Source organism: Sciurus vulgaris, assembly GCF_902686455.1.
Source record: "Sciurus vulgaris genome assembly, chromosome: 4".
In the NCBI taxonomy this organism is placed as follows: Eukaryota; Metazoa; Chordata; class Mammalia; order Rodentia; family Sciuridae; genus Sciurus; species Sciurus vulgaris.
The window spans coordinates 9,068,595-9,186,472 of record NC_136464.1 but is presented as its reverse complement, the minus strand read 5'-3'; the positions used below and the strand labels follow the sequence as shown (position 1 = coordinate 9,186,472).

The 117,878-nt window shown below is 48.8% G+C and overlaps 1 protein-coding gene and 1 pseudogene across 2 annotated transcripts; both read left to right on the top strand.

The window, feature by feature from the left end:
• Nucleotides 1-39,666: 39,666 nt before the first annotated feature.
• LOC306660587 (ras-related protein Rab-2B-like) lies at nucleotides 39,667-40,864 on the top strand (annotated as a pseudogene). The gene has a single exon. The product of its transcript is annotated as a ras-related protein Rab-2B-like (transcript).
• Nucleotides 40,865-65,413: 24,549 nt separating this feature from the next.
• Nucleotides 65,414-101,939, top strand: DMBT1 (deleted in malignant brain tumors 1; the record flags this gene model as incomplete). The annotated part of the gene is made up of 26 exons (XM_079135837.1): nucleotides 65,414-65,474; nucleotides 69,402-69,428; nucleotides 70,176-70,205; nucleotides 71,985-72,296; nucleotides 73,408-73,455; nucleotides 76,264-76,587; nucleotides 77,470-77,499; nucleotides 78,313-78,348; nucleotides 79,361-79,387; nucleotides 79,450-79,479; nucleotides 80,166-80,492; nucleotides 83,496-83,528; nucleotides 84,071-84,100; nucleotides 84,177-84,206; nucleotides 84,816-85,142; nucleotides 86,096-86,137; nucleotides 87,767-87,920; nucleotides 88,161-88,363; nucleotides 88,731-89,051; nucleotides 89,638-89,655; nucleotides 90,531-90,560; nucleotides 90,792-90,942; nucleotides 93,004-93,212; nucleotides 94,047-94,231; nucleotides 98,617-99,005; nucleotides 101,344-101,939. 26 exons carry the CDS (start codon nucleotides 65,414-65,416, stop codon nucleotides 101,663-101,665), a joined length of 3,696 nt encoding a protein of 1,231 aa, XP_078991963.1. The 3' UTR covers nucleotides 101,666-101,939.
• Nucleotides 101,940-117,878: the final 15,939 nt, after the last annotated feature.

Below are 117,878 nucleotides of genomic sequence, written 5' to 3'. Positions count from 1 at the left end.
TTACACCAACAACTGGGGCCAAAGTCCCAAGCCTTGCCCTGGAGGGAGGTCCAGGTCCCAGGCAGAGCTTAGTCCTTCCTCCAAGAGATGCATAAGGCTCAGGGTACCTGGAGAGGGTGTGGAAGGCCAGAGGCCCGAGGCTCAGATGATGCTCCAGTCAGGAAGGAGCCAGCGAGTCCTCTCAGTCGCTTTGTGTTCTCTACTTCTCCCTTAAAGGTGATGGCCAGAATGACCTGTGGCTTCTGGGTTTGTCCTCAGATGTAGCCTGTCCCTCTGGGGGTCCCTGGGCTGTGCTGCTGCCCCTGTGGGGATGGTGCACTGGGTGGCACTGAGGTCAGAGCCAGCCCTGCCCAGAGCCCATCTGTCTCCAGCCTGTCGGGCACCGGGGAGAGCACAGAGGGTTCTGCTAGGGAACCTGCCTGGTGACCCCAGCTGAGTCCTCTGAACACTCATCTGCGTGCATCTCCCTGGGGTCCAGGGAGTTCTATGGTCACATGCAGGGCCACAGAAGGCCAGCTCAGCACATGACGGGCACTTCCGTGTTTGGTTTCATGACTGCACTGACGCGGGACCCTGGGTCCTATGGAGGTTGCTCATCCTGGCACCCACACCTGTGCTTGAAGGCTGTCATGGGACCTCAGGGCAGTCGCTTCTGCTTATTTACCTTGGGCTGTGATCAGGTTTTGGCAACACGAGTTAACCTTAAAACCTGGGAGGCAGAGCCCTGAGCTGGAAGCATGCAGCTTTGGAAGCCAGGTGGACAGGTTTAAACCCAGGGTCTGCATATTACTGGCTGCGTGACTTTGAGCAAGTTGTTAATGTCTCTGAGCTACTTTCCCATCTATAAAATGGGGTGATTAAATAAATTAGTATATGGTGAACATAGTATGCACTCAGTCAGTGTTAGTGACATGTTAATTAATGCCTTTGAGCCTCAGTTTCCCCCGTGTGAAACGAGGAATGAGAGTGATAACAGTAGTAATGAGGAGGAGTAGTAATAGTGATAATTATTATTCTGGCCCTCTCATTTTTATCTTTGTTGGCCTGCCACGGTTCTGGTCTCCAGTGACACATCAGCTGCCATCTATCGGGCGCTTTCTGGTGTCGGGCGCCATCCTGAGCACTGGACATTTCTTGGCTTGTTTTTCTGGGCTCCGAGGCAGATGCCGTATCTATCCCCTTTCATCGGGTGAAGAAATGGACACTCAGAACAGAGGCACACCGTCCAAGCCGCAGCTGGTGACAACCACAACCAGAGCCCACAAGTTCTGAGTGTGGCCTCTGCAAGGTGCCACTGGCCATCGGCCCCTAAAACCACAGCTCCTGGTCCCAAGGAAACCCCGCCGGGGTGCCCTCCGCTTCTGTGGAGGTGATCATGGGGCTGCAGACTCGCAGCCCCTGCTCAGTTTGGGGTCTTTCTGAGCCCTCTGATGTCCCTTTGACAGGCTGCTGGCCGGGTGTCCAGCAGCTGCCCCCTGGGAGGCAGCTGTCTCCTGGGAGGCCCCCTCCTCTTCTCACCAGTACCTGGAACCATCTCAGCCCCTCTGCCTTCAGGCCTCTGCTCCCAAACTTTAGCCACACTGCAGGAAATACCAGCCACCCCAGGGATGGCGGGCTCCAGGAGTACGTGTGCATGGCTTGCCCTTCCCCAGTCAGGCCTGCCGGGTGCTGCCCTAGGTGCCCTGGCCAGAAGAGGGCCCCAGCGTGCGAGCATCGCCCAGTCCTTCAGGCCCAGTGGAGCGGGGTGGAGACGGGGCTCTGCACAGGGCGCCCCTTTACGACTCCATCTCCACACCTCAACACTCGTGTCTGGTGGTGGTTTTATCAGAGCTTGTGCAGTGCACGTCCCCACCTGGCTGCCATGTTACACAGGACTGCGAGAGTGCCATTGTAGTTGGGCAAGCCTCACTGACAGGCAGCAGGGGACCCGTCTGGTGATTGGACCCTCCAGGTTCAAGGCTACAGTGAAAGCTGCCTTCCCTGAGGGTGGTGGTCCGTATAAGGTCAGAGGTCGGGGTGGCCTTTCCTCGGGTACATTTTCCCGCCACTGACCTCTGGTTGGGGCTTCCTGGAGCACTGGGCTGAGGAATGTGAAGGCTCAGTTAGACAGAAGAAGCTTTGAGGAAGAACTGGTGTCAAGTCCACTGTCAGCGGCTCAGACCCTGTCATTATTTCAGGTGTGGCCTGGCTCCCTGGGCGAGTCCAGAAAGCGGTCAAGGCTGAAGATCCTGCTCTCACCTGGCCAGCCACCCTGCCCTCCTCCCTGCCTGTGGGAACTGGCTCACATGAGCCCTTGCTGCCTGCACGCGGGAGAATCCTCTGCTGCTGGGGAGCCGGCGGTGTTGACACCTGTTGGTTACAGTCTTCCCTTGCAGAAGATGGGGTGGTGGTGTGGATGGACATCCTGGGCCCTGGCCGGCAGTCTGAGGCTTCCTGGCTTGGGGAAGAGAGGTGGCAGGAGTGGGCTTCCTGTCCCCAAGCTGCTGCGGGGTGAGTAGCAGTAACAAAAGGAATGAGCGACCCCGCAGGAAGTACTGCCGGGAAGGTGCGCGCCCCACTCGCAGCGGCCATGTGTTGCTGAGAACGTCTGGGCCCAGCGTAGGGCAGCATCTGACGCCCCCTCATCCAGCCCCCCATAACTCTAGGGAGGAAGAGCGGTTATTAGTCCATCCTACAGATAAGAGAACTGAGGCTCAGAGAGTTTAAGCGACTTGCCAAGGTCACCCCCCCACACACTGGTGAAGGTGGGAGGTGTCTCCGGGAAAGACGGAGGTAGCGGGCAGTGTGGGGATTGTAGGGACCCAGGCCTCTCAGGGCCAGGGTCAGGAGCACACTACCGAGCCCTGCCCAGCGTCCAGACCTTCAGGAGCCAGTCTAAACACCTTCCTGGGACCCGCCATCCCCTTCCTGACCTGGTCCCTGCCTTCCGGGCCCACCTCATCTCAGTGGATGCCGATGGAAGCTCTGGTGATGCGAAATTCATTCCCGTCCGTCCCCAGGCTGCCCTCTCTGCACCCAGAGCATACTGCCCCGCCCCTTCGCATCCCTGCCCAGGCCTGGGGATCTCTGTCCAGCGCCCCCTGCAGGAGTCCAGCGTCTCTACCTCTCAAAGGTCAACTGATTGAAGCTTAAAAGCCCCCTTTGTAAGACAGTAAAGGTTCATGATAACCAAGTGCAACAAATGATCTCAGGTTGGATCTTTGATTAGGAAAAGAAGACTGCTGGAAAAACTGAAAGATCTTATGCATATTAAAAAAAAAAAAAAAACCCTCTTTGTAAGGGAGAGGGAAATGGAGATGGGGCTGTAGGAAGTTTTAGAAGGTAGTTAATGATTTTGAAGAGAAAGGAATGGACCCAAAGAACAGACAGTGCTCCGGGACAGAGTTCCTCTTGGTTCTGTAGAGTCCCTGACATGTTGTGGGAAGGTGAGGGGGTGGGGCTGTCCCTATGAACAGAGGGTGTTATGCTGAGCCCCCAGGTGATCCCTTAGCTGCCCCATAAGAGAAGAGAAGTCACTGGGTGTGGTGCAGACTGTGACCCTTAGTCTCTTCTTTCCCCCATGGTTAATCTTTCCTGATCATTTGATTAGATTTCACAGCAATTTCCCCCTTTCCAGGAGGGGCACTCCTCTAATCAGACAAGGGAGCTTAGAGAAATTTGGAGAAAATCTTCACTTACCTTAAGAGAAAGTGTTGGAAGATGGTGGAGAAACAGGGAGCTACAGGTCAGGGAGATCAGAGAGACCTGGTCTGTGTGTTCGATTTAGCACAAGGGGAAACGGAAGTGGCTGGAGCCGGCAAGAGGCAGAGCCACCAAGGGCTGCTGTGGCCCCCGCCATTGTCCAGCTCCATAACATATGTCGGTCATGGACATTTGGGGCTTGAGAACTGCATTTGTGCATGTGCACGGGACGTGGCGAGTTCCAGTACCACGTCGCCTCCTTCCCTCCCTCCTTGGGCCCTCGCAGGCATTGTCTGCTCTGCGGGTAACCCTCCCATCACGGGTGTCCCTGGAGAAGTTGTGCGACTCCCCCTGGGGTCCTCCCTGGGCACCTCGCTCTCAGCATGCAGAGGGGTCCTCGGTGGCAGGTTCCTCTCCCTGTTCCAGGCCTGCCGGAGGGGGTGACGTCGCTCTGACTGCCAGGCGAGCTGCTGGTTCTTGGAATTGAATTGTGTCTGCTGTTGGGAAAAGGCATGGGAGGGGCCCTGGCCTTTCCAGAAGGCCTGGGTCCGGGGAGCCCCGCTGGGCTGCCCACCCGCTCTGCTCCTGTGTCTGCGGTCCAGCTGGGCTGACTCACATGCCTCTGGTACTTCCATCAGAGTGTGGGTGGGGCGCACACAGAGGAGGGGCCTTCCTGCAACTAAGCAGTTGTTTTATTTAGAACTTTTAAAAGTGATTGCTTCAGTGTGGGACCTCTGCCAGGAACCAGCAAAGATCAAATGAAATAGACTAACAAAGGCATTTTTAATTTAAAACAAAACAAAAAGTGGCTCAACCTCTTTGAGGGAACAGGTTTCTGCTCGGGTGTCTCACTGGGTCAGGGAAGCTTGGTAGCATACCAGCCCGCCCCCCTGCCCGCTCACCCTGGCTCCTCTTCCTCACCCGCCCCTCTTGTCATCACCACCTCCCACGGCGACAGCATGCTGTACACGTTTTAATCAACTTTTCATTGCTGTGACCAAAATATCTGCTCAGAACAACTTAGAGGAGACTCAGAGTTTCAGAGTTCTCGGTCCATAGATGGCTGACTCCATTGCTCTGGGCCCAAGGTGAGGCAGCACATCATAGGGGAAGGGCCAGCAGAGGAGAGTCGCTCAGCTCTCAGCAGAGTCATAAAGCAGAGAGAGAGAGGGAGGAGGAGCCACAGGGGAGATGCACCTTCCAGGATATGCCCCCAGTGACCCAGCTCCTCTAGCCAGGCCCTACCTGCCTACAGTGACCACCCAGTTGGTCCATTCAGGCAAGTATGAACTGATTAGGTCACACCTCTCATGATCCAGTCATTTCACCTCTGAATATTGCTGCATCAACAGGATAGTTTGGGTGACACTTCAGATGCGAACCATAACATTCCACCCCCGGCCTCCGAAAACTCAGGTCCATCTCTCCAAGGAAAGTGCATTCAGTTCAACTCCAAGAGACCCAAAGTCTTAAGACTGTTAGCTTTGCCCAAGCCCACCATCTCCTCTGAGACTCAAGGCAAACCCTCAGCTGTGAGTTCCTATAAAAAGAAAAAAGCAAGTTACATCTATCCAGTCTACAGTGGCAGAGAGTAAGCACACCCATTCCAAAGGGAAGGAGCAGGGGTCAGAGAAAGAAAGGTGGGACCAAAACATGACTGAAGCCCAGCTGGGCAAACAGGTCTGCTCGTACAGCATCCAGGATGCTTGGCTGTGAAATGTTATTTTCAAAGGGCTGGAGCAGCCCTGCCCCTTTGGCCTTGCCAGTTCCAGCGCTCGAGGCCTCTCCTTTAGTCTGGCTTCTCTGCAGACACCCGCTTTTCTTGGCAGACAGTCCACATCACTGGCATTTCTTAATTCCTGAGATTTCCATTCCCACTTCAGTTTTACCTTCACGGCGTCATGCATTGCCCAGTTAGGGGCAACCTGCAGGGACTCTGACCCTATTACACTTTGCCTGGCCTCCCAGGCCTTCCTTTGAAATCTCCGTAGAAGCCTCCATGCCCACTTAACTTGACCATCCTGTATTCCTTCAGAATAGCACCATGTGGACAACACCAAGATCTGTTGCCAGCTTGTGCAATACTTGGGCCCCCTGGGATCATGGCTATGGTGAGTGACCTCTGAGTGCCTACATGGCTCAAGATGGTGAAATAGTTGGGTGTGGTAGACATGCCTATAATCCCAGCAACTGCGGAGACTGAGACAGGAGGATCATAAGTTTTAGGCCAGCCTTGGCAACTTAGTGAGAAACCCTCAGCAAATTATCAAGACCCTATCTCAAAATTTAAAAACTGAAAGGGCTACGGAGGTAGCTTCATGGTAAAGTGACCCTGGGTTCAATCTCCAGTACAAACAAAACAACAAAACAAAACAAAAATGGTTAAACAACCGCCTAGGTGTCCCCTGTATGAGCAGGGCATCCCCATGATCTCTTTTCAAAGGAATTTTTCCTTCCACACCCTTGAGCCTGTGATGGCTGTGGTCTTCCAGTTTCCTGAGACTCCCTTGATCCATCTTTCCCACTGTCTCCATACAAAGTACTTAGCATCTTTTTAGGGATTATAATCTCTTCAACAAGCACAACTTTCTTGGCTCCAGTTTTACAAGCACTTTTTTGGTCAAACTACAAGTTTTTAAAATCCTTCAGCTATTTTCTATTCCTGATTCTCACAGTAAACCTGGCTAAAAGCTGCCAGTAATATCCATGACACTAACTGAATGCTGTGCCGCCTTGAAATTTCCTCTGCCTGATTAATTAGTTCATCACTTTTAAATTCGGTCTCACCAAAGTCTCAGTGTATGGGAAAATGTATCCAAGTTATTTGTCAGAATATAACATGAGTGATCTCTAGTCCAGTTTCCAGTAGGGTTCTCCTTTTCCTCTGAAAGCTCATGAGCACGGTATGCATTCCTATTTGCGTTCTGGTCTTCTGCGCTCCCACCAGAATCCCCCATACTCTTCACTTACGTTGTGGGTGCGACTTAACAGACCCATCACCACTGAGAAGTCCAAATTTGAGAGTCTTTATTAGACAGCCAGCTGACTATGTCACACAATGCCCAAATGGCTATTGGGAGAACAACCCCGACTGTAGGGTTGTAGGGGTTTTTATACCATGAGACAGTACATCGATCATAAGTGTCTGTTGCTCTGATTCAAAATTACAAATTAACATCATGGGATCTAAAATCATAAGCAGAAGGGGAAGTGGGTCAAAACGACCTCAGTTGGGTACAAGTTAAAGAAGGGTTACTAGCATGTAGACAATTGTTGCTGACATGGTACGTTGTCCAAGAAAAATAGAAACCAAAAAGAACAATTTTACATTATATAAGAATTGCCATTTTGTGTTGCCAAACATGCTATGCTAAGCAACTGTTGATGGGTACAGAGACGGGGTGTTGCCACCGAAGAAGCATTTCCTACATGACGTGGAGTCTCGGGGTAAAATGGAGTCTGTTTGGTCATTGCCCATGTAGCTGGCCTATAACATTTCCATGGAGTCAGGTATGTCAACCCACCACACTTACAACATTCTAAAGCTTTTCTAGCTTGCATCTCTTAACTTTTTAAAATTTCTCCAAGAAACAAGCTCCACAGGCTTCTGAGGCACATGGTCATGCTAGTCAGAGCAACAACCCCACTTCTCTGTACCAATTTCTGTTTTAATTAACTTTTCATTGCTCTGATCAAAATACCTGACAAAAATAACTTAGAAGAGGAAAAGTTTATTTGGGGTTTACAATTTCAGAGGTCTCAGTCCATAGACAGCTGATTCTATTGCTCTGGGTGAAGGGTATCATGGGGGAAGGGCTCAGTCGAGGATAGTCACTCAACTCACAGCAGACTCAGGAAGCAAAAAGAGGAGCAAAGAGGCCACAGTGAAGATGCATCTTCCAGGTCACACCCCCAGTCACCCACTTCCCCTAGCCATATGCCACACACCTACATTTGCCACCCAGTCAGCCCATTAAACTAGGATGAACTGATGAGGTTGCACTTCTCATACTTCAAATATTTCACTCTGAATATTCCTGAATTTATAGGAGTTTTGGGAGGACACCTCATATCCAAATCATATAATGCACATTATTTCAGAGTGGCCTAATCAGGCACATATTTTTAGAATTCCCACTTGACAGATGAGGACATCGAGGCACAGTGCAGTTAAGTTTTCTATGTGAAGCTGCCCAGCAAGGAGGAAGGGCAGTTGATGCACTGGAGCCAATACCATCTGGTTCCCGAGCCCTCCCTCTTACCCCGAGGCCATGATACATTTTGTCTTATGCCCAGTGACATCTGTAACTAAAGATCTACATTCCAGGGCTGGGGAGATAGCTCAGTTGGTAAAGTTCTTGCCTTACAAGCACAGGGCCCTGGGTTCGATCCCCAGCACAGCAAAAAAAAAACCAAAAAAACAAAAAAAAACCAAGATCTACATTCCACCATGGTGTAATTTTCTACGAACCCAACAAGTTCACACCATGTTTCACAGGCATTACCTCCTGCAAAAGATCATGAGTGCTGTGGGTAATAAGAGGGAAAGCCAGTGGGGATACTTCCCCTATCCAGGTGTTCAGCCCTGGGGTTCTGTCTGTTTCTGTGACTTTTCCATTTTCAATGAATCACTGATCCTGGAACAGGAAATCTGAAGCAATACCAGGGTGCAGAACAGCCTATCACTGATGCTGAGTGTACAGAGCACACTCAGAGTCCCTTCAAGAGGAGGCTAAGAGATCATTTACGGAGGGCTCAGACTTCCTCTGAAATTCCCACAGTGGAGATTCCTCACTCTCCAGCTATTTTCTGGCTTGTTATTCTTGCCCTTTCCCACGTTATTTAATTGCATTGATGGCTTAATGACTGAAATTGAGAAATATAGGCCCAATATGGGAGAAAATGGTGGCTTTCTTGGACTAACAAAAGTAGAGCAAAGTGAATGGAGGTTTCTGGAAACGTTCTCTCAGGAATGGTAACTGAGTTAGGGACTGCTTAGATCAGTTTCTACTTTTAGTCTAGGTCATGCTCCCAATCCTGTGAGCTTTTATTGAGTGTGGTCTTGTGCCTGGGGTCCCTTTAAGGCTATAGAGTCACCATCCTATTGAATTACAATGGCACCTTAATCAATGTTGTTGCCCCTCTTTTTAGGGTAGGAAGCGAAAGTTCAGAGAGATGGCTTACCTTACTCAAAGATGCACAGCTAATGAAGGCAGAGCAGAGAGTGAAAGACAGCCTGTGTGCCTCTAAGACCCATAAGCTGGTTCCCAGCTTGGGGGCCATCATGCATGCAGCAAATTGCTTATGCAGACGTGTCCTGGTTGGCTTAGCAGTCTGGAGTCACAGAGCCCTGCTCCATCGTGAATTTGGGTGGAAAAAGGGGTTAACAATCACCAATTACAATTTTCTCATCAGTAAAAATTTCTTAAAGTGTGTTAAGATGAAAATCCACAAAGAATAAAAATGTTTACAAGTGTGTCTGGACAGATAACTCATGCCCACACAAAAACCTGCACATGGATGTTTATAGACAAAATTGGAAGCAACTAAGATGTTGTTTAGTAGTTAATGGATAAACTGCAATATGTTCATACTATGGAGTATCATTGGGTGTGTCAAAAAGAAATGAGCTATATGAACCCATAAAAAGACATGGAGGGAACAAACCAAGAGAAAAATCCAATCAGAAAAGGCTACACACTACATGATTCCAACTATATGACATTCTGGAAAAGGCAAAATCATGGAGGGAATGAAAAGATCAGTGAGTGTTAGGGGTTGAGAGGTAGGAGGGATGAATAGGTGGAACATAGGGGTTTTAGGGCAGCATGTCTACTTTTGTATGATATTGTAACGATGGCCACATTGTGGTGGATACATTTATCAAAACCCATAGAATGAGGGAGATTCAAGATGGCGGATTGGAGGAAGGCTGTTTCCAGTTGCTTTGTCACTTGTGATTCAAGCAGTGGAAGGACTGTGTCTCAGGTATTCAGGTATCTCAGGTATTCAGAATTCACTGAAATTCAATATCAGACAGAGACATCTGGAGACCCAGAAGTTTGGGTACATTGAACCAAGGACAGGAAACAGTACTTTGGAGACCAGCCAGTGACAACGGTGACAGAAGTGAAGGCTAACACTCACACAATGGACAGGTGGGACACACAGAACCCCACAGAACAGAGAAGCAGCCTGGATTTAGCTGAACCAGAGGCCGCGCAGTGAATTGGTGTCTAAAACGTGTTCTGTGTTTGTCAACTGGCAAGCACAGAGCCAAGGTGGGAGCCATCTTGAGGAGGCCATGCTGCCATTTGCAGCTGCAGGAGCCAGGAGATCAAGGCAAACATTGCCATACTGGCAAGCGCCTACCACACAGCCTAGGCTGTACCTGGCAGAATGCATGGAACAGGCACAGATTGTACCCAGGGGGATTCAACTCAGACATATCCAGGTGAGCGCCACTGCTTTCCCTTTGATTCTGGTGGCTTACATGACCAGCTGAAGAGGACCTGGAAACTGAATAGGAAGCTCTGACTATACTCAATTTTACTTGGGCAGTGAGCCTGGGAAGGTCATATTCATGGGTGGTGTAGAGTGCCACACCTGTGGAGGGTTGACTCCCCACCCTGTGAATGGAGTCCTTGTGACCCCTGGGTCCAGACAGCCAGCAGAGATCAGCATTTGCCCAGTACCAGGGATGTGTCAATCTAATCTCTCTGGAGCAGATACCACTCAACAAAGTCAGTCCTAAAGGCCTGATTAGAGTTTAAAACCCCAGCCACTGGAACTTGCCATCTCGAATCGTGCAGCAGCTCCACCCTAGGAGCACATCGATCTGGTCTGTTCAGACAACACTCCAATTGCCAGTGCTTCCCATTCAGTCCTATCTTACACTGGTGAGAAGGGAAACAGAAAGACCAGCCTCAGTTCCAGCTGGCAACTCAGTAAGCAACACACGAAGGAAGCTCGTGGTCTCTGGAAGGGGTACATAGCAAGAAGAAACAGAAAGAAGGGTAGTCTGGCATAGGCGGTGAACGTTCATCATTGTCAACAGGTCTGACCACCTCAGCAGAGGTAACTCTTTCATTTTTAATTAAGAACTTTTTTTCCCCAGCCGGACGTGGTAGCAAATGCCTGTAATTATGGTGACTTCAGAGGCTGAGGCAGGAGCATTACAAGTTTGAGGTCAGCTTCAGCAACTTAGACCTTCAGTAACTTAGCAAGACTTTGTCTCAAAAAAAAAAAAAAAAAGCACGGAGACATTGCTCAGTGGTAAAGAGCCCTTGGGTTCAATCCTCAGTGCAATAAATGAATAAATAAATAAGTGAATAGAATTTCCTTTTTGTATTTTTTTGTTCGTTTGTTTTTGGTGTTACTGCTGTGCTGATTGGTTCATGGGTAAACATATACATACACATTTCTTTTTTTTTTCTCATGTTATATTTCTTTCTCTTGAGGGTTAGGGCTTTTCATTTGCTTATTTTGGAATTTTTAAATTGTTGCTTTTGTTTATTTGTTTCTCTTTCTCTCCTTTTTTCTCCCTCTAACAGCCAAATTCTCTCTCTCTGTTTAATTTTTTTTAATTGTAAACAAATGGGATACATGTTGTTTCTCTGTTTGAACGTGGAGTAAAGGCGTACCATTTGTGTAATCATAAATTTACATAGGGCAATGTTGTTTGATTCATTCTTTGATTCATTTTGTTATTTTTTCCCTTCCCCCACCCCTCTCACCCCTCTTTTCCCTGTATGCAGTCCTTCCTTCCTCCATTCTTGCCCCCCTCTCTAACCCTAACCCTAACCCTAACCCTAACACTAACCCCTCCCACCCCCCCATTGTGTCATCATCCGCTTATCAGCGAGATCATTCATCCTTTGGTTTTTTGAGATTGGCTTATCTCACTTAGCATGATATTCTCCAATTTCATCCATTTGCCTGCAAATGCCATAGTTTTATCATTCTTTATGGCTGAGTAATATTCCATTGTCAAATTCTCTCTTTACTTATGTTGTTCATTATATATTTTCCTCCTTTTTCTTTATAATTGCCTCTAACTATATCTCTTCTGCATTCTTTTTTCATATTCTGAACATTCCAAACTTTCTTTTACCTTCCTATCACATTTTCTTTCCTTTTAATGAACTGTATTTTTATCATCTTTTGTAACTATTTGGATTATATAAATCCTGCCCTCACCATTCAGGTTGTGATTGTTAGTATTGTGGATGATGTAGTTAACACCTGCTGTTCACTCTAATGCCAGATCTAGTTCACATCTATTTATCGCTGTGTTTGTGGTAACCAGTGTTTTAGATGTCATAGTAGGCTCCAGGTATTTATTTTAATGCGGTATATTGTTCACTGCTGTTTTTGATGTTTTTTGTTTCCTCATTTTTGGGCTATGCTAAAAATATTCTGGGACACTTTGAGTTCACAGGGTAGAGACTCTGCTATTGAACTGCATTAAAAACCCAGCCAAAAGACAATGCATCTTGCTCCACACACAAAGTTTAAGTTTATCCATGCTTAAACTTCAGTGATCCTTTAATACAAAGAATAGGGAAGACAAAACCCCCAAATCAATGGCCAGGTCACAAGTAGGAATGGGTAGGGGAGACTGAGGTCCCACTCATGGATATACATTCCTACCACAAAAGCAGAGGAATAGCACAAAGACTATGGACATCACACCCATGAGGCTATCTTAATCTAGATCACTCCATACACCATTAGAATATACAGAGTTGTTAAATTTAGTAGAGCATCTAGTGGATGAAATACCAGATAAAGATTTCAAAAGAATGATTAATAAGTGACCAGTGAATTCTAAGAGAACAAGAAAAAAACTGAACAAATTAATGAAGTCTGTACCGGATATGAATGAGAAATGCAGTAAAAAGATAGAGATATCAAAAAAGAATCAAACAGAAATCTTGGAAATGAAAGGCACAGTAAATCAAATAAAATGTTATCAATAAACATATGAAAAAAATGTTCAACATCTCTAGAATTAGAGAACTGCAAATTAAAACTGCTCTAGATTTCATCTCACTCCAGTCAGTATGGCAATTATCAAGAATACAAGCAACAGTAAGTGTTGATGAGGATGTGGGGAAAAAGGTACACTCAAACATTGCTGTGGGACTGCAAATTGGTACAACCATTATGGAAAGCAGTATGGAGATTCCTCAGAAAACTTGGAATGGGACCACCATTTGACCCAGCTATCCCAAAGGATACACCCAAAGGACTTAAAATTAGCATATTATAGTGACCTTGTCACAGCAATGTTTATAGCAGTTCAACTTACAATAGCTGAAATATGGAACCAACCTAGGTGCCCTTCAAAAGAGGAATGGATTAAGAAAATACATACACAATGGAATATTACTCAGTCTTAAAAAAGAATGAAATTATGGCATTTGCAGGTAAATGGATGGAGCTGGAGAATATCATGCTAAGTGAAATAAGCTACTCCCCCCCCCAAACCAAAAACCTAATGTTTTCTCTGATATGCAGATGCTAGTTCACAATAAGGGAGTGGGAGGCTAGGGAAAAATTGAAGTACTTTGGATTAGGCAGAGGGTAGTAAAGAGAGGGGAGGCTTATAGGGGTAGGAAGGATAGTAGAATGAATTGTACATTTTTACCCTATGTGCATATATGATTACACAACCAGTGTGATTCTACATCATGCACTGCCAGAAGAATGAGAAGTTATATTCCATTTATGTATGATGTGTCAAAATGCATTCTCCTGTCACATATAATTAGAATGATTTTTTTTTTTTTTTTTGCGGTACTGGGGATCGAACCCAGGGCCTCGTGCTTGCAAGGCAAGCACTCTACTGACTGAGCTATCTCCCCAGCTAGAACAAATTTTTTAAAGAGGTATAATAGTGTAGATCATGCTAAAGACAGAATCTGAGCTGGAAGACAAAGTGACTGGTTTTGAACATTCAGACAGTATTAAGGAAAAGAAAACAAATGACCAATACCATAATAATCAAGAACTCAGGGACAAGATTAAGAGACCAAATTTAAGAATCACTGGAATTGAAGAGAGTTGTGTGATGTAGGCTAATGGCAAGGATAACCTCTTCAAGAAAATAATAATGAAAAATTTTAAACCTTGAAAATGAGATGGATATCCAGATACAGGATGCATTCAGAACCCCAAAAAGACATGATTAAGAAAGAAACTCTCCACAACACATTATAATTAAAATGCCTAATATACAGAAGAAGGATAGAATTTTGAAAGCCTCAAAAGAAAAACATCAGGTCACATTTAGAAACAAGTCAATCAGAATTACTTCTGATTTCTCAACACAAATCCAGGAAAACATTGTTCCAAGAAAATAACTGCCAACCAAGATTGCTATATCAGCAAAACTATCCTTTAGAATTAAAAAGGAAAAAAAAACCTTCCAAGATAAATAGAAACTGAGAGAATTTGTGAGTATTGAGCTGGCATTACAGAAAATACGTAAAGGAATACTGCACATAAATGAAATTTTAAAACACACTCCGGATCTCACAAATGGACAAATGTAATTTGAATATTAGTTAAACAAATTAGAAACAGGACCAAATTAAACTTCAAAAATAAATAAAAAATGGCAGCAATTATTAAACATCAATCTAGAATAACATTGAATGTCAATAGTCTTAACTCTCCAACTGAAAGATAAACTGTCAGAAAGGATTAAAAAACAAGACCCAACTATATGTTATTTGCAAGAGACTCACCTTACAGACAAAGACAGTTGCAGGCTGAAAGTGAAAGGATGGAAATATATATACCACACAAATGGAGCCCCCAAACAAACAGGAGTAGCTTCTCTCATATCTTACAGAGCAGACTTCAAGTCAAAATTAATCAGAAGAGAGAAAGGTCATTTTATAATTTTAAAGGGAACAATCCAACAAGAAGATATAATGATAGTAAATATTTATGTCCTAAACATCTGTGCATCTAATTCCATAAAACAGACAGAGCTCAACTTGAAAACTCAGATCTCTGTACAATAATACTGAGGGATTTCAACACACCTATCTTACTAATAGATATGTCATCCAGACATAAACTCAATAAAGATTCTTCAGACCTAAAAAATAAATAATGACTCTTTAGACCTAAAAAATAAAAAAATCAAATGGACTTGACAGATATCTATAGAATATTTCATTCAATAATAGCAAAAATTTACATCCTTTTCAGCTGCTCATTTTCTGAAGTAGATCATATTTTAGGTCATGAATCAACTTTTAGAAATAGGAAAAAAAATCTATATACTCTTATCTGATCATAATGGAATGAAATTAGAAATTAACATCAAAACAAAGCAAAACAAACAAAATAAAAAATCCTGCAGAAACTCTATAAACACATAAAGATTGAACAATACACTTTTGATGACAAATTTGTGAAAGAAGAAATCAGGAGAGAAATTTTAAAATTCTTAGACTCAGATGAGAATAGTAATATAACATACAGGAACCTGTGGAACACTATGGAGGTGGTTCTAAGGGAAAGTCTATGGCTATGAGTGCCTACATAAGAAAATTAGAAAGATCTCAAATAAACAACCTAATGATGCATCTAAAGTTCCTAGAAAAACAAGAAGTCAATTTCAAAACCAATAGAAGGAAGGAAACAATTAAGATCAGAGTCAAAATCAATGAAATAGAGAATAAAAAATACAAAGAATCAGTGAAACAATGAGTTGGTACTTTGAAAAGATAAACAAGATGGATAAACCCTTAGCCAAACTAACCAAAAAGAAATTAAGACCCAGATTAATAAAATTAGAGATGAAAAAGCAGAAATTGCAACAGACATCATAGAAATCTAGAGAATCATTAGGGCCTATTTTGAAAACTTACATTCCAATAAATTGAAAAATCTGGAAGAAATTGTTGGGGGCTGTGCCATGTTGGCGGCGCCGGGATGGCGCCTGATCACATCGGCATGAGGAGGTTGATTGACATAAGCACACTCAGGTGAGTTTCTCATCCACGCACACAGTGTATGCCCATGTGTTCTCCAGCACTAAATGCCTGCTCAGAGCGTCTCGCCTAATCTTTGCGTGAGAGGCGTGGCCCTGCTCTCCGCCTCCTGGAGGTGATACAAGCGTAGGCGGATCCAGACAGAGACACAGCAGCCATTAGCAGAAAAACAGTAGAAGAAGACACACGCGGGCAGCAGCCAGAGGGAAAAACACGCTACAGCAGCCATTAGCAGAAAAGCAGCTAGGACACAGAAGCAGAAGAACACGCGCGGCAGCAGCGAGTAGGGGCAGCGGCGGAAGGCAGATCGCAGAACGGAGAACTGAGACGCATCACTAGGGCACCTTAGGTAGACGCACCCTTAGTTCACAGGATGCAGGACTTTAAGGCATAGCAAGTCTCTTCCTCTAAGCTCTAAGCAAAGCCTGTCCTTCTCTCAAGGTCTCTCTTAAGCAAAGTCTCTTTCTCTCTGATAAGCAAAGTCTCTCTCTCTCTCCTCTCAAAGCAAGTAAGCCTCATTTCCTCTATCCTCTATAAACAAGCAAGCAAGAAAGCAGTGCACTAAAGAGAAAGATAGAAGTGCCTCAGTTTCCACTCCACCACCCATAAGACCCGTGCAAGTTGTTGCTGCAGGCGGTGACAAATATCCACGGATTTTGTACCGCAAAGAGCCAGCAGCAAGAAATGAATGCATTTATGATCTGCCAAATTTAATTAACATAGAAAATCTAAACAGACCAATAACCAGCAATGAGATAGAAGCAGCTATAAAAAGCCTTCCAACAAAGAAACTCCAGAACCACATGGATTCTCAGCTGAATTCTGCCAGACTTACTAATGCAAATGCTCTTCAAATTATTTTAGGGAATAGAAAGGAGTAGAATGCTTTCAAATTCATTCCATGAAGTCAGTATCAACCTGTTGCCAAAACTAAATAGGGATGCATCAAGAAAAAAACTTATGGCTCAATATCCTTGATAAACTTAGATGTAAAAATCCTTAATGAAAGATTAGCAAATAATATTCAACAACATATTAAGAGATGGTACATCATTACCAAGTAGGTCTCGTACCAGGTTTGCAAGGATGATTTAACATATGGAAATCAATAAATGTGTTTCACCACATAAACAGAATTAAGGACCAAACCAAAATTACATAGTTATCTCAAAAGTTGCTGAGAAAATCTTCAACGAAATTTAGCACCCATTCATGATGAAACAATGAAGAAATTAGGGATAGAAGGAATCTACCTCAACATCGTAAAGACTATATATGACAAACACAGAGCCAACATCGTAACGAGTGGGGAAAAACTGAAAGTATTTCCTTTAAAATTCGGAACAAGACAAGGACTTGTTCGCCACTTCTTAATATAGTACTAGATATTCTAGACAGAGCAATTGGGCAAAAAGGAGATAGAAGGAATAAAAAAGGAAAGGAAAAAATCAAAATATCACACTTTACAGATTATATAATCCTATACTTAGAAGTTCCCAAAACTCCACCAGAAGATTGCTGGATAAATAAACTATTCAACTAATAAACAATTGAGCAAAGTATCAGGTTACAAAATCAATATCCAGAAATCAATAGCTTTTCTATACACCAGTAATGAATCTGCTGAAAAAGAAATCAGGAAAGGAATACCATTCACTAGAGCTTCAAAACAATAATAAACAAAAAATCAGGAATAAGTTTAACCAAGCAGGTGAAAGACCTCTAGAGTGTAAACTGCAGAACACTGAAGAGAGAAATTGAAGAAGACGCTAGAAGATGGAAGGACCGCCTAGGTTCACAGGTAGGCAGAATATTATTAAAATGGCCATGCTGCCAAGAACAAACACAGACTCAATGCAATCCCCATCAAAATACCCATGACATTCCTCACAAAACTAGAAAAATCAATCGTCAAATTCATTTGGAAAAATAAAAGACCCAGAATGGCCAACAAAATTCTCAGCCAAAAAAGCAATGCTAGAGGCATGCCTGACTTCAAATCATAACGACGGAGCTATAGTAACAAAATTACCAAAGTCAGGCTTAAACCAATGGAACAAAATGAAAGACAGAGACAAACCCACACGGATCCAGTCATCTGATTCTTGACAAAGGCGCTGAAATAATGAACTAGAGAAAAGGTAGCTTTTAAAACAAAGGGTGCTGGGAAAATTGGTCATCCATATGTAGAAGAGTGAGACTAGATCCTCATTCTCCTTGCACAAATATCAATTCAAAATGGATCGAAGACCCAGGAACCAGACAAGAGAATTTCCAACTCCTAGAAGAAAATGAAGGGTCAGCCCTCCAACATATAGGCACAAGCGACGACTTTCTCAGTAGGACCCCTAGAGCCCAGGAAATAATGCCAAGAGTTATTACATGGGACGGCACCAAATTTAAAAAAGCTGTCTGCCCAACAAAGGAAACAATTAAGAATGTGAAGAGAGAACCTACAGAAAGAGAAAATCTTTGCTGGCTACTCATCACAGCGATATAAAGAACTCAAAGAGCCACCACATCCCCACCCCAAATAACCCAAGTCAGAAATGGGCAAATGAACTAAACAGACACTTCGCAAAGGAAGAAATGAGAATGACTCACAAATATACAAAAACGTGTTTAACACCTTTAGCCATCAGGGAAATGCAAATTGAAACTACATTGGGATTTCGCCTTACTCCACTTAGAATGACAGCCATCAAGAACACAAGCAATAATAGATGCTGGGGAAGGTGTGGGGGGAAAGTAACACTTTCACACAGTTGGTGGGATTGTAACTCAAAACGGGTCAAATATAGGCTCAGTTACAACAAGTCAATCCCTCTGGTGGGGCTGCTAATGGCAGGGAGGTTCGTGAAAGTGTTTTCTAGATTCTCCATTTAGCTGTGGACCTAAAACTGCTCTAATTAAAATATTTAAAAATGGAACAACGTGAGGCACACAATCACGTGCCAGAGCCAGAGGAAAGGCCTGTCTGACCCAAAGGACTCTTCTGGCTGCCCCAGTGGCGAGCATTGGGCCAGGTGTCCTGGGCACAGGGGAGCACAGAGTGCTCTTAGGGAGGAACTTCCCAAAGAAGGAGACTCTCCTGGCAGGCTCAAGCCTGTACAGATGCGTGGCTGGTGGTCCCAGTGGCTCCAAGCTGCAGACCCCTCAACCTGCCCTGTCAGAAATGCTGACCCCATTCTTTCCCCTTGGCACAAGCACATGTTCCCATGAAAGAAAATCTGTTCCGGACCACAGGCGCCCTGAAGGACGTGGCCGGAGAGACACGCGCTGTGCCTTGGGCCCACGTGACCCTGCAGCGTTCTGTGCCTCTGCACCCTGGGTGCACAGAGCCCTCTCCTGCAGTGGGTGTGACAAAGACCACAGCTGCCTTCTCCATGCAGCCACCCCGCCTCTCTCCTGGGCTCTTAGGTGGCCTCTTGCCTTTGTCCACCCACCAGGGGCGCCTACCTGGCCACTGGGGGGTCTCCCTCCCTCCCTTCATCCCCCAAGTCCTCGAACGGGGCGTGGGTAGCTGCATCTGGTGCAGCCTGGTCCCTGCTCACGCGGGGAGCGCGGTCCTCTGGCTGGTTCGTTTTAGAAGCCCACTCTTCCTCCGTAACCGTGGGTGTGGGGGCTGCAGCGGATGCCCAGACCCTGGCAGGACACCGTTTCTGAGCGTATGCAGGAGGATGGTTCGGATGAGGCTTGCATTTGAGTCTGTGGGCTGAATACGAAGACTGCCCCCATTGCGAGTCCACGCCAGACAAGCGCCCAAGAGCCCTGCCAGGACAGGGGGCAGAGGAAGGGCACACTTGCTGGCTCTCCGTGAGCAGGGACGTCTGCCTACCTCCCTCAGACGTCCGTGCATCAGTGTTCACGCTTCTAGGGCCTTTGGGTGGGGGCCAGAATGACACCCTCTGCTTTTCTGCACCTCCAGCTTGCTGACAGCAGTCACGGGACATCTCAGCCTCCACCACCAGGGAGCCCCTCCTGATGGAAATCTCTTTCTGTGCCTCCATGTATCCCACTGGTTCCGCTTCTCAGGCGAACCCAGTCTCACCCCGCAAGGTGGGAACGTTGCCCCTGTGGTCCAGAGCATGTCATTTATTAATTATTGGGCTACGAGAAAAGGAAAGGACCCACGAAAATTTGTGACTGTGGCCAGGTGTGATAGTGCCTGTCACAACTCAGGAGGCTGAGATAGGAGGTCACGAGTTTGAGGCCAGCCTTGGCCACTTAGGGAGACCCTGTCTGAAAACTAACAGATGAAGAACTGGGGCACAGCTCAGTGGCCATGCACTCTTGGGTTTAACCCCAGGACTGAAGAAACAAAACAACAAAACAACACAAAAACCCTGTGGCTGTGATGGTGGAGGTGTGTCCACCAGGGGGTGAACTGGCATCATGTAACTGCCGGGAGGCCACCTGGACCTGTGCCTGGAGGTCATGGACAGAGGACAGATGCCTGAGTGCACGGCCCAGCTCCTGTGTGCACAGCACCACCAGGCCTGGCAAGGGCTCAAAACCCAGCTGCCACCTTGTCCCTTCCCTGCTCCAGCCGTGACCCCTTCTGTGTGGACCAGCATGTGGCTTGCTTGTTCACTGCTGGCTTCTCCTGGGAGAGGAAGGACCTGTGCAGGGCTCTCAGCCCCTGGGAGGCGGGCCACCAAGGACCTGCGTGCTGAGGACTGAATGAAACCCAGGTGGCCAGGGAGACCTGCCACGGGCGGTCCTGCAGGCCCGTCCTACCAGATGCCTGGCTGCCTCTGGCTCCGGCGATTTGCATGTGGACTGTGAGGACACCAGGTCCGCAATCGCTGAGGACTAGGAGCACCTCGCTGATCTTCCGCCCGGGGGGTGGGGGGGTGGGGGGCTGGCGTCTCCTCCCTCTGCACTCTTCTTCCCTGCACCTGCTAAGCATTTATTTCATCTGTTTTGGAAAATTGGCAGGACTTCAGCTCCGCCGTGGCACAGGGCTGTGGTCTGGTGGAAACCTGTTGGTTCACGGGGACACAGTGGTCTGGGGTCCCCTCCCCGTGGATTCTGGGTGGGGGACAGAGCCTGGGGACTGACAGGAGACAGAGGCTCTCGGTCTGAACCCTGCCTGAGGGGTTCACCCTGCATCCACCTCAGGCCGGGCCCTCGTCCCCCGAGCAGCACACGCCAGGAGCTGGAGTGGCTTTGGTCTTCTCCAGGGCAGCAAGCACGATGGTTCCCAGCCCCCGGCCTTCCTCAGCTCCCACCCCAGGAGCCCCGAGACTCCTGTCACCAGCTGCTTCCCAGCTTCAATATCACCGTTGACGTGTGGCACTCCTGGCAGGGATGCTGAGCAATCCAGTCGCCTTCCCTGGACATCTGGAGTCTTCCGTTCCTCGAGGTTGAAGCTATGGGGCTCCAAGGGGAAGATGGGTGATCAGGAAAGAGGGATGGCGCTCAGGTGGGATGGCTCAGCTCCAGCGTGGGGCAAAGGTGCCTGCTGAGCAGACCTGGGTCAGAGCCAGGGCTGCCGGGTACCCAGCCCGGGAAGCACACCTTAATGTGCATCCCAGTCAGCATCGAAAACCAGTCTCCTGGGCCTGTCTGTCTGTCAAGGTGGCGAACATTGTGTCCTGCCTAACCAGATTTAACCATCCACACTTTGTCTTATTTGCTTTTTTTGTAAGTACAAAGTCGACATCCTCTGATCACCTCCACCCATCCCATCCTTCCTGCCTCCCCAGCAGGCAGCCAACCACCCGTTCACTTGGCGTGGTTTCTCTCACACACGTACATTACACACACATCCACAGGCAGTGTGTGTTGTTTCACTAAGAACTTCATAAATGACATTGTAGTGTCATGTGTCACTTCTCTCAGCTTTGATTTTTTTTAGCTCAATTATGTTGACATGTATGTATGTGTGTGTACCTAGGTAGGTGTCCACATGTGTGTATGTGCGTGTGTGATATTTATATTTCTCTCCGTTTTAGCTCTGCATCGTATTCTATCACGTGAATGCCACAATTCATTTTTCTCTTCTGAGTGATGGGTTTCACGTGCTGATCACAATGAGCATCCTCGTGGAGCCTTTGTGAGGTGAACAGGTGAAGGTCCCTCTCGTGGAGAGTGGCCACAGGCCCTTCTCGGGACCTACCGCAGGGAGGGCTTCCCCAGCCCCCCGGGTGACGTGGGGCAGGAGGCACTGTGTCCAGTGTCTTCCCCAGGTCCAGTGATGCAGGCTTCCTGCTGGCCCAGGAAAGAAGGGCTGTTACTTCATGGACGATCTGCACTGGGGGCTCTGCTCTGAGACTGGGAGGAAGGGATGATCAGGTGACTCAGTTTCCTCCAAGTTTTCACTGGGTGCTGTCTGTCCCGAGGACGCCTTGGGGCTTCCCTGTGTCCCAAGGCAACGCAGTCTTACGTTGGGCCAACAATCTGTTCCCTAGTAAGTTGCTCTTTAGGTGCAGTGTTACCTGCTGGGGACACAAGGAGCCATCTGCCTGCCTTTGGTGTAACAGTCCCTTCCCCATTTAAGGTGGCCTTGGAGCTTCTCCCTTCTCCTGACTCCATTCTTTTAGGTAAAACAGCCATTTAAGAAAGAAATGCAGCCTTCCTGGAATGGGGCCTCTCCCGTCTCCCTCGTGCTTCTGTTTCCAGTATTAGATGGCAAATTCCTGCGTGGGGTGAGTTCCAGCTGAAACGTTGGGACTGCGGTATCGATTCGGCCATTTATCGGTGCCGAGTTCTGCTTCCTCAGATGTTGAAGATAACGCCAGAGAAGCTCGCCGAGGCAAGCGTATGAAGCAGGTTTTATTCAAAGGTAATGATACAGGCTTCCCCCAGGAGGGAGAAGGGGGCCATGGCGGGGCTTCTGGTATCCCAAGAAGTGAGAGCGCCCTGCATTTTCTAGATTAGAGCCTTAGTTCTCCCGCTCTCTCCCCCCTTATCTCTCTCCTTCCTGCCTACATGACCAGGCCCAGGAGATGCCAGTGGGATGGTGAAAAGGTGAGAAGGGTGGGCATTGGTCTTCTCCAGAAGGGTGGGGGAGGGGCCAGATGGAGCATTCCGGGCAGGTGGGGGCCCAGGGGGCATTCATCAGCAATTCCCAGTCTGCAGCCTGGGTGGATCGTATAGGCAGGTAACCTTGGTGATCAAGGGCTCTGGAGACACTGACATTCCAATCTCCCGGGGGCAGCCTCCGACTTCCCAAACTCGATGGCCTCCATTCGACAGATTCCCTATTCTGCACTCACTGCCTGTCCTCCATTCTGGCTTCAGTATCCTAACATGACTTCTTGGCGCATCCCCTCAAGCACAGGCGGCTCTGTGCTGAGCACCTACTGGATTCTCTGCCCAGTGTGCTTCCTCTCACCCACTTCCCGCAGACAGTGCGAGGGGAGCCCAGGCAGCCATTTCTAGTGTGGTGCCACCAGCTGCCGCCCCAGAGGTGGCTAAAACCTCCACACTCCTGGCCCCAGTCTCCAGTCTCCCCTGGCCTCTAGCCCGACTCTTAGATGGGAACACATGGTCCCTCCACCCGTGTGAATTGCCGTGTAAATGCAGGGTCCAGCTCTGCTTTCCAGTTTGTTGGCCTTCAGACTGGAACTAAAAGATTCTAGGCTCAAGGCTGTGGGTCTCTTAAAAGGGGCAGGTACAAATCTGAGAGCTGCTGGCAGTCTGAGGTTCCCATGGGAAGCAGAGAACACCCAGCAAGAGAGTGGGGGAAGGAAGGCATGTGAGCAGGAGGAGAGTTCCAGAAAGCTGGAGGAAGAAGGTGGGCAGGGGAGAGTCCTGAGGGCCTGGTTTTAGGGACCCACCCTGGTTCCCAACCACCACTGGGACTGGCAGCATCTTGGCCCTCAGGGATCATGAGACACCCTTTTTGCCTGAGCGGTTCCTGTTAAGTTTCTATTTCTTGCAACCACAGGACAGTCTTGATTCATACAAACAAGGAGCCACGCCAACTCTATTGCTAAAAATAGCCATCTGATCTGTGCCAGGTTACATCTGCTCCCTTGAGTCCCCCCAACCCCATGGCCTCTAGTCTGGTGTCCTTAAATGCCCTTTTTGTTATTGTTTATCTGAAGTCACTTCTACTGACTTGGAAGGCAGAGAGACAGTAGAATCAATGAAATGCAGGGGGTGCGGGGGGACTCAATCAGAAGTCCAAAAACAGCCGAGTCGCCCTTGGTTGTTATAACCAGTCTGGACTTGGTTAGGGGCCGCATTCCACCACTCCATCTGTCCCAGAGAGAAGGAAATTGGCTTTCAAGTGGGAGATAACTGTGCTTGTAACTGCTGTTGCAGATTATGCAAGCAGAACTGTCCAGCCCAAGACTTCAGGAAGTGCACGGGCCATTGTTCACATCTAATTGCTAGAAAAATCATGTCACCTGAGCAGAAATCCACTCCACTCCACTCCCTGCCCCACCTCCATCTGCCAAGTGTGTCCCAGGTCAAGGTACTTACTGGCAGATACAGTGTCTGATGAGGGCCCTCTTCCTGGTTCATAGATGACTGTCTTTTCTCTCTGTCCCTATGTGGGCATGAGATCTCTCCCAGTTCCCTTCAAGAAAGCTAAGAATCCCAGAGCCCTCATGACCTGATTTGACCTAATCAACTCCCCAGAGCTCCAACTCCAAATACCATCCTGCTGAGGATTGGCTTCCAACACGTGAACCAGCTGTGCACATTTAGGAGGCAGTCACTGGGCAGGAGAGCCAGGTCAGCGGTCCACCACTGGGCTCTAACCAACAGTCCCTGTCAGGCTTATTTTTCTCACAAACCCAACCCAAAGTTTCAAAAGAAACTCAGCTTGGCACTGGGTTGCCATGGAAACAACTTCCTGATTATAGTGTGCATTTGCCTTGGCTCTGCCACACCCCCCGCTTCCTGTCCTCCTGCACGGAAATAACCAAGTAATCTGGCAGGAGACCTTGGCTACTGAATGTGGGACTCACAACTTCTGGGGAGGAAAATGGCATCCCACAGTGTCTCTGCGCTTGCTCTCAGGACACTATTTTCCACTAGCAGTCTCTTTTGCTGAATCCTCAGCCTGGAGGAGAACAGCCTGCAGTGAGCAGTGAAGCTGATGTCCTCTCATGCTTCCAAAGTCTTCTGTTTCCATCCGACATATCAGTCACACTGCACGCTCACCAAGGGCGGGGGCTTTACGTGTTATCTTACTTAATTCTCATAATAAGCCCATGTAACAGACACATCCATCTACCTACAATCTAAGGAAACTGAGGCCTCAGGGTTGCCTGAAACCAACTTGATCACACCGAACCAGCCCTCCATGGCTTAGCCGAGGTTTGTCTTCCAGAATGCCAACCCTGTCACACCCGACCCAGGGGCTCCTCTTCCCTAGCCTTGTTTTCTGGATGCTTAGCTCTGCACTTATCTGAAGTTGACTGAATAATGTGCTTCCCTCCACACATCTTCATCCTAATTCTTGGGACCTCTGGATATAGTATTATTATTATTATTATTATAATCTTAAATATGGAAGGCTTCACTAATTTGCACATCACCCTTGCACAGGGACATACTGGTCTCTATCGTACCAGTGAGCACAGAACGTATTACGTCTGTGGCCAAAGGGACTCTGCAGTGTGATTGGACTGAGAATATTGAATTGAGGAGATGGTTCTGGATTATTTTCTGGGTCCAGTGTAATCTCACAGGCTCCTTGTAGGAAGGAGGCAGAAGGGTCAGAAGGGGAGAGGAGACATGGCTACAGAAGCAGAGGTGGGAGTGATGGGCTTTGTGGCTGAAGGCAGAGGCCGGGAACCAAGGAGAGCAGGCGGCCTCTAGAAGCCTTACTGGCCAGCAAATGGTTTCCATCTAGAGCCCCCAGAAAGAACGTAAGTGCCTGCACCCTGGCTGTAGGCTGCAAGTCCCGTTTGTACTTCTGCCTCTACAACTGTAAATTAATAGACCTGCGTGGGGGTCAGCGTGTGGTGATTTGTCACAGGAGCCACAGGGAAGGCTGTTTGTTGTGATTCCTCCCCACACCTGGATCCCTCTCCATCTGCTCCTCTGGAAGCAGCTCAGGAACGTGCTGGCCTCTGCGGGAGGCCATGCAGACAGGAGGAAAACTTTCCTCTGCCACCAAGAAAACATGTCTACATTTTGTATTTCTTGAGGTTTCAGCCCAAAATCTTGCACAAGAAAGGTGAGTAGTAATCAGCGAGGGACTAAAAGAAAAAACAGGGTAACATAAAACAAGATGCAAATAGATTTAATAAGCTTTTATAAAGGAAACTAGAAATAGAGGTCCCTTGATGTTTAAATGAACGGCAGCCAAGACAAAGATCTCTTCAAACTTAATTTAACTTCAAATGATGCAGAACAGGGAAAAGGGGAGGCAGCCAGAGGAGGGATGTGACGCAGAGGGAGAGCTGGGCAGAGGCTGGAGGAAGGAATTGGATGAAGGCTGTAGAGGTCAGGAGGCCAGGGTCCTGCGCTGAGAAGGGGTTGGTGAATCACTCCAACCACCCTGGCCTCTGGGAGTTGTGATCTCTTAACCGGCCTTTGAACTGATAAGTAAATACATTAGCCATTTTCCCAAAGGCTAAAAGGACATTATCATTTTACCTTAGCCCTCAACTGGGGAAAGGAAGTGGGAGGCAGGACCAGAAAGATTAGTATTACTGTTCCCGTCATCAGCGTGTGGGTGGCCTGGGCACTGCTGATGGGCAGCTTGCCAGGAGGGACTGCCCTGTCCCTGGACAGGCCAGCTGCCTCCCTTTAACATGCAGTTCTCAGCCCTCACCTGTATTCAGTCATTGGAACACACATTAGGATCTTAAGTCCCCTTCACTCTGATGTCACTCAAGATCTGAGAACAGGATGACTTTTCTCTTAATTGGACAAAAGTTCTTTCAAAATATCAACAATCTTAGCTTTTTTTTTTTTTTTTCCTTTTGGTACTGGGGCTCGAACCCAAGGGTGCTTTACCACTCAGCGCATCCCAGGCCTTTTTTAGTTTTTATTTTGAGAAAGGGTCTTACAAAGTTACTGCTGCTGGCCTTGAACTTGTGATTCTTGTGCCACAGCCTCCCAAGTTACAGGGGTTACAGTGTGTATCACCATGCCTGGCCAATCTTAGCAATTTTATGAGCTTCATTAATTAAGCATGAAATTGGGGGCTTAGAACACCCTGGCTGATTCTTCAGGTTGATTTTCTGTTAAATTTCTATAGAGTACATCTGGATAAGAGAACAGTCTGGAAAAGAGATATCTCATAATTGTCCTCAATTAACAGGAGTAACAGCAGTAGGCATTTTATGGCATCTCCAGCATGTATCGATTTCAGTAAATTAAGGTTTATGACCCCTGCGATTCAACATTTCACAGCAGATTGTACACAGCACCTGGATACTACTTGATAGCACTGTTCTTGGGAGCCTAATGCTGGAAAAACAGGGTTGGTGGACTTTTGCCTAGAAAACTTTTGGGAATCAGAGTTATTCATAATAATAAAACCACTCTGGGCAGAGGCGTTTCCCCACAGCCCCTGCGCTTGATAACCTCAATGCCAGCAATTCAGTTGTTGTATAATGTAATGAAGCAATGGAAACTAATCGTTCTGGCGGGTTATTTTTGTGCCAGACATTACTGGCATTTTCTAAGCTGTGAAGAAATCCTACAAATGATTAACTGCAGTGCAAAGATGGCACTAGATAATGCCCCTGCATGGGATGACAAGAGGCTGGTACAATTTTTCAAGTTCACTGTTAAGGCACAGGAAATAAGCTGAATGGATAGTGCTACAGAACACTGAGGAGGCTGGCGTCCAGGACACCCGGCCTGAGTGCTGCCCAAGGTGAGCAGCAGACGTCTTAAAACCGACATGGAAAATGAAGGTCAGCGCATGCAAGCTTTTGTTCCAATCTCCAATCTAGAATCGAAGTGGACTTTCGGATCAGTATTTTGAATGTGCTTCTTGGAATAAAAGTAGATAAAAGAGGCAAACTAGGGACTGCATTCACCTTACTGCAAACTGTGCTCAGTAGGAGGCCCTGGGAAGTAGGAAGGGCTGTGGAAGCAACAGAGCTGGCCTCAGTTACTTAATTGCTAGCTATGTGCCACTGTGTCATTTTCTCGACTCCATTTCATCTGTAAAATAGCGAAGAAAACCTGCTTCATAGAATTGTCGTGGGGACGCTGCAGATAACACGACATGTCTGATGTCAGTCCTCATTTTTCAATCTGACCCTTTAGAAACACTTGAAGCAATGTTTTGCACCTAATGTTTAGGACTGTATCAGTTACACAAAATGCATCCTTATTTCTTCCCAGAGAGGATGTCTGAGGTGCTTTTTTCATCTTTGTGGCCGAGGGCCCTCCCTGGCCTGGGACCCTTTACCTGCAGTGCAGATTGGTTGAGTTGAGGTGAATTATAAACTATGGCAAAGCAATCTCAAGGTGGGGAACCTGAGTTCTCACCTTTGAACAGACCACAATTAAGTGGCCAGACCTGAAAAGAGTCAACAGAAACTATTATGTCCATCTGTTTACTTATAATTAAGATGCACAATGGTTCTCTGACCAGCCGGCAATGCTCAAAGCACAGAAAGACCTTGGGAACTCTTTGGATTTCCTTTCCTTTTTCTTCTTATTTTTTTTAAATTGGATTTTGCCAGAGACACCCATTTGGTAGCAGGCCTTGGACTTGATTTGAACAGCAAAGTGGGTAGCAGGAGGTTTTTGTAGTACAGTTCTTTGGTTCCCAGGAGAGATGGAAGGTCTGTCAGGACTTAGGAAGAGCATAGAGTATTGATATCAATTATTTCTGGGACTGAATCCATGATCTGAAGTATTATCTGTGATGACAGACTATTTACTTCCCCAAACTTCAGTTTCCTCATCTGCAAAGTGGGTGTGATGGTACTGATTCTCATCTTCTAACTTTGGGGAGGCTGTAGTTGAGGCACCTGCTTCACGCATGTAAAGCCAGTTAGTGTAGAAATAGGGGATCGGGTCAAATCGAGGAAATGGAGGCCATGAAAGCCATCTGCCTCTGGAAGTTGGAGACTGCCCCTGGGAGGATGGAATGTCAAGGATCTCCGGTAATCATTGATTACCAAATTTACCTGCCCTTATCAAGGACTGCAAGCAAGGAGCTGCTAATTAATGCCCCCTGGTCCCTTGCCTGGCTGAATCACTTTGGCGCTCCCCCCTGCCCCATCCGCTTCTCACTTTTTACATCTCACCTGCAAAACCAGGCCTAGTCACATAGGCAGGAAGGAGAGATAAGGGGGGAGGGAACTGGAGAACAAGAGACCTTAACCTATAAAAGATGTAGGGTGCGCTCACTTCTTGGGACCTTAGAACATCAGCCATGGTCCCCTTCTCCCTCCCTGCTTAATGTGCTTGCCTTGGCTGCTTCTCTAGTGTTCAAACTTCAACATTAGAGGGAGCAGAACTCGTCACCCGCGAACGTCGGTATCACATGGAGCCTGTGAAAGCTTTCTATGCTCATTGTCACCTGGTTCCTCCAGGAGGGTTGAATGCCATCCTGTGGATGACCGTTGCCTCAGGACGTGGAGTCACTGCCCTGGGTCCTGCACTTGGACCTCTGCTCATAATGGCCAGTTAGATGGGAACATTAGCCTCTAAAACCCAACCTCCCCTGAGGACAGGGTAACCTGGGAAATGCGCACACACTCCTCCATCTTCAGGGCTCATGCAGTCCTGGAGCCCGTGTGTCTGCTGGATTAGGCTCTGAAACGCCCCGACTTGGGAGATTCATACTAAAGGAGTAATGGAGCACTTGGCTGCGCCAAGCCTGAAGATCTGCAGGATGCAGAGGCCCGCGAGCAGTTGCCACTCCCTGCTCGTCTTTGCTCTCTGGAAGCTGAGTGTCTAGTGGGCTGACCCCAGTCTTCTTCCTTGAGCTTCCAGGGTCCTGATCTAGATCCTCCATGGAGGGGCGCATCTCTCAGCTGTCTCCCCGGCTTTCCAGTGGAAGGTCTGAATGCCCAGGAAAGAACACCCATACTGACGAGAATTGCCTGGTGGCTCTCAACTCAAGTGCAAAGTACTTCTGTGGTCAAGTTCAGGCAAGCGAGCCCAGGGAATCCCTTAAGGGAAAGGATGAGTCAAATCCTGAACAGCTTAGACTGTTCTTTTCTAGTGGTCATTAAACAAATCTAAATTAGTTACTTGAGTGATGAAAACAAGAGAGGATAAAGGGAAGAAATGCTGGTTCAGTCCCTCCTTACCCTGTGCCTGCCTGCTGGACTCTTTCTTTACTAGTTCTAAAGCCCCAGGAGGGCAAGGCCCTGTGTCCTTTGTTCACTTCACAGGGCCTGGCACATAGTAGGCACAATACTTATTTATGGAATAAAGATAATCCCTGATTCTCAAACTACTGTTCCATGGGAGAAACTGTCACCAAGCGGTGAACTGTGTTTCCAAGTGTTGGAAGGACCTAATGTCTATGGAATAACTTTGACCTCTTTAATTGCTGTAGGAAATTTATTGAGAGAAAAAAATCATAGGTTCATAAAGAGGACTGAGCCATTCAACCTCTCTTCCTCCCAGTTATAAATTCTAACAAGGCTCATTTGGCTAATGCTAATAAAAATATTTCCTTCATGATTATTATAGTCAACGTTGCTTTAATAGAATTTGCTGAACCTATGATTTATTTGTTGTTCTTTTCTAGGTTAAGAACACAACAGACACCTACAAAAGTCAGTAGCATTTCTAAACAAGAAAGCAATCCCATTTACAAGAGTTACCAAAAAGTAAAATACTTAGAAATATGTTTAACCAAGGAAGTGAAAGATCCAACATCAAAAACTACAAAACATTGATGAAAGAAATTGAATAAAATATAAATAAATGGAAAAATATCCTAGGTTCATTAATTAGAATAATTAATATTAAAATGTCCATACTACCCAAAGTTATCTACAGATTCAATATAATCCATAACAAAATTCCAATGACATTTTCTGCATAAATAGAAAAAGCAATCCTAAAATTCATATACAATCACAGAAGACCCCAAAGAACCCCAGAAATGTTGAGCAGAAAGAACAAACTGGAGATATCAGAATAGCTTTAAAATAAACTACATGGCTCTAATAACCAGAATAGCATGCATAGGTATACAAACAGACCCACAGACCAATGGTACAGAATAGAGCCCAGAAGGGAATCCCTCCATTCAAGACAAATTGATTTTCCACAAAGGTGCCAATAACACAACGGGGAAAGGAGAGTCTTCGACAAGTGGTGTGGGGACAACTGCATATCCATATGCAAAAGAATGAATTTAGACCCTTCTCTCACACCATATACGAAAATCAACTCAAAATTAATGAAGAACTTAATGATAAGACTTGAAATGATAAAATTATTAGGATAAAAAATAGGGGAAAGAATCTATGACAATGGTTTAGACAATGAGTTTTTCTTTCTTTTTTTTTTTTAATGTAAACACAAAAGCACAGGCAGCAAAAATCAAAATAGATAAATAAAACCAAAAAGCTTCTACGCAGCCAAGAACACTATCAATAGAATGAAGAGACAACAAGCAGAATGGGAGGAAATACTTGCAAACCATATATTTGATAAGGGATTAATATTCACAATATGTAACCAACTCAGACAACTCGATAGCAAGAAAACAACCTGATTAAAAAAATAGCCCAACACTGGGAAAAACTCAACCAACCAATCAACGAACCAAACAAACAAGACCTGAATAGACATTTCTCAAAAGAAGACATACAAATGGTCAATAGCTGTATATGAAAAGATGTTTAACATCAGTAATCATTGGTGAAATGCAACTGAATTAAAACCAAAATGAGATATCACTTCATACTTGTTAGACTGGCTATTCTCAAAACAGGAAAGATAAATATTAGAGAATATACAGAAAATGAAACCTGTTGGTGGGAATATAAATTAGTACATTCATTTTGGAAAGCACTTTTGAGGTTCCTCAAAATTTTAAAAATGGAACTACAGTATGATCCAGCAATCCCACCAGAGGATATATATCAAAATCTGTATGTAAAAGAGATATCTGCACTCCCATGTTCATTGCATCATTATTCATAATAGACAAAATATGGAACCAACCTAAATGTTCATCAACAGATAAAGGATAAAGAAAACATGGTGTTAAAAAGGGAATACTACTCAGTCTTAAGAAAGGAAGAAATCCGTCTCATGCAGCAACAATGAACCCAGAGGACATTGTGTTAAGTGAAATAAGCCAGGCACAGAAAGACAAATACTACACAGTCTCACTTATTTGTAGAGCTTTTAAAAGATTGAATTTGTAGGTGCTCCCTATCCAGCAGCCTTGGCACAGCCCAGCTCATCTGCCAGTAGGACCCCAAGATGGCGTCAGACACAGCAGTGAAGGAAAAGAAACTCATGGATATCAAACAAGGGAGCTACCAAGCTGGATACTGATGTGAACTTTCACCCCTGCAGGCATTGTCCAGCGTTTCAGAGAGGTTGCTTCTGGTGTTACATGTTCATCAGTGTCAAGAGAAGATGAATGACTGGGGTTAACATGGTGTTGACAGCCACGTACTGTTCAGCTGTGGACTTCCAGGAACTCAAATCTGATCAGACGTTGGAGTACCACTGAAGAGGGGCAGTGTGGGGGTGGGGGGCACACTCTGTACTCCTGAGCATGAGTGTCCTGGTCCAGCTCCCTCCGTGAACAACTCAAACATGGCTGAATCCTTTCATATCCTGAGAATTCATACCCCCAAAAGGTGATTGGTTTAAAAAAAAAAAAAGATGAACTCATAGAAGTAGTGAGTAGATTGGTGGTGACAAGGGACTGGAATTGGGAAGCCGCTGGACAAATGGTACAAAATCTCAGATCGGGGGCTTAAGTTCAAGAGCTCTGTATACAACATGGTGACTATAGTTAATGACAACATAATGTATTCTTGAAAATTGCTGAGAGTAGATTTTGAGTGTTTTTCCCACAAAACAATGACGAATCTATGGGGTAATTTATAGGTTAACTCGCTTGATTTAACCATTCCCCAATGCATGTATATTTCAAAACAACACAGGTGATAAATAGGGACAATTTTGTCTGTTAAGTATTTGTACACACACACACACACACACACACACTAAAGAAGCACTACTGAGGCTGCTGTGAGGACAGCAGACCAGGGGGCACTAAGAGTGGAGGCCAGGAGGCCAGTGAGGAGACCATGCTCGGGCTGGGATGGGATGGAAGATGGGAGCCATGGACAGGCTGGGATGTATTTTGGCAGTGGCATCAACAGAACTTGTCCAGTGACTGTGCTTGGGAGGTGAGGGAAAGGGGAGTTCTGGAGTGTTCTCTGCCAAACCAGACTGCCTGGATGGCCCCAGAGGTCACTTGGCCCTGCAGGATGCCAGGTGGTCCCCATGCATGGCTCCATATTCCCTGGAACTAGGAGTCCTTGCTCCACAGTAGCATGCTGGGAACTCTGGACATGGCAGAAGACGCCTTCCCCGAGCATTGGGATCTTGTCTTTCAGGGACAGCCACCCCGTCCAATTCTTCCCTCTGGATTGAAAACAGGGAGAATCAATTCCCTTTCCTTAGAACGTCCTCCCAAGACTCAGACTTCATTTTCCTCCTGCCTGTTTTTGCTCTAAGAAATGGGTCTTTCTATTGAGGGCCGGAGGAAGGACTTCCGCATGCCAGTCTTGGTGGGGTCTGCTGCTGTTTCCTGTCTGGGTCTCCCTCTTTTGTCTCAGACCCCCTCAGACCCCCTTCTCCACCGTTCACTCCACACACGGATGGTGGGTTGGATAATCTGTTTGTACTCCTTTCTATCTCCCTGGCACCTGACCAGCTCTGAAAGTTTAAGGGGAAAACAACCCCCCCCCTACAAAATCCAGCCATGGCCTCATTTTTATGAGCTTCCTGGTTATTGGCATTCGAAAATTTAGTTGCTTTTATTATGAGTGTATTTTTACATACATATGTCTTTACATAGGTTCAAATGATGCCAAAGTTCATATAGCCAAAAAGGAAGGTCCTCTGGCAATTTGCATTGCCACTTGCAGGGGTAAATCGTCTTCATATCTGGCTTCTCAGTGATCCACAACTACAGACGCCAGGATTTGCTGATGTAACTGGTGGGCTGGGAGGTGATCTTGGCCATGGAGGATCCAGTGTGAAGCTGCCTTCATCTCAGAGTGAGGAAGTGGGTCCCCTTCCATTTGCTGTGCTGTTGCTTCAGTCAGGATGTCTCAGCGTGGCATTGGGCTTCAACACTCTGTCAACCAAAGCTCTCCTTGTAAAGCCACAGAACAGACTCTGGTCCGTGTTGAGTGGTACAGTGAGCACATTCCCTGCCTTGGCAGCTTACAGGTCACCTCGAAGGGCAAGTCCTAGTACTAGGACCAAAGCTGGCCAGGAGGAGGAGGAGGCTTGTGGAGAGGCAAGTAGACTGGATAGAGCTGGTAGAGGCCTTGAATGTCACGCTTAGAAGTCTGCCCTGTGAGTCAAGGCATTGGCGTCTTCTGCAAGAGGCCAGAAGACCAAAGTCGAGTCAAACCCGAGGAAGATAAAGCAAAGAAATGACCACTGAGGGCCTCCAGACCCATGAGGAATGGCCGTGGACGCGGAGCTGGCCTCCCCCAGAGCTAAGCATGGCCAGCCTGTCCTTGTTCAGAGGCAGCAGGCTGCAGCTTGCTGTGCGGCCCTGCTCTCCTCACCCGCCCACTCCCACTCAGTGCTACAGCGCCCCCTGTGTGCTCTGGCCTCCACCTAGTCCAAGCCCTCTGTCCCCCTCCCGCTACTCCCGCCCTGCCTTCTTACAGCCCGGCTTCCTTCACAATCAGTTGCATTTAGGACTTGGTATCTCACTCTCTGCCCCTTCCTCCTGCAAGGGGCCTCCCCTGGGTGCCCTCAGCTGCCTTATCACACTGTAAGGTTATTACCTGTGTATAGTTCTCCTCCATTGCATCATCAGCTCTTCAAGGCCAGGAACCTCATTTGCTCATTTTGAGTCCCAGTACCTGGCCCAGGACCTGACCCAGGGTAGCAGTCTACAAATTCTTATTAGACAAATGACGCAGATGGACTCTTCATTTCCTCTTCCAGGACTGGCTTACACTAACACAAATGCTGAAGGATATCAGCATCGTCAAGTGTTGGGCCTGGACGTCAGTGTGCTGTGAACTCTTCTCAGGAGAGTCCCTGCATTGGACACACACCCGACATCCATTTCTACTATAGTAAGAGACATGTTGTTACGGTGGTACTAATCACAGGTTCATTGAACTACCCAGCACCTTTGGAGAGAGGTGGCTTTTTCTGTGATTTTTTCTTCAGAGGAAGAGTTTCAAGACACTGTAGAATGGAGTCTGTCAGAGGTGGATGTGAAGTTCCAACCAACACAGGGCCATAAACTTCCCTGTTCGGAAGTATGGTGGTAAGCAGCAGTCAAGGGATTGTCACCGTAATGTGAGACTTCTATAGAAATACCATCATCATCTTTAGTGCTCTTTTTAGTTTTTCCCCCCTAAATACCTGTGGAAATTGTAGCTGGGAACCGAAGCCCTAGAGGGTGGCAGGTCACCAGTCAGGAGGTCACAAGGCCCCGGGGCAGAGACCGTGGGAGCTGTTGGTGGACTTTTTGATCCATAAACCTGCTGCTGCTTTTCAAATGGAGGATATGATGAGAAGTCAAAGGCTGCTTTCTTTGTGTTCTTACAAAACTGTTGCCCTTTGGCAAGTTTCATCAATGTGTGTCTTGTACTCCAGGTTACTTAATCATTTCCTCATGGCGATCTTTTTTTTTTTTTGTTTGTCATACTTTTCATGGGTAAATGATTTTTAGAGTGATAACAGAAAGGATGTTGACAATAAAATTACAGTGTGAAAGCGTCTGCCTTTTGTAATCGACCTGAAATTGCACCAGTGGCTGAATTTTAATTGGTATTTGGTGCCTAGCTTCCTTTCATACACTATAACTCTTCTGAATTTCTAAAGTTTTGTGTCTGCTTGATCTACAACATCCAAGCTAAAATCCCTGATGATGCTTGTGGTTTTAATATCTGTAATCACATCAGTTTTTGTTAAATATGTTTCAAGATTATTTTGGTAGATGCAGCCAAATCTGGGTAGAATGTTTCTTCTATTACTATGTATCATTCCTTTTTATCCTTGTTAATGGTATTTGCTATAAATTAACACCACCATGTAAGCTTTTGCTTAGTATTTTCATGTTATACCTCTTTCCAGTCTTTCTGTGTTGTTTTGTTTTAGATGTGACTTTTATGGATAGGACATAGCTTATTTTAAAAAATACAAATGCATAGTCTGTTTCTTTTAATAAGTGAGTTTAGTCTATTTACATTTATTGTGATTTCTTATATATTTGAACTTATTTTAAACACCCAATTTTGTATTTTCTGCTTACCATCCTTTCCATCTGTATTCCTTTTCCATTCTTCCTTCACTCAGTTGGTGAAGCTTATTGACATCTACCCCTTTTATCCTTTGCTGATATGGAGGCTGTAAGTTGTACTTTTCTTTCTTAAATATCTAAAATTAATACTTAACTCTAAATTCTCCTATAAAAACATAGAGCTATCCAGTGTTTAGACTCTACCATCTTAATAAAATAGTTATTGGCAATATGCACAATAAAATTTATTTAAAGGAGAAAAAATACATGAGATTTCACAACTTTTACTCACCCTTTCTCATGGGAAACAGAAGTACAACATTTATGAGGATAAAAATTGTTACATAGTGTCCAAAATGAGGAAGGATGACACCTTTGTCACTGCACTACCAAGGAAAGAGCAATTCAGCAATGCTTCCTGTCTTCCCCTGAGACTGCAGGACTGGAGACCAGGTGCAGGGTGTCTGTTACGTGGGAACATGCCTAAGGCAGTGTGGTACCAACACAGACACTGCTACACAGGTTATAGATGCCATAGTGTGGGTGCTTATTGCTTTGAATGTTTTGTCTTTAATTCTTTAAAAAACTTGTTTTTTAGTTTGTTCTAATTAGTTGTCCATGACAGTAGAATGCATTCATACATTTCAATAGATCACACATAAATGGAATGTAATTTCTCATTTTTCTGATTATACATATTGTAGGATCACATCAGGCATGCAGTCATATATGTACATGAGGTAATAATGTCTGTTTCATGAAGATCAGCTTTCCTACTGCTTCAGGAAGCTGCCTTGTCCGTTTTGTTACCAGTTGGCACAAGATTCTGCATGGGGAGGAAGAGTCTGGGTCATAACACTCACTACTCCAGAAATATTTGGTGTTGAATTGGTAGGAAAATAGGTTTTATTCAAAGACAGAAACTTCATTGTTTCAAAATTTCCATCTCGGAAATGCTCTAGGCTGAGGAGAACCTTTTAAAGGGTAAAGGCAACTTTACACAACTTTTTTTTTTTTTAATTTATTTTTATTGTAAACAAATGGGGTACAACTTGAAGTAGAGGCATACCATTTGCGTAATCATACATTTACATAGGGTAATGGTGTTTGATTCATTCTGTTATTTTTTTCTCCCCCCCACCCCTCCCACACCTCTTTTCCCTCTATACAGTCCCTCCTTCCTCCATTCTTGCCCCCCTCCAACCCCCCATTATGTGTCATCATCCACTTATCAGCGAGATCATTCGTCCTTTAGTTTTCTGAGATTGGCTTATCTCTCTTAGCATGGTATTCTCCAATTTCATCCATTTGCCTGCAAATGCCATAATGTTATTATTCTTTATGGCTGAGTAATATTCCATTGTAAATATATATACCACAGTTTCTTTATCCATTCATCAATTGAAGGACATCTAGGTTGGTTCCACAATCTGGCTACGGTGAATTAAGCAGCAATGAACATTGATGTGGCTGCATCTCTGTAGTATGCTGATTTTAAGTCCTTTGGGAATAGGCCAAGGAATGGGATAGCTGGGTCAAATGGTGGGTCCATTCCAAGTTTTCTAAGGAATCTCCACACTGCTTTCCAGAGTGGCTGCACTAATTTGCAGCCCCACCAGCAATGTATGAGTGTACCTTTCTCCCCACATCCTCTCCAACACCTATTGTTGCTTGTATTTTTGATAATTGCCATTCTAATTGGGGTGAGATAGAATCTTAGTGTAGTTTGGATTTGCATTTCTCTTATTACTAGAGATGTTGAACATTTTTTTCATATGTTTGTTGATTGCTTGTAGATCTTCTGTGAAGCGTCTGTTCATATCCTTAGCCCATTGGTTGATTGGATTATTTGTATTCTTGGTGTAGAGTTTTTTGAGTTCTTTATAAATTCTGAAAATTAGTGCTCTATCTGAAGTATGAGTGGCAAAGATTTTCTCCCACTCTGTAGGCTCTCTCTTCACATTACTGATAGTTTCCTTTACACAACTTTTGAACAGATTTCACTGCAAAAACATTGGGGCCCAAAGGAATTTCACAGGTTTCTGCTCCTGGAGCCTTCCTTGCCAAGACAAAGGGAGCTGGGCTTCCCGGGGTTAGCATCCCCATCTGCCCAATTTTGGAGAAGGTGGGACAGTTCAGTCTGCTTCAATTTGAGTGGGAGCTGCCACAATTGGCCTTAGCTGATTGGCTCAGGGGTAAGCACGAGACCTAAACTGATCCAATCAAAATCCTTTCCCGATTAAAAAAAAATGCAAACAGAAAAAAAGAGGGCTTATGACAGACACGGTGACAAATGGCGTGAATGCTGTCAGCAGTCAGCGGCATTCCTCTGTCCACAGCGGAAGAGGAGGAAGAGGCCTCCAAAAGGCCCGGGGTTGAATGCCGCTGGGCTCTTCAGGAGAAGCCACAGGGGAAGATGTGTGATCATCGCTTTCCAAGGACTACTGGCGCCAGGCTGGTCGAGAAGGTGCGCGGAGTCCGTGCCCCCTTGTGAAGAAAGACAAAGAAAGAAACTGCAATGGGATTGGAGAAAAGTTCAAGAAGTCAGGGGCCGTGAGATGGTCAAACGGAGTTATTCTTTGAAGTCCATGAACATGGTCCTTTCAGAACTAGGAAAGGAAACAGGGAGCACGCTCCGTGGGGAGAGATCGTTCATGACACGCGCCAACCCCCAACCCGAGAGAGCGGCTGCTAACATGAAGTTCAAAATGCGGTTGGAAGAAGTTCTGGGTGCAGTTTGAACAGTTCTGGGTGACGAGCTGGATTTAATATGCTGCCCACCAGACCTCTTGGCTCTCCAGGTGCGCCTGTGCAGGCCCTGGTGCACAGCGGCTCCGTCAGCGGGGAGCTGTGGGCACCTGCACAGGCCTCAGTCCTGCAGGCCTGGAGGAGGACAGAGTCAGCTTCGTCCTGTCACTCTTGCCCTGGCTGTGCAGGAAAAAAGGTGTCCCTCCTTCCTCATTTCAGGCACTGAGTAACAACTTCTATCCTTATAAAATTTGTACTTTGTTTCCCATGAAAAAGGGTGAGCAAAATTTGTGGAACCTTGTATATCTTTTTCTTCTTTAAATAAATTTTATTGTGCATATTTGAGATTTATGACGTGAGATTATGGAATGCATACTAGGGTTACTATGGGGAAGCAGGTGAACATCCCTATCATCCTACAGTTACTGTTTCATGACAAGAGCAGCTGAAATTAATTCACGCAGCAGAACTCCCTAATTTAACACGACGCTCTTAGCTTTAGTCCTTAAGTTGTCATTGATCTCTAGACGCTCATCCTGTGTGTCTGCTGTGGTATTTCCTTTGACCTACGCCTCCTCCCTGCTGCTAGTGGTACCCACTGTTTGACACTCATCTCTGAGTAGTTGATCTCCTTTTCTTCTTTTCTATTCCACATATATGTGAAACAATGCAGTATTTTTCTTCCTGTGTCTGGTTATCAAAAAGACAGGAGGTAATAAATATTAGCTCCTAATATTGGGGAAGGGGAGCTCTGTCTCACTCTTGGGGATATAGGTTGGTGCAGCCATATGGTAAACAGAAGGTGGTTCCTAAAGAAATTAAAAATAAAACCATCAGAGAGTCTAGTGGCTGTAAAGTTCTCCGGCTGCGTGCTTGCTGGAATGTACGTCCTCTTCTCTCAGGTGTGGGGAAGTCATGTCTCCTCCTGCAGTTTACAGACAAGCGGTTCCAGCCTGTCCACGACCTCACAATAGGTGTGGAGTTTGGGGCCCGCATGGTCAACATTGATGGAAAACAAATCAAACTGCAAATCTGAGATACGGCTGGGCAAGAATCCTTCCGTTCTATCACCTGTTCCTACTCCAGGGGAGCAGCTGCAGCGCCGCTGGTGTGTGACATCACAAGGCGTGAAGCCTTCAACCGCCTGACCTCATGCTTAGAGGAGGCCCGCCCGCACTCTAGCTCCAACATGGCTATCACGCTGACTGGGAATAAAAGTGGCCTAGAGTCCCGCAGGGATGTGAAGAGAGAGGAGGAGAGGCCTTTGCTCGGGAGCATGGACTTATATTCATGGAAACTTCCGCCAAAAAAACCTGCAATGTTGAAGAGGCCTTCATTAACACAGCCAAAGAAATATATAGGAAGATCCAGCAGGGTTTGTTTGATGTCCACAATGAGGCAAATGGCATCAAGACTGGGCCCCAACAGTCAATTTCAACATCACTGGGACCTAGCGCTTCCCAGCAGAACTGTCGTGACGTAGGGTTGGACTCTGGCTGCTGCTGAACATCTGACCTGAACTCTGGTTTTTTTTTTTCCTTTTCTTCCTGGAACAGCTTCAGATCAATAGGCTTAAAGAAAGAGGTCTTACTTGCTTTGGCTGAGAGCAGCCTCTTTTCAAGGTGTGATATTTTGCTTTTCCACTTAAAGAACAGGGGAGAATTTGGGCCCTTACTGACCTTTCCTTCTTTAGGGACATGAACATTCCCTATAGATTGGGGCTCTTTTCATCCTTGTTGTAATGTGTAAAATGTTAGGATCAAAGTTGATCGTCATTGTAGTTCAAAAATAAAACCATTTTATAAGCACATATAATATGCTTCCCACCAGGAATTAGTAGCAAGGACCAAGTATATTCTGCTTGAATGCTTGAGATGACCAGGATCTAGCTGGCTTTAAGATATTAGATCTGCTGCACAGGAATTTCATTGTTTTTTAACTTCTTTGCTTTGGGGGGTTCACTTGCCACTTTGAACAAGTCCTTGCAGAAGGCAGTTCCTTCTACTTCTCAAAGGAAGCTGAGTGCTTCTCTACTATTCCATTGCTGGTTTGTCTCTTGCCAAACTTGAGAGAAGTGGATTTGGTCCTGGACCCGTGGCCACTTATCCTTACCTAAAGAAAACATTCATTCCCTATTCATTTTGTTTACGGAGCAGATCTAACGTTGCAGGGTCTTTCACTGAATGGATCTCTACTGTTTCATCACACTCACTTCTTAACTAGATGTATTTGGACTCTAATCAAGCTTATTTGCTTACTGAACATGGTATGTTTATTCCTATTTCTGTACCTTTGCACATGCCCTACTTTCTTCTAACACTATACTTTAAACAAGTCCAACATTTTTTCCTTTAGGAAGCCTTCAATGACTCTCCTAGGGACTTCTAAGCAATTGTTGACATAGTACCCCTCGGCCTTCCTATGTTGGATATTCATATGTATATTTATATGTATGTATGTTACCGTGTAAATATATTGTATAGTAGTTTTATGTGTAGAATTTGTAAGCTCTGTAGAGTAGGATCCATGTTTACTTTTATAAACCACTTCCCTTCTTCACATGTGCCTAGTGCTACTCATGATGTGATTGTAGAATTTGACTGACATACTTAAAAACTTAAGACTAATTTTAGACTTTAGAGGAAACAAAAGGACTTAGAGTCATCTCTCTGTAATTCCTACTCTCTTCCATCTACTTACCCTGGGTTATATATTCTTTTCCTTTCCTGACTTTCTCTGGCTCGTAGCCTCCATTCTGTGCAGCATTCAGTGAGACTGCTTGCTACCAAGCAATCGGATAACTGGTTGCTTCTCCAGCCCTTCTCCTTTCCAGATCATATAATACTATCCTAATCATATTTGCCTTTGCTTTTGCTCATCATATTACCTTCTGGTTCAGTTGCTTTTTTCTTTGATATCTCACTTTCTTCCACAGCACTGAGGTCTCATGAATTTTTATAATTTTTTGTTGTTAATGAATGGTTTTATTATTAAATATATGCATGTATCCAAAATAAATAGATAAATAAATAAAACCATCATACAATCCAGTATGGCTCTATACCCAAAGGAGAAGAAATCACCACCTGGCGAAGATATCTGCACTCCTTTGTTCTTGGAAGTCTTATTCACAATAGCCAAGATATTCGAGCCACATTGGTGTCCATTAATGGGAGAATGGATAAAGGAAACATGATAGGGATACACTGGAATATTATCCAACCTCTAAAAAAGAAGGTGATCCTAGCATTTCCACACTATGGGTGGTGAACATTGTGCTAAGTGAAATAAGTCAGATAGGGAATCTCGGGGATTTTTGGTTGTTTTTTTTTTTTTTTTGGGGTGCTGGGGATGGAACCCAGGGCCTTGTGCTTGCAAGGCAAGCACTCTACCAACTGAGCTATCTCCCCAGCCCGGAATCTCAGTTCTTGGTCTCAAAACAAGTAAGTTTTACCATCTGCCAGCTGTTCAAAGAGATACGTTCACTGGAAGACTGAGGGGTGGATTCGCTGGCTTCTCAGCAAGTCGCTTCTTGTCTGAAGATCATCAGATGTTACGTACATGTTCTCTGATGGACAGTTACGGCCTGCAAGCCCCGGCCAAATGCCCTAACAGAAAGCAGCAAAAGGCGCACCCTGAAGCTTTAAGTGTCATTTCACAAGCTCGTGCTGACAGATGACTGCAGTGTTCTGGACACGTCCTGGAGGCGGAGGAAAACAGTGGGAGCGTCACAGGGAGCTGTGAAAGAGCCCGGGAGGGACCCTGGCTCCAGGTGCATGCCAACAGGAAAGTCATCAGGGTGCAGGCAGGTGCCGCTGGCGCGGGCAGGCCTCGGCCAGGCGCCAGGGCCAGGGCAAGGCGCCCACGGCGCCCAGCAGTACCAGGTCTGAATGCTGAGAGAAGGCCGTCGGGCGGGGAGTGAGGTGGAGAGAGGGCGAGGAAGAGGCCCTGGAGGAAAGCCAGGCAAAGGGAAGAGGAGCACTTCTGCTTCTTTGGTCCCAGAAGACCAGAAAGGGGAGATGGGCCAGCAAGAGGAAGACCTCGGCCGCACAGAACAACGAGACTGTGTGCGGCCTGGGGATGACGCGGGCTTGAGCAATCTGCCTTGGCAGCACTAGCAGGAAGCTGCCCGGCTCCTCTGCAGCCCTGGCCGCAATTGTTGCCACCCAGAGAGCTAAGATACCCTGCCCCCGTGCTGGGGTTTCTGAGGTGTGCGGGATACCCATCCATAGGTAGGCTGATGATTTGCTGTCTCCATTCCGGAACACGGGAGCTTGCTGATGGTCTCTTGAACAGCCAGCTCAGAGGCGGAGTGACAGGCCCCTTTCCCAAGATGACCTTCCATCACCTCATGTCCCCCTTCCCATCATGTGTGTCCCTCATGAACTTGATGCAAAGGAGAAAAATCAGGGACCCACAATGGGCTTCCTCCTGGGAATGACCAGCAGCCCAGCCGTGTCCCGAGAGATTCAGAGGTTAGGTAAAGGAGTTTGTGTGTGTGTGGGGGGAGGCTTGCCCTCTCTGAAGCTCTGTAGAAAGGAAGGAAAGGAGGAGAGGGACTGGACTTGCATGGTGCTGAGCTCCTTGCCACTTGTAGGATCCTGTGACCTAAGGGACCCTTATTTCAGATGTGGCTGTTTCCAAGTAGAAAAATGAAGGTGTTTTGGAAACTTTCATGAAGGGGCTGGGCCCTTTCATGAGTTGAAGCTTGGGTGTTCCTACTCTCTGGCTTTAAGGCCAACCAATCCGCCTCTTTAATTTTTGATCCACCTCTTTAATTTTAGCCAAAATGAACTTTTCTGTGAGCAAGTTGATGCTTCAGCGGCCAGAGTGACACCCCACAAAGGAAAAGGTGTTTCAGTGTGCAAGATGGGGGATCCTGATGGATTCCTTCAGCGACCTAACTTCCCCCGTCCCCATGACTCCCACAGAGTTGAGCACACAAGTTTTCAGGAGCAGTTCTGTTATGCAAAGAAAATTGTGATGAAGAACATTTCTAGGGGTGGCTCATGACTCAGAAGTCCTTTGGGAACGAGTAGGTGCCTGTATATGAGGGGAAGCCACTCATACTATTATTCTAAACTTATTTAAAAGTTACATGTGTGCATTAGAAATTTGCTAGCATACTTGATACACGTAATAAATAGAATCCATGGTAAAAACTCATATTTATTTTCTTAAAACTTTTGTCAGTAGCCTGATCCAGGAAAAAATGTTGGCAGGTTGTTTTCAGACTGTTCTGGTCACTTTCAATCACAGAGTTTGGGTGATGGCCACTGGGGGCAGCCAAGGTTGGGCACCAAGTTCAGGGACTTGGACACTAAAGTCACTCACCACGGCAGGAGCCAGCTGACCCAGGAAGGAGGGGGTCAGAAGCAGGAAGACTTGCTTTGACACAGCCACAGTGATAAGGGCCTGGGAGAATCAGGATGGGACCTGCCTCCAGTGCCCCACAGGGAGACTCAGTTGGGGGGGGTCCACGTGGAGAGCCCAGGACCCTGGCATGAGGGAAGAGGACCCTGAGGAGTGATAGATGCTGGTCTTCTCCTTGAAATTGGGGAATGCAACTCTTGTGGCAGGATTTGATTTGCTTTAGAAAAATTAGCATGAAATTTCTCTCTGAATATTGTGGTGCAGTTTATCTCCTTTACATGTGATCAAGATATCAATGTATTATCTTTAAGAACATTTATTTGGAAGGGGTCTTAACAACAAATGTAAAGTGAAACTTTATCTTGACATCCTTTTAAGTAAAATGAAACATTCTACCCTTTTTCTAAAAAAAAACTATACTTTTTCTTCTATTATAATTAAAAATGGTCTGGAAACAAATTTTTGATCACTTGTGGCAACAATGTGTTGGTGAGACCATTTTAAATCTAAGCACAAAGGATGACTCATAAATCATGCCTCAGGGTTCACTCTGGCCGCTTTTCTTTTTTAAGAATTTTTTTATTTGTCCTAATTAGTTGTACATGACAGTAGAATGCATCTATACATTTTGATAGATCACACATCAATGGAGTTTAATCTCTCAGTTTTCTGATTGTACGTATTGCAGGATCACATGGGTCACGCAGTCATACATGTACATGAAGTCCTTATGTCTGTCTCACTCTACTATCCTTCCTACCCCTTCCCCTCCCTGCACTCCCCGCTACCTAATCTAGAGGAACTCTATTTTTCCCTATTCACGCCCCCCCCCCCCCCCCCCCCCCGCCCCACGCATACACTGGAATTTCTCAAGTGGTTTGTGATCACTTACAAGGTCTGGGGACAGATCTCCCCGAAATATCAAAGATCACCTCACAGCCTCCCCGGAGGCCCCTGAGCCCCCCGAGGCCCTGGACTGCTCTGTGAAGCCTTGTTTAAGCCCAGCCCACGCGACACTGGCTTCTGCAGAGCCACCGACAGACGGCCCCCACCAGACACACCATACACAACCTGCTAGTGATTTATATTTACCTTTTAGATAAAAATGTACACAACTAATAATACAAAAACAATCAATGATTTTCCATTTCTCAAAAAGTGGTACATAATGTGGATAAAGATTGGCACTACACGTGTCCAGGCACTGCCAGACGAAATCTCATAAATCTTTGACTATTATTGATCTAACTCTTGACTGTTCCCCAGAGTCATGCTTCTAGAGGTCTTTGATGTCACCTGTGTCTTTTAATTAAGCTAGATGTCTCCTGAAGTCCAGAGTACATGTCTCTAGCGTCGGTTCTGACTCAGAGGTCTTAAAGTGGCTGGGTGCTTTTCTCCAGTTGTATTCTGATGTGTCACGTGGATTGCAACTTCCTTCAGGCAGGAATTGTCTTCCTCCTAGTAGCTCTCTAGACCCCTGGTGCATCCCGCTGAATGTCACTGTGTTCAATAAACACGGGCATCTCCAGACCTCCCAATGCAGACACACCACCATTTCTTGTTCTACCTTCTGTCTTTATCAAACTCATCTCTCATGACTTCCCTCCTCAAAAGCCTGCCAGAGTGCCCCATCTCTATGAATTAAATACAGACTCCTCCATGGGCTACTTAAGATCCCTGGTTGCAGCCCACGGTACAGAACCCCTTATCCATGGAGATCTGCTTCAAGATCCCCAGAGGATGCCTGAAATGACAGTACCAAACCCAATAGATACTAGGATATTCCCTATTCATAAATACTATAAAGTTTAATTTACAAATTAGGCATAGTAAGAACTTAACAATAATAAAATTGAGAATTATAATGGAATATTATAATAAAAGTTAGGTGACTATGACCTCTCTCTGAATACCTTACTGTACTCTGTACTTAGCCTTCTTGTGGTGATGTGAGATGATACAATGGCTCCTGACGAGATGGAGGGTGGTGACCTTAGGCCACTCCACATGGGTACTTGGACATAAGCTTCAAGGCACTGAGATGATCTGACAGCTGAGATGATGACGGTGTGACTGGTGGGCAGGCAGCATGGTGTGGATGTACTGGACAATCAGATGATTGTGTCACAAGCAGGACAGAGCAGATAGTGTACAATTTAAAACTTGTGTTGCTTAAAACTTAAGAATTCTTTGGTTCTAGAATTTGCCACTTAATATTTTTTGGACTCCAGTTGACCATGAGTAACTGAAACTCTGGAAAGCAAATTCATGGGTAGGACGGGACCACAGTATTCCTAAGTGAATCTGAGGCTGCACTGATCTGAGTTCCTTCTAGGTCTGCAGGTGGGCACGCTCAGAGTCTGTACGCCTCAGTGCCTCGCTGTGCATTGAAATCGTCTGGAAACTGTGCACATTTTACCACAATCAGAGCTGAGAGTAGCTCGGTGATGGCATACTTACGTAGCACAGAGGCCCTGTGTTTGGTCCCCAGCACTGAAAAAAAAAAAAAAAAATCATGTAATTTTAAACACAGTCTCCAGGCCCTATGTTAAGCTCAAGGAAGCAGAATCTGTGGGGAATGAGGCCTAGACATTTACATTTTAAACCAGAACCCCTGATGATTCCTTTAACCACCCAGCACAGCTCAGTTGCCTCTGAGTTTGGAATTTTTCCTAAGCAACCTGAGAAGAAACGAAGGTTCTCTGGATCAACTAGATAGCTTCCAGAAGGACTTGGGAAGACAGCGTCTTTTCTCCCCTATTCTGGTAATAGTCCTCCTAACCTTTGGGCCACAAGACAAGAGGAGAGAAGGTAGTTCTGGGTCTAACCAGGAAGCCAGTGTAGAAAAATCTGGCTTGGCCACTGTCTTATCTCTTCTTATCTACTAGCTTTCTTTACAGCTGCTACTAGAAGGGCAGAGCCTAATCAAGGAGTCGCAAAGTGACAAAGGATTAGGAACCTGGCAGGAGGAAGCGGTTGGAATGGGAGACCTTTAGCCAGGGTGCTGGGGATGCACCAGCCTCCAGGGCTCAGTTTCCTCCTCATGGGGTAGACGCTAACTTCCTGGACTGGGAAGAAATACCAACAGCCGGCCTTTTCTGATGCGTCTTTTGTTGATTTTAATGGATAGAGTTTTTTCCATTTCCTAGATCTTTGAAATTTGAAGTTGTCTTACAACTGAGACTCTCTTTCAGCGGGTGTCTGCTCCATTCTGTCTCCGTGGTTACGATCCGTCAGGCCTCACGTACATTCCAGGTGCACCACAGTCGGGAAGGTGTGGAGACAAGCCTTCCCGCCCTGCTGAGTGTGGACGCGTTGTCTGCCTCTTGCTCTCTGAGGAGAGAGGAGACAAAGCTCTACAGGATGATTCTTGAGAGAAAAATTATGTCCGGAGAAAAGCCATCCGTGTGGAGACTTGGGGCTCAAGCATGGAGGAAGGCGGGGTGGTGGGGAGGAGAGAGCAGAGATGGTTCCCAGGTACCTTTAATACCACCGGGGAGGAGAGGTGGCATTCTGGGGCTTACTGCTCTAGAAGATTCGGAGTCAAATCGGTAGGAAAATAGGTTTTATTCAATGTCAGTTTTGAAGGAAGAGAGAAGAAACTAATGGTTTTGAAGGTTCTATCTCCAACATTCCTGAAGTTGAGCAGAACTTTTAAAGGCGAGGAGGCAGGAGAGAAGCAGCAGGGGGAGTGAGAGGGAGGGCAGGGCACGGACACCAGCAGATCCAGCGGCCTGCCTTGACGGCCCTGAGAGGGCAGCCTCTGCTCCTGTCTTCTCCGGGCCTCTGAGAAGAAGAGATGGGCTCAATCTTGTCAACACATCTCGTTTCCTTCTTTGCTTTTGCTGCTAGGAAGCTTAAAGCCACAATTCCAGTCGAACTTTGGTAGCTAAGTCCCTCTGCTACCAACCAGGCCAGCCCTTGGTGTTGCCAGCTCAGCCTTGGGTTCTTTTGCTCAATTCAAGATGGAAATCACGAAGACATAAGTGATTCCACAGGGCTTTATTGGGTCTTATGCTGGGGGGCAAAGGCGAGAGCACATGGGTAGGGCTGCAGACTGGCTCCTGGAGGAAGCTGGGAGGAAAGCCCTACAGCTGACAGGTGGCCGCGCAGGTGTCCTGGCAGCTGTGGAGCAGGGCTCAGGGCTTCTGCACACACGTCTTTTGCTCTGGGCCTCAGGTCTGTGTTTGGTAGGTGATCCGCTCATGTGTGCTGAGCACTTGCACTCTGTTTGCGAAGGGTAGTAGAGGTGCTCACCGTGGCCAGCCTAGGGAGGTCATCTGGCATCAGAGCCCAGCGTTCCGCCCATGAGGAGGCTGCAGGAAAGTCCTTTGCAGGCACAGAAGGAAGCGGGTCATGGAAATAGACCCTACTTATCATTAGAGATACAAAACACAGTTGGGAAATTGGACTTTTATTCTGTCTCACTCTAGCGAGGGCCTTACAATGTCTTCTTTTCTGTTTTTGTTTTGCCCTGGCTTCACCTGTCCTGTCTACCACCATTTTCCTATTCACATCATCTTCCTAACCGTTTCTTTGTTGCTGCTTTGCATATGGTTTTGAAAATTGCCTCAAACTGCTTTGGAGCAAGGCAGAGGGCAAACAAGGAGCCAAGGAGCAGACTACCACATTCCCTCGGGAGGCTCAGCGGGAAGAGCATCCTGGGGGGCAGCACAGGCTCCGAATCAGACGGCCACAGCAGGTGTCCTGAGCCTTCCCGCAGGCCCTGCTTATTAACCACCCTCTTGGGAACTCACTTCCCCTCTTGGATCCACATCTCTTCATCTGCAAAATGGCAATAGCCGTGTTCACACATGTCCCCATAGATACCTACACCCGAGCCCACACCTAGGTGTGTACCACACACACACACACACACGCACAGAGGCCACACACACATGCGTCACACACACAGCCCCAGGCTCGCCAGGCAGGTGCTCCAGTGCGGAAGAAGGAAGTACAGGTGAGTGACGGTCCCCACTCAGGAGCGAGCTGGAGTGTCCGCAGGCACGGGGGAGGCTGTCCTCCCGTTTACCCCCTTCACTGGCTGCGCACAAGAGCCCCATTATGGCCATGCTGCCTTATCTTGGTGACACTAGTGACACTTGTTTTCTTCGGTTTGGCCCAGCAATGTGCTCTTGTCATTGCCCTGTACACATTTGAAACTCCTCCTTTGTTCCAGTTTCCTTGGAGTGACAGTATTTGTTGTGGCTCTTGACTCTGCCTGCCAAGCCACGACAGGGCTCACCTTCCTTGCTCATTTGTCGATGGGCAAGGCAGCGGGTCTGAGTCGCGCCTCAGGCTCCGGGTGAACCAGCTCTTGGAGCAGGGAGACCAGAGTGGCTTCTGGGTCCCAGGCCATGCCCACCTGGGTCTCCCTGTGGTACATGCTGGGCTCGGCCACAACACGGGCAGCAGCTCGTTGCCCTCTCTTTTAAAAGGCTTTCCCTTGGGTGCTGGGTCCTCTGGACCGCTCCTCACGGCCCACTCTGCTAGGAGCCCAAAGCAGCGCTCTGTCCTCAGAGTCAGCCTGGGAGGCCGGCAGGACCGTCTCTCCAAGGCTGGAGAGTCTGCGGCCTGGCTGACACCTTGCCTGAGACTTGCAAGGCCCACGGGGTCCTGCTCGGGACTGGGCTCCTTCACGTCTTCCCTCCAACCCCGGGCACAGTGAAGTGGGGCGGCAGTCCCAGCCACGGCCCCAGCGCCCCTCCGGCTCGCTCTCACTCCCCCAAGCTGTGTCCCAGGCTGGAAGGCCACGTCCCTTCTTGAAGGTGAGCAGAGGAGGGGGGCAGAGCATCCCAACATTCCAGACCCCAGAAGGCAGCCCAGCTGGCAGTCAGAGGGCCACAGGGAACAGAGCCAGACGTGAGCAGAGGATGGCCTTGCAGGGGGTGCCATGGTCCCTGCCCAGTCTTTGACCTGTGTAAGGGAAGAGGCTCTGGCATTCACGACCCTGGGAAGAGAAGCAGGAACCCTGGCTGCCCTGGGACACCTGGACGTGCGGCCTCTGGCTGGAGACTGTGCGGCAGAGCTCAGTCTTCACGCAGGCACACGGGGGTGGCCTGCACCTGGGGAGCCTGCCCAGGACTGGGCTGTGGAGAGACGTAACCCTTACTGGGCACCCCGTGTGCCCTTGGAGCTGGGCTGCTCCCAAAGTCTCCAGCACTCGCCCCCAGGCACGTTCACAGGGGGAAGAGGGGCTGGTTTGTGGCAAAGCCAGGAAAGGAGACCCCTTCTCCGCAAGGCCTGCCTGTCTTTGACTCTGAGCTTATGCCCGAACTGCCTCTTTTTGTTTAGATGTCCTTCAGTTTATAAAACGGTGGTGAAGAAATCTCTTCACTTAAAAAACAAAAACAAAAAAGGGCGCTTAGTTTTGATCTCAAAAATGAAATTGATTGAATTTTTCAGGTTGGTGAGATCTAGTTCGGAAACAGCAAGTCCACCTTGTGACTGAAGCAGGGCCCTCCTGTGCCCACTGCCCTTCCCTCTGTCTGCTTTGGCCCTCAGCCCCCCAGCTGGGCCCTAGCCTCGATGACTTCAGGACCGTGGCCTGCTGTGCCAGGGCCACCTGGAGCCAGGCCCTCTGCCCTCGGCTGCTCTGAGCCCACGGCGTGGCTGGTGAAGGACGCGCCTCCCTTCATCTCTCTCCTTGTTTACCAGCCACCTGATGCCAGTCTCACCGCTGTCTCTGCTACCCCTGCCCTTTGGTGTCCTCTCCCAGGCCCACAGTCCCGAGCCACCTGGCTGCCTTCTCCACCCTCATCTGGGATGCCTGAGTGTGGCTGCAGGAGACGCCACGGCAAGGGGCACGGCCTCTCTTCTCTATGGCCAGTCCCAGCTGTCACCCTGATACTGGCCAGAGCCTCAGTGTACCTTTGCTCTGGGCCCTGTCCATCCCCTCCAAGGCTAAATTCCCTGAATGTGCAGGTTAAGTGTTTTTGGGTGGAGATGGCTGGCAGACTGTAAGGGGACTGAGGAGAGATTTGGGGTCCGCAGTGCATCAAATATGCTGAAGCTGCAGGAGTAGATGGAGTCCATCAGGAGGAGCAGGAGGAGAGGGATGGGACAGAGCCAGGGGCACTGTCCCCAGTGCCCACCTTCCTCCTGGGTTCCTTATCACATGTGGCATCCTCAGAGGTGGCAATGGCTCTGTCCAGAGCTGGGGACCATTCATGGCTCCTTCGCCCTCCTGACGTCTACCTGGCAGCTGGCTCGTGTTTCTGATGATGGTTTCTGCCATCTTTGCAATCCCCTCCTTTTCTTTGACCACTAGCTCAGCTTCATTCCTGGAGTGCTGGGGGCAAGTCACACTGGCCGGTGTGTCCTCAGACACTGAGCAAGCTGGCACACAGACAGCGTTCTTTGCAAGTTTGCTCAGCAGAGATGCTCTCCATTGTTGAGCATGGGAGGCTTGCTGGGACACAGATGGCCCTCAGGGTCTGCAGTTCTGACAAGTCCTCAGGTGCTGCTGGCGGTCCTGGGCCCACACGTTAGAAACTAGGGCTTCGGTGCACGGAATGAGTGGCTGGATGCACCCAGGCTGGTACTGATCCATTCAGAGGTAAGTGGTTTTCCCTTGTTCAGGGGCCCCCTGCAGCAATGAGAGCACCCTAAGATCATCTGTCTATTCCACTGGTCTTCTGCTCAATTCCAATCAGTTCTAACCCTGTAGTGGTTCTTACCTTTGCCTCTGTGAACCACACTCCACCATCCCTACCACCTGAGACTCATGCAGCCAGGGTGTGTGTGTGTGTGTGTGTGTGGTGCTGGGGATTGGACCCAGGGCCTTGTACACATCAGGGAAGCACTGCACCACTGAGTTATATCCCCAGCCCTTAAAAAATTTTAAATTTTGAAACAGGCTGTCACTAACTAGCCTAGACTGGCTTTGAGCTTGGGATATTTCCACTTCAGCTTCCCAAGCAGCTGGGATCACAGGCCGGTGCCACCATGCCTGGCTGTGCTGCCATTTTTAGATGCAAGGACTGATCTGACTTGGGGTACACTTGATTACATTCTCACTTGGCTAGTTGCTTCTGTCTTTCCAGATTGCCATGCATACTGGTTGCATCTTTGGCTTCCTGTTTGTCCATCCCTCAAAATCCCTTCCCAGTCAGGAGTGAAGATGTTGAGGGGTTAAGTCCTGCAGCTGGGCGTACCCACTGGGTGGACACTGAGCCATCGTCCACCCCCTCTGGAATCTTAAGACTTCAGTGACAGGAACTGAGCCCATCCTCTTAATTTAGCAAAAAGAGCAACAAATGCCACCTCTCTGACCCAGCTTGCACTGGACGCAAATACTTACTAAATGAACTGAATTGACTGTGCTCAGGCTCTTGGGTGCTCTGGTTTGTAAGTGGCTTAATTAGGTGTCCTGTCAGAGACCACATGTCTGAGATTTAGGGGGTCAGTTGTGACAACAGGCATTTAGAGGTGTCCAGAACAGTTCTTTATACAGAAACTTCCTAAGGAAGGACCATGACAGGCTCCTTTATCTCAACAAGAGTTTCTTTTGGATTCCATTCAGTTTCCTTGTTCTCATTCTTTGCTCCCAAGGAAACTATTGGTATATAATTTGGTCTGTTAAGCGGACTAGTTCTGGAGCCAAAGTATACTCCTGTTGTGAGTGAGTGAATTGGCTTCCTGGTTTACCAATTACTCCCTGGTGTGTATAATCAGTGTGACTGGATTTCCTAGAATCTGATCACCCCAGTGAGTTGAATCTGGAAGGCGGATGCTTGGCCATGCTTTCCATTCCATGCGAGGTCCTGGCCTGAGGCAGCTGCCCCGGTGTCCCTAGCCTCTACCTTCACGCTCAGGCTTACCTGCCCAGTCATAAAAGCCCCCGGAAGGCAGCACACTGGCTTAGCCAATGGCAAAGACTATAAAATAGCCTCAGGAAGATGGCGCTTCCTGTTGGTGAGGGAGCGTGGTTCTTGGGGCGTGAGGGTGGGAGAGGGTGCCGGTAGCAGAGGGGCTGGAGGGCCACAGCTGTGACCTTTCATTTCTCCGTTTGGCTGCGAGCTCACCCTGGACCATAAGCCGCCTAAGTAATCCTAGTTGTGTTACTCTAGATCTAGTGTTGCCATTGAAAACAGTCCCTTCACTCTTCTGGGGACAGGCGCTCGGCATCTTTTGTAGGGCCTGTGTCAAGCAAATCTGCCCCCCTTCTGCTGGCCCAGAGTGTTTTCCTTCTCAGCCCATCTGCTGGACATTTCTGAATAGAGAAACATCCTTTGGTGGCAGGGACTCAAATCCAAGGTCCACCATGTCAATGGAAACAGTCTTCTGAGGAGAAGGAAGAGGATTAAGTGTCTGGAGTGTATAATACCAGGTTTTGGAGTCAGACTTCCTTTTAAACTCTGTTTCTACTTTCTAGCTGTGTGATACAAGTTAGTAACTTAACCTCTCTGAGCCTCAGCTCCTTAGGCAGCTATGGAGTTAATGCAGTTCTGACTACTGTACCCAAAGTAGCCCTTCCACCACAGATCCTCTCTGCTCTATTGCCTTATTTCCTTCATGATCCTTATCACAACCTGAAGTGCATCTCCTAGCTTAGTTACACCTTGTCGGTTGTCTGTGTTGCCCTCGTCTATGAATTCCAAGAGGCCAGAGATCATTTCCATCTTCACCTGGAGCTCCGTGCTATTTGCTGTATGGATGGAGGAATGATCAGTGCGATCCCGAGCCCGTGGCTGGCACTGCGGGGCTTCTCTGCACGGGAAGCCTGGGCTCCTTCCGCATCTGCTCATGCTCAGCCAGTCTCGTGCGCAGGTGTTTCTTGAGCACTCGCTAGGTGCCAGGCCCAGTTAGTTACAATGCACCAATGAACCAAGCAGACAAGTTTCCTGCCTGGTAGAAGCTTGCACTTTAGTGGATGTGAACAGACAAAAGAATCGAGAAGCAAAATATAAGGAGCTGGGTGGTGAGCGGGGTGAAGAGAGGGGCCAGGAGGAGCTGTGGGGCATCAGGAAAGTGTAAGGTGAGAGCTTTCTATCACAGTGACGTAACGCACAGCATGTTCACTGTGACTTAAATTTCACCAAGTACAATGGAACCACTTTAAGTTAGGAGACCATGAGGTCAGAATGTAGCCGTTTTTAAGTTTCCCAACAGGTATCCAGTCACCACTATAGCTCTCTTCCTGTGCCCCCCACAACTGTGAATTAGCTCATTGCACAGGCTGTGACCCTAACTCCTCCTAGCAGGGACAGCACTGCATTAGGGATAAAAGAAGGCAGTTGCCCACCCCGGTGGGCTTGCTCGTGGGATTCGCTTTGGGGGCTCCCCCTTCTGCAGGATAGTTTTGCCTTGCAGACTCACTTCTGAGCATGTGTTTGATTTTTGGGGGGCACTTCAGCATTTCTAACAACTTTGGTGCCCAACGTGGGGCTCCATACATTGTCTAGGGGATTCTGGGGCCTCCCTTCTTAGAGGAGATGCATCCTGGTGCCATGGTGCAGAGGCCTTGGAGTTGGGGAAGACACCGTGATCCCAAAATAGAAAGTGGACCAGCAACGTGGAGATCTAGCATCATGGTGCCCAGGTCCATGCACGGACCAGTGGAAGAAAATCTATTCTTGAGCTCACGAGAGAAGTGCTTCCTTGGTGGTCAGGACATCCCAGAGGTTGTGTGAGTGTCTTGGACATAAAGTGAGTATGAACTCACTCTGCAACAGAGCCCTGAGTGGGGGCACAGTGCACAGAGCCTTCAATAAAAAGGGGAGACTTAAGACTCAGGAATACAAGATCAGATCCAGGGAAATGGTATGGAAAGTAAAATCCCTACTCCAGAGTAAGAGGATGCGGACAGGGGAAAAGATTCCGCGATTCCCCCAGATAACCCTCTGCACTACCAGCTAAGATATTGGAAAGATAATCCCAGCATAGAAGGGAAAGAGATGAAAGATGATAAAATACTCTTGTTTAATTTGGACTTTGGAAACTATCCTAAAACTTTCAGTATTTTGGTCAAAGTTAGCAGATAGCTCCCGTTCCCCCTGACCACCTGTTAACCGACTTAACTGAAATCCCTCTGTCTGTCCTAACAGCCCTGCAAGCCTTCACACAGACAGCTCATGCAAGCAACCCTATAAGATACCCCAGAGTCAGATTTTCCCTTGTCAGACTCTGACTGGCAGATAAAGCTCCTTACCTGTGGTCTCTCTGCCTGGTGCTCCTTCTACGTGTTTCACTTTCCTTTCACTCTTTGTTGGAGAAAGGGGACCTAAAGTTCTCTTCCTCTTAAAACTACTAAAAATAAGAATAAAAAGGGTAAAACTCAGAAGGAAGAATCAAATGAACAGGATCTCTTACCTTGTCTTCCCCCACCATCGTTCCCGGGGTTCAAATCCTGATCCAACAGAGGAACAGAATTCATCTCCTTCCCCCGGGAAGGTTTCCCCAGAGGGTGAAGGGGAATCAGGGCTGGCTGCAATGGCTTCTGCCCCTCCCCCAGCTTTGGGCCCTTCCCTACCTGGACTAAGAAAGATTCGGAGCAGTGCAAACAGGGAGAAAACAATGGGGTTCCCTTTCCTCCCCCTCCCCGCTTTATGCAAGGTTCCTCTGGGAGGGGGTGAGATTGGGTTTGTAAATGCCCCTTTTTCCAGCTCAGAGGTAAGGAACTTAAACTGGGGGTCAAGGCTTTGACCAATAAGATCAATTTCTCAGTCCTCAACTTTACACGTGGGCTGAACTTAAGTCTATCTTAAGTATCTCATTCTCTGGGGAAGAAAGAGGACTCAACAGAAATCAGCAATGGCAACTTGGGAACTTGAGCAGCGGCTGGTCCTGAGGGTCTGCTGGCTGATGTAAAACTTCCAAATCAAGAACCCGTCTGGGATAATAATAATGAGATACACAGGGCCACTGAGACCTCAGAGATTTGATTATAAGGGAATAACGGAGGCCTGCCTGGAGAGGCAGTCCCTAGGTTCCAAAACAGACAAGGCTTTTAATATACAACGAGGAAGAGATGAAGGGCCAGCAGAATTTTTTAGATAGATTGAAGGAACAAATGAGAAAATATTCTGGATATGATGTTGGTGATCCCTTAGGGCAAGCAATGTTAAAGCTACATTTTGTGACTAATGGCTGGCCTGACATTGCTAAAAAATTACAGAAACTAGAAAATTGGAAGGTGGAAATCTAGAGGAATTACTGAGAGAAGCTTAGAAGGTCTATGTAAAGAGGAATGAAGAGAAGCAGAAACTAAAGGTTAAAGTTATAGAAGAAGTCATCCAATAAAAACCAGTCCCAAAATCAGGGACAAAGGGTATCCATCAAGATAACCAAGGAGACAACAGGCCAAAGCACCACAGAAGGAAAAAGGAGAAAATAAGTGCTATACAGGTGGAAAGGGAGACACCCCTCAGGCCCTTTGCTGAAGATTAGGGAGGTTGGGGACTCTTCCCTTGATAAATTTGGAGAAATAATGTTCCTGATTGACTCTGGGACAGCTCGTTCCTCTTTGGTATATCATCCCTCCCATCTATAGATGTCCCACAGATAGCTGCTGGTGTCGGGAGTAAAGGGGAAGGTTTTCTTTTCCCATTTCTGAAAAGACTCAGGGCAGATACAAAGATAGACAGACCCAAGGGAGTTCCTTTTATGCCTGAGGCAGAGACCGATCTCTTAGGTCGAGATTTAATGGCTAAACTTGGAATAGGATTAATAAGTGGTGGGGAAATTCAAATTTCCTTTAAACTTCTAACTGCTAACGAAGAAAAGATTCTTCCTGAGGTCTGGACAAAAGAGGGGGATGGAGGAGGATCTAAGGTCACCCCAATACACATTGAACTAAAAATTAAAAGAGAAGCAGGAGAAAATGCCTCATCCCTCTTGAAGGGAGACTGGGATTACAATTCGTGGTATAGGGGGTACTCAAAGAGGGCCTCCTTGAACCCTGTAGGTCCCCCATAACACTTCGATATTACCAGTAAGAAAGCCAGGTGGATCTTATAGATTAGTCCAAGACTCCAGGGCAGTAAATCAGATTATTCAAGACAGACATCTGTAGTCCCGCTCCTACTAGCAGATACCTCACAATCGCCAGTGGCTGAGTGTTGTCAATTTAAAAGATGCTTTCTGGGCACGTCCTTTGTCTGAGGACTGCAGAGAGTTGTTTGCCTTTGAATGGGAAAATCCTCAGACTGGGAGAAAACAGCAGTATCAATGGACAGTCCTTCCCCAGGGTTTACAAGGCCCCCCCAACTTATTTGGACAAATTCTTGAAGAAATACTAAAAATATTTGAGGGCCCACCACAAATTAAAATCCTCCAGTATGTAGACTGTTTGTTAATCTCCGGAGATGAGAAGAAAAATGTAACTGAAGCAAATGTTGACTTATTTAACTTCTTGGGACAACAAGAATAAAGAGTTTCAAGAACTATGTTACAATTTGTAGGACAAGAGTCAAACATCTGGGATGTTTAATTAGCAAAGGGAAAAGGAGATTAAACCCAGAACGGATCTCAGGGATAACTGACATGCCGACACTAGGATATGGTAGATTAGGGATGGGCTCCTATGCTCTTCAAACTAAGGGGTTGTATCTTAAACTTCTAGATAAAGACCCTTGTTTCTGGTTCCCAGGGGATGGCCTGAGTGCATCCAATCAGTGGCACTACTGCCCTTTTGGTGGAGGAAAGTCTAAGATGGACTTTTGGGGGAGCCTAGCAGGGGGCACACCCCATCGGGTCAGGACTACTTCCATCAAAATGTGAAATTTCAGAATTCTAAAATATGAGGCCATTCTCTGGAAAGGAGTGACTTAGCACTCACAACTGACAGCTGTCTGAACCCTCAGACTCTGCTGAACACCGCTGCGTAGAGCTGATAGAACACCAGACCCAGGTCAGGCCCGGCCTTCGAGAAATTCCCTTCTCAACGGGCCTTAGAATCTTGGAAGATGGTCTTGTTGAGTTATTCAAGGAAAGAGACATGATGGATATTCTGTAGTAGATGGAATAGAATAAAAAATAATAGAGACAGGAAGGCAACCCATCGGGTGGCCAGACCTGTGAACAATTTGCTCTGAATTGGGCTCTAAAATTTCTAAAAAGAAAGGAGGAGACTGTCTACACAGATTCTAAATATGCCTATGGAGTTGTCCACACTTCTGGAAACATTTGGACTGGATGTAACTTAATTAATAGTGAGGAAAAGGATTTAGTACATAAAGAATTAATTATTCAAATCTTGGGAAGTCTTTTATTACCAGAAGAGATAGTTGTGGTGCATGTGCCAGGAAATCAAAGGGGCCACAGCACGGTCTCCCAGGGAAAGAGCCTGGCAGATGAAGCAGCTAAGAGGCTGCCCTCCAATCAGGGGTCCCTGTTTTCCATTTAACCCCTATTTTATCCCCTCCCTCAATTATCCCCATATTCAGTCCAATAAGTTGGGAGCCCCCAAAACTCCAGAGGGAAAATGGCTTCTACCTGACAACAGATAGATGCTCACAAAATCTATTATGAGGGTAATGATGACCCACCTTTATAAGGGGCCACAGCGGCCTACAAGCCACGTGCCGGGTGCAGTGGAACACGCCTGTAATCCCAGTGACTCTGGAGGCTGAGGAAGGAGGATTGTGAATTCAAAGTCAGCCTCAGCAAAATCAAGGTGCTAAGCAACTCAGTGAGACCTTATTCTAAGTAAAATACAAAAATAGGGCTGGGGTGTGGCTCAGTGGCTGAGTGCCCCTGAATTCAATCCCCCCACCAAAAAGAAAAGAACATATGGACACATGAGGGGAATGTGTAGCATGGCCAAACAAGCCAGCTGAGCTGTGTCACCTGTAGAAGGGCCAATAAACAGGCTTTGAGAAAATAGCCCCAGGAGGGAGGAGCCCTGGATTAAGACCCTTCCAAACATCCAGAGTGACTCTACTGAAATGCCCAAAATAGGACCTTTAAAATACTTGTTGGTAACAGTGGATCATTTCACTAATTGGGTAGAAGCCACCCCCCCGCCCAGAGCCACTGCCAACAACCTGACCAAGGTCTTATTAAAATCTATAATTACTCAAGTTGGTCTGATAGAAAATACAGACTCACACGATAGGTGCCACTTCACGGGAACCATTATTAAAAACTCATGAGATTCCTAAACATAAAATGGGAATAGCATCCCCCTGGCACCCAGCTTCCCCAGGGAAGAGGGAGGGACTGAACCAAACTCTAAAAGACGAACCACTAGGCTAATATCAGAAACAATACTTCGCTGGACTAAGGGCCTCTCGTTGCTCTCCTCCGAGCAGCTCCCCAGGAAGATGGAGGGCTATCCCCACGTGGACTGTTATATGGGTCACCATATTTAGGAAAAACAGCAGGTTCCCCCACTTTTGAAACAAAGGATCCATTTCTTAAGAATCATACATTAGAACTCTCTTCTACTTCACCATCCCCCAGGTTCAGGCCCTCCTGGCCCAGACACCACCTCTGTAATGCCCTGCAAACTCACATAGGCCAGGTGACCGTGTCCTGATACAGGAAGGAAAACCAGCTTGACCCTGCTTGGCAAGGGCTCTTCCATGTCCTGCCCACACTGTGATAGCTGGTTGGTGGCAGAAGAAGGTTGGACTCACTACCCATGTGTAAAGGGGACATTAGCTTCTGACAGGGAGGAGCAATGGACCTCAGTCCCATCCAGATTCCACCCATTAACTTTAAGAAGACTCTAATAATGTTCATAGCAATGTGGAAAATCACATCCTGTAAGGTGATCATTAATGTAGTGTTAAATGTGATGCCTGTCAGGTACTCCCCTGCGGAGATTTATATAATCAGGGGCAATTATCTGAGGCAAACAAATACCTCTGTCTAGCACATTCTAGGGAAATTAATCCTTGGGAATCTAAATGATGTTACCAAGGTGACCATAGAAGTAAAAGATTTACTACAAACTCTTAAAATAGAAATTGGGTACAGTAAGATAAAAGCCTGAATGGAAGGGATTGCACATTGAATAAAAGCAACTGTTTCCCTTGCCCAATGGGGAGGCCGGAAGCTCAAATGGTCCCATTCTCGCTTGGATGGACCTCAGACCTTATGTGCATGGGAAGCATGATATCCCTCCTTCAGGAAAACCCAGCTTGGGGAGATAAGTCTTGCAAGACCTTATCATTGTCGTTCCCAGCAATTAGGGGTCCAGAGCAAAAGCCCCAAAGACCATCTGACCTCCTTCCCTTGGAACCAAGTACACCTCATGCTTTTCTAGGTGTGGGGAACAATTGGCTTCCTCGGGAAATATATCTGGATGCAGTGAAGCTGGTCCTTTGTGGAGATATCTAATCAAACAGCACTAACTATTGCCCGGGCTGGTATTGTGGAGGGCCATTACCTGAGACCTTCCTGGCCAATTGGAGTGGAACCCGCACTCTGATTCCATTGGCGATCCCTTACACACTGGCATTTCTCAGATCAAATCAAACTCAGTCCCCTAAGAGGAAAAGGAATCTCTCTTTCCCAGGTGGGTCATTTGATCCCCATATTTATACAGATTCAAATGGAGTCCCTCAAGGGGTCCCTAATGAGTTCAAAGCCAGAAATTTGATAGTTGCAGATTTTGAATCCATTCTCTTTAAGTAGTCTACTTTTAAATAAAAAAGAGATTAGATTAATTACATTTATTATAATCAACAAAGGATTATTAATGATACCAGAGATACTCCCAAGGGAATTGCAAAACAAATAGATGCTCCTAGTGTAATGACGTGGAGAATAGAATGGTTCTTTGTATGGTATCAACAGAAAATTCAGGAATTGCACCTTCACTAGCCCAATGGAACAGTGGTTGGGTAAGTGGAGAGAACTAATAACACTATCATTACCCCATTAATTACTGTACTAGGGGTCGTGACTGGAGATAGATGTTGCATGATTCCAAGCATGAGAGGTCTTATTCAACCATTGGCACAGACTGCTCTCATTAAACTACCATCTCATATCAAAATAATCTTCCTCTATTAGATCTAGTTGAACATGGGTGTCAAAAGATGTCCAAATTTGAAGAAAAGAATTTATATTGATAATAGAAGAGGGGGAAATTGTAAGATTAATGTTTTCTTTTCTATTAAAGTTAGAGCTGTAATTTAATACACAAACATGTTTACTATAACTTAAATTTCGGATGTCTCTTGCAGACATTTTAAATTAGGAAACCATGAGGTCAGGACGGAGCTGTTTTTAAATTCACTAACAGGTATCCAGTCACCACTGTAGCCCTCTTCCTGTGCCCTCACCAATCTTAAATTAGCTCATTGAACAGACTGTGACCCTAACTTCTCCTAGCAGAGCAAAAGGCAGTACTGTGTTCAGGATAAAAGCAGGCAACTGCCCACCCAGGTGGGCTTACTCGCGGGGTTCTCCTTGGGGGCACCCCCTTCTGCAGGACAGTTTTTCCTTGCAGACCCACTTGTCTGATTTCTTGTGGCACCTTGGTATTTCCAACAGAAGATTGCATGGGGACATGATGCATTGCAAAAAATCTGCAGGTGTACAAGCCTGGAGCTGTATGGAGAGTTTCCTAGGCGGAGGGAACTGAAAGTGCAAAGGTCCTGAGACCCACAATTGTGGATTGAGTGGGGAGGGAGGGAGCCATGGTATCTGGATGCACAGGGGCCTTATGAACGCTGGCGAGGGTTTTCAGCCTTACTCTGGAAAAGACGGCAGGGATGCCATCTGACTTCTCTCTTTCAAGAGTGGTTGGAGGGCTGTGTGTGCTGCTGGAAGAGTCTGGCTGGGTGGCATCCTGGTGAGCAGTGAACTCCTCCATCCTGATGGGAGGTGGTTTTGACAGTGAGTGCTGTCCTGGACACTGAGCCAGCTCTTCCAGTCACTTTCCCTCTCAGGACCTCAGGTCTCCAGCTGAAGGTCGATGTTGGTGACCTGAAAGCTGGGGCTGGCTGCTCTCAGTAGCCCTTTACTGTCTGTAGAGCCCCTGTTCTGCCTGGGGCTGTGCCGTCGGAGGGGCAGCAAGGGGCAGTGAGACCCAGTGGCTCCTGCGAGCACGGCAGGGTGGTGTGGGGAGGCGGGGCCGGGCTTCGTAGTCGGGTGGGGAAGGCTGGCTGGCTGCAGACTGACTCTGTAGATGCTGCGACCATAACCCAGGGCGGCTCCTGCAGCGGCGATGGCTAACAGCTATGGTGTGCAGCTTGACCAGGACAACGGGAGACATGGGGTCTACCCGACACCGAAAGGGGAGCCACCTCACTGGGCCTTCTGGGTTCTGGAGGATGGAAGCCAAAGGTGCACTTCCTGACCCCAGAGAGGCTCCTGGTCCTTCTCACTCCCTCATCTGCCTCTGTCTGGTGTCCTGGCTCCTGGGCTCAGAAATCAGGAACCCCCGGGCAGTGGGAGGGCCCTGTTGCCTCTCGCCACTCGTCTCCCTCCAGCTTCCCGGTACATGTATGGGTAGAGACCAGCTTTAGGAGAGGACAACCCCAACCGGGAGCCCAGCTCAGCCACAGGACAGAGGCCACCCCCAGAGGGTCTCTCAGCACCCTGCCTGACTCTGCCCACAGGCTGCCCTGTGGGAGGAGAGAGGGCCGTGGGCAGGGGGAGGTGGGGACAGAGAGGGGAAGAGCTGCCTGAGCGGGTGGGAGGGAGGGCCCAGCAGAACCTCCCTGCTTCAGGGAAGAGTCCTGTAGCTTGGGGGGTAGCCGTGAATGGCCCCTTCCCCTTGCAGGCCTCCCCTGGGATCCCGGGGCGTGGCCCTGCCTCGGTGTCTGCTGTGCAGGTCCCTGGGCCCTGTTACTGGGGAAGGTGCTTCAGAATGGGTGTGGGCACTGGGCCTCAGGGCTTCAGTGGCTTCTCTTTCTGCCTGTTGTCCTTTTTTGTTTATTTATCTTCTTGGTACCGAGCATCGAACCCAAGGGTGCTTAACAACTGAGCCACATCTCCAGCTCTTCTTCTTTTTAAATTTTTAATTTTGAGACGGGGTCTTGGTAAGTTGTTCATGCCTCGCTGAGCTGCTGAGGCTGGCCTACAACTTGCCGTCCTGCTGCCTCAGCCTCCGAGGAGCGGGGATCACAGGTGTGTGCCACCACGCCTGGCGTCCTTTTGTTCTTAATGGCAGTTTTGTGTCAGTGCAGAGGATTTCGGGTTGCAGGCCTCCATCTGAACTGCCCTTGAAACACACTTCTAAGCAGTAGGAGGGGTGGGTGGGGGCCGCTGCCCAAGGGCTGTGCTCCCCAGAACCCTCCTCTCCACACACGAGGAGGCCTCTCTGAACAGAGTCTTATGAGGTCCAAAGGGTCATGGGACAAGGAAAGGTGCTTGGTGATGAGCCCAAGGCAGCCTGTGGTGGTGGCAGGTGGCATGGTCTCTTGTGTTGTCCCACATGCCCAGGTCCACCCATCCTTTCTGACCCACTTGGCACCCATTCCCCACTTAGAACACCTACCTGGGCCGGCTTTGAAAGGGCAGCAGGCTCTCTCCACTTCCTTCTTCCTGGGGTTCCCTGAGCAGGAAGATCCCAATCCCTGTCGTCTTGGGTTTTTACTGCAAACCACCATGGAGAAAGGAGGAGGTCACCAAAATACAAAAATGGGCTTTCCTGAGCCACACTGTTGGGAAAATCATCCGAGAAGGACGTTCAGGTGAGCCTAGATATTGATGAGTCTCCGCGGCCTCCTGACCGACTGACTGGGAAGTCTCACTCCGACTGAGCCCGGGAAAGTCCCTCCTGTCCTCCGTGAGTCTTCTCAGTCTCAGTTGCTGGGCTGACCCTGCTGGCTTAGGCACCGCCCTCTCTGAGACTGCCTCTGCCATCTGACTAGATGCTTTTCTGGGTGTCCCCATAGCAACGTGTGCAAGTGTACCATCTGTTACAGGTCTCCAAGAGGAGGCCCAGGCCTCTGCTCTGTGTGGGAAGGACCCTCCTTCCCTCCCAGACAGGTAGGAGTCCTCCACCACGTCCTGCTGTCAGGCAGACATTGCTAATCTACCACCACACTCTTCTTGATGATCCAGACTGACTTCAGAATCCAGGATTGCTCTTAGGCTCCCTAGCAGATGTGCCCCTATTCTCTTGTCATTGGATACTTTTCAACAGTTATACTGACAACAGGAGAAGAAAACATCGTGGGCCTGTCTCACAGAAATGTGTTTTATCTGGATGAAGCCAGAGGCAAATGTCCTGTCCTGAATCCAGATTGGTGGTTGACATAAAATCTAGGTTCAAGATATCCTTCTAGAATGCAGCACAGAGACTAGGGATTGATAGTGCATGGCAAGAAAGCCAAGGTCCATCTGCCAGCCTCTGGGCCTCAGCTGCCAGGGAGGGCATTGCTTATCCTGGTGGGGTAATGGGTGACTAGTTGCTTCTCTCTGGGATTCCTCACCCATAGAGCATGTTTCGACACAAATGCATGAGAGGTAACCTTCTTGGCAGATGGCTGGGGAGTATCAGAATCTGGGGGTGTAGACTAGGGAATCCTGCAGAGTGAGGTGGTACTGACATCACCAACCCAAGGAGAGGGATTGTGTGCGAGGCAGCTTAGCTTGGGGGCAGGTTTTGTGAGTTTTCCAAGCTCTCAGCATCATACAGTGTGAATGCCAAGAGCAAGAAATCAAAGCCGTGTGAAATGTTTGCAGGTGGTTCAGTCTGAGGTCATGTGCTTCTCAGCCCCTGTGTTAAGGAACTAGCATGAGACCCAGAAGATGGCAGCCGAAGCCAGTATGGGCATGGTCTCTGTGGAACGAACCCTCGTGCCTCCCACTCCCTTGTCACGTCATCAGTAATGTCGCTCTGGTTCCTCTGAGCCTAGCTCATGTGCACCCAACCAGAGAAGGTCCTGCCAGGACCAGTTATCCCAAAGAGATGCTTTTCCCCTTGGCACCTTGTCCCTTATTTGCCCAACAACCCACATCCTGCTTCCCACAGGTTAATTCAGACTCTCCAAGATGAAAATCCAGCTCATTTTCAGGGAGCACTTGGGAGTCTTCGAGGTTCACCTAGAAGGAAGTTGGAAATGGTATCTCTAATATCAGAGTCTTTGCCGTTTGTTGGGCCGTGGCCAGATTGTTCATACGGCAATCAATCAAACACACCTCAATTGTTCCCACAGATTAGCCATTGACTTAACAAAGTCCTGTCCTTCCTTCACATTGATTTATGGTAGCAATAGAAATATACCACCTGGGAGACACGCCTCTTTCAGTCGGGAACCTATAAATGTCAAGGAATTTCCATTCAAGTTGAGAGGAGCCCAGCAAAATGGGGATCTCCACTGTCATCCTCCACCTATGTCTTTTGTGGGGTCCAGTTCTGTCGGCAGGTATTCTGTTTAATTGCTATATTCTTTGATTGTTTTCCTGCAAACCCAAATCCTGCCAAATCTGATCTACTCTTTCGGTAGATCAAGGGACTTCATTCCTTGGGGAGTTTGTATCGGGGAGAAGGTGGCTCTTTGTGGATCATGGTCAATGTTCCCCAGTGTTTGGGAGGAATATCTTCTTTTTGTTTTGTTTGTGGTTAGGAAATACAAATGGTTGTTGTAGTTAGGAAATGCCTATCATTACGTTAATGTTTTCACTGAGTTTTTCAATGGGGAAATGACTGGTTGAGCTTAGGAAAGTCCCTGAAGTTCAGAAGGGTGTGTGTGTGTTATTAAGAGGCCCTAAAGCTTTACCACAGTGGGGTTAACGGTGTGTGTGTGATGAAAATGGGCAGAAAGACTCTCCTGGAGATGTTCCTGAGCGTCTTCTCTCTGCGGGTGCAACGGGTGGGGTGACCTGTGTTTGCTGAGCAAGATCCAGTTAGGGAACGCCACAGCCGAGATTCCAGGCTGTGTTGGTCACTTGCTGCTCAGACAGCTGAGCTGAAGCCCAGTCACTCAAGCACGGCTTTGTGCTCTCAGAGTGTCAAATGATGGACAGAGCCACTGGCAGGTCATTGTGATGGCTGCATCTCAGTGTCATTTCACAGGGACGCTGTGTGAGCAAGAAGGTTCACCTGTCTGCCCGCCGACCCCTGCTTCTCTCTCCTTCTCTCTCCCTGTCTGTCTCCTTTTCTGTCTCACCTGTCTCTCTTGCTCTTTCCCTCTCTCTGCCTCCCTCTCTGTCCCTGTCTGTCTTCCTTTCTGTCTTTTCCCCTGTCTCTGTCTCTTCCTCTCTGTCTCCCTCCCCTATCTGGCGTCTAGTCTCTCCTTACCTCTCTCCCTTGGTCCCTCCGTTTCCTTCATTTCTTCTTTCATCTCCCCTTTTATCTTCCTCCCCTTTTCTTTCCTTTGATGTCACTTTTGGCTGGGTTCATGGATTTCAGGAGACAATGTAAGTCACCCTGTCTCCAGATAGCTGCCAGAACTCTGGCAGGCACAGGCGTGGTGGGGGAAGCTCTGACCTTGAAGGTTCATTTGGGAGACGGCATTTGTGAAAGCAGCAATCCAAAGTCAAGACTGCAGGGCCGGACGGTGGGGTGAGTGTGCTCATGCAGTGGGCAGCTGACTGGGGACAGCTACTGTCCCCTCTCGTCAGGAGGCCCTCAGCTCCCACCTTGGGGTTCGACATTCTAGGGCCTGGACAGACTGTCTCCTTTGATAGCCTCAGTTCCTGCCTTCAAGAGGGCAGACATGCACTGGCTCTGAACAGTGGCAGGGGAGTCGGGACAGCCCTGGAGGACAGGGAGCCAAGTGCTCCGTCCTTATTTAAAAAGGGGCCAAAGGCAGCAGTGCTCAGGAACTGGGGAATTTGCCATCTTACCACAGTGTGCCTATGCCAGACGGAACGGGTGTCTATGCCTCTACCACGGGCGACTCGCCTCTCCAGTTTATACCTGCTGACCACCACGAGGTGGATACCATTATCTCCACACTTCAATGGGGAAACTGAGGCGCAGAAAACGTGTGTGGCTTGTCCAAGAGGGGAAGCTGGCAGGTGACAGGGCCAGGGAGCAGAGAGGAGCTGGGGCCTCTGCTCAGCCCTGGGGCCCAGCCACAGCCGGTCCTGTCCTCAGCTCTGTCTCTGCACAAACTCTTGAGGAACAGGCGGGGTGCCCAGGTTTGGGCTGGGCGGGAGTGGCTGTGGCCCCCAGTGCTGGTCCCAGTGATGTCCTTGCTCTGTCACTGACCCATGTGGGGCCGCTGCAAGCCTCAGCGTCCCCGTTTGCAGGTGGGGTTATGCTCCCTGTTCTGCACGGGGTGTGAGGAATGGGGCCTGGCGGGGCCAGGCTTCCTCAGGACGGTCGGGCATCTCCTGATGTGCCATCCGAATGTAATTTCCTGTGTGCAGTGTGGGTCTTGGAGAAGGAGAAGTGGGAGCGACTCGAGTAAGGCCTGTGTCGTCTGTGGGCACGTGCGGCTTCGGGAGCTGTGGACTTGAGAGTTGTCAGTGACCGGGTTTGGTCCACACGGGACTCTCCGTGGTGGCTCTGCTGCTTTTCTTTAGGTCTTGAACTAGTCCAGACATTTTTTACCTTCACTTCTTTTAGTCCCCTCTCTTCAAGTCCAACGCTTTGTAAAACGAGAAAGTGGTGATCGCTCCTAAGCTCTCTCCCGGCAGGTCGTCAGTCTTCACGCTTGGCCTTTCTGCAGGGTAACTGGATTGGGGTCCTCACTAACGCCTTAAAAAGAAGGGGAGAACCTAGTGGAGAGACTTCCAGGCGCTGCGAGGATATTTTTAACATGGCGATGTTTGAAGGGAGGACTTTTGAGTCACTTAAATAACTGGCCGTGTAGACGTCTAGTTACTCTTTGGCACAGTTCTTTAATCTTCTCAAGTGTGCACACACGCCAGCAGGTGTTATGAAGCTCGGCTGCTGTAGCTGCCAAAGGCCACCGAACCAGGAGCAAGCCCGAGGCTTCACCTGGGGATCCAGTCCAAGCGCAGCAGCCTGGCGCCCAGGACCCCGGACCCCACGCTGTCTTCTGTGGCCCTGTGTGTCTCCACACCCCACCTGCCAACACCGTGTGTCGCTCCCCAACAGGTCCCTGCTGCTTTCCGCTCCTGGTTTTATTTACTCTTCTCGAGTTTCAGGGCAGTGTGCTGCTGGCTGTCTCACACCACTGAACAGCCCCACCTCCAGCCCACCGCCTCCAGCCACGGTCCCGAGGGCTGCCTCGGTCTCCTCCTCCTTTCCCCACACTCCACCCCACTAAATCTAACATCTTTTTCATACCACAGACTTTCCCTGAAATAAGCTGCGCACTTAGAGACACGCAGACAAAATCATCTGTGTACACACCCTCACGTACAAACAGATACATACATGGACACACAGACACAACTTCACATACACAGATAGGTAGACACACAGATACACGCAGGCACAACCGCAGACACATTCACATGCTCACATGTATCTCACTCACAAGCATCTCACACACAGAGACATACTCATGCCTACACACACAGACACACAGACACAGAGTGACACACTGATGCAGGCAGCAACAGACCCACAGGAACACAGAAATGGGTACACGGACAGCCTGGGTGCCACTCATAGCCTCCCACAGCGTCTTGGCTGGCATTGCCTCTTGCGCTAGCCAGGATGGTTCTACGGATCCTGATCTGCTGAAAGTCCCTGGAGGAGAAGGACCACGCCTCAACCACTTAGTACCTAGCCCGGCACCTTGCACTACCGAGAACCTAACAGAGCGCCTGACTGAGTGTGCCGGTGCTGGCAGGGCAGGGCGTGGCCAAAGCCCCCACGCTCAGCTTTATGCCTCCTGCCCTGACATACCCACATCCCCAGCTGCTCCATGCCCTTACACAAGATGTGCACTATTGCCCCTAAGCTCCCTGTCCCCCCGCACACTGCAAACCACCTCTCGGTGACTTACGAACGGAACCGATGTAAGTGCTTATAAATGGTTGTCACACTGTACTGTTCAGGGAACAATGACAAGAGAAAGAGGCTGCGCATGCTCAGTACAGATGCACTTCTCCCCCACACATGTTGGATCCAGTCTGTTGCATTTGTGGATGTGGAACCCACAGGCACATGTCACTCTTTTAGAATGCGTGGCCGTTAGGACGAATTTAAATGGAGTCTTCTTGTTTTAACTTAGCTTTGGGGGAGGGAGCAAGCAGAGGCATCTAGCGCACCTGCTCAGGTCATCGGGCTGGACACCCATGTCAGCTTTCGATGTGCCAGTTGCTTGTCTCTGCTTCACAGTTGACTGTAAGGCTCCACGGGTGGCTTCTCTCAGGGTCCCTGTGGGTGAAACACAAACACATCTCAGTTTTCTTTTCTTCCTTTACAGGTACAGAATCAGATGCTCTGACACCTGGTAAGTACTTTGAAAAGAATGTTCTGTGTTAAGTTATAGTATTTTCCACCCTATACAGCTATTTTTGTCTTTAGAATAAACATTACCTCACGGAACCTCAATGGATGGTCTGAGGACTACAAAAAGGTGTGATTTGGCCCTATAGAAATTCAGAGGCAATAGGACTTCCCTCAGCCCTAGCATAAATGGACCTTGTGGCAATATAGTTATGTTCTTCAGTTTTAATTTGCCTCTGCCTCAAATTTCAGGGCATGTCAGAATCAAGTAGAATAATTACATAAACACAGGTTTTTGCATTCAACTCCCTCCCTTGAGAGAGCTTGATTCAGAGGCCGGAGGTGGGGCTCAGGAACTCTGCAGACCCACACCTAATGCTAGTCTTCCCACCACACTTTGGGAAACTCTCCTGCTTGGCCCAAATGAGACTTCAGTATAGTCAAGGTGATTACAGAAGCGTTACATTGCTAAGAATTTCCAAGGGAAGCGGCGGTGGATATGTGTACACATTTTACATGCCACCTATTTTAGTTTATTATATCAGAAAATATTGAGGCCTCATCACCAACCCACTAGCTTTCACGTGCTATTACAAACACGTTTAACAAAGCCAGGGGTGCACCCAGCAAGATTGAACCACAGCGCCCCCTGGCAGGATTGTGAGGCAAAGCGGAAGCCAAGTTCTGTGACCTCTAGATCATTTCTAAACGGTGGGACCCCTTTTCTAAGATGCCTTTGTTTTTTTTCTAGATCAATGGACCCTGGGGCCTGCAGAGAGTGGTAAGACCTTTTCTCTCTTTACTCGTCTTCCCAGAGTTTTGGTTATTGCTTGGCATGGTCAGTTCTGCTGCTGCTGCTGCTGTTGTTGCTGCTATTGGCTGGTCAGGGCCATAAAACGAATGCCTGGGGGTGGCGTGGGGACAAGGGTTGTGGGTGCCAAGCCCCTGGCCATGTCCCAGGTGCACAGTTAATCCCATATGTCACTTTCCTTCCTTCTCTCTTAGCCATTTGTTGGATAGACTTAGCTTCAGCCTAGTGTCAGAAGAGACTTGAAAATAGCCAGTGCTGCTCCTTCTGTACAATAGGGGCAGTTATCTCAAAGAGAGTGGACCTCTGTGAGGCATTTCTTATGTCCCTAGCACAGAATTATTTCCATACATTAAATGAGTTGCTACATAACAAGCTATATTACTACCTGTCACATAGTAAGTGCTCAATAATGCACATGGCAAATGAAATCTTCCCAACACTTGAAGTTATCATTACGCCTATTTTGCAAATGGTAAAACTAGGGTATTTTGGGGTAATTTGCCAATACTTATAAGTCTCAGGTCACATGGCTGGTAAGTGGCAAAGGAGGGATTTGAACCTAGAACTGCAAGCCTGTCTATGGCTCTTGTTAAGTGAGCCCTCCGCATGCACCCCTATCTGCATTGAGTGTGCACAGACCTTTGTGACCAAGTTTGATGGGTTAGGGTCATCTTGGACAAATGATCCCTGGCACTTTTGAGCTTCCCCCTTTTCTAAGACATGCCTTGAAATCTGCAGAAGTGGCCTGGGTGGGATTTGAGAGTCTGTTATTTGACCGACCCCAAGCAAGGGTGGGGCTGAGACAGGGAGACAGTGAGTCCTTCTGGAGGGATCATCTTAGGAATTCTAGAAGGGGGTCACAGAAAGAGTGAACAGGTTCAGAAGACACCTCGGGAACACCCTGGAAATGACCCGGCCGGCCTTTCTTCCCTCTTTCCCTGAACACCACCTGCCAAACAAAAGCAACCACCTTTCCCTTACCCTGCACCTCATTTCACCCTGTCACGGATTTCTCATAATCTCAAACTGACCACAGATGAGCCACAGCCAGGATCTCGCTACTGAGGTCAGGACGTTGGCCAAGATCCCTCAGGACTCGCTGTCTATCTCCTTGACTACGCAGTGTAGCTTTCCACTGTGGGGGATTTACAGGCATCGTGCCAAGCAGGAGGGGGTGCCTGTTGACTCCCCAGCCATGGTCATCTGTACTGTGGGAGGGGAGGCTGGGAGGGGAGGGGAGGCCATCTTGTGCGTGACCCTGACGGTGCTGGAGCGTGTCCTGAGGCAGTGTGAGCAGGAAGGGAAGGGAAAGGGTGGCCCGGGGCTCGGCGGGACGTGGAGTGAAGAGGAGCAGGATCGGAGCTCCAGCCCAGCTGGTGTGCAGCGTGACAGCATCGTCCATCCGAGGGGAGGAAGGAGACGGAGCTGAGTTTGGGGTGGCGGGATGGGACATCCTAGAGGCCGCTGAATTTTGGTCTGGAGCTCAGGGCTGGGACTTTCCAGGCTGAGTACCTGAGTGGTGGCTCTGGAGGGGCCTCTGTCCGGGGAGTGGAGTACTGAGGGTCTCCGGGGGACGAGCAAGTGAGAGGGTGGCAAAGACAGTGGCATTTGAGGTCCCCAGGGGGAGAATCAGTGATGGGGACAGCACTGGGCGCTCAGAGGAATAAGAAAAGGGAGCGCCAGGCGGCGCAAGCCAAGGGGCCCCTGGTCAGAGCGCCAAGGCCTGGGCTTCCCGCTGTGTTGATGCAGGTTTACCTGTGAGGCTGGTGAATGGCGGTGACCGGTGCCAGGGCCGGGTGGAGGTCCTGTACCAAGGCTACTGGGGCACCGTGTGTGACGACAGCTGGGACACCCAGGATGCAGATGTCGTCTGTCGGCAGCTCGGCTGTGGCCACTCCGTGTCCGCCCTGGGCGGGGCTCACTTTGGTCAGGGCTCGGGGAACATTCTCTTGGGTGCCGTGTACTGCTCAGGAAGGGAGCCCTACCTGTCAAGCTGCCGCCATGATGGGTGGTACAACCACGAGTGTGGCCACAGGGAAGACGCTGGAGTCGTGTGCTCAGGTAGAGCAGCTACCACCTCAAGGCCTGCGCTCCCGGGCTGTAGCACCTGCGTGTGTGCGTGCGCGCGCGTGTGTGTGTGTACACGTGTGAGTGTGTGCGTGCGTGTGTGTGTGTGTACCCTGCAGCTTACCCACTCTGCTTCAGTCGTGCCTTCTTTGGTGATAAAGGCCCGTATGACTGTCCCTTTACACAAAGACACTGAGGCTCAGAGCTGTGGGCCCACTGTCCACAGCTGGGAAACGGAGAGGCCAGCTTCGGCCTCAGCTTGCTGGCGTGGCTTCGATGAGGAGCAACCCGACTATCACTGGCCTCAGTGGCAGTTTCCCTTCCTTAAAAGGTGGGAAGGATGGGGCAGCGGCGGGTCCTTCCGACTTCAATGTGAACTAAAATCAATCGAGGTGTGGCCAATATGTCCTATTTACTGGGAATTAAATGCCAAGACAAAGATGCTTTGGGTGGAAAAGAGAGATCCCGACCCAACCCAGCACATCCCAGGCTGCATTTCTGTGGCTCACATAGTGCTGGCACCTGTTTAGTCACCAAGGGGTCTTCCTGCACAAAGAAAGCTCCTAGGTTGCTGGCTTATTTTGTGTCCCCTGGAAGAGGAGTTTCTGTTGAGCTTTCCACTGGCATTTACCACGTGGCCTGGACTGTGTGGTTCAGCTTCTACAGGGTGTGACTGTGACCCCACCTAAGAACAGCTGCCCAAGGATAGGACTTTGGAAAATGCCTTTCTTCCTGGTTAGGGTCACCTTTTCAGGAATATCTCACTAATGGCAAATATTTATCATTTGAGGGTGTCATTTCAATCTTGAAGTTGAATCTTGTGACTAGCATGGGGCCATTACTGAACTGGGTGGGGTTTTTTTTGGATGGAGACTGGAAGCAGAGGAGGGAGAAGATGGTGTCAAAAACTGCTTGTGGGGGCATCCCAGGTGACCAAGTGACAGATTGGTGTTGGGTTTCACAAGGTAAAAAACGTAACCTTTTAGCAAAGGAGGGGGCCTCAGCATGTGTGTTCCCAGGCCCTACCTCCAAGATTGAAAAGCAGAAGGCCACCTTCCTCAGGTGAGGGCTGTCACCAATGACCTCTTCCTTTCTCCCTCTTCAGCCACTTGGCTTCCCTCCGAGGCACCCCTGACGACAGTGTTGGCAGAAGGTAATGTTTGTCATGTGGGATCCCTGTGGACTCAAGCCCCCGTGATCCTAGGGGTTCATCTCTGAGGGTGCCCGGGGTGGGGTGCTCAGCCCCCCTTCTGAAGAAGGCCTCCGGCCTAAGCAGACCTCCCTCTCCTGGTTCATGTCTCTGAGGCTGGGAAGAAATCAACCTCCAGAGGCATCTCCAAGGATCTCTAAGGTGGAGCCCCATGTCCTGTTCTTAGGGGTCTCATTGCTGTTCTCAGTGCCCTGTGGTTCTCACCCATTCATGCTGACCCCTGGTCAGCTTCAGGTGCCGGGTCATGGGTTACAGAGCCTGGAGGGACAGGTACACACCTCCTTAGGCAGCATCCTTGCCCAGGCCCTGTCTCCGAACCCTTACTGAGTCACCCTGGAAATCATGATCCTTCAGTCTGTGGGCATCAGCGGCAGAAGCACAGTCAACAGAGCCTGAGATTCTGGCAGCTTGACCTTAGGGAAGGGAAGGCACTTCCTACCTCCCATGGGCAACTTTGACCCTAAGATAAGATCAAGGACAATCTCCATACTAAGGCCTCTGGTTTGCCCAGGGGTTGGCACAGCTCAGCCAGGAATCCCAGTGGTATGTGTGTCAGGCATTTCTGTTCTTCCTCAGGCCAATGGTGTATCCCTGATATTACCTTCTCTTTCTATTCCCTGTGGTTAGGGACACAAATGTCACCAGAGCTGAGGGCGAGACTGGCTTCATTCAAACTTAGCCATATCCGTTTCCAAGAGTCCACAATTTCTTATTTGCAGCGGCTCTAAGAGGAGAGCCTGTTCCCTTGTCTATATTCATCAGGACCTTGTCCCGATGGGGAAATAGCGGCTGGGCCTGACAAGCCCTAGGGTGCAACTGGCCCAACTAGGGATGAGAGTGAGGGAAGGGGGGATTGGGTTGATCTGCCTGTGACACAGGACTGCAGATAGGACTTACTTACAACTGCCCCTCCAGTGTGGAGGAGGGTCAACTTCTTCTAGATCCAGACCTAGAAGCCCAGTAGGCCACTCAGACAGAAGCTGAGAGCTCTGGTTGCAGCAGGTCGGGAGTAGCTCTCCAGTTGTCTTCTCTCCAAGCCCTAGCATGAGTCAGCCCTTATCTTTGGAGCAATCTGAACACATAGATTTAATATCGATGACTTACTTTAAAGGAAACATTAGGAGCATTTTCAGGAAAGCAAGAAACAAGGCAAGCATATCCTATGACGCCCCCTACTATTCAATATTGTTTTGGAGATACTAGCCAATGCAATTAGATAAGAGATATCAGAGGTACAAGAATGGCATAAATTATTTTGGGATCCATCCCCTAAAGTTCTGTACAGGTCATATGTAGGCAGGTCAGATTCATAGTCAATAGGTTGATTCAGAGATATTTTCTTCCCAAATAGACAGTTTCTTGACTTGCCATGCAGCAAGTCAAAATCCAGATCAGGAATGACATCTCAACAGATTTCCGTTTACTTCCAGGTATTGATTCTTCTCAGAGACTTAACTTCATCTTTTCTGTTTTTTTTTTTTTTTTGTCTTATTTGCTTTTCATCTTTTACAATTACAATATACAGAGCCAAAAATAGCAAACCCTGAGACCTCCATTACAATAGGTAATGAATAATTGTATATGAGTTCCTCTCTGTAGGTCACAATGCCAAGTATATCTATGGGTTTGACTCTTCCTCAGGAAAACTTTCAGGGATGGAGTTATGGGTGTGTTGTGAATGCTTAGTACAAGGACTGATGCCTTCTCATCCAGAAAGCTTGGCAGTCTCCTTCATTGACCATTTCCTTGTGAGTGAGGAAGAGTCGGTCAGAATATGGGGGTCTTCAGAAGCCTGTATGCTTTGGGACAGAGATCAATGGAATAATTTCTCCAGTCTAGATTCCCAGCTCCTCCATATTCATGGCTCTGTGTTGTCCCCAAACATTCTGACCCCAAGGACCCTGCCTATAAGATCAAGAGGAGCTTGTGTATAATGTGCTCCAAGTCATCCTTACAGCCTCAGAGAGATGTCTCAGAGCTCCTCACAGGACATCCTAATGTCAGCAGGCTTCTCTTTGTCAGGGGCCTCACACATCCCCTGTAGAGGGTATAAGGCTTCTGCCCAGGTCCATTCTAAAGAAGGGTCATGTTGGACAATCTCTAGATCCCTCCAGCGTGCAGTGTGGGAAGAATACTTCCTACCATCTGAAGGCCAAACATGATTCTTTCACACGTTCACTTCTTTCCTGCCTCCTGCAGATACAGTGGCAACAGCTCTTTTTCTCCACGCTCTCTCTTCAGGTCACAAAACTGTTGGCTCTCAGATTAGTTTTGAGTCAAAAGAAATCTTCTGGTTAGAAAGATCAGAATAAGATGACCTTCCAGAAAAGTCTCCATGCATACATGGGTGGGACCCATGTCCTGTTTCAGGGGGTTCTAGCCATCTCTAGCCCTTATTTTCCCTTGGAATCTGGCTGACTGGGTCATCTGTACTGCAAGGCCTTGGTTGAAAGTTTGGCTATCATTCAGGGTAGATTCAACACAGGTCATGGCAGTTGACATGGTCATTCTCATGTCAAAGGAGTATGGAACTGGTATATGCATCCCAATGAAGTCAGGAGAATGAGGTGTCAGGGATGAGGACCTTCACAGAACAAGGTGTCCAAGGCCCAGGATGGGAAGAAACTCACATTCCATATTCCCAATTTCACAGTGGAGCTTAGCTGCTGGAAAGTGGGATTGTCTGCACACTACACGACCTTGACCATTATAGGAAACAGCATGGAATGAGAAATCATGTGTCCTCTCTAGGAACTGTTTCTGGATTGGCCTTGAGGCTAGTGAATGGTGGAAACCGATGTCAGGGCCGTGTGGAAGTCCAGTACCAGGGTTCCTGGGGCACCGTGTGCGATGACAGCTGGGACACCAATGACGCCAACGTGGTCTGCAGACAGCTGGGCTGTGGCTGGGCCGTGTCTGCCCCAGGGAATGCCCGATTTGGTCAGGGCTCAGGGCTGATAGTTCTGGATGACGTGGCCTGCTCAGGGCATGAGTCCTACCTGTGGAACTGCCCCCACCGAGGTTGGCTCTCCCATAACTGTGGACACCAGGAGGACGCAGGAGTCATCTGCTCAGGTAGGCCCCGAAGACTGCTGGGCCTCCCTTTCCAGTAATGAGTTTTGATCAGGGCATCAAGCCCTGCTCCCCAAGTTTCATTCTGTGGTCAGTCACCACTGGGCCCCATTGTGAGTCGGTAAATATTCAGAGAAAACGCAATTCTCACTCAGGTCCCCGATCCATGCACTCACAGTATCCAGTGGCTCTGGAGTTTAGCCAAGCAGGTGACCCCTAGTGGGTGAAACAGCAGGGTTAGTACTTTCTGCTTTCTGAAAGCAGCATCCCAATGTTGGTTTGGAGGTGATGGGGCACCAGTGGGCAGCTTCAGAATCTGGCATAGAGGGCAGAAACAACAAGCCATTAATGTAGCTGAGGGCATTCCATCAACTCCTGACCCCAGTGGTCCCTAGCATTCTCTTCATGGATAGCCTTTTGGGGATGTGGTTGTAAAGCCTCCCCTCTCCTTGAGGCTGTAGTCATTTGGGGACTACCAACAGCTACTCAGAGGAAAGGTTTCAAATGTCAGTGACTCACCTGTGATCACAGGAGAGGTTGGGACACGGGTCAGGGAGTGGGGTGGCAGGGAGGTAATCAGTGGAGTGTAATGACCCAGTGAGGGCCGGGGCTGCTGACACCTCACAGCAGGGAGGATCTCTAGAATCCACACAGGACCTCAGAGTTGTCCCAACTTGAAGGCAGTTCCTTGACTTAGGACAGCCGTTGACTGCTCCCCTGCGTACCAAGGCTAATGTGGCCTGGCCCAGGTGAGGCCTAATCCTACCACTTCGGGAGAATGAGGGATTCAGGTTGGCTTCTGCCAGCGTCCACGAGGGGGCGCACGCACAGCCTCAGTTCAACCTGTAAATATGCTGAGTCTCTGTCTTACCTTCCTTCTCGCAGATGCCCTGTTCCAGTCCACACTCAGCCCAGGTGAGTCCCAGCATCCCTTACTCTTGTGCTCACTCTCTGGACTTCACATCTCTTGGCACACGTTACTGTCCTCTTTGGGACACTCCCAGCAGGACAGTTCTTGCCTGGCATTAGGAGTCAGAAGTCGCCTTCCTCTCCTCTATCCACCTGAGTTATTTTTTTTTTTTCCAGATTGTAGAATTCAATACCAGATTGTAGAATATCAATGTTCTCATTGATAACACTTTCAGCTTCAGAAAATAGTGACATGTTCAGTGAACTCGGGTCCTTTCATATTCAAGACTGACATGAGCCGGCTAGGAAGTGATGATGGTATCTTGTGACCTCCCGTAGAAGGCCATGTCATGAAAGCCAGATACCTCTGCCCTCACGTCTAGAAACCCCGTCAGATTCTGCAGGACAGGTCTGTACCCAAAAGATGAAGAGGCTGTGCCACGTAGATGGAGCAGCCATGAATGTTTGGCGCTTCTAATTTCCAGTAAAATGGATTCTCCTCTGGGGCGCAACCTGCTCTCTTTGACCTTTTGACTCCAGGGATCCGGGTGTGAATGATGGTGGTGGCATACCAGGCACTACCTGGGTCGCCAAACAGATGGAGATTCTCTACCTGAGAAAAGAGCAACCCAGGTTAAAAGAGATAGAGGGGCCAGTCCGATTGGCAGCAGGAACTTGTCCCATGAATGAGGTTGTAAGCAGGAGCCTTGTGTAGACACTCGGGGAAACCTGACAGGAGTGGGCTGCCTCGTGAGGCCTGCTTGGGACAGAGAACTTTTCAAGCCTAATTTTAGCTTTTCTCCTTGTTGCCATTTGCAGACACATGGCCTGCCCCGACCTCACAGGCACCAACAGGTAAAGAAACCTTCCAACAATCCTGGCTGCTCATTGCCTGTCTGAGGATAAATCTGGCTTTGAAAATGATGGGTTGAGGGTTCAGGTGGTCCCTGCCTAGCACACCCCCGTGGGTTGGAGAAAGCAGACACTATAAAAACCAAGTCGTGGACCTGATTGGTGGGTGAGTGGGAGGTGACCTGTCTCCAGGGGTTTTCTGATCCAGGTGCTCAGGGAAGATCTCTCTCCAAGGGATCAGATTCTGCTTCATTGGAAATGGTCACTAATCCTACCAGAACCTTGTTTTTGGTTATGAACCAGGCTTTGTAGACTCAGGTGACTGTCAAAGCTTTTGTACTGACTTCTATGTGGACAAGGGCCTGCCATCCACTGTCACCTTCACAGAACCTAGACAAGACCATGCAGGTGCCAACAAGGATCTGAATATGAAAAGGTCTGGGCTGGTCCACCATGGCTGTGGAGTTGTTTGCTGCTTATGTCCAGAGTGGGGAGGAGTGTGTGAATACCTGTCACCGCCCATGGGGTCATGGAGATTTGCATGGCTTGGGAATCCTTAGACCAGCAGAAGAGGATCATTGATCCTCTCATTGTAATGATGAGCTCTGGGCATGTTCATTGGTGACACTTGGCTCAGGGAAGTGAGGAACATGGCTTAGAGCCTCCAAGTCAAGAGAGGATGGATAAAAGGTTTTGTCCCCTAGTGGAGATGGATTCTGGATTATCCCTCTGGCTAGTGAATGTAAACAACCAGTGTGAAGGTCAGTGAAAGTCCAAAAACAGGGCCTCTGGGGCACCATGTGCGATGACAGCTGGGACACCAGCAATGACAATGTATTTTCCCTTTGAGGATTGGTACACCTCACTGCCATTGTGGTGGACATCACGGGCCTGGTCTTGCTCACCGAGGCTCTCTAGAAAGGCTTCATTCTCCCGAGTCACAGAGCTTCTCTGACTTCCCCAACCTCAACTCCACAACCCCTGCCTTCTAATTTGGCTTTATTTTCCTTTCCAGATTGGTGGCATACAACTCCTGGCTATGGTAAGTATTTGGGATTAAGTTCAACCTTGACTCTGCATGCCCTGGCTTCTTTTCCTTTCCAGATTGGTGGCGTCCATCAACTCCTGTCTCTGGTAAGCATTTTTGGATTAGGTTAAACATTGATTCCATACACCCTTGCTTCTAATCTGGCTTTGTTTTCCATTTCTGGATTTTTCGTATACAACAACTACTGCCCCTATTAAAGCATTTTTGATTCAGTTAAGGATTTGACATTTGGAACTCTATTTGACAGCTCTGGTCTGGGTGGGGTGGATCCGGAACTTGCAAGGAGTCTTGCCTTTTCATTGCCAGATGTGATTCCACTGTACAAATGTGCCCACATCGCATGCACACGCCACCTTGCGCTTACCCCAACACCCCAGGATGGACACACAGGCTGTCTCTGTCCTGAGCACACACAACTCTCTGCTGGCATGCCTGTTCCCATTCTTCTGGGCAAGGGCCTGGGAGCGGGTTGTCTGGGTCACATGCTAAGTCAGTGGGTGACTTGTGGAGAAGCTGACCTGTTTTCTGCTGGATGCTGGTGTTCCCGCTGGCAGGGCCTGAGGGTGCTGGTCTTCCCGTATTTCCCCAGCACTGGTCAAGGTGTGTCTTGATCAGTGTCCTAGGGGTAGTAGGGCCGTATCTCAGTTGGATGTTTTTTCAGTACTTGGGCCTTGTGCATGCCAGCAGGAGCTGTACTGCTGAGCCACATCCCCAGCCCCCTCACTGGGATTGCAACAGCACTTCCCAAATGACAGAAAATGCCCATCTCTAGGACCAACTGATTATGGTTTGGAGCTGAGACTGGTGAATGGAGGTGACCGGTGTCAAGGCCGAGTGGAGGTCCTGTACGGAGGCTCCTGGGGCACCGTGTGTGATGACCTGTGGGACACGAATGACGCCAGTGTGGTCTGCAGGCAGCTGGGCTGTGGCTCGGCTGTGTCTGCCCCTGGAAATGCCTGGTTTGGACAGGGCTCAGGGCCGATCGTGCTGGATGACGTGAGGTGCTCCGGAAGCGAGCGCTACCTGTGGAACTGCCCCCACGGAGGCTGGCTGTCCCACAACTGTGGACACAATGAGGACGCAGGAGTCATCTGCACACGTGAGCCCCTGGCACCCCCAGACTCTCACCTTGGGAATGGGCTCTGACCAGTGCCCTGGGCTGCTCTTCAACTGTGTGCCCGTTCCTGGGTGGGGCCCGTGGTTCTCCCCTCCGACAGACAGGAGGCACCTGCGGGAGGTGTGCTGGCAGGAACGGCTCCAGGCTGAGCCTGAGAAGGACTCTCTGGGCTGGAACTGCACCCAGGGACTGGGCGAGGCCTCCTCGCATGAGACCCTGGGAGGGCACTGCTGGCCTGCACGTCCCTCCCTGAGGAGCCCTTCCCTCCTGTGTTGAGGTTGCTGCTCTCCAGTCCACCCCGTCTCACTGACTCTCCCTTTGCTCTCCTCCTTGGTCCCCGGTCACCTGGCCCAAGGCGAAGTTTGAAGTGGCCCATCACTCTGGGCAAATGCCCCCTTTCCTGTGGGTTTGCAGACACACAGTCATCAGCTTTTCATAGTGGCCACATCCCAGGGAACTCCTGGAGTGTGCCATGGCACCAGCTGAGGTGCCACCTGTGTGGCCATCTGCCTGTGTGAGACAGCATAAGGGGAGGGCCCTGACCTGGGCTCTGCTGTCCGCAGATAGGACTCACCAGACCACCAGAGCTGGTGGAGATGTGGGCCGTGTCTGATGCGGTCACTATCATCGGGGTGGCCAACTGGGGACATCCTGGCGAGGGAGAAGAGGAGTCTTCGTCCACTTCAGAATGGGGGTGGGGGTGGACAGGGGCTGCCCTTCTCAGGAGAGTCCCCGTGGGAGGCCATGGTTGGTCAGTGTGAAACTCACCCCCAGAAACTGCTGTGCTCACTTTGGTACTTTCTGGGTCGTGTCTCTGCTTCTCCCAGCACCCAGTGTGCTGGCAGGACTACGGAGGACTTTCCTGAGAACAGTGTTGCCTCCCTGGTCTTCAGCCTTAATAAAGGCAGGGAATATAGGAACCCCAGCAGGCACCGTGTCCAGGCCCAGGCCTGATGTCACCCAGTGCCTGCTGTGTCCCACAGGGCTGGGTGTTCTGCAGGGAGGCGACACCGGCTGCTGTGGGGAGCTGAGCGCTGTGTAGCTGAGGCCCCTCTGCTGCCGCGTCTGTACCTGAACCTTTAGCTTCCAACATGTGACCCTGGACCCCCAGGCCACGCTCTGTCCCTCCCAGTTCACTCTGGGAAGCAGGGTTAAGAAACCCCTTTTGCACACGTGGTATCTTGCTAGCAATTTTTCCATGTGCACAGAGATGTTTTTCTGGTCACACGCATTTTCCAGACTGTAAGTCTGTGGGCATCGTGCCTTGGTGCATAAAACTTACATGGAAATTCTCTGACTTTTATGTCTTTTTTTGGAAGTGAAGATTGAACCCAGGGGTGCTTAACTATTGAGCCACATTCCCAGATCTTTTCATATTTTTTTGTTTAGAGAGAGTTGCTTAGGGCCTGGCTAAGTCGCTGAGGCTGGCTCTGAACTCGTGATCCTCCAGCCTCAGCCTCCTGAGCCACTGGGATGATAGTCGTGCACCATTGTGCCTGGCTGTTTTGTCCTTAACCATACTGCCTTGCACATTTGGGTGGCCCGTTTTGTCTCCAAGTTGGACATTGCTTTCCTTTCTCTCCCCTCGATTTCTTGCATAAAGTCTTCGCAGAGGATGGGAGTGTCCTTGCTCTCTGGGCTTTCTGTAAAGCAGCTGCCTGGGGTGATGGACAAGGGAGGCAGAACGGTGGATATTTGAGCCCTGCTTTCCCAAGAGCAGACCGTGTCCCAGTTCCCTGCTGAAGGGTGCTGCTTCTTAGAAGATTCCTCTAGCAATGGCTGACCCCTAGGCTGTGCTGACGGTGTCTTGTCAGTTGGCACTTGTAAGGAGAATCATGTGCTTTGAACCAAACGTGATTCCAGTGGCCTCTGCATCCCCTCTTCTGTGATTCCATGCCTAAAGAGTGAGCAGCTCAGGCCAGGACAAAGCTATGCTGCAGTGTATCTGCTTTAAACCCTTGAGTGCTGGGACCAGCAGTGACAAAGCTCAGACTTCTAAAGCGTGACATCCATGCAGATAGCCACTGAGCACAGGCCCACACAACCCACAAAGATCGGGAGAGACAGGAGTTCTTACTCACAGTTAATCAGTGTCATGCTTGAACATAAGAGTTCTCCTGTGAATTTCCAGCGCCTTCCACATGGGCAGCTGATGTGGGTCTATGTCAGGACTCAGGGGACTTCTGTTTCTGGGGTCCCATCACTTGGCCCCTAGGGGACTGTCTCCCATCCAGTCATCCTGCTCCACCCTCAGCGAGGCCTCCCTCTTTGTCTTGGGCTTTGCTCTGAGAGGAAGTAGACATGTTAGTCTCCTCACCTGATGGCTTTGGGGCTTTTCCCATTTTCTGGAAGTCGTCTTAAGTTCTTTGCTGAGAATCAGGTTTATCCCTGCAGTATAACTCCTCATCCAGGGTGTCAATAAGCCGTGAGACCAGCACGTGGTCACTTTGAAGAAGTGCAAATTAGAGTCAAGGAGAGAAGCCCAGACCCCCTCCCCCAGGGCTCCTTTGCCCCACTGAAGGAGCCGGGGAGAGGGATGATGTGGCACAGAGGGTGAGGGAGGGACCAGCCCACGGAGCCATGCTGAATCCAGATGCTCCATTGGGAAGTGTGGTCTTCAGCTGAGGCCACCCATATGGGATGTCTACCTGGAGTCCCCTGGGCTAGGACTGCCGTTGTGCACAGGTGCACCATTGACTTGTGTTCCGGGGGCCCCTTTCAGCTGACTCAGTGCACAGCTCACCACAAGGCAGAGGAAGAGTACGTTCCACTTGACCACCACATCTAGCCAGTGTCTCCCTTGAGGATGGGATGGAGGACAGGATCTGCCTGGACTCCTCGCAGGAGCCTCCATTTGGCAGTCAACTCCCCTTTGCGGGAAGGGACCGGCATGAAGAATGCCTGACCTGCTCGTTGTCCTCCTCCTGATTCCCAGCTTTGCCACTTCCGTGTAACACATCTGACTCACCCTTCTGTCTCCCACAGGTGCCTCGTTTCCCTCAGGGACTCCCCTCCCAGGTGAGTCCATCTGCCTCCTTGCTCCTGTTCACAGCCCCAGCTGGTAGCTCTGAGAAGTTCTGTGGAACGTTCTGGCTGCTGAGCCCACAGAATGTTCATCCTCCTTCCTGGCTTGGTGGGCTAGGAAGATGCTACCCTGACCTGAGTTGCTGAACAGCAGTCCCCAGTACTGTGGTGGCAAGGAGCCTCTCCCCTGAGCCGTTTCTACTGAAACACATCATCTCCCAGGGCCAGGACTCCCATGGGAGGGGACAGCAGGCATTTTTCATGTCATATAGCCCAGGCACATGCTGAGTGATTGTTTTTAACCAAAAAACCATCCTTCAGAAAATAATCGTATTTCCCTTTGGGGACTGGGGTGCCTGGTTGCCATTGTGGTGCACCTGTAAGGGCCTGGTCTTGCTCACTGAGACGCTGTAGAAAGGCTTCATTCTCCCTGAGGCACAGAGCTTCTCTGACTCCGCTATCCTTGATCCCAGTCCCTAGACCCTACTTCAACTTCACACCCCTACCTTCTAAACTGGCTTTCTTGTCCTTTCCAGATTGGTGGCGTACAACAACTCCTATCTATGGTAAGAATTTTTGGATTAAGTTCAACCTTGACTCCACGCCCCCTCCCTTCTAATCTGGCTTTCTTGTCCTTTCCAGATTGGTGGCGTCCATCAACTCCTGTCTATGGTGAGCATTTTTGGATTAATTTCAACCTTGACTCCACGCCCCCTCCCTTCTAATCAGGTTTTGCTTTCTTGGCTGACTTATATCCTTTAGCATGTGTTCCCTTAGTTTTGCATGTAGGAGCGCGTCTTTTCTTTTCGTTGTCAACGCCATTCCACTGTACGAATGTGCCCACATCGCATGCGCACGCCACCTTGCGCTTACCCCAACACCCCAGGATGGATACACAGGCTGTCTCTGTCCTGAGCACACACAACTCTCTGCTGGCATGCCTGTTCCCATTCTTCTGGGCAAGGGCCTGGGAGCGGGTTGTCTGGGTCACATGCTAAGTCAGTGGGTGACTTGTGGAGAAGCTGACCTGTTTTCTGCTGGATGCTGGTGTTCCCGCTGGCAGGGCCTGAGGGTGCTGGTCTTCCCGTGTTTCCCCAGCACTGGTCAAGGTGTGTCTTGATCAGTGTCCTAGGGGTAGTAGGGCCGTATCTCAGTTGGATGTTTTTTCAGTACTTGGGCCTTGTGCATGCCAGCAGGAGCTGTACTGCTGAGCCACATCCCCAGCCCCCTCACTGGGATTGCAACAGCACTTCCCTAATGACAGAAAATGCCCATCTCTAGGACCAACTGATTATGGTTTGGAGCTGAGACTGGTGAATGGAGGTGACCGGTGTCAAGGCCGAGTGGAGGTCCTGTACGGAGGCTCCTGGGGCACCGTGTGTGATGACCTGTGGGACACGAATGACGCCAGTGTGGTCTGCAGGCAGCTGGGCTGTGGCTCGGCTGTGTCTGCCCCTGGAAATGCCTGGTTTGGACAGGGCTCAGGGCCGATCGTGCTGGATGACGTGAGGTGCTCCGGAAGCGAGCGCTACCTGTGGAACTGCCCCCACGGAGGCTGGCTGTCCCACAACTGTGGACACCATGAGGACGCAGGAGTCGTCTGCTCAGGTGAGAATTCTCTGTCGTCTTGTGTAGGTTTGCTCAAGTCGGGCTCCTTTATACTGGCCTCTCTTACCCTGAGTCTGGGAGATTGGCATTTTTCCTGATACCTGCAGAAGGCAATGACATCGCAGATGTCACTGGTGTGTCTGACTGTGGTGGCTGTACTGTGGCTTCTTCCTGTGTCAGACAGGAGTCGAGTGTCCTGGGGCTTTAAGAATGAACTCCCCCACTGCTGCTGTGTGGAGACAAGCCCGTGAGGTTTGTGCTGCTCCCAGGGAGCATTTCTGAGAGATGAGGAGGAAATTGCTTCCAGCATTTTTCTTCTCTTCATCCTGTGGCTCCTTGCAACACACCTGGCAGTGAGACTGACTCATGTTTTCTCCCCTTTCCTGCAGATGCACATACAAACCCTACCACGCCAGGTGAGTGTGCTCTGCCCAGCCCAGAGCATTCCCCTCTCATTTCTGGAAGGAGAAGTGGGACAGGGCGCAGGCCCTTAGGAGTGAGTGCTCTCTGAGGGCTCTGAGGTCTGTGAAGGTGACATGCTGAGTCCCCAGCACCCTCACCTCCATCTGGCTCAGCTTTGGAGAGACCCACCAGCTCCTGCTATTGCTGTTGACAGTGTTCGTTCTGATGCTGTTGTGGAAGAGGCTCTGGGCCTTGGGTCACTTTAGATGTAAATTTCTGAATTAGAGCTGGGTAACTGTGGACATGACCCAGTAAAACGACTGTACATGTTTGTCTAATAAAGAATCCCTTCCCAGAGCATTCTTGTGCTGCATCGATAATATTCTGTGCAAATATGTTGGGAAGCATTGCAGTCTGCAGCCCTTACTGAGTCTACCTACATACTCCAGCCTCTAATCAGGAAAATGACTGAACTGGGCTCCTCAAGCTAATGACCATGGAATTTAAAATGTAGCTGGTAAAATTCTAAAAGAGTTTCATTTTCTTTCTAGATTGGTGGCACCCAACAACCACCACCAGTCCCACCACTCCTAGTAAGTATCCTGCCTACATACGGGACCGGATGTCCTATTCCTTAGCTTATCCCCGGAACCTAGCTCAGTCTGCACACCTGCCCACCCGCTGGCAGGCCCCACTGCGCGCGCGCACACACACACACACGCACACACGCACACCTTTCACACCTCCCCTGCCAGGAGGATGACTTCGACTAGGGACTTCCGCTTCTTCATGTCAATGAGAGAAATATTCTTAAATAAATAGACCATAATTTTATTTCTCGTAGTATCTTCAAAACTTGGGAAGGAAGAAGGGCGACAGAGTATAAATGGATCATTTCATAGTGATGATGATTTCTCATTAGCACACTATGGTTCCAAAACCTTTCTCTTGCTCTTAAAATGTGATCTGGCTACTTTTTGTATCATTAAATCTTTCCTCACCATTATTTTATATGCCCATATTATTTTTATTGTCCAGCTATGCATGAATTGTTTAACAGATCCTCAGTCTCTGTGCCTTTAAGTGGTTTATATTTCATTATTATAAATGATTCTGTGACAGAGACTATTTTCATAGAGAAATCTTTGCACATAATATCATTTTTTTTCCCTTTAGGATAGACATAGACCTAGGGGGCTAATGGTAGCACAGTGCCTGGTATACAGTGTGCCTGATGAATATTAGCTCTTCCCATGTGGAGCGTTTTCTCTGTGTTTGACCAAATTGCCCCTGAGAAAGGTTATAAAGTATGGAATGGTGAAAAAGATAAACACATCACCGGCCTCAGGTAGTTCACTTACAGGATTAAATATTCATCTAAAATGAGCTATGAAGTTCCAGTTTGGACAAGTGCTTTCAAGGATAGGCTCAGTGTGCCAGAGACCTTCCTTCCTTGGGGAGCTGAGCAGTTCTTTCCAGAAGTGACACTTAAGCTGAAACTTACAAGGGACACAGGTCCGAATGCCGAAGGCTCTTCCAGCCTGGAGTGCTGTGGAGGTCCAGGGAGGGACGGAGCTGGCTCCGTGGGGGTACTGTGAGAGAGGTGGGTGAGGCCTCGAGGGGGGTTCAAGCTCCTGACGGCATGGAGCCCTCCCAAAGTTCATGCTGGGAATTTGCTGCATTGGAAGTTTATTTGCAAAAATCATACTTATCTTTTCTTATTACCTAGTATTTTGTCTACCATTCCAGAAGTATTATAAATAAATGAGTGAATACAAGCATAATTACTATTGGCATTTTGGCAAATGTCTCTCTCTCTCTCTCTATCTCTCTCTCTCTCTCACTCTCTCACACACTCACACACACACACACACACACACACACACACAGTAGAGTATGATTTATGTCCCCTATTTTTAGCATTCACTTTCACTTAAGGGGATATGAGAAATATTTCTGCCTTAAAATTAATGCTTTTTATGGCATTGAAATTATTCCTATACAATAAGGCTTAATAATTGCATAGTTTTCCATTGTGTGCCTAGATCATAATTTAGTTTTAAGCAATTACTACTTGTAGCACAAAAGACTTGCGTCTAAGTTACAATTAAGTCATGTCATAACGTGTGGAGGATGAACGTGAAGACCCTTACCCTGAGGAGGACTGCTTGTCAGGAAACACCTGAAGACAATGAGAATGTCCCTCTCGCTCTCCTCTCTAGGACTCCCTTCAAATTGTGGAGGCTTTTTAAACAGCGCCAGTGGGAGCTTCTCCAGCCCGTTCTACCCTGGGTACTACCCCAACAATGCCATGTGTGTGTGGGAGATAGAAGTGCGTTCTGGGTATCGCATAAACCTGGGCTTCAGTGACCTGCGGTAAGTCTCACTAGGTGCCCTGGTCAAGGGTCCCTGGGCTGGGACGCTTTTCACTCTGGGTGTCATGGATGCGCTTTCGTGATGCTTTGATCCCTACTGGGAAGTCCTTTGATCTGTTGGAGAAAGAGCTAGAAGACAAGCTCGTGACCAACAGCATCACTTGTAATGTCCAAACCACCCAGGAAGCAGGCAGGCGGCAGGAATTCCAGTGTTGACTTGGGTGCGTCCTTTCCCACGCAGCTTGGAGCTCCACAGCTCTTGCAGTTTTGATTACGTCGCGGTCATCGACGGACCACCGAGTAGTGCTAATTATCTGGGGAGGATCTGTAATGACAGCAGCCGGATATTCACATCTTCTACCAACCGGATGACTGTTCAGTTCAGAAGCGATGCCAGTGTCCAAAACTATGGCTTCTCGGCTTGGTATAACTCGTTTCCCAGAGGTAAGCGCAGACCTGACCTGACCCGTGAGGCCCGGTGGATTTATCCAACCCCCTCTTATGAGTGCATCGTGGTTCCCGGGGAAATCAAAGAAAGGCTTTGGCAGTGTTTGTCCATTCTCATCTCACGGCTGACCCGTGTGAGCCTCAGGAGGGGTCGGTCCTTGGCCATGGCAACCAGATGTGCAGAATAGGGGACATGCCTGGCCTTGGGTCTGCTCTCAAGTCCCGGTGACTCCCCTTGCCGAGCCAGCACCTCTCCATCCCGAGGCGGGGGACCTTTGAAAATGGGGGAGGGGAAAGGTTGGAGGACTCTTTGGTTGAGATTCGTTGTGGGATGTGGTCATCTTTCGCGGCACGTGTCTTTCAGATGCCAGCTTGAGACTGGTCAATGGAAACTCCTCCTATGGTAACTGTGCCGGGCGTGTGGAAGTTTACCACGCTGGCAGGTGGGGCACAGTTTGCGATGACTCCTGGAGTATTCAGGATGCACAGGTGGTCTGCAGACAGCTGGGGTGTGGACCAGCACAATCAGCCCCAGGAAATGCCTACTTTGGACCTGGCTCTGGCCCCATCACCCTGGATGACGTGGACTGCTTGGGGACCGAATCCACACTCTGGCAGTGCCGGAGCCGCGACTGGTTCTCCCACAACTGTGGTCACCAGGAAGATGCTGGTGTCGTCTGCGGAGGTACAGCACAATGTCGTGGAAGGCCCGTTTCACCGGTGACCCACTCTCAAGTGAGAGCTCGAGGCCCGTGGCTGCCAGTGCTGACTTAGATCTAGAGGAGGGAACAGCAGAAGTTTGTCAGCTCATCCCCTGGGTCTGTCCCCTTCAGAAGACCATGCAGGGGCCCGTTTTCCCTTTGGATGGTTTCTGGATCCCAGGGCCACACGCTGGAGACACATGTGGCTCCATGACCTCGGCGATGACTTAACTTCTCTAAGCTTCAGTTTTCTCTTCTCTTCAGTGGGGGGATCATGGCAGCCCCTGCCTCCAATGGCAACTGCGATGATTTTAGAATGTTTCTGGCAGCTAGAAAGTGATGGTAGTTGGGACCTTGGCTCTGTGGTGTGGATGACCCTCAAATAACGATGGGGCTGGGAGAGCGGCAGGGAAACCCACTAGGCCTCCTCTCATCTGTGATGACTCAGTGGGCCACGGCGCCCTCACTAGAAGGGCCGGTTAGGAGTTAGCTGGGCTGTCCCTGCTTTGTTCTGACCACCCCTCGCAGACACAGTTTTGTGACCGGTGCTTTTCTTCTGTCTCATTTCAGAATACACAACGACACCTAGTAAGTACCGTGATTTCCACTCACTTCCGGCGTCTCCACCTCACTGCTGTTGCCCAGACTGGCATGCCCTGCCTGGCACGCTGTAGGCCCTGCAACTGACGGCCCAACCCGGCAGGGCTGGCCTCTCTCTAGGCCCAGAACAGCTTGGTCCTTCAGTGGCCTGGTCGATCGGGCCTCAGATCTCCAGGGCGTTCCCAGTAGGGGCTTGCCACCTGTAACGACTGCCTGTCCTCAGACACCACACCTGTCTGGGGTGGGCCAAGCGCGGCCTGCTGTGTGGCAGAGCTCACGTGCAGTGGGCAAGGACCCCCTCACCACTCTGCTCCTCCTGGTGCTCTCCTGGCTCCTAAGCTCTTTCCTTGTCGTTGTATATCCCTCCCCTCCCCTCCTTTCACCTCCTGGCTTCCTGCAGCTGCAGTTCTGGACCTGCCCCTCCCATCCATCCTCCACAGAGCAGACCAAGGCGCTTCATGAAATGTGAATGTCAGTCCCGGTTTTGGGGCTTCCATAACTCACTCCCTGCCTCCTTTTAGTGTCCCCCTCGCCGTCTGCACTGTAGTCCTCAAATCTCTCATGGTGGGCCCCTCTGCACATGATGTTCACTCTGCGCGAACCCCCCTCTTTGCCTGCCTGCCTGGTTTGTTCTCCACTCATTCTGGGTCAGGAGCCAAGTCCCTGGTCCCACCCCTCCCCGGGCTTTCCTCCACCTGGGCCTCAGTCCATGCCTTTGGTCCTCTCCTCCACACTGAGGGCAAGCCCGAGTCCAGCCCCCACTGTAAGCCCAGGGTTGGTGCTGTGCCTGGCACAAACAAGCCATCCCTCAACAACCACGTAAAAAGTGCTGGAAAGCTGACCACGATTCTCTCTGTCAGCAGCTCCTGTTTCCACCATCAGCTACCCAAATGGTAAGTTCTGGGCTCCCTGACAAGTCCGTGGCAGAGATGCCCACAATCCTCCTTCCCTCCCCTCCTGTGAAGGGCGATAAGAGGGTGGGGCACAGCCTCCCTGGGGGCTTCTCCCAGCCCTCGGTGGGTGGAGCAGGTCCTGGCTCCTCTTGTCCGGTTTTGAGTAGAAATTCCTCCAGGTGACTGAGCCGCGTGCTGCAGGCTCCTCATGTTTCCACTTTGTTCTGGCAGTGAACTATTCCTGCGGAGGCTTCCTGTCCCAATCATCAGGAAACTTTTCCAGCCCATTCTACCCTGGGAACTATCCAAACAATGCCAGATGTGTGTGGGACATCGAGGTCCCGAACAACTATCGCGTGACCATCATCTTCAGAGACGTCCAGTGAGTGCGTGGGTGCAAGCGGAATGTGTTGGGGACCCGACATTTAGAAAGAGAAGGCATGGGCAATTCAGGGGAGGGGTTTGTCCAGGGACATTTTTTTATTACAGATTCAGTTTTTGACCTAGCACAGGAGCAGCCCAGGTGGGTGGTGGTCTGGGGACAAGATCCCTGGAGTAACAAGGGCTCTGGTTTCAGGTCCCTGATTTGTCATTAATTTGCTATGTGACCATGGGAAGTCACTCCACTTTCCCAAGGCTCAACCCAAGGAGTGGGATAATATGCCAGCTCTCCTTTCCCTTGTTGATTCTGGGACAGAAGTATGTGAAAATGCTTGGGAAATGTCACCTAGTGGGAGGGACTGTTGTTAGAGTAATGATATTCTCAAGGGGAACAATGCAAATAATCCCATTAATAATGGCACCCATTTGGGACCTCTTCCCTGGCCTCTCCCTCTTCCTCCATGAGTTCCCTGGATTAGGCAGAGGTGGGCATCTGCTGGGAGGCCAGGTGGTCTGTTCCTCAGTAGGAATCATTGTTCTAAGCTGAAGGAGGCATCACCAAAAGTGTGTTAATATCCAAGGAGGGAGTGGCCAAGCTGAGCAGGAAGAGGAACCCATAATTTTTAGAATCCTGGCTGCAGGAAACCATGATTTCTCCTCTAACAGTCACTGCAGAGCAAAATGAGTGACCTTGGAAGTCTCTGCTTTAGAAATTCATGTGGGGTTTTGCAAAAGGTATTTTATTTGAGTCTCACTACAATACAAGGGCTGCACCTAAACCTGACTGATTCTTTAGCCAACATCTCAATGGCAATGACGGCCACCGTTAGTGACATCTTAGAAAGCACTTTTCCATGGGCCATTTCACCGAAGCCTCACGGTAGCCCTCGTCAGTGTGCAGCAACAGGGTTATCTCACCCTCGTAAATAGGAAACCTGGCTTCAGAGAGGTTATTTGATTAACCTAATATTTATTTACTCAATTACTTGTTTCCATCACTATGAATTCGTGGATATTTTGTTTTTACTTATTTATTTACATTTTTAAAACTTGTTCTTTTTAGTTATACGTGACAGTAGAATGCATTTTGACATATTATACATACATGGAGTATAACTTTCCATTCGCATGCTTCTACAAGATGTGGAGTTTCACTGGTCACGTATTCATATACGAACATAGGAAAGCTACGTCCAGTTCATTCTGCTGTCTTTCTGATTCCCATTCCCCTCCCTTCCCTTCATTATTCTTTGTTTAATCCAATGAACTTCTATTCTTCTCTCCCCCTAGTGTGTGTTAGCAGCTACATATCAGAGAGAACATTCGACCTTTGGTTTTTTGGTATTGGTTTATTTCACTTAGCATGATAGTCTCCAGTTCCATCCATTTACCTGCAAATGCCATAATTTCATTCTTCTCTATGGCTGAGTAATATTCCACTGAGCATATATATCACGTTTTCTTTATCTATTCATCTGTTGAAGGGCACCTAGGTTGGTTCCATAGTCCAGCTATTGTGAAATTAAGCTGCTATTAACATTGATGTGGCTGTGTTACTATAGTATGCTGATTTTAAGTCCTTTGGGTATAAACCAAGAAGTGGGATAACTGGGTCAAATGGTGCTTCCATTCCAAGTTTCCTGAGGAATCTCCATCCTGCTTTCCATAGAGGTTGCACCAATTTGCAGTCCCGCCAGCAATGCATGAGTGTACCTTTCCCCCCACATCCTCACCAACATTTATCGCTACTTATATTGAATGTTTGTTTTACTCTGGGGAACCAGGAATCCTTTGATGGAAGAAAGATGGTCTAAATTAGGATGTGAACCCTTCCTTTTATGATTTGAAAGATTGTGGCAGAGAGGCTGCAGATTTCACATGTGTGTCCCCAAAAACTGAACACAGATCCAAGCATAGTGGTCGTGGGGAGACAGACCCCCTCAACTCAGGAAAATCAATGTCAGAGTTCTTAGCAGGCAGTTCTTAACACCCCCCGCCAGGCCTGAACCCCTGTGTCAAGTTCCAGACTACAGCGGGCTGAAGTTGTGTGCCCTGCCCCTAGGCTTGAAGCGGGCTGCAGCTTCGACTACATCGAGGTCTTCGACGGCCCCCACCACAGCTCCCCTCTCATCGCCAAGCTCTGCAATGGCGCCACTGGCTCCTTCACATCCACGTCGAACTTCATGTCCGTCCGCTTCATCAGCGACGTCAGCATCACGCAGAGAGGCTTCCAGGCTCAGTTCTACTCCACCCCTTCCAATGACAGCACCAGTGAGTGCCCTGGGGAGTGCTGGGTTAGGAGTGCGGCTGCCACCGCCGGGAGCCTTCTGCGGCTCAGCTCTCCTCGGGCTGTGAAATAAGAAATGAGAGCAGCCCCATCAGGCCCCAGGTTTGCGTTCCTGCTGAGAGAGACCGTGGGCAGGAGGTTCTGGGTTCTGGCTGCCTGAAATGCGCTCTGACTGCTGCTGAGTGGCCTTATTGTAGTCAGCAGAGACGCAGTAGAAGGCGCAAGAGGATGCTCTCAGCCCGTGGTGGGAAGTCAGTGCCCACGGCACAGGTGACCACTCAGCTGGAAGTTTTGTGACCATCTCAGAGTATGGGACACTGGCCATGTCCTGAGACCTAACACATTTGGCTTCTAGCTGAAGATGGATGGAGCTGGTCATCGCCACTTCCAGCAAAGGCCACATGGTCCTGATTTAGGACATTATATGAACTCATGTAAACCTTGGCCAAGGACTGGCAAGGTGATGTCCACGGTTATTTTAAATAGTTAGGATGTAAAGTATTGGCTTTCTTCATATCTAAATGACTTGACTTCGTGACTTCTCCACAATTGGACTCTAGTCACTTTACTTTGTGGGTTTAAAAGCCTGCCTGTAGTACTCTGTTAGAGAAACCCCAGTCTGTGGGTCCTCATGGGGCTTTCCTGAGGATGGGGCTGGCTTGAGCCCAGGGCCCTGGGAGGTGGTCGGGAAGTGTATTCCATGCAGGTACCCTACGTGCTGACCATCTGGGTCACCGTCTTTATCTGGGAGGAGTGCCCAGTAGGACTGTGGGGTTTGGAGGAGCTGACCAAGGGCATTATCTTCCCTTGCCCATCAGGTCTGCTCTGTCTGCCAAATCACATGCAGGCCAGCGTGAACAAGGCCTACCTCCAATCCCTGGGCTATTCTGCCAGGGACCTTGTCATTCCTGGATGGAGTGGGAGCTACAGGTGTCAGCCCCAGATAACTTGGAGCCACGTGGTATTCACAATTCCCTACTCAGGCTGTGGCACCCTCAAGCAGGTAAGCCTGGGGCTGCCCACTCTATTTCCTATTTAGCTGCTTTCTTACAGTGATCGGTATTAAGCTTCTTGAATCCTGGGAATCCAGGAGTTACCATTATGATATGATCATAACGTAATCAGAGTAAAGGAAGATAGAAATCTTCAGTACCATGATAGAGCTGCAACTACTCCCAAATAGGAGCGGGGAGGAGAGAGGGAGGAAGCTCCTGAAGCTCCTCAGGTAGTTTCTCCTGCTCTGTCCTGCAGAGAGGGCACCTGGCAGGCTGCCACTCACATTAGTGATCCCCAGAACAGCTTCAAGGGGCAGCTCTGGATTTTTAAGGCCTGAAGCTTATACAGTTGGGGTTGAGGTCGGTGAGAGCAGCAGGATTGTCACAGAGCAAAGAATACAATATATTTTACAAAAACTTAGGAAATATATTGTAAACACATTGCTGAGTCTTGGCAGAGGCCTGCAGACTCGTTAGCTTCACAATTAAAATTGGTCTCTGCCTGTATGGTTGTTGAGCTGTCACCATCTAGGGTGACCAGCCATCCTGGGTTGCCCAGGTCTTTGCAGACTTTAGCATAGGATGTTCCCTGTTTCAGAAAACTCCTCAATCCTGGGCAAACGGGAATGGTCGTCATCTTACAGGTTATAGATTCCATGATTTGTCTGCGTCTCTCTCCTGAAATTGTCATTAAGTAGTCTCCTATTGCTATTGCCTCTTTTAAAAATGGTGGATTGAGCTGAGGGGGTCAGGCAGGTTGCCCAGGACCACTTGACCATGAAGGGCAACATTTGACTCCAGAACCCAAGCATTTCAGGAACGTTCTGCTGAGCAAAAGGAACCAGAAGCTGAAGAGGACCTGCTTCATGATTCCACTTATATAGCATTTAGAAGTGAAGAAGAAATGTGCATCCATGGAAAGCTGGTTCATGGCTGGCTGCTGCCAGGCTGCAGGGGATGGTCACCGAGGGCAGGGTGCAATGGCACATGCCACATTTTATTGTGGTAGTGGTTGCCTTGTCAAATCTCAATGCACCCATTAGTCATGGGTGCACTTAATTTTATATAAATGTGTTTCAAGTTAGTGATTCTAAGTTCCGACACCTAAATAATTATTTTGAGATTTTGTGATGGGGCAGGAAAAGCATCAATACCTTAATTTGGTTTAGAATTGCAGGGTGTACTTGGCATGAAATGCTCACATATGTACAATGTATGTGACGCTGGTTTGTGTGGATATGGTTAGTTAGGGTCATTGCCATATCAAGCATTTGCTGTGTCCCAGGGCACTGTGCTAGGTGCCAAGGAGAGGCTGCCCATTATCTGCTCCTTTGAACACAAGAAGCCCTGAGAGTGGAAGGGGACACTTGCCATCTAGATGTGCCTGCTGCGTGTCTCCCAGGCCCCTCCATCAGACCCCGCGTATGCCAGGGCTCCTTCTGGGAGGGACGTGTTGGGAAGAATATGTGTTGGTCACACAGTGGTTTATCCAACCTGGCTTTTGTATTTTACCCGGTAAATAAATCATGTTGGGTTCTGGTTTGTCAGGAGCTTCGCCCCTGGAGTCAGTCTGTCAAGGTGTTCTGAATGTGCAGCCTGGAGAATGGGCATCTGAACAACCCCACAGATGGTCCTTCGTCCATTAGCTGCAACCAAACAATGCGCCACTCCTGTTTCTTCTCACTTGCCTGGTGGCAGCGATGCCACATCCTAATTCCCCCATTTATTTAAATGCCCACGTTGCCTATTGAATTGAGTGCCTTGGGGTGAACTGATGTTTATTCATCTTTGCAACCTCAGTGCCCTGACACAGAGCCCAAGACTTTATAGTAGTATTTTTTATTTTTTCCACCAGGGGTTGAACCCAGGGGCACTTAACCATGGAGTCACATCCCTAGTCCTTTTTATATTCTATTTAGAGACAGGGTCTCATTGAGTTGCTTAGGCCCTCCCTAAGTTGCTGAGACTGGCTTTGAACTCGTGATCCTCCTGCCTCAGCCTCCCAAGCTGCTGGGATTACAGGCATGTGCTGCCACACCCGGCTTTATTTATAGTAATATTAATAGCTACTATGTATGCTAGGCACTGAACCAAGAATTCTACAGAACTTTTAAAATTCCCAGGACAAATTTATTCCCATTTAATCATGAGGAGATGGAGGCTTCCAGAAGTTAAGCCATTTGCCCAAGATCACATGATCATGAACTGGAGCCAGGGACAAAGCAGGACTGTATTATCCATAGTTGGAGGTTTCCATAGCTCTGCCAGTCTGTCTCCCTCATAGCAGGTGCGTGACATATGTTGCTTGGTGTCACTGAATCGATGAGATCTCCCCCCGGGAGCATATCCCAAGGCAGGAAGAGTCCAGGTCCTTATAGAACATCAGTTGACTTATGTAAGACTTTATTACTTACCAAGATAGCTTCCTTCTGAACTGGGAAGATGCCAATAATAAATTTTAATCAAGAATTAGAACTCTTTCTTTTGAGAAATAAATCTTCACTCCATGTTTGTGTTTGGAGTGGATTCAGAATTGAGCTCTGCCACAGAAACCATATGTAAATGGAATTATGTGAACATTTTCCTGTTAATGTGCAGAGTTACAGCACTTGAGCTTATCTTTGAAAGCGTAAGAAGGTGACACAATTCATATGATTGATTGTGACAACTGTTGGTACTGAATTGTAAAGCAAAAAAAAAAAAAAAAATTTTTTTTTCCTTTTAGAAAGTGGAAAGAGAAAATGTACCGTGCTTCTTGAGCAGATAGCACAGAGCCCTTTTCCTCTGGTTCTTCCCCAGATCTGGGCCCAGAGTGCAGCCTCTGGCGCCCCCTGCTGGTCTAGATTAACTTGCCCCAAGCTCCTGGTCTGGGGAAAGGAAAAGGAAATGATCAGAGAGGAGGCTGAGAGGTGCTGAAAACCTCATTAAGTATCTTCTTAAGCTCTTCTCTTTTCCCATGTTTCACCAGGAAGAGACATACTCAGAGTTCTGCAATGCAGGCAAGAAGTGGAAGATTCTCCAACACATTCTGTTCTGAAGAACAATTCCATTTGAGTTGTACAAACGCTGGCTTCAGAAGGGACTTTGTTCAGTGTCCCAGCCAGCCAGGAATGGAGGAATGGAGTAATGGAGTTTGAGCCCTTGATAGGCACATGACTAACCCAGAAAACCTCTCTCTCTCTCTCTCTCTCTCTCTCTCTGGAAAAGCAAAATTGCCTGATGTTTTAGGACTTCCGTTTAGGTCATTATTATGTTATTCTCCTGCCCATTCTTGCAAAAGCACTGGTGGCGTGCTGGCAGTCATAGTTAGGAAACTGGGAGAGCTTTACTTCAGACCATAGTATTACCCAGCCGGGGAGGAAGTCCTGTAGGCTGCAGCCTGGCGATCGCACGCTTGTGCTTACCTTGCTGGGGCCAGATGATCACAATCACGGAGCTTCTTGGGGACCTTTTCCACCTGTGTCCTCTTGGCCATTCAGCTGCCCCATGCTCCATTCATAACAGAACTTACTGGGCCTCTGGCTCCTGTTCCTTCCATTCATTCCACAGGTATCTATAGATGCTACCCAAGCTACTGGTGACACACTGGCGAGCCAAAGGGGGAAAATGTATATTTAGGCCTCATCTTTTCCTTGAAATGCTCACAGGCCCCCAGGTGTAAGACTCCCATCCCTGGAAAGGCCACTCTCCGGAGATGGTGGGCACATCAAATGGCAGGGGGCACCAACGTTCTTCCTGCTTAATGAAAGGCATGGTTGCAGATGGTTCTTTGGTACAAGTGGGTGGGACAGGAAGGGCTCCAGGGTTTCCAGGACTCACTCAGTTGTCCATATGAGCCTCGAGGGAGTCCCAGCCTCAGAGGTCAAGAGCTGCTGCAGATGCAACTGCGGATCTCTGTGGTTTCCAGCTCCCACTGAATCAATCACCACACGGCAAAGCAGAAAGCAATTAGCCCTGACCTCGCCAGCCCGCCCCACCCAACAAGTATGTGACTAGCTAGAGACCCTGGCAACAATGAGGACGAAACAGAACATTCTATTCTGAGCCCTAAGCCCTGGAATCCATGCCAACTTGGCTAGTTGCATGGCGGTCAATGTACCATAGCCCACTGTGCTATGAGGAGGAATTTCAAGAGGTGCCGACAACTGGCCCACACTGAGGTCCCTGTCAAGTGTCAGGGGAAGCAGGGATTGTGCAAAGAGGGGTCTTGCTGGTTGAGCTAGTCATCCTGCCCTGGTAAAAGTCACCATGGCAGAGGCATGTGCCATGTCTGATTCTGGAAGGGTTTTAGAACCTCATTGTCACTTCCTTCTCATTCTAACCCAAATCAACAATGAGATTCTCTCAGCAGGTGGCATTTGCCTGACTCTGCTCTTTGACCTGCCTCTCCTAGGTAGACAATGACACCATCAACTATTCCAATGTCCTCAAAGCAACCGTGTCAAATGGCATCATCAAAAGGAAGAAGGACCTCCGCATTCATGTCAGCTGCAAGATGCTCCAGAACACCTGGGTCCACACCATGTACATTGCTAATGACACCATTGAGGTCAAAGAAGTCCAGTACGGCAATTTCGACGTGAACATTTCCTTCTACACATCCCCCTCTTTCTTATATCCTGTGATCAGCAGCCCATACTTAGTGAATCTGGACCAGAATTTGTATCTTCAGGCTGAAATCCTCCATTCTGACGCCTCCCTGGCCTTGTTTGTGGACACCTGTGTGGCTTCCCCACACCCCAACGACTTCTCATCTTTGACTTATGATCTCATCCGGAGTGGGTAAGGACTGTCTTTCTGAGTAAGATTTAAACCTTTGCCTGAGAAGTCAAACAATGAGCAGCCTAAAGGTTTGAGACTCCAGATTTTGATTAACCAGAGTTCCTAGCAGTTCAAGTGTAGACAGATCCCATGCCGTATGTAGTCACATCATGTGGCTTTTCCCTTTGAGGGGCTTTTGTGCCGTGTCCTGGACCACCTCCTGGTTAGAAAGGCAGGTTGATCATGCCCCATCTCCTGATCACATGTCAGAGTGGAAGAACCCACCAGTGGTCAGGTTGGTTGTGAACTGGGATTAGATACCAGGTGACCCAACTCCAGCCTGAGGATTAGAAAGCCCTGCATGCAGTGGGAAAAGCATTGGGTGTAGAGCGACCAAGGTTGAAGTATGTACCTCTGGGCCAATTTCGTCACCTGTCCATTGAGGACGATGATATTCACAAGAGAAGGTTACTGGGAAGACTACATGGCAAAGAGTGGATGGGCCCCTCGCATGGAGTGGGCACAGCAGGTTGTCCACGGCGTAGTCACACCAAAGGCAGCGGAGGTCCCCGTGACCTCCATCAGTCCGGGAAGGTCTCTAGTCCAGCTCAGGAAGATCTGCTCTCCCGGGCTCCAGCTTCCCCGGATGAGGCCTGCAGGTGACGTGGGGTTTGACGCAGGTGACGTGGGGTTTGACGCTTCTGCACTCGGGAAGGGGTCAGAGATGCGGGCGTGCAGGTCCAATCAATCCCCACTCTGTAGTCTGAGGGTGTGTGGCATGGCGCTGCTTGGCTTACACCTCAGCAGCCATTGCTTCCCAGGAAGTCATGCTAACAGGGTGAGGGTGCTGCTGGGAATCTCCCTTCCCTGAGATCCCAAGACAACGTCTCTTTCCAGGTATAGTCTGAGCATGTATCGTTTCAGTAAACAGATATTGAGGCTTGTCTTGTCCATAGTCTACGTATTTGGTTCAATTCATAGCCGCCCTCTCAGCAGCAAAGATGGGGAGAAAGCTTACCTCGAACCCTGTTCCTCAAATAGTAACAAAGTGGCATTTAAAGTGGTGTAAAAGGATCAAAATTAATGCAGCCGAGGGAGTGATTTCCTTCTTCCTGACCTAAGGATTCTTGTCTATGGTGACATTCCACCATATATGTGATTGATGAACTTTGCTGGGAGAATGGGGAGCTGCACTTGGGGATAATGTCCCCAATGGGCCTGGAACACAGGACTCACTGACTCCGCCTGGCCCTCAACCACATCTTTCCCCTGGAGGCCCATGAGAATAAACTGGGTTCAGACGCTTCCTGTCCACACACTTTCTCTTTATTTGTTCAGACTTGGTGTCTTGCATTTTTATTTTATTTTAAATTTTGTTCTTGTAGTTTAAACAATTTTCCCAGGTGATTCTGAAAAGCAGCCTGGGCTATGTAGCTCTGGCCCACGCAGAACCCCAGCTGGCAGGGTTTTATGGGAAATGTAGTCATTGCCCAGGCAGCTCCCAGGTAACCCTGCCCTTTCACAAAATGTCTCACCTCTGAACGTCCCACCTCCCATCTTAGTGGCTAAGAGGGCTGCTGTGGAAAAAGAAATCTGGGTATTTGAGATCAGCTGAGTTGAAAGCAGAGGCAGGAAGAAAGCTCTGGAAGAGGAAGCAGGAGGGTGAGCAGACAGACCCAAGGCCGGGATTTCAGGACAGACAGCCTGCCCTAGAACCAGCCCCTGGGTCAGCTTTCCTTGATCCTTTCTTGTCCCGTCACGTGGTTACCAGGGAGATGCTTCCTTATCCGTTTTAGCAGTTTCTTGAGCAGAGTCTTAGGACACTTTCCTTCTAGCACCAACCAGCAGGGAAGTGCTGGAACCTGGAGGAGGGGTCCTGAAGGGCGCTCGGGCCAGTGTGGAAAGTAGAGCTGCACAGGTCCAGCGGGCTCAGGAGAGGCGGACTGTGGGAGTGGGCGGCCAGGCAGGTCAGGGAGTGCCAGCGGTACCCAGCGTGCAGCCCAGTGCTGCCTTGCTTCTGGGCTCCAAATTTGAGCCATTTCCTGACTTACCCAGCTTCCTTGGGGCCCTGGAGCACATGGTCATTGGGATTGGGCCCCACCATCGTGCACCATGGGGACTGTTTGTCTATCTGGAAACCCCAGGGGATTTGCTACTTAAAGATGCTGGGGATGTACCAGAGCTGCCAGGATCTGTCTGCAGGCCGCTCAGTGAAGCTGTGATCCACACACCCTGCGGAAGGGCGGCGAGGTGGGGCCGGAAGCCTGGGGGTCTAGGAGTTCTGCACCTGGTGTGACTGAGTCATGCCGAATCCCGGGCTCTGGTGAGAGCTAACGAGCTGCGTTTTTTTTTCTTCCAGGTGCATAAAGGATGAAACCTACCAGACCTACTACCAGCCATCACCTCGCATTGTCCGCTTCAAATTCAGTTCCTTCCACTTCCTGAACCGCTTCCCCTCCGTGTACCTGCAGTGTAAGCTGGTGGTGTGCAGAGCCTACGACTACTCCTCACGCTGCTACAGAGGCTGCGTGGTGAGAGCCAAAAGGGACGTGGGCGCCTACCAGGAAAAGGTGGACGTCGTCCTGGGGCCCATCCAGCTGCAGGCGCCCCCTGAAGAGAAGAGGAGCCTGGGTAGGCAGCCACCCTCGAAATCTACTGCCCGCCCGCGCCCCCGCCCATGACTCTCCAGGACCTGGGAAGCTTCTGCTGGTTCCCACTCAGATTGAGCACCTATCATGCACCAGGCACACTGTGCTGTGCCTGGTCACACCGAGTGAGTTAGACCTGGCTGCTGCCTTCCCCCAAAGCTCAAGGTCTTTGGGGCCTGTGTGTAGGTGTGGGCAGAGTTCTGACCTGGAAACAGACCTGGCACCTCTCTCTTCTGGGTCTGAACTGCCAGAACCCACGCTTCTCATCTGTTAGGACTGTTGAGAGGGTTAAATAAAGTAATGTTAATTAAACTGCCTTGGCCCCTGCTTGGTGTGAGTCACTGGGTGCTGGGTAGTTTTTGTGACTATTACCATTGCCACTGAGATGAATAGTATGGATGACAATCTTCTTCCTCCCCATGAGAACAAACCGTAACAGCAGGCATGTTGAAATCAGGTCTGGGCAGCTGTGGGGACCCAGCAGGCCTTCGTTGGGACTGCTGGCATGGAGTGGCCTTTCACAGGCTGGTTCTTGTCCCCCACCTAGAGCAGGGAGTACAGTCTCTGCCATGCTTTTGGTTTGGGTTGTGGATGAGGCAGTGTTTGCCACGTGCTTCTCAGGATATCTTCCCAGATTGGGGACAGGTCAGTAGATGTGCTGGCCATGGTGATGATGGCAGGGGTGGGGCAGTAGTGGTCACAAACCCTCTTCACAATCAGGGTGCCCCCTTGGGTGTGTGTCTGACAGCTCCTTTTCTTTATGCCCTGGGTTAGGCTCATCCCTGTGGCCAGCTGGTTCTAGACTCTTTCCTTACTTATTCATTCAGTGCATTAGTTTATTGAAGGCCTACTGTGTGCCAGGAGGCAAATAAATAAACAGATAAAAATCAAAATGCTGCCCTTGAGGAGCTGACACTCCAGGGGCGCGAGACGGAATCAGAAATACGTCTTGTGGGGTCGGAGCTTCGGAGAAAAGACCTGTGGGGCGGGAGGAGGGCTGGGCTGGGCACTCTCTCTTCTCCCTAGACTCCCTGCAGCCACTGCAGTAGCTCAGGTCCTGTCTGCCTCTTGCCTGGGACTCTGGCAACCTTCTCCCCTCCAGTGCATCTGGAAACAGGCCAGAATTGCTTCCCAAAGCCCAGCTCTGAGGTCCTACTCAAAACCCCTCCCTGCCTCCCCTGGCTAACAAGATGATGTGCGATCAGTCCCTTGAGCCTGAACTCAACTTCCTTTGAAGTTTGGGGCCTGGCCTCAGTTTCCCCATCGCCACTCCCTTGATTTCTTTATCCCTCCCCCCTGAATGGTTCTGGGACATCACTGTCCTTCCTTTTCTGCCCTGCCCTTGTCCTCTGGGCTCGGTCCTGGTCCCAGCTCTGTTGTCTTGGTCTCCTCTCTCCCCAGCCCTGGCAGTGGCAGACGTAGAGAAGCCGGCCAGCTCCCGGGGGAGCTATCAGAGCACTGCCATCTCCGGGTTGCCGGGGGGTCTTTCTAGCTGTGGTCCTGGCTGCGGCCGGCTTCACGCTGGGGAGGATGAAGCACACCCCCAGTGGCCTTCCTCCGAGCACCACGACGTGGAGCCAGAACTCACTCAGACACGGATCCCGTGTGCTCAGGCACCCAGAGAGGATGGAAGAAACACAGGTGCAGAGCCCGGCACCCAGCAGCACTCTGACTCGGGGCTGGGTGAGGTGGCAGTGGAGAAAGGCGGGAGTCAGGTTTCTCCCTAATCCACAGGCTCAGGGCTGGGCAGACGGTTACAGATGAATGGTGCCAAATCTACACCCACGTGCAGCTGTGAGCCAAATCCTAGCAGCCACAGAGCTTTCTCTGGATAGAATTCCTTTTCTCATCTTTTCTCAATCAGCTTCTTGGACTGTAGTGCAGATTGCAAGCTTTCCTTATGATAGGGCAAACTGAAGAGAGAATCCCTTTGAAAAGCAAGTGTCTGCTTGGTCAGTGTTTACAGAGGTTCACCTACATACTGGACCCCTCGACTGGATCCTGTCAGCAGAACCCTCCAGGGAATGGATACTATGTCCTCCCAGTATGGCATGTTTTGGTTCTGTCCTGAGCAAGATAAGAAGGATGAAGACCAGAGAAAGAAAAGAATGCTAACCACACCATAATTCTTTGTGCTTGCGACTTAAAATGAAACACGATGGCCCCATTCCTCCAGGAGACATTTCTGTTTGTGACATTGTGTCCACGGCTGTGGGCTGGAGAGGGTCCAGGGAGGGGGACGCAAACCTCTGAGGGTCCCTAGGACAGAAATCTTGTTTGCACAATATCTCCAGGGAGAAGGGGATTGACAGGTGACCCCAGAAGCTCAGAAGAGACAAAGGAAGGGATGGATTCCAAGGCGGCAATGAATTTGCTGGAAACGGGAAGTCAAGACAGGCTCCAGGCCTCTAGCTCAACTCCGTAGGAAGGGGAATGCTTGTGTACTGGGCTGGCAGTGCTGATGTCCACCCCTGGAGCCAGGCTCTGGACCCCTTCCCCAAGGGGGAGCTGCTAGGACAAGCCTAACTTGTACTCTGACGTGAGTGGGATGAGACCCCAGTAGGGCAGCAGCTGGGGACACTCCAGGACAAAGGGACAGATAATTCCAGTCGAGACTCAGCCATAGCGGCCAGCTCTGACCAGAGCTGACTGAGAGCTGCCCATCAGCTCCCCGTGGGCTATAGGGGAGCTCTGAGCCCTTCCAGGGAGCAGAGGAGCCAGGGGCTGGTGCTGCCAGTTTCTCTTCTCCTGGCCATCACTGCCACGTCCCTCTTGCCCTCCTGGGCTGGGGTGATCCAGAAGAGCCTGGAGGTCAGCCTGCGGGGCCAGCCTGTCCTGGAAATCAGGGGCAATGCAGCCTAGGTAGGACCTGAGTAGATGTGCACCTGCTCCGAGCCCAGTGACCCTGTGTTGGGCTAACCCTCAGAGGAAGGACAGGTGCCCCAGTGGTGAGAACAACAGGGACAGGTCACATAGTACTTGTTTTGAGTTGTGTCCTGTTCTCTTCTGGGGACAGAACCTACCTTCCAGCCCTTTCCATGCAGAACTGTGTCCCTCCCATCACCCCCCAACATCCTGCTTGTGGAAGTCAAAGGTGCCATGGTTTGGCCTCCATGCCGTTTTGTTGGTGGGTGCTTGTTACTTGGCCATAGTTGTTCATTAAAGGAAGCTGCTTCAGTTTTCAGCTTTAATAAAAGACTCTGGAAAACTCTCCTCTGCCCCCTTTCCTCAATCCATAAGGAAACAAAACTGATTTTCTTCTCTCACAACACACTTGTCAATTGCTCTCCTTTCCAGCCAAGTTCTTACCATAGGCTGAAGGTGCTTTCCCAACAACCCCTGCAGACACTAAACACTCTGGCCTGTCCCTGGCCCAAGGACCCCTGAAGTGTCCAGTATGGGACTCACAACCCAACATGTTTGATGGCATCAGAGTGGCTTTCAGGATGTGCTCATCAGAACAAGCTCATGGTCATTAGTTCCAGAGATGGGTTTGACCTCAGAGTCCCCTCCCAGTTGATAGTGTTGATCTGGGAGTGTGGAATAGGCATGGGAGCTTGGAGAAGGGTCTCATCTGCACAGCTGTTACTAAGAATTAAGATGTAGAGACTTACAATTTAGTAAACTATATTAAGAACAAAGGTATATTCACTGCTTCCTCATTATTTGGCTCCATATGACTGCCATCATTGCCTAAGGTTATTTGCATGTATCGTATCTGTCTGGTAGAAATGCTATGTAATGCTAAGTGACAACCCATCTATTCCCAGTAGTACCCTATTGTTAGCATCAAATGGCCTGGGGGGCATGTAACCAGTGGGAATTATGCTTCAAATCAGGATTCTATCATTCCCAGAACTTGTTGGTCAACATTTCCCAACATGCCATGGCCCACAGCTCATCCATACGGGATCCACACGCTAGGAGAGCTTGGAAAAACCCTTTACTGGGCTGCCACTATGTTGAAATTTCCTCCATTTGCATTACCTCTGGTGAAAGGCATCTTATTTGAGTAGGTGTGAAATCTAAGGTTATCTGGGCCAGAAGAGGTCTTGACAAGTTGCATCAGGCTCTGAGGAAAGCAAGACCCACAGAGCCCAGGTGGACCACGGTTGTGGGCCCCTGAAGAGGTATAAGCTGCCCAGAGGCAGGATAGGGACAGGGCATGCACGGGGTACCCAGAGGAGCTGTGTCACGAAGATGTTGAGGCCTCACCTTCTCTTCCCTACCCTGAGCTCAGCACCAAATTCCCTCTCTGGCCCCTCTTAGCCACGCAGGAGCCGGAAGTCCCTCAACCCTAATTCACATCTCTGGCCTGAGGCCACTTGCAGGTGACAGTTCTGTTTGTCCTGGAACTCCTGGCCAGGAGTTCATATTTTTCTCTATGCTCTGGAGTGAGGACCAGCATCCCTGTGAGATCAGACACAAAGATGGCTCTCCCGAAGGCTAAAGCTCCAAGAGTGAGTGATGGAGCCTGTGGGGCACTGATGTCCTCTGTCACCTGGAGGGCTCAGCCCGGGGCAACTGCTCAGAAGGAAGAGGAGGGTCCAAAGCACACAGAGCAAGAGCGCTCTGTGGAGGTACGGCTCCTGCCATTGAGTGAAGATTCTTGAAGAGTTAGTAGTCGACAGAGGGGTGAAATTTTTCAAAATTTGTCCCATCCTTATTTATAGCCTACTTTGTGGTCAAGAGAGCTTTGACTGGGTAGGCTACCACTCAGACTTTCCTGTGATCCAATCCTGTCAGAATCTCCCCTCAACCAATCCGCTTCCACCATTTGCGCCATTATAGGCTTCAGGGGAGGGGAGTGGTGGGGTCAAAGGGGTAGAACGCTTTCCTCTCGATGCTTCTCCTCTGTGGCCATCCACATGTTAGAGGACCAAGGTGGCTGAGGTGCCAATGGGGAGTGCCAACCTCAGGGGTGGTGTGGGTTGTAGACTGAAATGTTGGAGCTCACTGGTATCAGAAGACTCTTAGGACAGAGACCTTCATGTGTCGTTTTCCTTCCATGTGGGTGTCACTGGTGAGATATTAGGAGAGGAGAGGAGAGGAGTGTGTGGGAGGAACCAGGAAGGTGCTGGACATTTGGACCTATAAAATCACAGTGGAAGGCTCTCTTATCAGGTTTGTTAGGGGCCTGGTTGACTCCTGTTGCATGGTGAAAGCCACCTGGTCATAAAATCTGTGTCCCTTCCTTCTACTTTGATCACTGAATTTTTATTTATATTTCCCCCGGGACTCTGGAAGTACGACTAACCTGGTCTGTTTTCCTGAGACTTTCCCAGTTTGAACACTGGAAGTCCTGTAAGTCAGAACCCTCTCAGTCCCAGACAAACTGGGTTGGCTGGTCACCCTAGATTCTGGGGACTGGGGCTGCAGAGGAGAAGAGGTTCACACCCAAAGTATCAGACTAGAAGGAGCCTGAGGTCAGAGACAGGGTCAGACATGCAGCATCTGATGCTGCCTTCGACTGCCTTCATCGTCCGTATTCAGGAGTTTTTGAGATTATGTTTGACTCAGGTCAGTGTCTGGGTTGTTTTAATGATTTCGATTTCTAGGGAGGCAGTTTCAGTTGGAACTAGGGCTCACAAAAGCATGTGGGCCTTTGTGTGTGTGTGTGTGTGCATCTGTGTGTGTGTTTAGTGTTGGGATGTGAATTGGTAAACTAGTTTGCTAGGGCTGCAATTACAAATATCAAAGTTTGGGGAGTTTAAACTGCATGAATTGATTTTTTACAGTTCTGGAGAGAGACCAGAAGTCCAGGTTCTCTGTGTGCCTCTCTGTCCTAATCTTCTCTTCTTGTGACATCATATTAGTATGGGGGCTCCTAATGTCTCCTTTAACCTTAACTACCCCTTTAAAGACTCTGTCTCCAAATACAGTCCCATTCTGAGATACTTCAAGTTAGGATTTCAGCAGATGAATCTTGGCAGAGTGGGGCTCAATCCAGCCCATAACAATTGGAAAATGTCTTCAAATATCATTCGCAGAGCTGTTAGGAATATTTGCAGCTCACTGTGCGCAACGCAGGCAGTGATGATAGTCTTTGACCTCCAGGAGAAATGGAAGAGGAATGTCTCGGAGGACTGGGAGCTCTAGGACTCTGTCCTAAGCGGGGCTCCATCCCAGGGAATGGTTGGTGGATGTGAAGGCGTGTCCTACTCTCACTCCTTTCTGAAGTGTAGTCTACCTAAGAGGAGAGAGAGAGAGAGTTTTGGGGCCAACTTCTCAAGATGGGGGCTGGACACTGCAGCTGAGCTCCCTCACCGAGGCTATGGACAGCAAGCCCAGCCTTAGAAGCTTAGGAAAACCAGGCCTGGGGCTTGTCTTCAAATTTTTCTCACATTGTATATATGTCTATAAACATGTGCCTACTTCTTCCTGTAACATGGAGGGGAAAATCGACATTGTCCCCGGAGATGAAGGCTGCTGAACTAGAGGTGTTCCTGTTCGAGTGAAATATAAAGATGGCGCAAGGGAATTGAAAAAGGCTGAGCTGCATCGGAAAGTAGTTTTCAAACTTTAGCCTCCAGCAGGGAGCTCCTTCTGGCAGCAGCTTGCAGGCCTTGCCACACCTTGAGCTTCTGAGGGGCGACTCTCCAGCCACTTCTAGACACCTCATTTACTGTCTGACGCAGATGCTGCGGTGAGTCCCTGCTGGGACAATCTCCTGGGCACTCAACACTAGCAGTAAGGGAGAGCCTATAAAAAGAGAAACAAAACATCGATTGACAAGTTCAAGTAAAAGAGCAATGTGTCCCAGGTTCAGAAACGACAGGAAACCCAGGGGCAAGCTGGGATGAAGCTCGGCTGCATGTTCCCACGGGGCTGGGAAGGCTCACTGGACAGGTTCTGGAAGTGAGTCCACCCACCCAGCGAGCAAGGGAGGCTGCTGTGATCCCGTTGATCAAAGGGCCAGGGCTGTGGGAGCAAAGGACACAGACAGGGCCCAGGCCCCCATCTTTGGCAGTTCTGCCCTCTCCCCACCCCCACTGCAGTCGATTCCACTGGTTCCAGGCTGTGGGCCCAGGAGGGAGCCGAGTGGGGGCGCCCGTGAAACCCTGAGGCCAGGAGAGGACAGCACTCGTGGGAGGTTGGGGGGAGCTGGGGAAGGGCAGAAGTAGGGAGAGACAAAGGGAAATCGATGAAGAAACACCTCCCACTCCAAATGGGCTGTAAACTAAAACTACGAAACACAAACATGAATAAAATGCTAAGGATGACAGCCAGAAAAGTCAGCAATCCGATCGCAAATGGACTCCAGATTTGTTTTGCAGCTTTGCTATTGAGTTCAAATTCAAACGGTATGAATCGAACCACTTGGAAGCACACCATCCAGTAGCTTCTAGAACCTTCACCATAGGGTGCAGTCCCCTCCTGTTCTAGTTCCAAGTTTTCTTCACCATCTCTAGATGAAGCCCTGCGCCCGGCCAGCAGGCATCCCTACTGTCCTCTCCCGGGCCCTCAGCCGCCAGCCTGCTTTCTGGTCAGTGAGGTGCCGACTCACTCCAGTTCACTCCAGGTTAACCTTGAAGAACGTGCCCATGGAGATTTTAATAAGAATGCTAAAGATGGCCAACGGTATCGTTGAAGGTACAACTTGAGTTTTGAAGTGATTTCCATCATACGGAAATGTTGCAAGAAGAGCACGGAGAGCTCCCAGATCCACGAGAGGCAGATCCCTCTGCGGCCTCTCCCTCCCTTTGCTCCACCACCCTCTCTCCTTCTGTTTATTCCCATTTTCATCAGTCGTTTTTCCCTGAACCATCTGAGCAAGCTGCAGACAAGATGCCTCATCAGCCCTGAATAAGCCAAGCAAGCATTTCCGTCAAACAAAGACGCCCTTCTGCCCTGTTGCCGATTCCAGAAATCAGCTCTGGCGAGGCCTCCAATCCACTGTTACCAACGGTCCCCACCAAGTCTCTTTCATTTTCAGGGTTCAGGATTCCACTGGAGAGCAGACCCTCATTTAGTTACCGCCTCTTCAGTGCTGGCCAATCGGGGGTCCTCAGTCTGCCCCGCCTCCCAGGTCCTTGAAAGCTGTGAAGAGTTCAGGCTCAGAGACTGTGTGATGCCCCTCTGTTCAGGTCCATCCAATACTTCCTTATGATGGATCTGGTCTTGCATTCTTGGCAGGAATATGACAGGACTGATGCTCGTAGCAGGGTCAAATCCCACCTGTGGGGATCTGAAGTGTGACCTCCTGGTCATGTTGGTGCTGGCAGGTTTCTTTGTGGCCAAAAGAGCCATCCTTCCCTTTGTTACTGATTCTCATTTTGAGATTTTTGCCATTATCCCTTTCCCCTTTTTAATGAACATAGTTATCAAGTTTTGGGTGTACTTTGAACACGGAGATCTGTTACACAAAAGTTGTGGTTGGAAAGGATTTCAGGGTAACACTGACTTAGGACCCCAGAACTATGCTATGCACCAGGAAGAGCATTTGCCACAGGGTAAGTGAGGAGCTGATTTGGAATGGAGGGAACATTCAATGGTGCATTTAAAAGACAGTTGTGTCTTAATCTCTCTGGTGACCATGGCCATAGAAGCAAAAGAGAACTCCAGCCAGAACAGCCACATAGGAATTTGGATATTTTCACACACAAAAATGAAGTCTTTAGAACTTTCACTTGAACTTCCTGAGTTTGTGCCAAAGATTAGTAATAAATTCTCAAAATAGTATTGGGTTGTTTGTTCCACAGGAGTATGGGTGGGATTGTAGCAGTATCTGGTTTTGCATTAATTTGATTTTTGGAAACCTAATTGATGGAGTTTAAGTTAGCAAAGTCGTAAAGAATGGTTTTATGTGGATCTTCAGGATGAGTATTCATACTCTCTTTGTTTCGCTCTCACTCTTTTTTATTTGGATGTGTTTTCTAACAGTTGTGACTGGCTGGAGGTTTTGGTGAAGCACTGAACTGAAGTAGCGGATGTGCTCATAAGCCTCAGGACCACTAAGAGACTGAAGTTAATATTCTGTCAGAAGGATCAGGAAGGTTTCTTGGTGACCACCTGCCCAGGCTATTTGGTATCTCCTAAAGTGAAAAAGCCAGGGCGGCACCAACAGGCATCACAATCCCTTGCTCTTCGATGACTGTCTAATTTTCTGTTTGTGGGACCTTGGAGGGGTTAGGATGTTTTCAGTGGCAGGTCTCAGAAACCCCATCTTCAATAGGCTCTGGAAATAAGGACAGGGATTGACTCATGAGCAGGGGCTTGGGGGCTAACGTCAGGACCTCCCTCCTCTCTGCGACCCAGGGGCAGAAGGAGGGTGAGCAGGTGGTGATTGCAAACGGCTTCCAGAGTGAGAAGGAGAAGGTGTTGTGCTCTATGTTAGCAGCACTCTGGGGCTTGACCAGTGAACTAGAATTGGCACTGAATGTGGAGCAAGGAGAAAGCTTTCCAGGCTTGCTTCTCCCTCCGTCCCTCAGCCAGAACAGCTTGAGCGAGCAGGTAGCGCAGCCCAGGAGTCCACCCTGTTCTGCAGGGGTGCTGAGCTCCGAGCCCCTCAGACTGCCAACGCATTAGGGCCGTGTGCAAAGGAAGGCGTGGGTCAGAAAGGACAAGGACGGCTCCTGTGATCCACCAGAAGAAGAGAAGAGCAATGCTGTAGGAAATGGGCCAAAGACAGGAACGGGCAATCACAGAAGAGCAGAGCAACTCTGTACACTCAAAAAGATGCCAACCCCACTGCAGATGAGGGAAGTGCACCTTTTAAAAAAACCGTTGCCAGGTGTATAGGTATAACCTTGTAATCCCAGCAACTCAGGAGGCTGAGGCAGGAGGATCCCAAGTTACAGGCCAGCCTCAGCAACTTGGTGAGTAGTTCAGTGGTAGAGGCCCCTGGGGTTTGATCCCCAGCATCACCCCCACCACTCACAAATAAGATATTATTTCCTGCATATTTGATCAAGCTGTTTTTAAAAATTTAGTGAAATCCAGAGTTGATTTGATTTCAGGAAAATGGATGCTTGTGTTCTCCAGATTATTGTGTTTGTTGGTAATGGTCCTTGGTAGACAGTTGGGCTGTTACAATGCAGCAAAACGTAAAAATGTTACTGACTCACCAATGTCACTTTTTGAAATCCCACCAGTTGGGCCTGTGGAGGATTCAGAGCTGGTTAATTCCCTGTGCTTTGTTGGATGTTTGGTTGAGCAGCATCTCTGGCCTCTACCCATCCAATGCCACTCCCATTCGCCAGTCATGATGGTGGAAGATGTCTGCATACATTATCAAACGTCATCCGGAGTGGGACAGGAAATTTGCCCAGGTTGAGAAGCACTGCCCCGAAGAAACAAAGTCGTGGAAGCCATGATGGACATGGCAGGAAGTGCAGGGTCTAGAGCTGCTAGCACCGACCACAGCCCGAGGTGGAGGAGGAACCCCACCTCGTGGGATCGGGTCCCTGTGTTCCCCCACCTCTTCACAAGAATTTGGGCCGATTGCTAGAGAAATACAGGTAAAGTGATGGAGCTGCCTTTGGGGTGTGTGTGATGGGTTCCTTCCCTGAGTGTTCCCACTCTCTCAACAATTTCCTTGTAGCATTAACGTCCATTAACGCTTTTAGATAGCGGTGTTAGTAGGTGTGGGGAGTCATCCTTACCTAGCAGAGTCAGCTGTGGTTGAGGCATGAGGCACTGAGGCCTGACTCCCAGGCAGCCAGCAGGACTGTTCCAGATCGCCGGGGGTGTATGTGGCCCTGTGTGGGAGTGGCGTACCGTCTGGTTCTATGATAGTTTCCCTGAGCAGATGGGTCCCCTAACTCCACCCCATCTTGTTCATTGCAGAAGAAGTCCCTCCCAGTCCAGGCCTCTTAACCTGTGTGACTATAAAATAAAGGAGGGTTGGACTACTCCGTCATGTTAGAGGCCAGATCTGGGACGGCCTGATCCGTCACACCCCCTCTCATTTAAAAAAGAGTATTGGCTCTTGTGTGTGTATTGATTAGATAAGTTTATGGGTAATTAATTGATTTATAGTCAACATTGTCCTCTGGCAGTTAACCCTTTTTCCATCCAAGCGGGATGTGGCAGAAACCCTTACAAAGATGTAATTCACATATGCACAATTCACCCTCTTAAAGCTTACAATTCAATGATTTTTAGAATATTCACGGAGTTGCGGCCGCCCCCACAGTCTATCATAGAACATTTTCATCACCTCCAAGAAAAATATCATATCCATCAAACTCATTTGCTCCCAAACTCCACCCCACACCTAGGCATTCGCCAGCCTGTTTTCTGTCTCTGTGGATTGGCCTCTTATGATCATTTCATGTGAATGGAACCATGTAGTTGTGGTCTTTTGTGGCTCGCTTCCTTCACAAAGCATGATGCTTCCCAGGTTCATCCATGTTTTGTAAGTCCTTCACACGATCGCTTGATATTCTCTTGCCTGGACACACCACATTTTATTTACCCATTCATTACATGGCCATTTGCTTTGTTGACACTTTGACTATCATGAATAAGTCTGCTATGAATGCTCATGAACAAGTTTGTGTGTGGACATGTGTTTTCAGTTCTCGTGGACGTATACCTAGTGTTGGTGGCAGGCCATACATAGCATCATATGTAACCTTTTGAGCATTTGCCAGACCGGTTTCCAGAGGGGCTTCTGATGTTTTTTTCTGTAATGGTGACACTGTCCTGAGAATAAGTCATGAGGGCTCTGGTATTGTTATCAGAGTCCTAGGTGAGAGGCACCACCCTGGATGTCCCAACAAATTAGGTCTGGACACTCACTCCAAAGACCAAATCGAAAAGCAAAGGCGAAAAGCAGGAAAGTCACTTTAATCCATCTGGCCATCTTGGGGAGTCAAAATGATATCAAGCATCTCTCTCAGGCCTGTCTTTGGGGCAGTGACATGAAATTCAGGTTTAAGTAGAGGAAGATTTGGGGCAGGAGCAAGACGTCTGCATAATTAAGCAGTCTTGGCCAAACTCTGGTCTGGTCAATCATTATCTAAGTTCTGATTCTGCAGAGGCTCTGGACAAGTCCTTATCCCTTGAGGGTGCAATCTTCATTTGTTGTGTTTATCTATCAAACCTGGGATCTTGCAAGGGGGCAGTTGGTTCCCATGAGATGATTGCTCCTGCTTAGGGGTAGGGTAGTCTCATTGAGGGGTGATCTGCCTTCAAGTCACCACTATTCCTGGAAAGTGTAGGATAACGACTGGAGACTTCTGAGTGCAACACCAGGGGTCTGGAAGAGGACATTGTAAAGCTTGTAGTTGAAATGTCCCTACAAATCTTGAAAATACCTTAGCTGTTCTTGGTGTCCTCGGTCTTAAAAGGACAGATTACCAGCTTTGGATGAACACTCCTTAAACGATTAACATGATGACAGCAGAGCTGTGCAGAAAGGCCCTGGGAGAGGGGAATCCAATCCAAAGCTCAAGGTCACAAAGGAGACAGATACGAAACGAGGGCAGAAATGCCAAGCTTCCGTCCTGCTTTTAGTTACCCAGTGGGCCTCTGCAGATGTGAATGAAAGTCGTTCTGCAAAAGCAGCCTTTCTAAATCCCTGTGATTCTCAGATGAATGTATAATAAATGCAGACACCCGTGCGCACAGCTGGGCAACCCCTCCATGGTGGCCTGCCCCTCTAGTGGCTCCCTCGTTACCCCCTCACACCTGGAGCACTCCAGGATTGTTCCTGTGCCTCTGTCCTTGAGTGACATTCAGAGGACTCCTGGAGATATTGGGCAGGCAGGGGAGCAAGCCCTGGCTCCTACTCTGCCACTGATGTCCAGTGACCCCATGCACGTGTCTTGGTCTCAGTTGGTCATCTGTCCCAGGGTCTGGCCTCCCTCACCTCCCAGTATCATGAAACTCATGCAGCATAGCAGAGGGGAATGTGGGGTGAGTCAGCCCAAGGCATACAGGCTTCCCCAGCAAGGTCACATGGCCTGTGGCCAAATGGGGTCCTTCTCCAGGGTCTGGCAGCGGAAAGGAGAAGGAATAACTGGCTCTTATTTCCCACCCTGGGTGATGAGGACCTGGAAGTTGACTGAGAAAAATAAGTGTGAGTCGTATCTAACCCCACAGTTCACACTTCCCTCCCGAGACCTTCTGATGACACCTTTAGCTCCTTAAGCTTTGTCGATCTTGGCTCCAGGTGTGGGGAGGAGACCAGATTTCAGGTGTGCCTCCATAGAGTCCCAAGCTGCCCAAGCTGAGTTCACCCTGCCACTGGAGCCAGGCCCTGCTCAGGACGAGGGTGTTGGCAGCCTTCACCTTGATGTTGCTGATCTGTTCAGGTCACCATGTTCCTGAGCCATGGTTACTCTCTGCTCCTGAATGACTTTGGAGATTTTGTAGTTTGTTTCTTACTCACAAACCCCAAGGCAGACAAGCTACAGAAGGAAGGGACAAAGAGAATATTGGTGTCACCGGTCTGATATCATCTGATTTTTAAGCATTGTTTGGTCTCCTGGTCCCCTATTTTGGGTTCTGAGGGCCCCGTCCTATCTAAGAAAACTTAAAGTGAGGTTATGTTGGGGACCAGCCTGGCTCACCTGGAGGGGTTGAGGTAGTCAGGTTTGCTCTTGCTCTGGAGGTGTTCCCAGGTGCTGCGGAGAGGCCCCTGGTAGACTGCTGCAGAGTGAGCGAGCATCTCGGCTGGGTCTAGGGCCCCTGCAGGAGCCCAAAGGAGCAGGGGCTCTTCTCTGCCCCAGACCATTGTCACCTGCTGGCTCCAGCAACTTGGGGAGCCACAATAAACAAAAACTCCTCAGCGGGTCTAGAATTCCCTGGAGAGTGGTGGGCCCTGGAAATAGCATTCAGTGCGGGAGGGTAGGCCAGCTCTGAGCTTGTAGTAAGAGCTATGTGAGTTTGGCATATCCCTCAACCTCTCTGATGCTCAGATATGAACTAATGAGCCCTCAACAGCGATAATGTGAGCAGTTTATGAACCATGAATCTCCTTTGAGGCAGACTCAGGGACAGTTAATTATTAAAGCTTCCTAAGGTGAGCGTGAGCCCCGCTGCTGGAGGGCAGAGTCATTGGTGATGGTTGAGGAAGCCTGTTCTCTGTACTTCAAGGCCCTGACCTAAGAATCTAGATCAGGGGAGATCATGATGGATGCAGTCCAGGGCTGACGTGTCTCACCAAGTAATGGGCAAGTGAAGTGTTTGCACTGGAGTCTGATTGCTGGCATGGCATGTATTTATCTTCTGGAGAAGAGCTAATAGAGACTCCAGCTCCTTTGAAGAACCTCGGAAGGGAAGGAGGACAGCTAACAAGGTGCTAAGATGTACTCACAGGGTCCTTCTAATTGACCTGTATGCTGAGAATAGATTCTAGGGCTCTAAGATGGTTTCTAATTTGCCAAGGAAAGAAATATCATCTGATTTGGGAAATGAAGTGAATGTCCTGAAAATGTGATAAAGTGACAGGGACGTCTGTGGCAGGCTACACTTCGCGGGGCACTGTGTCATGAGTATCGAGTGGCTTTTTCCTCTTCACCTTATTAGGCAATTGTTATTTAGTGCCCATTTCACAGGTGAGAGAACTAAGGCCTTGGAAAAGTAAATAACTCACCCAAAGCTATTCAGCTGTGATGCCAACCAAAACTGTGACCCAGGGCAGTCTTCCTCCAGAACTGCCCCTGCCCACTGCTCGGGGCCATAGTGCCATGTCCACTGCAGGACGCCATGTGGCTGCATTCAGGCCTATCTGGGTTCCAACACAGGCAGCCCTCCATATTTATGGGTTCTATAGCCAGAGAGTCAACTCGCTTCAGACTGGGTCCTACTCAGACACATGGTGCCAGTGTCTACACTGCACAAAACACACTCTTTTTTCTTGTCATGATTTCCTAAACAATGAACTGTGACTATTATTTTGATGGAATTAACACTGAAGTAAGTGTGATAAGTAGTCTATAGCTGACCCAAGTGTGCAGGACGATGTGCATGTGTTACATGCAAATGCTCCACCACTGATCCAAGGAAGTGAGCATATGCAGATTGTAGAACTGATTTTCTGTGGCTATTATGGTCCCAGAAGTTTCCAGAAACAAAAGTGAATCAATTTGCCACATTTCAAAATTCATTCAATTGGTCTACTCCAACATAAAATTGATCGTTTGTTATGGAATTTAAATAAGGAGTGTTCAGGTTAGTATTGACCTGTGGAGTTCCTAGGACTTGGGACTTGCAGTGCAAAAATGTCAATGTTGTGGGCAAACAGGTAAAGGCTTGTCAGGACCTCACCATGGACTTTTCTCACTGTGACTCCAGAGAGGGGACATTGTACTTCGGAATCACAAAAACGAGAAAGCAGGGAATGAGCTGGTGTTTGGATGCCAAGAGCCAGTCCTTCCTTCCACCCTTGCTTCCATGTGACCCAGGATTGCTCCAGGGATGGGGACAGCGATGTCCTCTCCTCTCTGCTCAGCTATAGCCCTGTGCTCTTGGGCTGCTCTCCATGGGGTGCTCATTGTCCCTCCAGCCTGGACCACGGAGTAGCTACAACTTCTCATTTGTCTTTCTATTGGGGTCTCTCAATCACAGTCCTTTCCACTGCAGAAAAAAGTGCATAGAAATGCAGACATCATCATCCCTCATCCCTCTCCCAAGACAGAAGATAGGTGCTCTGACTGGACTCCCAATGGTAGGGGTTGTCCTGGGGACCATTATGGCCGAAACAAGTATTTCTGTACCTAAAAACATGCTTCAGCCTCCAGCATCCCTCTCCGTGCACCCACGGAGGACTCCTCCACAGCCCCAGGGAGCACCCTGTACCCTCCCTACCTCCCAACCTCACCATGAGGGGAAGGGATCCCTCTCCACAGAACCCGTGCCACACGAGGACAGAGCCTCCTCTGGACACCTAGAGGCTGCAAAATTGAGGGCAGCTCCATGTGCAAGAGGAGAAATGAGGACCCTGAAGGACAGGGCAGCAGAGGATGCAGTCCTGACAGAGCACAGGTTGCCTGGTGATGCAGGCGCCCACTAATTGACCTTTACCTTTAGTGACCAGGAAAATACAGAAAAGAAGTGCACAAATGTGGGCCCCTGGCATCCCAGAACGCTGGAGGACGGGGCTGTTCTCATCCTCCATTCCAGTGTTGGAGCCTGAGGTGTCCCTGAGCAGGGTGGTGGGTCCCTCCAACAGGTCTTAGGATGACATGGAGTCCCACATGTCAATAGGTTAGGGCTTTCCTGGGGCAGGACGACACCTCTTTATTATTTCTCAAATCTGTGCTAGGAGAAGACCTCCAAGGAGGCAGACGTGAGG